Genomic DNA, 144,179 nt, shown 5'->3' on the forward strand with positions numbered 1-144,179 from the left:
ATTTCCATCTGGAAACGATAATAAAGCCACTTCACCCATAAGTAACTTTATCCACACTACTTGGAGCTTAAAGAACATTTTCTTTGTATTCCTATTTAAATAATTTGTCCAAGAGATCTGTGGGATCTGTGGGCACAGTATACCCTCTACACCTCCGAATGTGGTCTTTGTGTCTTCTGAAGAAAAAGCCTGATAAAAAAGTCCACCTTTGAAGTTACTGAGGCAGCTCAGTGGTGTTGGTTCAACCATCTGCTCCCAGGAGACCAGTTCATCAGTTGGAACATGCACCTGATGACCACAGAGACACAAGCCAGGCTACAGGGGATTTCAGCAGACCTGCTCCCATGGTATATTTACAGCAGAGAAACCTGATGAGCAGAAGAAATCATTTTAAAAAGAATTGCTGCTGTGTAACAGCAAATACATTGAATAGAAAACGAAGCTAAAAGATTGTGTAGATTATGCATTGTATTTAATAAACAGCACATGCCTCTCCCCAGATTTTTTTAGGCATGGAATAATTTTTTTTTATTTTGTGATTGTATCAAATAAGTTAAAACTCAGATAGCATTGAGAAGAGGAAAATCCTATTCCTATTTTAACTTACTGAAAATCCAGGAATTTGTATTAACAACATAATATATTCCCCAGCAAATTGAATTGTTTGAGGACATAAAAGTATATATGCAAGTATAAAGCCTAAGTCCATATCCCTCTTTTAGTTTTGGAAAGCAATTTCTGTTTAGAAGTGGCCTTGATTCTTGAAGTGTGTCTGTGTTGTGCAGTACTGTCTATTGACTGCAGACAGTCAACTACTAACTTAAGCTAAATTAGCTTTCCATTTGGTCTGAAAGGTGCATCTGCTGTCTCAAAACCAGCAGAGGTGCATCAGTATACGCAGCCCTGTCCTGTTTCTCAGCATATCCCTTGTGAGTTAAAATTTCCACTGACTTCAAGTAAAATGAGCAAAACAGTGTGAATAGAAAGATTGGGTTCTATAGCTATGTAGTTAAAATGATCATGGAAGGGAGTAAGTACTTAAATGTACATTAGGCTCAATGTGTGTTGATCCCTGTGCCCTTCATAACTACCATCCTAGTTCAATTATTAGGAATTTTTTTCCAGAAAAAAAACAACCCCATTTCCTTTAAAGACAGGCCAAGTCTTGGAACCTCACACCTCAAATTCAAATATTACCCATGACTTGTCCCAAACCCAGGGATAAAAGAGACAGAAGTTCCTAATGTCGATGATTTCCAAGCAGGTTGTTTGCTCCATTGCCTGCACACAGTTCAGACTTTAAATATTTCCAAGTTTCAAGTGGTAGACAGCTAAATCTATATGTATCAAGCAAACTCTATCTGTATTATGCTGCCTTGGCCAAGTCCCAGTGATTTCTGAAACACTGAAGGGAGAGCTGGCTCACAAACATGAGGAAATATCGTCCTGTTTCATTGCAGCATTACTGCCCTGCTCACTTAGGTATCGAAAGGCTAAAAAAGGTTACAGACACACTGCTATAACTGAAATTATTGCAACTAAATTGCATTATAACTAAATTAACCTAAGAGAAATCTGAAATCACGGACAATAGAAACTTGTTTCTACCTAGTATTTTCTTTCTAGGTCTTTTTGCTTTCCTAATACTAATACTTCACAATCTCTGGGCATTTCAAATGTGAGTACAGTAGTTATATTTTAAATACTAGATTCAATCTATTCAATCTATTTCAATAGTCACTTGATGGCATTTTTGTCCCAGAGGTTTTTTTTTAAGGTAAGCTGCATTTTTGATCTTCTCTTACTGTCATGGCCAAGAGCAACCCCAGCAGCCAGCAGAGGGAGCCCATGTTTTTATCTTGGTCTTAGGAAAATCAGTAAGAAACAAGATGAAAAGAGCCATTAAAAAAAAATAAAAAAGGCATTAAATGATTAAATGTACAGCTTCGATACATATAAATGCAAGTGCTGATAAGAGATGGTAGCCAAGTTACTTTTAATTCCAAGCATAAATCTCTTTCTCTTATGTCTGCATGCTTTTGGCAAAGCAATAAATAAAATCTACACCTTCCACTATAATCACTAAAAATTACTTGGTGCGAACATGCAAACGTACGGGAATCCATTCAACTTCTTTGCAGATCAACTTGTAGATATGCTTGGAATCTTTTAATTAACCCTTGGCCTCACATGCCTTTTTCTCCGTCACCTTAATTTTTCAGAAGTTAAAATAGTGTCTTCAGGTACTGCTTTTTCTTCTTAGCTTCACATAATACTTCAGGCTCTAGCCTTACAAACATCTGCACACACTTAATCTGTCCACAAGAGCAGTCCCAAGGAAGATGACAACGTAAGAACAGTGATTACCTAGTGCAGATAATCAGTGAGTAGTTTGACATTTTTATGTTTTTCTATAATCTATAAAAGTCAAAATAACCTAGGCAATCTCAAACTTCTAAAGCTCAAAACAGCGGAATGATAAAACTTTTTTGATCACCACAGTAACTCTGCACTTAGGATAAGGTTTTAAAAACAGCTTACTTGGTCTAACTTTTCTTATTGCTTTTAAATCATTCTCAATTTGTATTTCAATTGTCCAGTGATGGGATAGCAATGAATATCTGTGCCTCAAAATTACATCTTGAAAATGCATATAAACAGAAATATCCCATTCCGAAGATTTCTGGGTAAAATAAGCATACTACAGAGTAATATTTGATTCAAATTCACCTGAGGATAACAGTGTACTGGCTTAAAAACAGTTTAATATAATGCCGATGTATACATGCATATACATATCCTTAGGCATAGTCTTGACAACTTACCCTAAAACTTTGACCAAAGAAGTACATAAACATAATAGTAAGCCTAAGGTTTTCATACTAGCTGTTGTTTGCCAAAGTTTCCTCTTTCCCGCAAATAACTTCCCAGGATTCTGCTCTATCAATGCAAAGATACTTTTGCTTTGCAAGCTTAACTATCCACATATACATAAAATATACATAGAATAATTAATATAGCAGGAGGTTAACGTAGGTGCTTTGAACCATCGTCTGAGGGAGGCTGTTACTCTTTTATCAGCTTCAGAGAGATGCCTGGATGATTAAATTTGGGTGGTATGAACTCACTCTCCTCATCTCCAACTGCCTTCTTTAATTGCTGGAGAAAAGTAGCCAAGCCTTCGGAGGGCTGTGTTAATGTTTTTAACAGAAACAGATCCATTGGCTTCCATGAAAACATTGATTTTGTATTGCTGAAAATCTTACCTTCTTAGCTACTCTACCAAATTGAATCCTATTTTGGATTGAGAAGAGTGGAACTGAGATGTGAACCATGGCTATAAGCTACACATTCAAACTTTTATCAGACACATTTTTTTAGAAAGCAAGTGCAGCTGCAACCACATGTTTGGGAATACCTCAGTTCTAATGACAGCAGCTCTTGAAATATTCGAACCATCCAAAGTAGGCAGCAACATTCACCATGTAAGAGGTTCTGGGGATCCCTGTGAAAGGGATGGGCCTCTCCCAGCCCAGAGGCAAGGGCCAGCAAGGGTCTTCTGTAGGTGCCTCTTTCTTTTCAGCAATGACAGATGAAGCCAAGTGATGTAACACCCTGCTCCCCACTTCTGTCAGAAAGCTGTTGCATGACATGGGTCTAAGCTGACACTCCTTTTAAGGTGGGGTTTATAAATACAAAACTCCCAAATAAATTGCTTGCCCTGAAGGCAAACATATCCCGGAATAGCTGTGCCTGCCCTAAGGCCAGTTAAACAGCCTTGCCAAGGAGTGGAAGGAGAGCAACCCGATACATGTTGCAAACATGTTAATGTTATATAAAGCCCTGATTCTGACATTCAATCCACAAATATATCTCTTTATCTTTCAAAAGCATTTGATATAAATACGTAAGAGTTCACAGGCTATTACCATTACCAGGGCAGCTCTTATAGAAGAAAGGCCTAGGAACTTGGGGCGTGGGTGTTTCATGGCTTCAGCTGGCTGGGTTTCCTGCTGGTATCAAGTCTACTTGCATCTCTGTTTCTTACAAACTCTGTGGGCCACCTTCCCCTCCCTTCTCTTTAAAGACCTCTTTGTGATTCTCCTGCTCTAAATCTCCTATTAGTTCTGTGTGTCCCCGTTTTTATTTTTTCTGCAGCCACCCACTTTCATCTTCCTACAAACACTTGCTCTGAAATTACACCTCCTCCCTTTGCTCCACTCTCCTCTCTGAGGGCAGTCTCTCCAGCTCCTCAGTGGTTGTAGGCAGCACTTCCCTTTTTTTTGCCCATATTCCACCTACCAGTCCTTCCAGGTGTTCTGTGCATCTTCTATGCTTCCAACATCGTGCCGGTCCCTTTACTCCACCTACAGCAGAGGCTCTGCATGATTGCCAACCAGGAAGAAGAAACAAGACTTGTTGAACATCCATGTAATGTTCTATGTGGCCAGTTCTACACTGGAGCGATTGCAGGCGCAGATGGAAACTTTGTGCGCATGTTCAGGATCACAGACCTCGAGCTTTTCCCGCTATTTCTGCCTTTTTGCATATTAATTTTTTCCATATTAATGGAAGTGCATCAGCTTAAAGAGCCAGCAGAGTAATGGTTTATGTGTCCTGTCCCTCTACCACAGTGATACAAAGAGAGGAAAGAAAATAAAACAGTTGAGCCACAGAATCATGGACACTTCAATATGTACTCTGATGAAGTACTGAAAAGCTTTGGTGGTTACTTCTTGCCCTGAATGATATCCAAGGAGTTTTTAAAAACTTCTTAAAAATTAAACAGGGTATTTCCTGTTTGATTGTTTTGAAATCATGAACAAAAAAGTACTGCTATCTGAATAATAATGTGTCAGGATGTTAGCAACATCTGCTTTTTTTTTTTTTTTTTTGGTCTTACTAACAAAAAAACCCTTTCTTCCACTGTTCAAATATATCTATATCTATATATATATATATATATATATTTCCATGATTATAGCTATGAAATTAAATATAACTGTAGGGAAGGATTTGAAGTTAAAAAAAAAAAATAAGTATCACATCTAAATTCTTCTGACAATTTGTCACAAATTTTGCTTTTGCAGATAGTTTTCCAGTTATATGGCAGTTGTTTCTAAAATGACTAAAGAAAAATCCTATTATCATCATCACAAAAAAAGAAGAAAAAATGCATTATTGTGACCTCCTTCAAGCAATTACAAAACAGTGTAATCATTCATTATATAGCACCATACAAATATACTTCAAAAAGCACAGAAACATCAGGTTTCTAATGTGCTGCAATGCAAAATTAATTTCTTTCTTGCTGAGGCACCTGCTGTTATGTGGAACACCTGGCTACTGATCCCTTTGGCAGGGTGAGGAGGAAGATTCAGAAATCGTGCTATTCGAGAAACAATTCATGGCAACATATTGGGGTTTTTTTAAGTCTTTTCTAAGCAAGACTTGAGCCTACCTAGCATTTGGGTTCAAATCTACTATGTGTTTTTCTGTACATGTAGAAACAGGACAAATCAGTTCATTCATACACCTGTTGCCGTGATTTCCTGACAATTGGCCAGCACAGCTAAGAGAACAGTACAAAAACCTGGTTGGAGAACAGACATGGATGATTTGACCTGCCTTGCTCTCATACTCCCCTGTCTCACAACTCTTTGGAAATAGGATCATTGCTTTAGAAGGGTTTAGGGATGTGTTTTTAGAAGTGAGACAAGCTTTGAATGTGTAGTTATATCTAGCATGAAAAAAATGCAGATAGACAGATAGATAGATAGACAGATAGAGATAGATAGATAGATAGATAGATAGATAGATAGATAGATAGATAGATAGATACATAGATACATAGATACATAGATACATAGATAGATGGATGAGCCCAAAAGCTGGTCTGTTTTCCAACACTAGTTGTTCTGACAAAAGGTATCACTCCTCCCTATGACCTAGAACCTCAGTGTTCTTCATGTACCTTTGCACATTGCTTCCGCAGCTTCACTGTTCATGCCGTTGGCTTCACGTGACCTACAGAGAGGTAGGGATAAGGTAACAGAATAGTGAACATGAGACTTAGCAAAGCATCATTTGAGGTTCTCTTCAGAGCATGTAACTCCTGTGTTAGTGAAATATCTATTTAATGCTTTCGTAACCTGACTGTAATCAGCTAAAGGATGTCACATCCACCTCAACTCAGAATAATAGGTTTTCTTGATATAACTTATTTCCACATTGTCACTCTAACACATGTGTTTTATTTCTCAAACAGAGAATTATTATAATGATCAGCTTTCACATTCCCTTCAAACAAACATTCAGTAAATCCACATTCTATGTATTTCCATTTCTTCTTTGTTTCCTTCCCAAGTGTCTAGCTATTAAAACAATAATGGGTAATTTTGACTTTTCCACTAGTGTTTCATCCTTCACCACCAGCCATTTTCAGAGTAAAAATAACATTAGTGTCATAACTTCATAACTTGCTTCAAAATTAAAATGATGAACTAGCCACTGTACGAATAGTAACAACAATAATAATAAATACCATTATTTGCCTTTTCCTCCCATCAACAAGTTGATTGCTGAAGAACTTCTCAGATGAACCCAAGTAAACCTCACTCACCAAATGCCTCATCTTGCTCCCAGAATCACACTATCGAGTTGTGCAGGGAAGACTGCAGCTAGGTGGCAGTGTGCCAAAAAGAGGAATCAATTTAAAGAAGTGGCTCTTAAATAACATGAAAACCCAAGTAAAAATGTATTAATACCACATAACCCCCCCAAAACACTGTAAATGGGAAGCTGCAGCCATATGGTAAATTGTGGCAGGGTTTTAGGAGTAATCGCTCCCCATTTCTGGTTCTGGCATTGATGAACACAGAGCAGAAATTGGGACATTTGCCTTGGTCTTAAGAACACTGTATAGCTTAATGGTGTTATGAAGACATGTGCTAGTTTAAAATCCTCACTGAATCAGGCTACAGATATGATGTAAATGGATGTACTGTATACATATATGGACAGATAAATACGGCATCAAATATATAAATAATAATATAAATAAACTTCTGCTTAACAGACAAAAATCCTACCAAGTGATAGACCTCGGAAGACACACACACAATGCCCCCCGGGCCAGCCTAACCACAGGCTTCCACTGCCTCCTAGGCACTTACCCACCTTCCATGGAGAGGAAAGGGGGAAAGAGGCCCCGTTCAGCTGTAACCTCTCTTATCTTTTCCTGCTGCTCTTCTTGCTTTGGCACTGCTTGGGATGGTCTTTGATGCAGCACGGCTGCTTACTTTTCTAGTATAGGATCTGCTGCCATTCCTGTTTTAGACTTAATTTTGGATGGGGAAACTGCTCATTTCAGCATGCAGCATAAATTTCTATTCAGAAGTGCTTTGGCTGCATCTTTATTTAATCAGTTAATCCAGTTTAAACTTAAAAAAAGAAAGAAAAAGAAGAGTAGTGGCAAATACTTTGGATACCTGACTTTCCTTTTACAGTCCTGTATTTCAAAATTCAGTTTTCACTTAAAGTCTAAAATCTGCTATGCTGTGATTCCCAATCTGCTTAAAAAACACAGATTTAACGTTTAACTAATGTATGTTCTTGTAAAAAAATACTTTTTTTTTGAGTGCTAACAATTCATAACCCGACTTATCGTTTTATCACCATGCAGTGTTTCATTCACTTATCTTTTACACGGATACATCTTGGATCAGAGGGTTGTTACACTGCACATCACGTTCAGAAGAAGGTGCCTGAGCTTCGCACTGCGTACGTGTCCAGCGAGGAGACACGGGAGAGCTCTGCTGACGGCCTTGTGGTTTTTCTCACTTCCCTGGTGGAAGCCAGTGGAGGCTGTACCATGGATTTCATTCCCAGTGACCAGGATATTTTGCCGAGATGTCAGAAACTGCAGAGAATCTCGCAGCCCCGACGACCATTTGGAACAGTAACAGCACCTCCCAGAGACACCCCCCCGACGAGCACGTTTTACCTTTTCTCTTTGCAGGGAACCAGGGACTTCTGAGAAACATGCAAAGGAAGCAACTGTGAAGCCTAATTCAAATGTACAAAGGCAGGAATTATCAAATATCCATTCCTATGACATCCTTCTTTTAATCTTCAAGCTGGTTGTCTTTCAAAAAAAAATGCATTAAGTAAAATCAAGGTACATTTCATATTTCAAAGAAAGTCACTAGCTAAACAAACATATTAATGCAAAATAAACATGCTCAGAGGAGGATCTTTTTAGTTAACCCCTCACAGCTAATTAATTTCTGTCTGTGTAACTTAAAATATCTCGTGTAATGCTGATTAAGTCCTCAGCAGAAAATGAACAAGGCAAACAGCATACACCATGCCCTCTAGAACAAACAAAATGTGTGTTTAATGGCCTCAGGTTGCATAAATACTGTTTTGCTACAGTTATGAAAAAATATTTACTTATTTATTAACTATAATTATTCAGGTGTCTTTTGGAAAAACGTACTAATATGACTCCAATGTCGTGCAGTTCAGAACTATTTTGTGCTAAAAGAAATGCAGTTTATTAAACCGTTAGCATGCACCTATTCAGCACAGCGTACAACTTCTCAGAACATGATTAAATCAGTGACAGGAGTGTTGCTGCCTCACAGAGGTATCGCAGAGGTGTAAGCCAGAGGGTTTTGGCAAAACAGGTCTCCTGGACAGCTATCGTGGTACATAAAAGCTCTGAGTCCTGAGTTTGGGTTTCCCCCCAACCATTTTTTCCTGACGATCGGTGCTTCCAAGCATTGCATTTACTAGCTCGGGATAAGCTGGTGCTGGAGGAAAGTCTCCTGGCAACCCCTTGGGCCTGGATTAACAAAACATCCTCGCCTGTCTGACCAGCAAGGCAGCCCACTCCCTTCGTGCAAGCGCTTGGTCTCCTCTACCGGATCCTTCTGTTGCTCAGATTCCATCAAATGATGGACCAGACGTGGGAACAGGGTGATATATATTGAGATGCATTTTGCTGACTTTTCATCAGACTAAGGGAGACTATAGCAGCAAATCTTTAGCTAATAGTCTCCAGTGCATACTCAGGAGCCTGATCGATCACTTTAAACAGGAATTAGACAGGGTCTTGACCATTAAACTGGGAGATAGTCACGTCTGGGGCTTGTGGTATGTGCAAAATTTGCTTGCACTGGGAAATCACCTAGGGAAGAAGAAAAAAATAGTTTAAAAAAACTCCTCCATCCTCACCTTTCCCTCCCCAAAGGCTTCAGTGTCCTCGGCCACAGAGGTGTCGCACGGAGGGCTCTTTCCACCTGAGAGGAGGAAACCTCTGTAGAGGTGCTGAGTGTGGAGGGACAGGAGCTTCCAGGGGCAGCTTTGCTGCAAGGTTTCCCTTCCCCTTCTCCCCTTTCAGAAAGCTGCTGCCTGCTGGCAAGCCTGAGACCGAACCGACCAAGGGAAAAGCAAAAATAAAAGCGGATCGCAGGCGACGACCGCGCGCGGTGCGGTCTGCAGCGCGGGCTGCCCACGGGCGGCAGGTTTCCCGCCTCTTGTCCCCGCGTGCACACGGAGCCAACATCGCTATCGGATTGTGCCTTTTTATTTGTTTATTTTCAGTCCCTTTCAGCCCCGAAGCGCGCCCGACGCCAGCGGCACCTTGAGGCGCCGCCGCCCCAACGGCCACCCGGCCCCAACGGTCGCTCCCGTTCAAACCCGCAGCGGCGGCGGGCGGGGCGGGGTGGAGTGGGGGGGAGGCGGGGGGCGCCGGCCGCGCGGGGCCGCCGCCTTCCAGAAGGCTCCGTCGCGCGGCGCCCCCGCGCCCGGCGGGCGGGAAGGCGGGAAGGGAGGCGGGAGGCGCCTGCCCCCCCGGCCGCGGCGCGGGCAGGGCCGGGGCGCTGCGGCGGGCAAGGCCGGGGCGGCGTCAGCGGGCGCGCGGTGCCGGCTGCAGGGCTTTAAAGCAGCGCGTAAGCCGAGATGCTACCACAGACAGCGGCGGCCGCAGCAGCAGCAGCAGCAGCTCCGCGGCGGGCGCCCCCACGGGCATGCGAGCGGCCGCCGCGCGGCTGTAGGCGAGCCCCGCCATGGAGACGGCGTGCGCCTTGGTGCTGCTGGCGCTGCTGGCGGTGCCGCCGGGGCTGCGGCGGGGCGCGCGGGGCGGCGCGCAGCGCCCGCGCGGCTGCCCGGCGCCGTGCCGCTGCGAGCCCGAGGGCGCGCTGCTCCGCGCCGACTGCTCCGACCTGGGGCTCGCCGCCGTGCCCGCCAACCTCAGCGCCCGCACCGCCTACCTGTAAGTGCGGGCCCCGCGCGGGCGGCCCCCGCGCCCGCAGCAGCCCCTAATCGCTTCGCCGTCAGCGCGCGGGCTGTAAAGCGTTTATGGGCGCCTCGCTATCGAGGGGGCCGCCGTGTGAAGTGCCGGGCGGAGGGTCATTAAGGGCGGTTGCAACAGCGCAGCCTTGATGAGACCCGCGGGGACGTTACCTCCGCCCTTGCTCCCCCCGCCACGGGGCTTTGAACCGCGATTTAATCTTTAACAGATCCCCCCCGGGTGCGGGGCTTGAGCGGCGGGGAGGCAGCAAAGACGGCGAGTGCCGGCGGGGCAGGTGGCTGCGGGGCCGCGCCGGCCGCACGGGGAAGTTCAGCCCCGTCTTTCCCTTCATCTTTAGACCGTGCGTTGATCCCGACCCATGTCGGGATGCGGCTGCCCTGCCCGGCTGCGCGATGCGGCCGCCCCGCAGCCCAGAGGGGCGCGGCGGATCCCAGCGGGAAGCCGAGAAACCGGGCACCGAGCTGGGAAGCGCCCTGGGAATGGCCCTGCTAGGAGAGGGACCTGGTGGTGTTGGCCGGGTGGACGCGCACTGCAGCCGCTAACATATGGAGCGGGTAGGGGAGAGCTTGCACTAGTGGAAATTGTGTGTTTGGAAAGGTGATATGCAACTGAGAAACTTTAAAAGATGCTATAAAAGTACTTTAAAGTGGAGCAGGGTTTTGGCCATATGCAGTAAGGACATGGACTGTAAGACGTACCTCTGAAAGCAGGGGTGAATTTCGTGCAACAGGTGAGGGTTTGGGGTGTGAGGAAGGCGCTTGTGATGCTTTCTGGTGCTTCAGATGGTCATTATCAGAAAAAGAAATCAGTAATCAAATGTTAGACAGCACGGGTGTCTAACAGTAATCAACTCAGCAATCAAAAAATCAAATGAAGTTATGTATTCCAACTTAAACTGTACTTGAGCATGTATCATGAAATAGATGCCACAAATGCGTGGTTTCTTGGAGGAATGCTAAAACCAGCCAGCCTTTTGGGGGACAAGGATTGAACAGTTTTATCAAGAAAGAGAACAGAGATGCCTGGTGGTGCCAAACCATCGCTGCTGCAGACTTCTGCTCCTTAAAAAAGGTTGCTCCAGCAACCTGCTCCTGCACTAGGACAGTGGTCTGCTCCACCTTTGTTCCTAAATCCTCTTGTCCTGAAGCAGCATTTTGACTTGAAGCAGCAAATGGCTTTTTTTTTTTTTTTTTTTTTTTTTTTTTTTTTTTTTTTTTTTTTTTTCCAGTGAAGAATTCCATGCTGTCCAATAGCTCACACTGTGAAGTGTAAAAACTCCCCTGCTTCTGGGATAGGAGGAATTTTCAAGGACCAAAGCTGTGTACGTGCAGTATTCCAGTCAGTGTGTATAGGACTGGTGCACACATACGGGCAACTTCATTTACCCATTTCCAAATGTTCCACACTGTTGTCTTTGGTTTGATTAATTATTGCCTAATTATGCAGAGCTGCAGCTCTCCGTGCCCTCCTTCCATAAAGAACTGTCAAGTCTCATTTTCTTTAGATGGCTAAGCAATGGTAAACTTTAAACTCACTTGTTACAGAGGTGTTTTCCTGCTTGAGAATGATAGTGGCCAACCAGATGCTTCTTGATATAGGTGTTTTTCCAGATATATATATTTTTTTCTTTCCAGCAGAACAGAAATGCCTTTTTCTAGAATGACAATTCTTACTTCAGAGCAATGCAGGAGGTTAAAACTGAGTACTCACACTAGCTCCCTTTCCAACAACAACCAAAAAAATGCTTCTCTGATAGATTCTCTTCTTGTATAATACCCAGTTCTGGCCAGTAGTAGTTTGTGGCACTGCTTTCTGTGAAGCCTAGACTTTATTTTTGTATGTTTTTCTAAATGTCTTTCATCTTATCTGGACACTTGTATAAGAGTTATAAAGATAAGTGATTTCTTGTGAACTGGAAATCATGTGAAAAAAAAAGGGAAAGTCAGTTCAGTTTTGTGTTGTTTGGGAGCAGATGCAAACAGTTCATAGACCATGATATATGATGGTGATTGAATTCTGTGTGTTCTGTTTGATGGTGCTCCTGCAGCAGAGCTAAATGAAATCTGCAGATGGACCTGTTGCACATTTCTGCATTCCCATCTAAATTCCCAGACAGCAATTCTTCCTGCCCATCAGAAATCTTTTTATTTATGTTTACATATGTGCCGCCATGAACTATTATACTCTCTAAGAAAAACAGAAGAGAATCCAGGAGTTTCCTCCCATTCCTCTTTCCTCATTTACTTTTAAGCTAAATAACATACTCTATATATGTAGTTCCTGTTGACATTAATGTGAATTCCATGTGCTGCTGAAGGGCAGCTCTCTGGTTCAAATTAAGACCATGTCACTTTGCTATCAGCGCACAGTGAAAGGAAGAGGCCAGAATCTACTAGTCTTTTGCACATGCGACTCTCGTTACTTCTCCAACCACGCCTGTGAATTAGTGTAAGTGTTATTGCCATTTACTCTGATGTGGAAAACTGAGGCAAAGAATGGCTTGGTCAAACTTAGAGGTAAGTTTATGACAAAGCCAGTAATTAAAGCCAGGATGCCTATTCTAAGTCCATTCCTTAACCACAGGCTCACCCTACTTCTCCTCAATAATTACTCATTAAAAATAACATAAAATTAGTCAGCTCCTATTCAAGTATATTTAATATGACAAGTATTAAAAAAAGCTTTTCCTATCTTATGTGATAACAAAATGAAAGATAATTCTGAAAGATTTTGTGGGTCTTTGTTGCATGCCTCGATAGTGCAGAAAAAGTAAATTTAATTACAAACACCCATGCTGTCTAACAGCTCGAATGTTGTGTTCTTCCTGACAAAAACCTTCAGTGATTTTGACAGTAAGGTTAGCATGGATGTCTAAGTGAAATATTTTCATGATATTACCACCTTAAATTGTCATATGTACATGTGTATCAATATTAGAGCATAGGGTACGTTGCATTCTTAAGGTAATTTACTGAATGAGTTAGTTTGGGATAAGTGCTATTTTTCATTTTAAAAGTTTGATTTGGAATACTTGGTTAATATGAATGGTGCTTGTAACATTTGGAAAAATCCGATTCATATGATTTTTAACTCTCTGTAGAAATAACTTGATAAGAAATTATTTCCAAAACTATGATAACAGTAAAATCTATGAACATGGAGTCACCATATCCTACAAGGTTTTAAACATACTCTTTTTCTAATGAAATTCAGATTTTTGGCTTTCTGCTTCATTTGTTTCTATAACAATGTATTTAATTATTCCTGTAAAGCATACTTGCAGCTTCTAATGTCTTTAAACATTAGAAAATGTTTGAGAGGAATAAAAAAAAAAGATACAAAAGAAGTAATATTTGCATTTTTTATATATTTACTTTTTGAAGGTAAAAAACCACATTTTCAGAAATAAACAACATTTCTGAACTAAAAATCAATGGTTTCTGTGTTGTCAGAGGAATGCCCCAAAACATTAAGGTGACTCTTTGTGGAAAATAAACATTATTGTCATCATTCGCCCCAGTCTCACAATTCAAACCCAGTCTTGCCTCCCTCTTCATCCAAGATATGTGGGAAGGATTGCAGGTTTTTTCAGAGATCAAATAGCAAGCGATCCTCTTATGTGGGAGCAAACTATAAGCTTGCAGCTTCCACATCCACTGGTAGGGGGTAGGTGTGAGGTGGCTAGGAAAACACTTGCTTTATATTAGAAAATCCTCCCTTACATAGCTACAAACTTTATGAATCTTTTTTTTTTTTTTTTTTACTTGAAATAATTGATTGCCATTTGGTTTCAATGAATAATATGAATACTGTCCCAGTGATGCATGAAGGTGAATCTGATTTAGGACTTATTGACAATCCGTCTTTTTGAAAGATAAAAAAGGGCAAGTTCCTCTTTGCTATAGGCCATAGAAGGAATATAGAAGTAAAACATATGCATAGATAAATTAGAGGTGCAAAAAATTGAAGAATCCTATTAAACATCCTACTTAAAATACAGACCTTTGACAGTTTTCAAAGAACTTAAATTCCTAATACAATGTATCAACTCAAAGTTTGTGCTCACAAAATGATACATTTTTTCTTAGTAGATGAAAACTGCATGTGAGAAGGGAGTGTCATCCTTTGCACTTGACAATATCAAGTCAAAGGAACAGCTCCTTGCACTGCTTTCTAAAGACACTTGCTCAGGAGGGAAAAACACAGTGCTCACACACACTCTCCCTATCTCTGTGCTGTGGTATTTGCTCTGTGGAAACACTACATAAATGGATATAAACATCAACAAGGAAAGGGAGGTGCATTCAAGGCAGCAGAATGTAAGGAGAAGGGGGGTGAAGGTCCCTTCGGTTTGGTTGGGTATCTGAAGCGCCAAGACCGGACAGCTGGCGGGGCAGAGGGAGCCCGGCTCCAGCTGGGAACGCGTGCTCCGGGCTGACCCGCGCCGCCAGCCTGCCAGCAGAGATTAGGCTCTCCTCAAGCGCTCCCTTGTTAACCCAGGCCTTTCTCCAAGGTCATTTGTCTTTGAAATGCCCAAAATTGCTACCAACTTTGCAGCCCGGCTTGCTTTCTTCTACTCAGGGCTGGTTGGTCAGGGATAATATTTCATCCTCATGCTCTGCCTTATTAATTCTTTATGGATTTTTTTTTTTTTTTTTTTTTTTTTTTTTTTTTTTTTTTTTTTTTTATTATTTTTTTTATTATTATTTCCCCTGTCGGATAGGAATGACACGTTCAATAGCTCGTGGGTTACAGAAACCGTCATATATTTTTGCCTTTTTTTTTTTTTTTTTTTTTGTGAGGGGGTGTATTTTCCCTCACTTACTTCCTTGAAGTGTCTGGTAGATTTGAATTTTTTTTTGTCCTCTGTGAAAATCATGGTGACTAAGGTGTGATTCCTTTGGCTCCGAGTGAACTGATTGGGGACAGAACATGCTGTGGTGTTTTTGACATATTAAATAGCTTTAGACTTCAGCTAAAGTAAAATACGCTAACCCGTTTAAAAAGAATGAGATGTGATCAAAGCGTGCCTGCTCCTCAGGGATTTAGCAATTCATGTGGCAAATCCCTATGCTCTGTGCTTGGTCCTCCTTGCTGAGATGGCCTGAGTGACTCTGGTGCCATTTTACTGGTCATGTGTGAGAAATTCCATGGCTGGAGAATTATAAAAGAAATAAATGCCCTCAAGGAGCGGTAGGACCTGGATTGATGTTACTGTTACCGATTGAAGGAATGCAGCCCTCCTGCCTTTTTTGGTATAGGGAATTAAAAGAAAAACACAAAACTAAGAAAAGCAATGCAGAGTTTATGAGGTATATGACAGTAACTCATGGCATCCCTACTTTTATTCCCAAGAGGCATGCCTTTTTTTCTTTTTTTTTTTTTTTTCCAAAAATGTACAGACAACAGCTTGGACTTTTTTGCCTTAGAGATTTGGGATGAGCACTAAAGCGGCAGCACCCTCACAGAAATCCCATCCTGGATGTCTTTGCCATTTAAGTCAGAAAGACCCATCAGCTGCTGCTCAGATTACACAAGGCAGCCAGTGCTATAGCTTGAGCAATACACAGTCAGGGTCACAGAATCCCAGAATGGCTGAGGTTGGAAGGGACCTCTAGAGATCATCTAGTCCAACCCCCTGCTCCAGCAGGGACACCCAGAGCAGCCTGGCGATCCGTGTGGGAATGACCCGGGATGACAGCGCTGAGCTCCGGGAATCAGTGCAGTGTGTCTGCAGCTTCATGGAGCTTTTGCTGAGAATGCATTCTGAATCATCATCCAATTTTACCCTTTTGCTCTATTTTGTTATTTTTCAGCTATAAGCATCTGGGTTTTGGGGGAGCGGCCACACTCCTGTGTTCATTCCCGGAAAGGAAAAATTTCATTTTCATGATTAGACATTGCTGCAAAAAAAAAACCCACGATTATTCTGAAGGCTAGTGTTATCCAACAGTGATAATTACAATAATCAGCCACTCCTAAATTAAGACTTTATTGGTAACAAATGGGCTCTTATTTTGGGCCCAGTTGTATAATTTGGCTCTAGTCCTGCAAATACTTATCCAGATACTTAACTTTAGTGTCAGGAATGGTTCCACTGAAATCACATGTGCAAATGTTTGTAGGATTAATTTAAAAACGATTACCCCCTTCCCCAAATATGAACTCATTTGTATGGAATGGTTTCACCAAGATGTTCTGCCACACTATCTCCTTACACAGATTGGTGAAGCATCATGTGTATCATAAATCATTTAAAAGTCTGTATTTCAAAATGTTTTGAAATCTGATATAAAACATACATTTAGTTTAATTTGAAAGAAACTTTTTCAAAAGTATTAAGTGACTTAATTGCAATTAAGTAATATGAAAATCTTGTTTGTTATTAAAAATTGACCAAACATTCTGCGCAGTAATATTTCAGACAAGGTGCGTGCCTTCTTTTTGTACAGGAGATATGGTATTGTGTGTGTGGAGATATATATTTGTATACATATATTTTTTGATTGCCCTGAGCCTATCACTGCAATGTAATACAAACAAATAAAGCTTCCACTGCACAAATCTTTTTTTCCCCTGCAGACACTTGAATAGCAGCTTCCAGTTTTATTGAGAGAAGCTCTGCTTACTAATGTTACCAAGCTTAAGCACATGCAAATATATTTGCTGGATTGTGGCTTAATTTGTGTAATGATTGTGTATAAATTTAACCTTTTTAGCCTTTTTTTTTTTTTAGTTCTTGTGTCATATAGGTTATGATAACTATAAACGCAATAAGAAATGTACAATAAATTGATGCTGCTGTTTATGAAGGTGGGAGAAGATAAAGATGGCATTTGATATTACTACTCCATTTTCTTTCCCCCCTTACCCCTTTTTTGTCTTCTTTTACAAAATATTTCTTCCTACTTTGCTTGAGGGAAAAGATTATTGCACTGGTGTGGCACAGAAATATAATTTCCCTAATCCCTGTTTCTGCAGCAGTAGGCATCTTACGATGCCAGTAGTACCATGTCTTCTGGATCCTGTGATAATATAAATGCTGGTCTAAGTGAATGAGGGAACAGATGTGAGATGATGTCAGCATTGAGGGAAATGTAACTGCACTGATTTGGCATTCGCTGAGTTTGTAAATGAGTCTCTGTGTACCCCAAGGGGAGAAGTAGGTCATAGCTGGCAAAGGCAACAAGATAAGACAAAGCTTGTTCTCAGACATCACAGAAAATTACCTGTGCTGAACCACCTTGATGAGTAACTTGCCTTTGAGTCTTTTATCACTGATCAGTTTGGCTTAGAGGGCTGCCTCAGAAATTAAACCTTTCTGCTGTTGGTCTCACACGTGATGAGGTTGCGTTTGCATAAGTGGTAGAGGGCACAACTGGGTTGTCCACTGTCCAGAAGTGAAATGGAGGGAAGTTAGGTTCATCAGCCTCTAGTCATAGAACCCAAAACTCTTCAAATGCCACGATTCACAGGTGTTGCCATCCTAAATGCACGAAGGAAGGAAGGACGAAATGTAAACTGCCTCTGGGAGGGAGGAGGATGGCCAGTTAACTAAAGCCAGGACCTGAGTAGCAAGACCTTTGGGTTCTTCTCCAGGCTACCGTAATGAAGTAATTTACAACTTTAAGCAAATCATTCCATTTTCTGAACTCTTACAACTTACTTGACGGTGATTGAGATGGCTGTCTGCATCTGAGTTTGACTAATTTGGTAGTGGCTGGTAAATGCCACTACCAGTGGGATTTACCCAGTAGGGTAAAAACACTTAATGAGTTGGTAATTATGACTATGACATAGTAAAATACAGTGAAATCCCATAGGATTTTCTTCTTTTGGATGCCTACTTTTCAGTTTTGCTCACAGCCATCTTCATGTGCTGAACTCTCTGATACGTAAGGTCCTTATTGAAACAAGGAAAATCCACACAGGCGCCTGAAACAATATTTGACCTGCTGACAAGAAAATACAGGTTCCATATGCTTAGTGCAAAACAGAAGTATTGCCTGTGCTCATGCTGAAGTTGCACAAAGTCAAGGATTTGGAAGAGGGCCAAGAGAAGTGCACGTTCAGCCCTGTGACCTAACAAGGGTCTCGGAGAATAAATTCCGATCCTGTAGTGTCCCCACATAAAGCCTCAATATATTGACTTTCACCTGCGTCAGACACACACAATTACAGGAAGAGTAAGAGAGGAGCGAGAAGTGTGTTACGAAGGGAGAAATGGCATCTGCCTCGGGAATCCATCTGTAGTGGTCCTACCAAGCAGTGAAATGTGGATCTCATCAGGCAGCTCAACCAGTTTTTAAACCCTCAGGAGAAGTACCACTATTGTAAACCAGTATTCACCCTTACTGCATAGGATACAGTTATCTTGGCATGGCTGGTACCAGTGTAATTCGTGATGACCTGGCTGCAGCAGTGAGGGCCTAACACCTGTGGTCATGTGGGGTGGAGAGGATGGGGTAAAAAAGTAATTCAGAGCAAAATAAGGGTCCACATGGTGCTATTTAGGTCTAGCAATGACTAAAGGACATTGTGAAGCTCATGATCCTGAGGACTGTATATGGAAAATCTCTGAGTATCTCAGAGTACAGACTTGTTTGCTGCCTATACAAACGTAGGTAGCGTGAGCTGCTGCGCGCTAGGACATTATCTGTTTCTGTCCAAGCAGAAGATGTGAAAAGAAAGGGCAGGACGAGTATCTTGACACAGGCTGCCTGTCTGAAGGCTAGAGACAATGTTGAGCCTAGCTAAACAAGGTTTTGAAGTCGTGAATTGAATGTTTTTGAAATAAAACCCTTACTGAATTCAAAACATAATGAAAAAAAGTCTTATGTCTGGGATGGAAAATGCCAGCGTGTAGGAACAGATATATGTGAAAGAATCTTGAAGGGAAAGTGTTTTGGGGGTATCTGAATGGGATTTTTAAGAAGGAGTGGAGGAAGAAGACTCATCTTTGCATGTAACTACCAGATTCATCTCTGCATGTAACTGTGTTTCTGCTTTAAGGAGCTTGTGCCAAGAGAGACTTTAGTGGGGGTTGTTTTGAGCTCTGCTTACTACTTAGGGAACAAACTCCATTCTGTGTTACTGATACTGCTCAAATAAATTTAATTTTAAAAATTTGAAGATTACAGGAAAGCATCAAGTAATATCATTAAAATGAATCATTTACTTCAGTTTGTTTCACAAACCCGCCAACTCTAGCAGCTTCTTGTATGTTATTGCTGCCCAGGGTGTTTGTCTTCCCAAAACAAATAAAAGTCAGAATTGTTTTTAGAAAGAAAGGCTTCAAATGTACAGCCAAGTGATCATTACTGTATTGTTTATGTCAGGATGTAGACTGTGCCAGGAGACTCTTGTTATATAGTGGAGTTGTGGTCAAGGGTACAGATTTCACAGCAATTGGGAAAGGTGGGATTTTCCTTCGTGTTTCAGAGTGAGAGGGGAGGGAGTTTGATAGCACTCAGTGAAAACTGCAGCAGATTTTTATGGAGGATGCTCCATAAAGGATGCTTACACAGCACTGTGATACTTTCATTACATTTCTTATAGACAGAGCACCATCCTACCAAATAGAGTTATCAAAATCACATTTCTCCCCATAGTAATGCCTCAGCTGTGCTGCCTTCAGTGTCTGTCTCCAGTCAATCTGTGAAGAATCCTGTGAACCTGAAGCCAGATGTGGTCTGTTTTCTACATTTATCATCAGTCATGGACATAGCATCCTCCAGTCACGGAACTGTGTTCCTGCCTGCCTGCCTGTCCGGGACTGCTGTAAGAGCTCAGATTTCCCAAGGAGCTGGCAGTATCCAGAGTCGCTGGTTGATATTCTTTACAGTGTGGTATCTCTCTGTGAGAAGTATATAGTGAAATGCTGCACGCTCGCAACATGTTGCTAGCCTAATCTGCTCTGATAAGAGTTCATGAATACTGATGATAAACCGGTTCGGTTCCCAGTGAAGCTGAGACTGAAACTCCTGATTATACGGATTGAGCTCCTGGTGTGTCGCAGTTTTTTATTGCAGAGATTGCTGTTGGGTTGTGGTGAGCCTAATCTAAAGGGAAATTATTCACTCTTTATCCAAATGTCCCATCTGTGGAGTACAAACAGATTTGTTTTTCATATTTGGTGAATGAATAATTGCCTAAGTACACGATAACAGTAATTGTAAATGATAGTTTAGCATTAGTGGTTTTGATTATCTCAGCACAGAGAACTCGTGCATTAAAAGTGTTCACAGCTCTTACAGCATTAAGGTGGCTATTCAAAAACATATGGTGATTGAGATTAGACCAAACGACAATAAGCACTCTATGTATCACATTATAACAACAAGAATGTGGTAAATGACTGTCTTAGCTACAGGAGCATGGTAACAGAAAGACATAAAGGCAAGCAGTGCTCTTTCCCAGCAAAGCATTGCAGCTCTGTTCTTTCAGCCTGTAATATCAGTACAAACATCAAAGATACACAAAATACACGTCTAGCGGTAGTACAGTGAAACAAAATCACATATGGAACAACCCTTTTATCAGTTCTCCTCCTGTAATGTCATGATGTTTATCAGAAGAGATTGCAGCAACTAAAATATTTGGTAAACTTATATTTACTACAAAGTTTGAATGTTAGTCTGAGCATTCCTCTGTGCCAGCAAGTCCAGCACAATGAACTGCCTTGGACCACTAGTGCTCAATGCGACTCTTTAGATAAAGGCTGTCTGAAAAAGCAACCAATATATTTGTATACTGTTTAGCTCTTTGGGCATCTTCTGGTTTATTAAACAAACAGAAGTCTTCAAACAGTGTGACAGGCAAACTTGGGGCAATTACAACAGGGGTGTTGCTGTTGTAGTAACTTTGCATGCACTTTGGGAACATGCTCTTCAAGTCCTCACAGGCTGACCTGAAAGAAACATCCCAGGACTACACCAAGTAGGCAGAAGGACACAGAATAAAGTTTTTCTCCATTCACCTTAACACCATTATTGATAAAGATGAAATATGAGATGGAATTTCTCAGTACTCAGTATGAGAAAGGGACTGTGCATTTTTTCAGACCGTATTATCCATGGATAATTATTTTAACAATGTTATATTTATATATGCTTTTAACAACTAGTTAAAACAGATCTGAAGTTTTTGAATAGCTGCTTACATGTCTGGGAAGCAAGTATAGTAAAGTAATCTAGTTGTGCGTAGAGACTGATCTCATCTCACAAAGATGTAGGTGTGGAGAATAAAACCCCCAAAACATTACTCAGTCTTTTACTTTAGGTCATCATCTATGAGACTAGATAATATAGCTCATAGGAAATCAGGATTTTTATTTTCTATTAATATTCTCCTGGTTTATTTCATTTTTGTAATAATCTTTCTGAACAAGTCTCTGACATGAGACTGTGAACTCATTTAAAAATGACTGTAGAGCACCTCGGTCACAAGGAAGATGCACGAAGTTGGATAACATAACATTCTAGGCACTGAATATTGATGGATAAAAATGTGATTAGACAAATGAAGGTATAAGTTAGGCTGTAGAGCAACATCTTAAAACAAGCGACAAGGAATGGACCTGTATTTTTTTTCCAGAAGGGTAATTAAATAACACTTAGGTGTCCCATTTTTTGAGATCAGTTTGAGATATCACCATATATTTATAGCTTATATTTATTTATTTATATTTAGCTATTATATAGCTAACCATATAGCTTATATTTATATAAATCATAATATAGTGATACTCTAAAATGAAGAAAAGATTATTTTTATCAGTATTGTACCCCATGGTACTCTTCCAGTATTTAACAAAGTGCACTTGGAAAACTATTGAAAGATACTAAGAATACTAAGAATAAATTCCTAAGGGGTATTTGGGCAGATTTGTGCTTCTAAAATCCAGGCCTGGAATAGGCAGGTAGAGGTATGTTGCCATTTTAAAATATTTTCCACGGTAGGCTACTTAGGCCAGCAATATAGCTCACAAGGAAATTAGAAAACCCTAAGGCTACTTTTTAGAAAAGCAGGCCTGGGAACTGCTCTATTATTCAGAATTGTCAGGCAGAGAATATAAGCATCTCCTATCAATTTCTGGGCATACTGTCTTAATATTGTCCTTATGCTGTCGTCTCTCTGGGCCCGAGAGAGGTTACTTATAGACAAGTGAGCCACATCTGCATTGATCCTCATCAGCGAGAAGTCACTCAGTTCCCTAGCTCCGTTAAAAATGATTGAGATCTTGACAGAATTATTAATGTCTTCATATGCTGTAGCTGAAATAACTGGCTTTTCTTAGATTTTCATAGCCATTATTTAATGTCTATGAAAAAATGTAAAATTCTTAGATTTAGAAATTTAATATTCTTAGAAATTTAGAATTTCTAAATTCTAGAAATTTAATTTCTATTAAGAAATTTAGAAAATTGAATTTGATCTTTTTCAACTCTTTACTTACCAAAATGAATGAAAATACAGTAATTCAGGGTCAGGGGGGTTGCAGAGGTATGGCTGAACCAGTTTTGGTCTTTGTTACAATTACTGTGCCTGAAAGGACAACAGACTGCAGATGGAGGGGACGTGTTAGGCTTGATCCATGAATTGCATCAGCAAGTAGGGCATGAACTGTTACAAGACTGATGATCTAATGAAAAAGATCAGGAGAGAGTAGAGCACACTTGATTTATATTCTTTATTTTCTAGTAAGTTTAATTGCCCACATTCTCTTCTGATCCCTTCTGGTCCTCTTCTGGTCCAGAGAATCTCCTCACAGAAAAGCGTAAGTAAGCAAAATGGTCTCTTCTGCAGCTCTTGATGTGGTAGTCAAATAAATTTGAAGTTTATACAGCAAATGATTTCTGAATTAAGACTGTGTTTAAAAAAATCCCAAATATGAAAAAATATCCTCTCTTCCCCCCAAATCAATGCACTGAAGGCAAAACCTTTTGTCCGCTTAATGGCAAACTTCACTCAAGATACATGTGTATCTATCGTCTCCAGACCACACAAGAACTATTTTAAGAGAAGAGGGAGTGAAACCCATCAAATATGGGCCTATAGTTGAAAATGTCACATTACTCTGGAATAGCCATGAAATATATAATCTGGAGCAGAAAGTCAACAAATTATTGGCTGCAAGACTGCAGTGATTATTACCCTATGATACAAGAGTGATACAGCTTGTGTGTACATGCTTGACATCTTTTTACAAGCACAGTTTCATTTATTTTGGTACTGTAACAATATTGTGATATGGTAACAGAAATAAGCCTTTTAAAAAGAAGTTTTAGCAGGCAATTTCAAATATATTTGCTGTTTTTACTTTGTTCCATATGCAGAAAAATTCTGCCTTTTGCCTGCATCTCCAGCTAATGCCTAAATCAAAGGAAATATCCACAACCATCTGCAATTGAAGTTTTCTGTTAAAGTAAATCTGAGATGAAAATATGGTGGTCACCTGTAGTATGTTATCATCTCATAAATCACTTTACAGAAAAAAATGAGTAAGGCAGACATGTTTGTGTTCTTAAAAACATAAACCTGTCTCTAATTTGATGTTTCACTTTAGAAAGTAAAGAAATGATACACTTGGGGCACTAAAGAAAACATGTTTTTATTATAATGAATCGACTGAGTATGTTTGTGTCTGCTACAGCAGCCAGAGACTGTACTTTACATGAGATGTACCAGAATGACAATGTTAATCAGAGCTTATTTGAGTTACAAAGATCAGTATTTTAGCATTCTCAAGACAGTTCTCTGTTTCCTAATTACCAAAGAGCAACTCAAGCCATTATGTTTTATAATCACATTCTCTGTGTAACATGATAACTGCTTTCAAAGTATTACAAGGTAAGTAGAACTGTATTTTAAAAACTCACAGCTACACAGGGTTTAAGACAAGGAAATCCTTTTGTATACTTCTGTGGTCTTTCTTAAAACTGACTTTATTTGTTTTACAGTTTCGAAAACTCTGCAGGTAGCCTTAAGAGCCTGTTCAATTCATTATCATTAAATCAACAAGCAGAGCTTCTTTCTGCCTTTCTGTGGCAGGATTAATGGATTTTGGCATGATTTGCGCATCTAACAGTGAAAGCTCTTGCTGGGTAAGCTAGCAAGCTTGACTAATTCTCAGTGGTGCTACTTCATAACCCTATTTTAAGGTTTTAGCTGACTGAAGAGTAAAGGTGATGAATTCATGCTGTTACCTTTGAATATATGATCCTCTAATACAATTATGTTAATGAGGATAAATAATATATTGATTATATTATGCAGCTTATATACATAATTGAGTATCTAATGGATGTGGTTTATGGGATGTTTACAACATCCTCTGGACTGCTCTTTTTGATGATTTAGAATGAGATTCCTTAGAATAGATTGATGTGTTAATATTTAAACTCCTGCTTCTACTTAAGAATTTGAAATGTTAAATGATGCAGAAAATTAATAAGGAGTATAATCACAGTATATAATTTGTATTTCAAAATACTTTATATTCAAATCAAAGTGAACAATAATTATTTTATTTAAAGTTGGCTTGCTCATGAATACTGCTTTCACCTGCAAAGCATTTTAGTTACTATTGTTTTTTTCACCTTTTCAGGCTGCCCCAGAAGTAGTTTTGAGAAAAGCCTAAAGAAAGGAGAAAAGAAAGGAAAAAAATATTTTCAGCCTGTCTGACAAGACTACATAAAAAGCTCCTGATCAAAGGCTCTTAAGTACACGTTACTGGTGTGACAAACAACATTTTTGTCCCTTTATTAGATTTATTTTTCTTCTGAAAACTGCAGTGGCCAGTGTCTAGTTTGTGAAAGAAAGCTGGCAGGGTTGTATTCTTTGATTCCTAATTAACACCTCCAGTCTTTAAAGGGAACTCCCAGAAATGCCATAAAATGTTGCAGCTGCATTGTTATTCCGCTCGGTTGGTTTGGTAAAAGTCGGCTGGGCATTGGCAGCTGCAATAAAGGCAAAGCTCAATGGATGTTTTGTATTGTGCCCACTGGAGTGAAAGAAGGCAACCATTTTATTTTCAACTGGGCAGCTGCATAGTGATGTTTAAATGGAGCTAAATGTGAGATTTACTGTTAATTTGCAGTAATTGGTTATAAATAAAGTAGCAGTGTAGCTTGGCTTTCGGCTGGTAAAGCCATAGAACACAAATTGTAGGGAAATAAGTTAGGAAAGATAAAAAAAATGATTAGTAAAATACTGTAGTGATAGAAAATGTCACGTGAAGAAGTTACTTAAAAGGAGCTGTATTCAGTTTTTATGGTGCAGCAGCCACCTTACTAGCAAGTAGCTGAGCTGTTCTTCAGATCCTGCCTTGAGGAGTGAAGGTACACACTGCTTTGTTTCGCCATAGTGCAAATGAAAATTTTAGTGCTGGAATTGAAATCAAATTCAGCTCTGCCTGGAGAGCGGAGAGTTGTATTTTGGGTAGTAGAATAAAGGAGGCATTTAACTCTGGTCAGATAAATCGCACTCACATTCAAAAAATGCAATTAGGGAAATATGTAAATCTAGATGTTTCATCGAATGCTAGCGAAGGGGTTACCAGCTCTTTCCTTGCACAATGACTGAACTAAAGAACTTTAGTGTCTGTGTAAGAACCATTGTCCCAGCCCCAGGGCCTGTTGGAAACAGAGTCCAGACTGGCCGTGGGAAATACCTACATATTTGACACAGGCCTGTTTCTGAGAGAAAGGGGGTGGAATAGAAAGTATGGAGATTTTACTGTTGCATTCTAATCAGCCATGATCTGCCTAATTTGCTTTGATCAAGAAGATAAACTAATTTTCCTATAGGCTGGATAAAAGTAATTAGCAATCCAATGCTTTCATGTTTTTGAAAAGGGTAAAGAAAAGAAGAGCAGAAATTTGTAATGGTGGGAGCAAAGTATATCTTTTTGGCTCATCTGAAAGCATTGTTAGTTGAAAATAGGATGATGCCATAGGAGAGAGGCCCAGACTAAAGTGTTTTTATGGGCTGGGATGCCCGTTCTACACCAGAATCTGTAATACTATACAGCTATAAGTTTCTGAAGAGTAATTTAATACAAGGTTTCGTGTATTTAGGTTCTGTTATCTTTCTATGAAAAGACAAATCCCCTGTAAAAAGTACATCCGCTGTTTACTGAGGATGCTGGGTTTGATTTCCTAAGATATTTTGATGTCTTTCTCCTCAGTTGCATTAGAATAGTTCACTGGTAAATTGAAATTTGGATCTGTTACTGCCATAATCCAGGAAGATGAGTGTTCCTAAATCCACGTATCCATGACATTGCTGGATGTTCCTGTTTCTGGTTTGGTTACATAGCAGCTGTATAGTTCTTTGGACCTGCGCTGAGCATTGTTACTCTAACATTTGCACTGAAGAGATCTCTGCTTTTGGGGAATTGATCCCTTTGCTTTCAGCCGTTCTTCCATTTAGGTCAAATGCCTTGGAAGAAAACTTTAAAAGTTTAGGACACTATCATACAGTGTTTACTCTAACCATTCAGATAATCTTACTGGAGTCCATGGATTGCAAGATTCCTTGTTTTTACTCCTTGCCTTTAAAAAAAAAGCCTTTAAATTGCCTTTAAAATGGCAATTTTATTTTCTGTACCCATCCTGTTACTTACTGTCTTTCAAAGGATGTATTCGTATAATTTTTGATATTTATGGCCATTAACCAATGATCTTGTGCTCTGTCAACAGTAACACACTTATTATCCTAAACAAAGAGATCTCTAAACTGTACATGAAATGTGACTTACAACAAATTACTGCACTGCTTTGTTCACCTTTTCAATATAACTTCCACAAATTTGACTGAGAAGGGTAGAGAAGGTATTCAAGTCAGCACTGTGCGTCTAAGCTGTTGTGCATACTTCCATGCTATCCGGTAATAATGCAGAAAATCATGACATATTCTTAGGCTATACTAAGAAGTACATCTTCTCCCAGGTTCTGCCCACTTTTGTATGAGTTTAGAAGTTTAGCAAGCACCTACAGACAACCTGCTGAATAATCTCATCCATCTACCTTGTTCTAATTTAAAAATTATAGTTAAAAAGTCAAATAATCATAAGGACACTAGTTATCATTTGTATTACGATTGTATTACAACGTATACCCAGAATTGCGGGGTTGTGGATTCACTGTGTCAGGAACAGTTAAAGTACAAAGGTAGACTTTATAAAAACTTTCCTAGGGAACAAAAGAAAAGAACAAAAATCAGCTATTTATGATGAATGAGAAAAGCGTTTTATGGTGTGGATAGAGGAACAGGGCATATGTTCTATCTCAAAGACACTCCTATTAAAAAAGTAATATCCTTTAAAGACCACATTTGGAAAATTAATTTCCCTTGCCAGCAAGATGCATTGAATAGAATTTGGAAGGAAAAAAAAAAGAGGAGAGAGTATGTTCCAGTATGATATCACTTCTGAAAATGAAGTAGATAACAGATTTTTTTCAGTTGTTTTGATCTCCTAAAATCTGTTGGGGTTGTGAACATCACAGTGTTTATATTCTAATCCATGTGATGTCAGCTGCAAAAGTGGTTTGTTTGAATGTGAGAACATGATCATGAAAATAAAAGCGGATGGGAGAGCTATAAAGAAAAGTAGCATACACTGAAGTACCACTGAGAGTTGTGGTTAGTCTGGAAGTACTTATTGTTTATGCTGAAGGAGACAGCACTACCTGAGAGGTAGAGCACCGGTCTGAGATTTAGGAGACTTGTGCTCTCTTCTCAGTTTCACTGTCAGTGCCACAGCTAAGTCATTTCATCTCTCATACCTCAGGTTCCTCAACTCCTGAATTACAGTTAACTCTTTAGATAACTCCTTGAAAAGCAATGAATAAACAAATGTTATTGTACAAAATCACAGGAAGGAAAAGCCAGCAAGCACAAAATTACTTTAGACCAGAGAAGATATTCTTGCCTGAAAAATTCAGAGAAGCTGCCCCCACACATGTACACACACATACCATTCCTGTGTACGGGTGGGCAGGAACTGCTGCGCTGGTACCCCTAGGAGAGGGGGACAGCAATGCTAGTGTAATTTTAAATTACGATGTATTTCTCTGTAGGATGTGAACTAGAGTGCAGATTCGTACAGCTGTTTATTCACAAAATTGAGGAATGGCAGGAGATTGCTTTTGTCTCCCTTTCAGAAATGCACAGAAACTAGTTTTCTCAGTCCTTAGGGTTTTCCAAAAACAAAACCATGAGGATATCAGAGGATATGTGACTCCTGCAGGAAAAAATCACTGTTTGTAATCATGAAAGCTGCCCTTCCATAACATTCTATTTGTTACAAGGTAAAGGATTTTTAAACTTATATTTTCATTACAATCTGGAAATGCATGCCTGTCACAATGGAGCAGAAGAGCCTTAAAAGGAATACATGACAGCTCTGTGATGTCAGTCAAGTTTCTAGTCCCAAAGGATTTGACATACATTTGAAGTCACATCTATGTAGTATTTTTTAGGAAGAAGTGTGTGAGCTCTGTCCATGTTCTGAGCCATCTGGAAACCATCAACTAGTGACAAAGCCTGAAGTACTAATCTTACCAAAAAGGATGTTTCTTATCTAGAGACACCTATGACTGAATGGGAGGGAAACCTGCTCCATCTCACTGGACCTCAGGATAGATGACAGATGCTCATTGGAGCCTCTGCCTTATGAGGAAAGACTAAGCGAGCTGGGCCTGTTCTGCCTGGAGAAGAGAAGACTGAGAGGGGATCTAATCAATAAGTACAAATACCTGAGGGGAGAATGTAGGGAGGAAGGGACCAAACTCTTTTCAGTGGTGGCCTGTAATAGGACAAGCGGTAATGGGTATTAATTAAAACACAGGAAGTTCCAGTTCCATGTGAGAAAGAACTTCTTTCCTGTGAGGGTGACAGAGCCCTGAACAGGCTGCCCAGGGAGGCTGTGGAGTCTCCTTCTCTGGAGATCTTCCAAACCTGCCTGGATGCCGCCCTGTGCCCTGTGCTCTGGGTGTCCCTGCTGGAGCAGGGGGTTGGACTAGAGGTCCAGCCTCTCTAGAGGTCCCTTCCAATCTCAACCATTCTGTGATTCTGTGACCTAGGAGAAACCTAGTAAAAGATAGAGAGTTGCATGAAAAAAAGGCTCCCAAAGCTCTCCTTTTTATGAAACATGCCCTGAACTTCAGAGAAAAGGGATTTCAAAAGCTCTTAAGTGACATTGCAGCCCAACTTCACTTTTGCAGACTTCACTTTTGGTGCTGTTTTAATAATTTTTATTAAGCCACCCATAATAACTATTTTGTTTTTCTAGGAAGACTTTTATGTTTTTATAAAACAAAGCTCAACAACCAAGTCATAAGTCTTAACATATACTGACAAACTAAAGATAACTTCTTGCTTTCCTGTATAGAGGAAACTGAGTTCTTTCACTGCAGGAAAAGCTTGAATAAACAAGCTGCAGAAGTCATAAAACCGAAGTTTTACTGGAGTGAAAAGGGAATTCTTTGTCTAAGTGCTTACATCAGCATTTATATGACTATTGTGCTAATGCTTTGTCCTCTAAATCATGTGTTTCTGAAGTCAGCTGATTCAATATTCAGCTCCAGATTTAGGTGCTTGTCTAAAAATGTGAGTGTCTAGTGAAAGTGTCTTGTTCTCCCCAAATCAGTGGAGAGGTAGTCACTGGAGAGCAGTTGACCAAAGAAAGTCATTTATCTAAAGATAAGATTTTGTAGATTTAACTGAGTACATTAACTGCTCAGATGTGTGTTCCATGTACGCGTAGTTGATTTAGGAGTGTTAGGAGGTCTCAGAGCAGCCTCAGAGCTCAAGATAGTTCTTTCACCACAGATACCTAGTTCACTTGAGATGCCCTAGGGCATCTCACCTGGAATTAAGCTATCATCTCTTCAAAAGGCAACAGGACTGTCATAGGTCATATGTTATATTTGCCAGACCCATCTGGATGTTTTGGGTACTTTAGCAGGTTTCATATGAAACTAAATGCCTCGTTTTTAGCCCTTTTTTGAGCCCCTTTTCTTATTGCAGCAATACTCTAGTGTTTCTTCTAAGTGTTCCCACATACTTTCTCAGGCCATTTAAGATACTCTGGTTTTTCTGATGTGTTCCACAGGATATGACCTCTATACTGTCACCTCTATAAGAAGCTTGTCCCCTACTTCGTGGTTTGGTGATTTGGAGTCAGGCAGGATACCATAGAGCACCTCAGGTAGAAAAAACAGTGTTGTAGTTGACTTTCAGCCAGCCAAGAATTCAAGGGATAAACTTCGAATTGGGAAGATTTTGATGAGAAAAACTTGCTGCTCAGACTTGTGTGCCGTACTCAAACCAATGAGAGTTTGCACACTCAAAAACATGAAGTCCCCTTCAACGAAAAATGGATGGAATACAGGTGGACAAAAAGGCTAACAAAAGCAGATGCAAGGTGTTGGGTTCAGCCATCAATAATCTGTTGACTTAAGAGAGGGGATAAAAGCATGGTACGTTTGAGCTCTTGTAATTTTACATGTCTAAATCCTTGACTAGGCTTTTCAGCAGCACAGCAGGGTTTTTCCTTTCAACTGTACTATAGGGAAGGGCAATCTTTGTGTAGTAAAGACCAATGTCCAGTGAACTTCACTGATCTCCAGTTTGGGTGTTCTTGCCATTCATTGTGTATTGTTCACTATGGTGAAAATGTCTATTTGCTGATAAAATGAGATCTGTCCGGCTAGGGCTATTTGATAGAGATCTGCATTTTTTTTTAATATGCAAAAAAAAAATGCTGTTCTTTCATTGGCAGCTCTTTAAAATATACCTATGTTTCTCTTCAGTGCATGGTGCATAATTTCATTCTATTTCTTTTTTTTTTTTTTTGATGCATAAAAATTTTGATCTGTTTATTTCAATAATAATAATGAAATGCTTGGTGCCCCTCAAAAGTGCTCAGAACCTTTCCTTTGGTTCTGCTTCTCCTACAGGAAAGCAGCCTGAAGATTGTATGTTTTCAGTTTGTCTGTAGTGCAGAATACAGTGAGGAAGGAGCGAAGATTGTGGTTCTTTGGATAGAACCATTATGCAGTTTTTTTCTGGAAGAGATTTGGGATGAACTTGGTATGTCAGAAATACCAAGTTTGAATACCAAAAAACGATAAGAGGGAGAACACAAATATTAACAGAACATAAGACCAGCCCAATATGAAAGAGTGTATATGTGTGTGTGCATAGTGTGTGTGTGCGCGCACATGTGTATCTAAGGGGCAAAGGCTGAGAGGGTTTAAAGTTTATCGATTTAGCTTGTTCAGAGAAAATTAAATTAATATCGCCCTGACATATGAACATGAGGCAGTATGTAACATGTTATAAACTACTAAGCCTTGTAAATGTACCAAAATTTTATAAAACACCTTAAGAATGGTGAATGATGATTATTTTGAAATTCTTATCTTTACTTTTAATAGAAAAATAACAAGAAGACTACTGGCATCTGATTAAGGGAAATTTTGGGCTGTTTCGTTAGGTGAAGCAATCAGGTTGTACTTTAATCAGTTTCATTGCTGAATTAGAAGAAATGTACCTTCCACTCTTAAAATAGTAACGTAATTGTAAAGTTGTCAATCTAGGGTTCCTATTTGAACTGATTACACTTGATAAAAATAACAAACCATGACAAATAGAGGGGCTAGGTTTCAGTAATTCACCAAAGAATGTCTCTACCAAGCCTTTGTGGCAAAATGTCTTGTTTGCAGGACAAATGCAGAGTTGAAATAACAACCCATGAATACCACTGGTGAAATGGCTATGTACACAAGGTGAATGCTAAAGTTTTCCCTTCTGAATGGACCTTTTAATCTAGGCATTATCTAGGCTCTGAAAAAGTCTTCAGTGGCCTTACGTACAGATTAATGGGAAAAGCCGAGACTCAAAGTTGGGCTATTTGCAGAAACAGTTTTAAAGATTTACTGATGGTTGACAAATGCCATTTAAGCTTTCAAAGCCATCAATATGCCATTGAAAGGGATTTAGAGGGAAATCCTCCCACTATAGAAGCCTCCTGCTTTGAAGGATCTCAGTGGAAGCCCTTGGTCTCCCCACCCCTTCAAATCTTTCACTAGCTTCTTCCAGCGCATAGAGCCCTGAAACGCGTGGCTATGGGAAAAGGGAGGGGAAAAGGCCCCTTTCAAAGACATTTGTATATAACTGAATGTGCCAATCTGCTTTTGTTCAGCCCTGAGAACTGAATAGAACAGTGTCCAGAAAAAAGTCCCTTGTGATCATGGTCAGCTTTTCAAAAGGCTTTCTGCTAATAGATTTTTAATATGGGAGCTGAAAATGGTGAAATACACATTTGAAATTTTTATTGCATTTGAAAAATTGCCCAGAAAATACTCTCTGCCCTATAGCATTTGTTAGCAACGTTGCCATTTCCTTCTTTAACATTGGGTTTTAAAGAAAAGTAGCTTCATACATAATACATGTGACAAGACAAATCACCTGAGCTTGAATTTAATTGTTTAAAATAATGCTGCCTTTTTCCACAGACATTTTAAGACTTATGTCTGTGCCTTTTCTTTAGTTATTCAAAATCTCAATTCCAAACTACATGGCTCTGTTATCAAAAATTTAAGCAAGTTAGGTTAGGTAAAGGAAAACAGATTTTGGACTTAACATCGCATCATGCTTTCATTAAAGAGGTTTAATTTAAAATTAGAATGACAGATCCTGCACCATTTGTGAGCTAACATCATTCTTTTCTGTCCTGTGTTCTGTTGAATCTGTAGAAACCAAGAAGAAAATTCATTAATATTTTAATGGAACTACACAAATGAAAAAATATTGGAACCCTCCAGACAGCTCTGGAGGAAGGATTTTTCTGAAATCTGGAATTGCTCATGCCAACAAGAATATACTCGGGTTTTATTTAGGATTTTTTTGCAGAGTTTGTATTTTTCAGTCAAAATTAATCTGCACAAAAGCACCTTCGTGGTGTTTTTAGTAGCAGCTATATTAATGCTTGTTGAGCTATGTAGTGTTTTCTTCAATCTCTTCAATCTGCTGTAAATATGTGAGAGAGTCAGGATCCAAATTCTAACTTGAATGCCAAGACCACAACTGTGAGGTGATTCCTTCACCCATCTCATTCTCACATTGCTCCACACACGGCACAGAAGAACGAAGCCAGCCTTTGCCTGAGGAATTGTCTTATACACTATGTGGGTGTTGGGAAATGGAGCAGGACTCCCTCTTGACTCCAAACCCACCATGAAGGGTGGACAAGGTGGACTGAGTTCGGCAGAATATGGAATATAGGATAACATTCCCCAACATATTCCTTGTGAAAGAAATATTTGTCCTTGACTGTTTTGACCTTACTACTGTTCTGTGTTTCTGAATTTTTTCCTGCACTATTTGTGAGCTACCCTTAATTTTGTCACCATTTGGAGCACAACAGGAGTGTGTGACAAGTTCTGTCTGTGCAGTCCTGAGCAAGCAGTCAGCAGCAGCCCTGAGGAGGTTGTGGAGGAGATGGGCATCATTGTATTAATTTGTGATACTTGTCCATTGTCAGACCAATTAGGTCCTGAACAGATCTCCCAAAGTGTCAGAGAGTGTAAACTTCAATTCCAAATTGTTCATTCATCTTCATCCAAAACAAACCACCACAATGCAGATTATTCTTAGTAATTCTTCCCTTTTCCTGACATAGATGACAGAAAGTGGAATCTAATATGAAAAAAAATTGAACAAAGGCTGGGGAAAAGGGAGAAGTAAGAAAAGGGAGAAAACAAACAGAACTGGCTTACCTCTTTGGTAGCAGAATACCAGGAATTAAGAGATCAGAATCCAGCTGTTTAGCTCTGAGTAACTGGAGCAAGCATGACAGCCAAGGGGAAAAGAAAAGAAAGGTGCTAACAGTAAGCTGTGCAAAGTTAACTGAATTGAATTGCTTCCATACATTGTTGAACCTTGAAAAAAGGTGTATTACAACTTGGAAAACAAGATATAATAATCATTTTGTCAGGAGAAAATATCACCTCTACCTATCCTTTGTGAACCAAACATTTCTTCTTTTAAATTCCCAGATTTAGAAATAATAAAACAAAAGGGCTGGAAAAATATTTCAAAATATTCCCAGTGACATTCCCAATGACATTCACTACTCCAGGTGAGTGGTTTGCTGTTTTATGAATTCCAGAACTGTAAAATACTGCCTATGGGTACATGGAGCCTGGATGTAGATGCTCAGAAGGGTGGGATAACGTCCTGCTTCCATGGGCGTCACTGAGAGTTTTGCTGCCGACATCAGTGGAGCCAGGTGTTTACCCCCAGGCACCGTTTCTAGTGCTGACATTGACTTGCTGTGCTCCAAGCTGTAAGACATGTAAATAATAGGAAGGCTGATTCTTTCCAGCATTTTTACAGCATTTGGAATAACTAACGAAAAGAAGAGAAATATTGGAAAGTTCATGTGCAAAAAAAAGCAGACCAGACAGGTGCAGGGTAGGCAGCACACTTACCTCACATATGCATGCAGGTGCAACAGACTTGGCAGCAAAAGTTTGCATTTGTTAAACATTTGGTCTCGCTACTGATGTTTTGTAATACTGCTGGATATTATTTATATTGTATTATCTTTCTGGAAAGACCTAATACTGGTATTGAAACCTGAAGCTAGGACATAGCAGTAAGTTTGGCTGAATGCTACCAGTTGATTACCTGTCCTGAAGAGGTTTTCTGTCCATGGTTGTAACAATCACAAGAAGTGGTGAGTCACCGGCCCCAGACTGAGGCTGCCAAAGAGTCGATTATGTAAACATTGTGAATAAAAGGGAGGAAACAGGAATCATTTATTCTAGATTGGAGTCCACTACCTCCACATATAACCAATTTTCTCAACTGCTCTGTTGATCTCAGTAGAAACTGTCAGGTACAGCTCTAATTTCAGTAATTTAAGTTTTTGGAAAGGGAAATAATTATCTGAAGAGACGGCGTGTTTGTACTAGTATGAGCATATCTCCTTTCCCTGAAGATTGTGGTAGTTTAACCACATGAAAAATATATGCCAACCCTATCCAACACAGGCAAGGACTGGAGATTTCTTCCTGACACTGTAAATTAGACCAGGCTGAACCCTTGTCCTGGAGCTATTTACAGCAGCCTTGGATATTTCAGTACTATCTAAAGGGTAGCTACTCCCTGTTCAGTTACGAGAAAAATTAATAGGTATACATTATGTCAGTATAAGATTGAGGATCTATTTTTTATGTATATTACAACTATTTTATGTCCTTCAATGAGACCCTTTCTCATGGTGAAAGTGAATTTTGAACACTGAACCAAAAAACTTCTACCTGACGTAGAAACGTAGGGCTACGGTGTATTTATCTTTGTGCGAATCAAAACATAAATAGCTCCTGGCGCCTCTTACTGCAGCAGTCCTGGTGCTGAATCTGTCAGTGAAAAACCTGACAGCCCTGTCATTCTGAGCTGGGTAGGAGGTGTTACAAGGGACTGTCAACCAGCCAGAAGTGACGGCTCTGGAAGCCCCATCGCCTTTCAGGGAACCAGCGCCTCTAGACGTAAAAGTTTGTATATATGAAGCAGTTTATTTGTTGCTCCTCTACCCATTTCGTTGTGGTGGCACAAACAGCAGTTCATGGAACTGATCTGGTTTAATTTTTTTCCCTCCTGCATTTATTTAAACACAGATCAGTGTCCCACTCTAGTTCAGCAGCATCCAAAAAAGGTTGCTGTACCGCAAAGGAATGGGCAATGTTGCAATGGCGAGAGATCAACACTTAGTTCCTTTGGCTGCAAAGTTGGCTGAAACTGAGTTTTCTGGCTCAGTTTGATTGTCCGTGCAATGAAGAGAAAAGTCTATAAAGAATTATTTTAGCTAAGAAATGACACAAAGATGGTCAGATGAGTCAATCTGAGTATAACTTTTAATGTAGCATCATTTTCAGTGCTGAAACTCTCACAGAATCTTCAAGGAAACAAAATAAAACTGAGCTATGATAAAAGCAGAAGTGACAAGGCTGTGTGCAAGCCAATCATGCAGCATCAGTGCATAGGAAAATGGGAATCTATGAAATAGGAGCAGCGAAGAAGCTAACCAGAATTTTACTGAAAAACTGAGATAAAAGGATTAGTTAGGATCAAAGAGCTGAACTCTTGCCTCTGTTCAATGGAGATTTTGCTGTTTCTTTTAAGAGGCCACAATTTCACCCAGCCTAGGGTATGCCTATTCATTACAGTGAATGACTTTAGGAATACCAGGGTTATATATAAAACAGCTGCAACATCGCATCATCCCCAGTAACACAGAGTAGGGATCCTGAATTGTGAAAATCAGTGCAGCTTTCTGCAGTACCTAACATGAGAATGTATCTTTGGACCTAGTTCACTCATCTGTTCCTTGGGAATCTCCATTCTGGGCGGTCTAGCATTTATATTTCCTGCTCTAAATGGAGATGTACTGCACAGATTCCCCAGCTTCCAGATTCCCCAGCTTCCAGACTCCCCAGCTCACATCGGCACTGTTACAATGCCTGTGTAGTAGATGCTGTCAGTTAGTTCTTCAGGTGTGTTCAGAGGAGTCAAATTATAAACCTGCAGTGAAAAGGAGCCCAGATTCTAGAACAGAGAAGTGCATGTATTCATTCAGAAAACAAACAAGCAAATGTGCTTTTTCCTAAATTTTTGCTATTTTTGTATTAACTTAGACTTGCAGAACATACAGAAACTTAGAGAGACCAAGTTTGTTTGTTGGTTTGTTTGTTTGTTTTCCACAAACTTGGTCACTTCTGATGTGTGTCTTTTCTGAAGTTAATCGTATTAAGGTTTATCAAATATAAGATAAACAATACTTGATAACCAGGTAATGATAAAAAACAGAGCAAACATTCTAGTCTTCGCAAACTACAATAAAATATACGTCTTTTCCTCTACTATATTGTCTTCAGTATATGAACAAGATAGTGTATGTACTATTTGTGATGGTATTTGTATCAGTGCAGCAGAAACAATAATCACTGATAAAATGACACCAATACGTTCTGTAGAAATGGGAGGAGGAGGTATTCCATTCAGTCCTCTCTTAATTGCTTCTGCTGGCTCCTGTGTAATAAAATATTGCTCTCATTGTTTTAGCTTTAAAATATGTGAGTTAAGTACAGTAACATATTGACATATTGGAATGGTTTTTTGTAACTCGTTATTACTTATGGAAGTAAAGACTCAGTGCCTAATGATCTGCCATGAATCAGCTTTGAAAGCAAATGGATAATTCCGTGGAGGGAGCATCATGCATTTGATATATAAGAAAAACAGAGAGCAGCCTGAATCTTTGTGCCTAAAATAAAATGTCAAGTCCTTGTCAGATTAATTCAGCGCTGTGTGTGTTTGATCTGATCTTTGATCTTTACTTTCTTTTTGACCCTAATTGTTTGCTTTGCCCTGCTCCCTCTGCTGGAGTCTTGGATAAACTGAATGGCAAAATTGTTTCCTGAAAAGATTAATCATGCACGTTGTGTTTGCTTTACAAATGCTCTATAGTCTATTTTTAAGTAAGTCTTTGATAGCTGTTTATGTGACAGAATTGCTCACTATATTTAGGAATGATATACGCTATTTAAAATGATGATTATAGAGTTTCTTCAGTAATAAACCAAATTTTGCTGTCTGTGACATTGGAGGAACCTAGATTAGATCCTCTGTAACCAAACTGCACTGCAGGAAATCTGGTACCCTTGGTGTGCTGAGGAAAAGGCAGCAGAATGGGAGGGCGCCTGTGGAAGCACCAGGTGCTTGCTGGCAGAAGTTACGTTCCAGGCAGGTGCTCTCTCTGCAGCATTCGTCCCCAGGTAGCCACACGGCCTTGCTTGCTTTTTGGAGGGTGTTTTTAATATGAAGGTGGTGGGTCACCATCCGTGACAGTGATGAAACAGTTTTTGTTGTTGTTAAAAATGAGCCATGAGTCTCCCTATTTTAGCTTTGAATTACTACCAAGCAGAGAATGGGATCAGTTGCTGACAATTTGCATTTGGAAAAAATTATTACAAAGGATACTATTTTTAAAAAATATTTAACTCTAACATTTCACATTATTAATGTGCAGAAGGGCAGAAATGTTCATGCTATTGTAATTTGTTTCTTACTGTGAATACCTTCAGAGAAAGAATGCTGCTTACATGTAATATCTACTATAACTTGCTCTCATTAATGTTTCTTTATGTAAATCTACAACTTTTTTTTCCCCAAAGTTTTTTTTAATTCTAAATACAAGACAACTTTAAAGGTGACTCATTAAGTGAAAATTCACACCTTCATCCCAGTTTTTCTATGGACTCCTTCAAAGAACCACAAGTGCAGTTTGAAGTTAGTTGTATGAATAAATGCTATAATTTAATTGTAAAGAAATGCTTATAGTGCTTATTTGTATATACTCCTTCTCTGCCCTATTCTTTTCTGAATGCGTATATTTTAATATATGGAAATACATCACTTCCTATTTGCATATTGATTTTGGAAAATCGTGTCCTCTAGAACCATTAGAATGAAAATATAGTTTTGTGTAGCCCTTTGGTGAAGCTGTTGACAGCTCGTACATCACCGCTGAGGGGGCTGCATTGTACGTGTGGTCTGAGGAACGAGGCACTGGACAAATCATCTTCAGTGTTTGGTTCCTCCTTGGCCCATAATCTGCGTTGGCACTGTGAACATGTCTCTTCACCATTAGGTGTCTTAGTTGCCCTTCTGTAAAAGGATGGTCATTATTGTTCCATGTATTCTTCCAGTGTAATAAGGCAATGAAAATGTGCTGTAGGAATTTAGTTGCAAGAATTTGTTGTAAGAATTAGCATCTGCTGCTTTAATATTGGCAAGTAAGATCTGTGTGCTTTACAGAGCCACAGAAGAGGAAGTTATGTTTCATATCCACTGTGGAGTGTTGATATTAATGAGCAATATGCACAGGTAGCATGTTCCTCCATCTATAGTGGAGCTGGTGAAGTGCTCTCCTGCCAGCAAAACCAAGAGTTCTGTGTTGAAAGACAGGCCTAGAAAGGAAGCAGCTTTACCCATTTGAGCCCCCTCTCATTATATGGTATTGCTACATAGTGTCCAGATTTGCTGCAAATAGATTAAAGAATCATCTTAGATAGGAACTGGGAAGAACTCAATGTGTTGAGTCTATTGTCTGTACTTTTATGCGAGTGTTTTGTTTTTCAAAGACTTCTATAAAAATAATCATTTGTACTCCTATTTATAATCCTGTTGGGCTAAGGAAGGCCTAGAGGGTATGTAATTGCCAATCACAACGGTTAATTCATGATCATTTTCTAAAAATCTATCAGGTCACAACTGTTTAAAAAAAAAAAAAATCTACAAAATTCATTGCCTCTAATATTGGCCCTATGATGTGTGGAAAAGTTTGTAACACTCAGTATGCTTGAAGTATAAGGATAAGTGAATAAAAATAAGTGAATCAGTTAGTTGAAGCCAATAGGAGCCTTGCATATATCCCGGAACAGATTTTGGTCTCCTATAAAAGTCTAAATAAACCATGGAAGACTGATCTTCCAAAATGAATAGTCCCTGAAACGTCTCTTGCAATAACAGCTAATAACAGGTTAGCAGCTTGGCCTCCAGACTCTTCTATTATATGTTAAAAAGTAGTTCACTTAACTCGTTTTACTGGCTTTGGAGAATTCTTTGTGAACTACTCACTTTCAAGAAGGTAACTGGATAATTTTTTTCAGCATGTGAATGCATGACAACAAAATTGGGGCGGCGGGGCAGAAGCTGTGCTGTGATTTACCTTAGTGGATTCTGTCTTGCAAATTCTCAGTCACCAAGAAGAAGCAGGCAGAAACTCATAGATATGGTGCAGTTTGCAATATTGTCCGTTCTTCAAAAAATGATCTGCTATAAAAGAAGTTTATGATTTCATCACAGGTAGGATTTCTTTCTCGAGTCACTAGAGACACAGCCTCGTGCTTGACTAGCACATAGTGAAGATACCATTAATGAACAGCATTGCCAATGCAGTCATTCAAACAAATCTTTGTATCTTTTGAAAAGATAAAAGCTTAGTTTGCTGATACGTTACTTTTATAGTGAGCAGCAGGAGCAGGCTGCGGAAATGCTGATGGGACAACAGGTTTGTCTCTTCAAAATAACCCATCACCTTTCCAGCACAATACCGAAGTTCATTTCATTTTCATATGTTTTGATGTGATAGTGTACCTGTTTACATTAGGAACAGTTTCCGAACCCAAAATCCATTCTTCCAATGCAATTCCTACAGACATCAATAGGATTTGCTTGTGTTTTGATAGTGGAATATAGAAATAGGTATGTTGCATTAACTTATTAAAAGCTTTTTATCATTCCAAAAATTAAAAGTTTATTTATTTCTTTATCCAAAAATGTAGTTTTCAATGTGGTTTGTAAGACTCTATAAATTTGACAAGAAATATTTCAGCTTTTGGGGGTTCTAATTAGTGTAAAAGCACACAAAGAAAACTGGGGAATGGACCTGGTATAAATCAGAATAGTTCTGCTGAGGATGAGGATGGTTAAGGATCTAGTACCTTGATTTTAGTATTTGCTTCAACATCACATTGCTCCTCATGTGCAAGCCATCCTTCATCCTCTCCTCTTTCTAAGAGTGAATAACTGAAATCCACAGAAAACCCATTTGATCCACTTTTGTGAAGGATACTGTTGCGATGGAAGAAATCATGTTCCTCTAGAACCAGTTAGTACCAGAATTAGTCTAAATAAGATGCACAAACTAAACTCCACTTTAGAGCATTTATTCATAGTCCATAGTTCCTTCAGTGAACAAATTTGAATAAAATGCATGCATGATGATTCTGACCCAAAACAATATTTTGAATCTAAATCTGGAAATGAAGAACAGCTTTTGCCACTGTAAACAATGTAAAGTTTCTATGAAGAAATAGATAATATTTTGTATTAAGCCTGGAAGCTGAGTTTTGTGTGTGTGTGTGTGTGTGTGTGTGTGTGTGTGTGGTTTTGGGTTTTTTTTGCCTCTCATTTTTTTTTTTCCACTGTTTCAGCCAGTCTAGTCAAAAGATATTGCCTCTCACTATGGTGGTCTTGGTTATGTTATTGATGAAGGATACCTGCAAGAATAACTCATTTGCTATATATAATGCAATGGCATGTGCATTAGCTGCTAGTGTGTTAAAAACTGTCTGGACAGGGATTACTGAGCAAATCTGGAGATAATTTGGGTTTATGAGAAAGCTACTAAAATAATAGAATATATGCATAGGTATCAGTCTCATTGCACAAAAATATCTTTATATATCACACTGCAAGAATAATCAAAACAATGAAGCTATCTAACAGAATGGGATTATATCTAGTTGGTGTCTTTTAAGTGGAACTACCAACAACTGCAATGCAGATCGGTACAGAAAAGTGAGAGTAGGATCATTTAGCTGGTGTTTTTCAGCAAAGCTTTAGCTGGTGTCTTTAAACAGAGCTTGCAACTACTGCAGTGTAGTTTGGGAAAGAGAGAGGTTCTCCCCTGTCGTGTCATGTGGAGCACATACTTGACCATAAGAATAGACCCTCCCAAGGGGAGGAGAGGAGTCTGGAGTTCACTGCTGGTAAATAAACCCACCTCTGAGGCTTAAAGATGTTTTTAAGGAAAGCACCTGTGTGGCTGACTTTCTTACTGTGAACCAAAGCAGACAATGAAAGTTGCCTTTTCTTTTTCTGATCCTCCTCAGATACCAGAGAAAGGCTGCTCTGTGCATTGCTCAGGACAGGTGTTACCAGGTGTGACTCACAAGTTGGGAGGCATAGGACCCTTTGATACAAACAGACCAGAATTGTCTGCTATTAACCTTACGGCATAAAGTTAGACTCAGGTTTTCCTGGTCAGCCAGAGTACTTATTCATGCTGTGTTAGTAAAATGCCCTGAATATGTGCCTATTAGAAGATGAGTTGTTCCTGCACCACAGCTAGCTCGAGTCCAAGGTGTCATTTAGTACGCTTACAAAAAACATTAAGGCATGTGTAGAAAATCCCATAACTAAAATGCTGTTGTTAAAATGCCGTTTGTATTTTACTTTTCAGTAGTATATGACTCACTACATGGGTGAATCTTTCATTTGGCAAATACATTCATGTTTTTGTTCTTTTGCCAAAATAAATCCTTTGAGCCTTTATCAAAGTGAAAGGGTAATAACCTGCTAACTGTATGAAAGAATTAGGTGATAATATGTTACGGTAAAGAGTGAATTTAATAAGTACACAGTTCTCAAATTATGCCTTGATTTTGAAGTTAATGTAGGAAAAGTTTACCCAGCAGTGATTTGATAATTCCTGAAAGTATTAACACATTTCCTTTATTTTAAAATCTCTACATGAAGTATGTTAAAACACTTTAAAATTTCAGCAGAATATCAAACATCAACATTAGTATTGCTTACTAAGAACATACATTCTGTAATGTGAGACTGTTAATAGCAGTAACACAGATAACTACTTTGCCTTGAGAGCTCTTAAGAGTTGGAAGAAATAAAATTATGCAAATACCACTCAAAGTAGCTAGAGTGTAGGAATACCACTACAATTATATATGTGTTTAAATAGTTCTTTTAATTGGCTGCATAATATTTGCATATAATATGCAGGTCTGAGATACTTGATTTTTAACATCTATCATACTTCTGATGTAGCTGCAAGACAGTTGTATCTTCCATGCAGACTTTTATTATGCAATCTGTTTATATTCTTAGTGCAAGTCAGTTCTGTAGAGCATGGAGATAATAGTGGAAAAACATTCAAAAAACTTCTGAAGAGTAAAAAGGTATTGTAAGGAACTCGGTCTAAACCGTAGCTTGAATGAGCTCTGACAGAGGTGATAGGGCTGGTTGTTTCCTGTGCCAGGAACTACTGTGGAACCCCACCAGGAAGTGTGCTACAGAGCAGGATCACATTACACCCTTGTTTTATGGTTCATTTCACCTATTTAATGTAATTTGAGAAACTGAAAAAAAAAAAAAAAAGAGCACTCTAAAAAGGGGATGTTGATTATTTGAAAATAATTTGGAAAATTTGGAATAATTTGGAAAATATATAATTTCTTTGACATAAGTAGTTTCGTTTGGAATGCCTCATGTAACGCAAGGAAAATCAATATCACCATGCAGTGGCGTACAGCAAAAGTCAAGTGTTTCCATATTCTTGATATGTAAGGAATGATGTAGATAGTTCATATATGTACACTGTTGCTTGCCTGCTTCAGTGAACCAACAGTGTAGTATGGCACTGGAGCAACAAAAAATAATAGTATTTTTCTTTTACCACTACAAATAAGTTTTAATACAGTACAATGGTTCATTAAAATTATATAGTAAAAGGACAGATGATTTATAGAGTGTGATAAAATATTCCAAAATCTTCGGGAAAAAAAAAGGAACGTGCTACATCCTGTGTTTTGTTTGACAAAGCTATTTTCATATGAAAGAGAAATGTTTAAAGTGCTAACTAGATAATGATTCATCAATTCTGGCAGAGGGTTTTTGTTAATGTAGTACTTAAAAATGTGTGGAATGAACAGCTGGATACCACAGTTGTGGCTTGCCATATTAAGTCTCTATCTGTTTTCCCCTACAGTGATCTCAGTATGAACAACATTACTAAGCTGCCCTCCAACTCCGTGCACGGGCTCCGCTTCCTGGAAGAGCTGTAAGTATCATTGTATTCCTGATGGGCATAGTCAGCACTGGGCACATTCCTGCGTTTGTCTCTCATACTTGCTGTGGGAACCAGATAAAATGGGGCAGGAAAGCTGTCAGCCTGACACTTTCGGCACATGCGGAAACACTTAGTCGGAAAAAAAACGATTGCTTGTGATTCTGGAAATGAACTTACAAAAGAGTTACCGTGGGGCTGCAACTTCTCTAAGCAGAGACAGAGCCAAACAAATTAAAATCTTTAAACAAGGGCTGTTTAAAAGAGCTGGATTGCTTTTTGGAAATAGTTAAGCAGCAGGATATTAAAAGTTTGAATGCTGGCTCATGTTTATTAAAATCGCAAGTAAAGCTATAATCAAAACCAAAACCTGCTGCCTGGTTCTGCCTATGTCAAGGACAACTGAGTCCACATTTCATAGTATCAAGGGTTCTTGTCTTAATCACTTTTAATTACTGTTTCCCTACTCTTAAATTTAGCATCCCTGACGGCTGAGCACAGAATGCAGAAGAACCCTACAAAAAGCTTAGTTAGGCTATCTAGAACTCTCACTGAGGGGAAATAGCGCTCTGCAAAAACTGGCTAATCAAGCAAAACATCAAAAGAGGAATGCTGGTGTGAAGTGATGGTGACTAACCAAAAGTGAAAAGTATTGTGTTTTCTTGAGACCTGGATTTGGCAGTGATCCTAGCTGCAGTGACCCAGGCCTAAAAGCAAATTTAGGTTCCTGAGGTCTGATTGAGACGTTGCTGCTGATGCGCCCCAGAACTTGTGGGAAAAGCCTGGTACCTGCATTTACATGTGTACCTCTAAAAGTTGGTTAAAGGAATTGGATAGGCATACAGCCTCTTACAAGGCATGTGCTTTATAAGCTCTTAAAAATAAAGGTTCCCTTTTTTATGGCAAGCTTAGCTGCTAACACACCATAAAACCCACATAAGATATGCAAAGTCATGATGCTGCCCTTCTCGCAAAGGCACAGTCTGTTTTAAGCTGTTAAATGGGCAAAGTCCTCTGCAGTTTAATCTCTACGTGGGTATTGCACTTCCAAGTGTGGGTGATGTTCTCACTAACACTAATTTGAATTTTGCCACCTATGAAAAACAAAAATAAAACAAGCCCAAAAGAAACAAATAATCAGTCCAATACAAACCATCTTGCCCTTCTGTGAAATGGGGGTGATTTGGGTCAGTAGCCTATTTGCAAGCAGGTTTTCCTTTCCTTTTTATTTTCCTTTTTCACCTCCTTTTTTGAGGGGGGAAGGGGAAGAGAGATGAAGGGGCTTATTTTATTACAAGCAGAACTTGTGAATTAAAAGGTATTATTTCTTTGCTTGCTTTGGTTATCATTATGTGTGCTATTGAAGATACAACTTTCAGCTAAAAACAGATACAGACATAACCAGGAGAGGTATTACGCACCAAGTACAACAGAATCAAGAGCATCTATTAAGTAGATCATAGCAAAAATGCTCTGCTTGAAGATTTTTGCATATTCATGTTTGCTCATCCAATCTCCTCTCAACTGTAATATCACTTCAAAAAGCTTCTAGGCCACTGATTTTTCTCCATCCATTTATAAAGAGAAGAAAAGCAGAAATTTGGGCTTTCTCTGGAATGAAATTCTGCTAATGCATCAAGGTACCTGCAGTCTGTCAGCTTCCAGTGCAAGTTTAGCCCCCGCAAGTAGTGAGACCAGTCGCTCCTTGGGAGGCTGTTCAGCAGCCTGCTTCCATCCAAGAAGTCTGAGAACGTTCTGACTTTATCTCTGTACTGGGCCTACTTTTTGCTCTTTAAACATGAAACCATTATCCCTACAATCTTTGTTCCAAAGTATGTAATTCCATTCATTCCTTCCTTGTTGGCACTACCACGAAAATATTTGTATTATTATCATATTTTGCTTTACACCTAAACTAGCTACTCTACTGTTTACATATAAGCCATTCATTTCAGTCTAGTTATTTTTGATGCTGTTCCCTGAAACCCTTCCAATTTGTATCCATTTTTCAAATAACAGGTAGAATAGAAAAGCGAATCCTTTGGAGATGTGAGGCAACTGGTTACCTCTTTTTAAGAAAAATTCAAATATAAAGGCAAAGGCTAATACAAATTCATTGTATTGTTAGTCTCTTCAGTGTTCAGAGATGCATAATACAATTCAGTCTAATATTTCAATTACAGAACAATTACAGAAAAGGGGAATGGGAACCCTTTCAGTTTTGAAGTACAGAGCAACAGCCACAGTAGTTCCCATACTCTCCTTATGTTCATTTCTGAACAGTGATTGTACGTATCAAAATTATTTTGTCCATCTAGGTATCACCACATGACTTTTATTTCCAGCTTGCCTGGGATTTCTAAGGATACTATTGTAAAATGTAAGTTGGATCATAATGCACACATTGTAAAAATAAGATTTTATGAGATATTTAGACTGAAAGCAATGTTTCCATGAAATTAAAATTCACCTGAGAAATGTCCATATGCTTTTTGAGACAGAACAACAGTAGGAGCTGAAACTACACTTATAGGTTTTTTAATGTTAAAAAAAAAAAAAAGTGTTAATAATCACTTGATTATAGACCTGGTTCAAAACCTAATATAGGCAAAAGATTGATCCACTGAATTTTGGTTTAGATGTTATGGCCTGAACATGTAGTTTGGCAATGCTGAAACATCATTACCACAAAAGAACTAAAACTTCATTATGAAGAGAGTTTTGAATCCAAGCAAAGGCACATCTTTTCAGCCAATTCAGATTCTCCAAGCTGCACTATTAAGGCCATAGATCAACACCTCTGCAGGCATTCTTCTTGCAGTCCTGATATCTGATGTCTGGGCTTTGTCCTTAACTAAAAACTTTAGTCATTTCTTTAAACTGATGCTGAGCATCTTCCTCTAGAAGTGTTTGGAAACGTTGTGGTGCTTTGAAAACCGAGCTTTTCTAGCTTCTAGCAAGTTGAGTTTTGAGGAAGAATTTTTCTTTCTGAAAGTGATAGGCATTTCACGCTTAATTTTCTCTTAAAACACATACGATGGAACTCCCACCAAGAAAAAAAAATTGCTTAAGGAACTTGGATATCAGTTTGCTCTGCATAGACTTGTGCAGTTCCATTAAGTCAAATTCTTCATTACAAATTCACAATAGCTCTGCAGATATTTATCAGTATGACTGGGTCCAGGACTCAACCTCATGTGGAGCTGTTTTAGAGATATGTAGAGATATGTTATATGACAATATGTTTAGAATGCCCATATCAGTAGAGCGTTGAATTAGAGTAATGCATTAAAAAACTTTTTTTTTAATATAACAAATTACCTAGGCCAGGATTCTTTAAGGCGAAACAGGCAACCACATCTGGAAGTTGGCATAACATTTTGTGATTCGTAACGCTTCAAAGCATTGCCTGATATTGTTTAATTTTATAAAATAGTATCTCTAAAAAGAATAAGGTATAAAGCCAGTGATTATTTAGAATCATTCGAATTAGACCTAATTATAAATATCTCCTACAAGTTACATCTCAATACATACGTACACACACATATGCATAAAAATATGCACACATATCCATACACATATATCAATAAGGCTTTAATTTTAAACACAGAACACTGCGCAGATAAGCAAAACTCGAAGTGATTTTTAATACATTGATGTTTTTCAGAAGCTTGAAACAGATGTTTTAGCAAAATAGCAAAAGAAGGGCTGTATTAGATTTTTTTTTACCTTTAGGTAAAGACAGTTTCAAATAACAATCATTTTACAAAATCAAGTGACAAATGCTCCCTAAACTTAAACGTATCCTAGATACATGTGCAGGGAATTTACTGAGGCCATGCTAGCTTTCAAAAAAAATTCAAAAAGACTTATCTATGCCCAAAAAGACTTATCTATTCACCTTGCTCACTGTATTATTGCAGCAGTTACTCATTAGAAGTGCCTTTAAAAGTGCATTTTCTTGCAACCTTGAAGTGCAGAGCTACAGCTCTTATGCAAAACAAACACCTACTATGTGAAGCTCATCATTATTTGCATGGAAATCCCTTCACACTGCAGAAGTGGTCAAGAGGCCACTGCATATGTGAAAATCAAGTCCTAAATTCAACAATCCATTAGCATTTGTTCTTACTTATTTTTTTCACTTTGCCCCTCTTTTTACTTGCTCTTTCTTTCTCCAAAGAGGTTTTCAAAGATGTTAGGGGGAATTAGGTGTTCTTTCCACCACTGACTTTGAATGGGACTGATCTCTCTCATCGTTTTACGCCTTTGAAAACGGAGAGCATTAGCTCCTTTAGTTGTGTACAATTTTTGCAGATACAGCATATTGTGGCTAGCTCTGAAAAGTGATTCTGCATTTTTTGCTGTTATATAACTCAGTAGAAAACATGGAAATGCTGCAGCCATCATCCAAAACGTACTGGAGAGACTGGGGGAATCTTAATTTACATAAGCATGCATTGGACAGGATGCTTAAGTACCAGAACCTTTCCCAAATATTAATCTGCATAGCTTTAAAAGCATCCAAGGCAAACAGGAAAGAATAAAAAAAAGCTTACAACTGTCAAACACAACCAAATTAAAAAGAGAAACAAATATTCAGTAGTGTCTCAAACTGTACACAAGCCTCCTGATCTTACTTAAGCATCAGTTTTACAGTTCTTGCTCAACAGATTTTACTGGGCTGTTCCTGTTGGAAATTGGCTTATGCCACTTCCCTCAGCTAGTGTTTCAAGAGCTGTTGTTGTTAAATGACTTATGGTCATAGAATTCCATGGAATTCAAGAATACAGAATTCCAGTGCTGCATCCTACCAGGAGCCTAAGTTGTGAATTGGATTTCTTCCTGTGAGTTTTGAAATGGCTTTGTTCGCTTCCTACATTCATACATGGAGACGTGCCCTGTTCCCAATGCACCGCTGTGTTTGGGATGCGGTGCTTATCCAGGAGATGTGTCTGTCCCAGCTAGGCAAACAGCCAGCGACACGTTGGAAATTCCCCTGCCCCACAACAGAGCTCGTTGGTAACTCGGGGCTGTGGCTCCGCAACTTCATTTTCCTGCAGAGAGGCACTGAAAATCCTTGCAGAGGGAAGTGCACCAGTCATTCTGATGTTAACCATGCTTCAGTAAAAACAGCAACAAGATATTTATCCATATAATCAATTGGCAGGAATTTTGGTAGTTTTCTCCGCTAGTTTTTGCATACACAGTTTCATTTACTAGGAAAACAAAACAAAAAACTGCCGCAGCTTCCTCCTAGACAAGAGAACAATTTGTAACTTCTTCATTCACAAAACAAGGGCCCTCATGGTTGCGGAGCTGTGACTGCCTTTGTTACTGTCATTTTGACATCCCTAAACCGAGTAGTAACAAAGAACTCTTCCATGTGGGTGAGCCAGACTCGTAACCTCCAAAGGGCCCTTTTTGTTGTGTTATGAGTAATGACAAGATGAAGACCAAAAAAAAAAGGAGGAACAATGGAGTAAATGCCTCGCTAAATTAGAGCAGCTTGCATTGCTTGTAGCATAGACAGACAATTATTCTTGAAATGTTAATGCAAGTGGCAGCGAGCGGCCTGGACACTGGAACTACTTGTGAACCTGTGGGCAGAGGGGACACGATGAGGAGAAAGGAAAGGTTTAAAGCTGAGTGAAAATACTCCTATATGCAAGTTAAAAATAAGAAGTGTTCTAGGATAATATCCGAGAAATTATGTCAGTGCTGCTGCATTACTCTTACTAAATGTATGTTGATGTCTATTTTCAGCTTGTAGATTTTAAATGCTTTCTGGACCTTGTAATTTATTATGCAGCAACATTCATTAGGAACTAGTTTACAGTATCAAATAAAGTGAAGAGATTTTTGGGTTGTGATCAATAGAGATAGTGAAATTATACTTAATTAAGCTAAAGGGAACCTGGTTTATTAAATGTGCTATATATCCATAAATCCTGAGGCAGAATTTTAATTTAAGTCTTCAGCATTGAGCATGCACTGCTGTAGCAACTCTGCAGAAATGGTTTGTCTGTTGGCAGATTGCTGGATTTCAGGGCAGTGACAGATAGGTATTTCTGATACCTATGCTGTTCCATTTTTTCACTTATTCAGAATTCGAAATAATGAATTCATCTAATATCACATTCATATCTAATTCATAAACACAGGAAAATGACTTCTTATCTCAAAGGTGTTTTTTATTTTTAATTTCTGAACAAGAATAGCAGTAATCTCTCCAGTAATTCTTTGATATTGCTCTGGTTTACTGCTTAAGGAAAAGCAGTAACTCAGAACTTGGACCTGTACGATCTTTGTCATTTGCCTATCACACAGGAATTGCAAACAGCACATTTTCCTTTTCTAATAGTTTGATCATGCAATATTGTATTGCAATATACCAGTGATGATTGTTCATCCTTTCTGATGAGACTGGTACTACCAACATGAAACCTAAACCATTAGAAGCGTAAATGACACTTGGAAGGCCCAACCTAAAAAATGTGCTAAAAGCAAAGCAGTTTATTCTCAGGGCTGACCTTGGACAGCTTCAGAAAGTAAGACATCAGTGTTTTCTGGTAGCTGTTAGATCATACTCTTACCATGCCAGGTGCAGAGAGAATTTCTCCATTTTAAACGTGGAGATAGAAATAGCACATTGTAGACAGCATCCTTAACTGACAAAAATCTATGATCTGTTATATCAAAGCCTACTCAAGATCAAATACACACTGCTTTCATTCCAAGTGCTTGAGGTCAGTTGGAGTTATTCCAGTTTACACCCTTTGAGAATCTTACACATGCATTTTAAAAGGCAATTGGGCCCTAAAGCAAGAGCAGACTGTGTTATATTTGAATTTCTAACTAAACTGTAAGTAGCAATAAATATAATATATAGCACAATTATGACTTGCACACTTCCCTCTTTTTTTTTGAAGGAGTATATTTTTGTATTTTCTTCTTTGATCTCTCTGATTATCAGAATTTTTTAATATATCATTTGACTCACATTTCCTTTTATATTTCTATACTAATTACACTTTTAATTAACATGACAGATTGAAATATAAAAAGATAATTAAAACTCAGAGTAGCATATAAATTGCTAGCCTTACAATGTGATTCCTCAAAAACTGTTTGAAAGATGTATGTTGATATCATCCTCTAATTAATTAATAACACAGTAATTAATCATGCATTAATTCATATGTTTTTATTGAGTAGGCTGAAGAATAGAAACTGATAAATATCAAACTAAACACATCAAACTGAATTTTTCACGATTATATATATTTTAATGTAAGAAGCAGGAACATTTTGTGTTTCTGGATATATGTGTAAACTGAATACAAATATAATGATAGATATACACATTATATACTGGTTATATATTGACATGGTTAGAGTAAATATATGTGCATGTGGGTGTATCACTAGTAAAGGCTGACAGGAAGCAAAGTTGAAGTTTCAAGATCAGTAATGTTGATAGATAGTCAAATCATTTTAGAAAGAAAAAAAAATGTTTTTCCAGTTGTGTTTCCACTGTGTTTCTCCACAAACTGCTGTTTCCTGTATTAGAAATTTGATGATAGTTACAGTATTGGTATTAGTACTACTGGAACTACTACTAAGATACATTTTTGACAGATATGATACTGAGATATAATGCAGATATGAGCCCTACATCTACTGGTATCAACACAATTTTCTGCACAGATATCAGTGGGACGGAGATTTCACAACATATCTTTAAGAGTTATTCGGAACAATTATGACAGGTGGAGGGAAGGATCAGGCTTTCACTAAAGAATTTTTGAACTACAAGATGGAATTACCTATATATTCTTTATTTCTTTATATAAAGCATAAAAAGAATAACAATTCACAATTTTATGGTATACTCCTGAATGATATCCTAGTGTTCTGGCACCAAATTCAGCAAGGTTAATACCACGCAGTAGCCGAACCCTTTGAATTAGTAGGTCTTGCTTTGTCAGCCTTTTGCATGTTTAGTTTCTATTCAGAAAGGCACCATTTCTCAGAACTACAGCTTTACAGGAGAGGTCAAAACACATATAGAGGATGGACAGATGAGGAACACTCAAAGGAGACACCAGACGGACCTTTTCTCTTTGCTCTGACAATGGGCCATGGATCTGGCTCGCAGCAGCTATTCCAACACTGAGATTGCCAGCTGAGCTGAAGAGCATTGAAACGTGTTTTAGAAACTACTGCCGTTTGAAAGGGTAGAGGAAACATGCTTTTCTCTCAGCTCACTAATTTGTGTCTTTTAGAAAGAAATATTCCGTAGTATAAACACCTGGATTGTTTATAAGCCAAATTTTGCCCCATATCTTTTCTCCATTAGTAGCAACCATGAGGTACTGAGGAAAGCATATGGTGACCCTTTCTGATATAAACTCTTCCAGTCTGCATTGATTTGGGTCTTTATTTGCAAGATTAATTATATGATACAGGTGAAATCTAATCCTAAATTAATGTAACACCAAAAAAGAAAGAAAGAAAAAAAAAAGACAGGAATACTAGAAACTTACGCTTCTCATTAAAGAGATGTGAAACATCTGAGCCTGAATTTATTTAATATAACATTTCTAAAATAATAAATCTCAGGAATGCTGGAAGTAAAAGTAATAATTTTCTAAAATTTTAAATTTTAGAGCTTGTCCAAAGCCCGCCATTTGGGGGGGCCTGCCTATTTGGTTATGTAAGCAGTATAAACAAGCTCATTCTTTCCCGCTCTCAGAAATCATTAACCAATGCTGGACTGTAGAGACTGTTCATCTGTTTGGGGATTCACATATTTACCCGTCCAGACAGAAATCACCATCTAAAGCTGATCTGAAGTTCAGGAAAAGTCCCTGGCAATTTCCCTCAATACCCTAAGATGAAAGCAAACAACATACCTGAAATGGAGAACAATAAATCATGGTAAATACTTGCCAGATACCTGAACTGACAATGAAAGGGTTGATTTCCCCCATGCCAAGATTGAGAAGAGACGGATGGAAGGCATTAGAAATGATCACGATCAAGGAAGCCATGTTGAGAGCTCTGCAGCATGTCTTAAAGGATTGGCCTCCTAAATTTCATCAAAGAGAATTGAAAGAATTAGCCAATGAGCCCAATGAATCATTATTGATCATTTTTACCAAATATCACAGCTTTGTGAAATTTTGAAGAACCAGGAAATTGCCTGTTGTGCCTTTGTTCAAAACCTCATAGAGTGTTTGAGGAGTAAATAGGTGATTCACTTGGATTTGGTGCCAAGGAAAATCATGAGAAGGGTGACATGGGAAGTAGTTTAGTAATGCGAACATACTGAAAGTCATACAACATAATTCAAAAAGAAGTTTAACATATGGTTTCATCTGTTTAAAGAATTTGCATAAGAAATTTTTAATTACGGACAAGCTGTGATCTAAAAGGAAAAGAAGCAAAATATAAAACCGAGGTTGGAAACTGAAACAAAACAAAACACAACCAAAAAAAAAAAAAAAGAGAGAATTGAAAACTGTCACTCAGTTTATCAGTTTAACAGGTAACTATGATTTAGAGCCATTGAAGAGCAAGCTTTTTGCTTGTTAACTCTCACTTACTGCACATCAGCTTTGGTTATTCTTCTGAAAGGTTTTAGGACTGGAGGCATAATGATGGGTCCCACTTAAATTGCCACGGTCCTGCATTTGGAATAGGGATTATCATGCTTGAGAATTGCCAGAATCTTTCTATAAGAACCCTTGAACAGGTCCTTTTTTTTTTTTTTTTTTTTAAGTTAAATACTTCTATAGAGAATATTCCAGTTCAAACAGGAGGTATGAACATTCAGAATGATTGGCAGTTTGAATTGTGACAATGATGAAAATTGCTGCGGCATAAATCCCTTTTATCTATCCCTAAGACAGCCATCATTAGAAAGGAATGGCAGCCTAAGAGAGCATTAACTTGAGTCTTTGTAGATAGGAATTTAGTTCCCCGCTCTTTATCAAGCTTTCCATGGGGCACTTAAAACAGGCACTTATATCTGAAAGTGAAAACCAACTACCTGTACCAGCGGGTTTTTTTTCCGGTCAAGTTTTGTATGAACTTGCTGCTTCAACTCATATCCAGTCATGTCAGTTAAAATAACTGACCAAAACGGTGCTATGGGTTTGAAGCACTCTTTAGTCTCCTTAAAGAATCATATCATAAACTGAGATCAGTGTTGAGCAGGTCCTAAGCTGGTCTAGAGATGTCATTTATTTTGGGTGACCTCTTCTGGCATGCCTAACCCAACACACACACCCTTGATCAAGCCACAGTCAAGCCACAATCAAAAAGCCATTGCCATTTTCATTCAAAATGAAACTGAAGTTGGAGACTTCAGGCGTTAGACATGTCTAATGTAAAATAAATCCAGCCTTAGAGTGCCTCACCTTTGAGAAGGAGCGAGCCAGGTTTGATTCTCTCATCTGCCTGCAGGAATTCCAATACACGTGTCCAATTTTAGGATGATCGTCTGCACAACAGATTCCAAATTACTCCAGAGAGAGAGACGAGCTCAGCAGCTTTGTGTGAAGCTGAGCCACTCTGCACAACAGAATTATATTCATTCAGCAGAGAAGGGAAGAGCTACCTTCTAGACCCAACAGGTTATATCACTTGTCAGGTGTGTGCGTACAGGGAAGGCCTTTCTCCAGAAAGTGAAAATGCATCAACATCCTTGGGAGCTGGGGTCTAGAATAAAATTTTCTTTCTCTCTGACCCAGAAGGTTTTTATTTCCTTTCTTTGTGGAAGTAAACATCTCAAGAGAAGATGCAGCCATGACCACCCACCCAAAATAGCCAAAGGAAGATGAAGTTTACGATCAAGTCAGTTCTTGGTCTTATTGCAGTTCCAAGCACTTTGTCTTCTCCATGAACTGTGTAACCAACTCAGGTGCCTACTTCAGTGCTGTAGATTTTTCTCTGGCAGCTCAGCACTTAAGGTATTCTGTGGATCTGTTCCGTTGGTCTTTCCCTCAGGATCAGATGCCAAATCAAATGTCAGCTCTGTCATCACATCAGCTGCTCTGTGGTACCTGTAATTTTGGAGTGCAGTATCTTAGGTGGTGGGAAATATCAAGCAATTGGCTTAACTTGGTCTGCAAATGTAATTTCACATTGAAGATATTATTTCTTTCCTAGAGAATTCATCTTCCTTCGGAGAAGGATTTTATTGCATCTTCTGAGATGGAAGATGCAATAAAAGTGGGGGAAAAGAACCTTACAGATTTTAACAAATAAACTTTTTTGGCTAACCTATTATAAATCTGTTCACAGGTATAAATATGAATCCACCACTGCAGTAGTTTTATGTGCACTTCGTGTAAAATGAACTGTGATCATTAGTACATGGGCATATTTTGATAATGTATGCAAAAGGATTAAATGCTCAACTAAGTTAACAGAAATCATATATGCACAACTCCAAGATTGTATGTCTGTGAGTCTGACGATACTAATTGTAGTCACTATATCCATATTTTAGTTACAGGGATTGCTCTAATCCTTAAAAAATGAAAAGAATAAGGGAAAGTAAAGAGAAGAGAAGAGAAGAGAAGAGAAGAGAAGAGAAGAGAAGAGAAGAGAAGAGAAGAGAAGAGAAGAGAAGAGAAGAGAAGAGGAATTGCATCCTAAACCATAATCTTGATTTATAGCAAAATTGCATTTTGTCTCTGTAGTCCAGCTGCCAGCAAATCAACCCTACTATTAAGATCTTCTCTTTTTTTTTTCTTTTAAAAGTGTATTAACGACAAAACAAGGCCCTTAAACTACTGCCGCTGGCATCAGCCATTCAAACATAGCTGTGTTGCACTTTTTAACAACCAAATTAATTCCACATGAAGAGAAAAAGTATTTACTCTTTTTTTCTTTCCTTTTTCAAACTCTGCAGACGTCTTGCAGGAAATGGCTTGACATACATTCCTAAGGGAGCATTTGCCGGCCTTTTCAGTCTTAAAGTGCTGTAAGTAAACTGTGTGTTGTTTGATATATTTCTGATATCCTAAATGCTCCAGGGAACTAATTAACTAGTGAAGTTTTGATCAGCTAAATTACATGTTTTGATTGGTTGATCTTGAACAACTCAGTTGGAATGAAGATGATTAGGAATACCATTAATTTTTTTCTTTCTTTTACTTAGAAAGTATCTTAAAGGTTTGAAAACATTAACATCATTCTAAAAACAACTTTTTTGTCAAGTAGATGTCTCTGTACAATATCACAGGTGAAAATTCAGTTAAAAGTATCGTTAATTGACTCATAAGTTCTGAAATCAAGTCTAAAAACCTTAGTGTACTTTTTGTGACACCATAACATGAAGAAAAAGTGCCCTTTCCTTTTATTGGGAGCTGAGGTAAACAACTAATTATTATGAAATACTACGTAATTTAAAATCCAGTTCTTACTTTATATCTAGATCTTATTCTTGTAGATATAATAACTACAAGATTATTTATCAAACATATGCCTAAAACATGTATTATTTATATTAATAAGACTGCACATATTGTTACTAAGATTATTAGATGGCCAAATCTCACTATGTTTATACTTGAAGGGATTTTTGGTTATGAAAACATCACAAAAATTTCTTTGCTACCAGAAATGCCAACTTTTTAGTCAGTGTCAAGGAAATCCAAACCCTAATATAAGGGGGCACAAAACTCTGCTGCAAGGATAGCTAAGTGTAAAAGAAGTATGAAGAGCTTCCCACTCCATACACTCTTAAGTTGGCACTGTTGTAACTGTTGCTGGCCTGGAGAACTTTTGGCCTGCCAAAAATGATTCTGCTAACAATGTCCCATCATGTATGCCCCATTTAGAAGACAGAATGAACTTCCTCCATTTTACTCAGATACTTTTGTATTTCTAGGATACTTCCCTAGAAATGCACTTTCAAACAAAGCACAAGTGTGAATGAAAGCCACCTCTTGCTCCTCACAAATTGATGCTCCATATTCTAAGGGAAGAAGAGGTTGGAGTGAAAAAATACTTTCCATCCTTGCAAGCTTAATATGTAGAAAGATTTGTTGAGTTATTGTCAGCAACCCTTCCTTTCAGAAAGTTAATTTCATTGGGAAAAATTCAGCACTCTTTACAGAGCTATAATTTCATTCAAACCAGATCAGACCTCACACAGTATGTAGCATTTTCCTGAGTTAAGGATCTCAAGAGTGGATCCTTCAGAGCCTTATCAGGAAGAGAAACTGAATGACTTCAGAGGAAGGGAAAGAAAATCAATACACACTAATGACAATTTCAGAATCAATGGAGGCAATTAGGAGCTCAAGCCCTGTTGAAAATGAATAGGATTTATTCTGTTAACTTCCTGAGCTGCTGTAAAAATTCTGCTCAAAGCTGGTGTGTAGCTGTTAATAAAGCTAATATGCTACAGCTGCTTGTCCGCTCTGAAGAGCTTTAGCATCCCCACGAGTAGGGGAAGGGTGTATTTATGTAGACTGTTTGTTTGTAATCTTAAAGTATAACAAAAAAGAAAAGGAGATGAGCTTGGAAGAAAATTTGCAGTAAAAAATAATTCTTTCCTATGTTGGGTCTGGTTTTCATGTTAATCTAAATGTAGGATGCTGCAGAATAACCAACTACGCCAGGTTCCTGCTGAAGCACTTCAGAACTTGCGCAGCCTCCAGTCTCTGTGAGTACACTTGATATGTCAACAGGTAACTTTGTATTAACAATATTCTGTTAGATTACCTGTTAATTATCTCCTTATTGTGCTGAAACAACTTTTTGTTTAAATGCTGTTCAAGTTGCTTTTCTTCAGAATTGTTCTTTCGGTTAAACATCTGAAGCGACTAATTTCATTCCAGCAATTTTGTGACATTGGCTACTGCTTTACAGTGTTATAAGATGGTTCATGGTCTGAGAAAATACTCCTTGCCTGCAATGTTTTCTGTCTTTCAAGAAGAATATGATCCCTTGAGCACTTGTCTTTCCCATTAGGAGAATACGAAATGACTCCCTTTTTTGTTTCATCTGGTGTAATTTTTTTCTTTTAAAGCAACATTGAAAACTATTAATTCATGAAACAAAGTGTTCAAGAGGATGCTTAATTATAGTCTGTGCTTCAGGCAAATCTTCTTATTTATATTTCTTGACTGTGCCATGCTGACTCAGTCCACCGTTTTCAGTTTTCACAGAACTGCTGCCAAAATTCCTAGACCAGGAGTGAGGATTGGCTGGTTACTAGTATGAATGAAATTATGTTGATGAGTTTCTGCCCTGTAACATAAGAATGATTGTACCAGGTCATGCTAAAAGCTGGCCTAGTCCATTATCCAGTCTTGAACAGTAAGGAAAGGAAAAATAACAGATTAGATAAAAAATATGGTAATATTTCCTTGGTATCCTGTCCCAAATCCCAGAGATTTGTATTTAGGGACTCACCTAGCCCATAGTTGCTTCTTAGTTCTTAAAGAATTTTATTTTATGAGTTTAAGTTCTTAAAGAATTTTATTTTATGAGTTTAACAGTTGCTTTTTGAGTCTAGTTAACAGACTTCTTTTTTTTTTCATGGCAGAGTATCTGCTAATCATCTAACTGTGATAAAGCACCTGCTTTTATTTATTCTGAAATTTCTACCACATTTGGTGTACCTAAATGAGTGTCATGAGTGTGTCTGAACAGCTCTTTGTTGTTGATGAACTCTGAATTTTGTAGACCTTCATCCTATCTCCCTTAGTCATGTTTTTCAGTCCTACGTTGTTGAACCATTTCATATGTGGGAGCTCTTCCTTTCTTCTGGTTGTTTTTGTCACTCTTCCCTGAACTTTTTTCCCTCTTTCTCTTATATTGTATTTGTGACTGAGGGGGGTGATAAGACTTGCACAGAATATTCAAAGTAGATGTGCATGCCGTAGATGTGGCACAATGATGATTTGTTTTGTTCTCTTTCCTATTAATTCTACAAACTTAGTTTTGTTTTTAGCCCTTGTGGAGCGCTGAACCATTATTTTCAGATCTGTTTTTTACAACCTGAAGACCTCTTTCTGTCATATTAATAGCTACTCAAGAATTCCTCATATAAGCTTGGGACCTCATATAAGATTTTCCCCAAATTCATTACTCCATATTAATCTGCCCTGAAATCCATCTGCCGTATTATCACTTGGTCAATTCAGTATCATGTGTGCCTTCCTCGGCTCTTGCAGTTAACATGTTGCATCCAGGAGATTGCTTCTGCTTGTCTTAATGCAGCATGCAATAAATAGATTGTATTTCTGAATTATCCAGAAATGTTCATTGTGGCCTGATACAAAAATAATAAGGGTTAAATTTTCTAAAGTGTATATAGATATTGAATGTGTAGCAAAAGATAGCCAGATGATGGGAGATAGGCATGCAACTTCTTTGGAAGCAGGAAAATGCCTGGTGACTCTTCTCTATGCTTTAGCTGGACCACCTCATACTTTCACAGAATTATTTTGTAATTATTTTCCTAATAAGTTACAAGACCCTAATGTAGTACTCATTACAGAAATTCAGCAATCTGTTAGAAAGAGAAATGTTCCTACAGTGTGTGCTAATCAGCTGTCTCACTGGTAAAAGTCAGATGAAGACAAGGACACAGTGAGCATGGATCCATACTGTTCACTCTGGTTAGACTCAAGATATCTCTCTCAGGGGGAAGCATACAGCGTAGAACATGCTGTCTTCTTTTCTATGTGTATAAAAATATTCCACCAGATGGTTAACCTCTTTTTCATAGTTCAATTCAGCCAAATTCTAGAGAACCGAATTAATGAAATGAACTGATTTCCAGCAAAATTGTCATTCGTGTGTAATTTACCATTACTTACACAGATATTATAAAGTATTAACTCCCAGGGTTTAATGTCCGTCTTGAACAATAATTACCTCCTTTGTACACAAAATGTTTGTTAAGGTTTGTAAAGGTAAAACAGCCCTGAGAATTAATTATCTTATAATTGTTATTTGGTCAGTGCCTTTTTTCTTTATTGACGAGACACAGAATGAAATATCTGAGCCATATACTTTTGAGGTTACAGTTCTTTCCTTTGATGTTTTAAAAAGTCATGAGAAAATGCTGGTCTAGTGACTGTATTAGATTTTCTTTCTGCTAAACAAACAAGAAAATCTTGCTGAGATCACATCATTCTATACACATTCTGGACCAAAACATGATAAACTAAGCAAACAAGAGTTCCTTTGTTGCTCTGAAAGAAACTGTTGAATTTTCAGTACAGTTTCTAAACTAAATGACGGTCTCACTTGTCCTTTGTTGCAAGTATCTTTTCCTGAGGCAAGGAAGAAGCTGAAGAAGTAAACCATAGTTTATGTAGTCTCTGCAAAGGACTGATATCCTGTGGCAGAATCAAAACAGAGGGAGAATAGTAATGGCCAGTAGAAACCTTTAAACAGCTGTGTAGCAGACCCAAGATAGAATGATAGAGGGTTATACAGAAAAGCTACTATCAGCTGAAAGACGATCAGTGGCGAAAGAGACCTCTTTGAGGAAAAGAAAACTATTAATCTTTTGTTTGCTTTAACTAGGTTGTGCTTGTCAGATAAAGCCATGCAGAGATTCAGTTTCTTGCTTCATACAGTCTAGCAATTTTCTGTTCACAGGGTGACTCTTGCATTGGTTTCTGATTTACAATAGGAATTATTTCTTGAAACGTTTGAAATAACAGGAGTCTTTCGCAGGGTGTAATTAAGAGGTTAAAAGCCTTCACAAAGGAACATTTTCTATAGCAGAGCAAGTTCTTTTATTTATTATGTTTAACTATATAGGCTGGCATAATGTGAAGAAGCCTCATTAACCCCTTTCCTCAGGCAAGAACAATTGCAGGGGAAAAAAAGAAAAGCTGGTAACAGAACTCAAAAATCTGCCTTTTGTTCTTTTCACCCAAGAAAGATGATCATGTAGGGGAACAAATGATACTAGCTGCCTTGTGGCCTTAAGTAATATGAAGAGGATTAGATTAAAATATTTTGTATATAAATGCAATGCTCTGTGTGTGTGTGTGTGTGTATGTACACATACCTACAGATTTTCCATGATCACTCATAATACAAATTCATTACAGATTTTTGCACAAAAGGATGATCTGGATCTGGATATTGTTCCTTCCTTATCCTTTAGGTCCAGGTTCAGTAATGACAGTCTAAGTATTGATATTGACAGACAGACTAGTTGGTATTAGTTGGCCTGTGGTACATAGAGTAAGAACTAATGGATTACAGAGATTAGCAAAAGTTCCTTCTTCTTCCACATCCAAGATGTAATACTATTTGCATGCTAAATGGAGTGATATATATTCATAAATTTCTTAGGACTTTCTTAAGATTTGAGCTATCTTTAAATATATGTCACTTCTTCAGGCAGCAGACATTATTTAATACTGTAAATTGAGAAATGGGAAAAAAAGCAAAAAAAAAAAAGACGAGGATTTGTCATTTAATCTCACGTAGTAAAAATCTATGAGAAATCTTCAATCAAGCGAAGATGTGTATGTTTTTATGTAACTTAAACAAAAATAAGATAAAACAATATTAAAATCCTCCCCAGTTCTATAAAAATCTTTGTAGTTCACTAATCAGCAATACTGATGTGATGCTTGGACAATGATTGTGTAGGACTTGAATTCTCTTTATGGCGGGAGGATTTAAGGAAGTAACCAGATCAAGCAGATTTTTGAGATGTGGTTATCATCTCCAATGTCTTTAACATATTACATGGGCTATAATTTTCCTTTGAAACCTAATATAAGTACAAATTATCAGGATTACTGACCCTAACAATAGAAATAATATTTATTTCTGTTAAGCCAAAGAGAGGAAAACATGTTCTCAAGTACCATAGCTGAAAGTCACCAGCATGTAATCTCTGATGTGTTGCAACTTAGATCCTGGCAGCATGGTTTGAACTGCCACTTGAATGCTGTCTTCCCTATCATGTTCACCTTCAGCAATTGTATTTCTTTAGAGCTGGCTAAAAGCAGATGGTCTTTGTGTTTTAGGTTTCCCAGGCTCCAATATCTCCATTCTTGCACACTGCTTTTTGAACTAAGAAAGCTTTTATTGATTTTGAATAGACCTGTGTAGTCCTGTAACTTTTTAAAAATATAGTTATTAATTAACAGCTTGTTCTCTAGCCAACTCTTTTCACTTAACTTGTATATTTGTTTAAATAGATACCTTCCTTTCCTGTAGTATAATTCTCTTGTCCTGTGTATGCCAATTCTGGCACATAAATTATGTCAGTACCATATAAGTATTTTATTTTTGAACCAGAAGGGTCTGCCAAAGCAGGCAATGACATGTCAGTTATTTTTTTAAAAGTTTGCTCCCTGGACTTGTTAACACAAATAATTTTTTTACAAGGAACTGATAAGTTTGCAGATCTCTATTTTTAAATGTTACTAAACAAAAGAGAAAATTATAATTAACACTGTTGATGGAGAAACAAACCTGCTGCTCTTCTTTATTGCACTGTTGTGATACAAGACTATGCAGTGAATACTACAGGTGAAACTTCATTCTATGTTTGTTTTCTTGTTTAAATATCTTTGTTAATGAACAGCTTTTACTATTGCTTTGTCAGACATAAAAATATTAAGAAGAAAAACGCACCAAGTAATAATGCACTGTCCATACCCAAACAGTGATAGAGAACATTTAAATCCAAGCATTGTTTACAGAAATACACATCCCCTGCTTTCATTTTTATAAAACTTGAGAGGACTTTAGTAATAGAAAAGAGGACAGAGTTCAAGATAGCCCCTCTTCCAAAGAATTGGAAAGAGTTCATGAGTCATCTTTTCTCCCATGAATCCTGCACACTTTGATTTAGTGTAGCAAATGAATTTGACTTTACAAGACAATATGAAAATAGTGCCAGTGAAATTTCTTTCAAATTGCTTAGCAGAATTTTTAAAACACTAAAACTTTATTTTTAAGATATTTTGTTATCATGTGGAGCACATGAAGGTGACACGGAGTTTAAACATAAAAAGTTACCTGGAAATACTCTAGGACATTCTTAGTCATTGCCTGGAACAGGACAGAACAGGGAATTTTCATCTCCTTCTTTTTATCCCTCCAAATATTTGACATTTCAAGAAAAGTTTCCAACCTGAATCAGAACAAAGAATTAACGTTTTCCATGGAACAAACTTCCAAAATGCTTCCAATCCAGTCTTAATCAAAACTTAATTTTAAGTTTTTTTCCCAGAAATGTTAAATTTAGATTTTTTTTTCAATTCAGTGCTTGTGCTGATAATGCTGATTTTTCATTAAAAAATCAACCCTTTCCTGTAAAGATAAAATTACTTTGAAATTGCATTGTTCCAGAAGAATTATTTTTCATGAAGAGTTTTAGAAAAGAAGAGTCCTGCACACCCCATGACAATGAAGTTTGCAGAAAGCGTTATCTTCCTTAAGAAACCCAGTATCTTAACAGTTACCCACAAACTCCCTGGGGAGGAATTTCCCACAGTTTAGATCAAGGTTGGATGTGCCCATGTGTGCATCAGGAGACATATACAAACATGTCTCAAAACCCAGTATTGCAGTCTCCTGGTTTTATTGCATGTCTTGTAACTATTTTTGCTTTTAGAGCCATTAGAGCCCTGGGGCACATTAGACGCCAGGAGAAAGGCTGAAACGTGGGGCCTGAGCACAACATTGTACTGCCCCTCTCAGTTTCAGATTCTTTTCTTGCCTCACATGCATGTGGGAGGAAGACAAGATGCCATCATCCCTAAACTCTGCCAGCATTTCACTTGATTACAGTCCATCGTTTAAGCAGTCTCAGGGTGAGATTGTTCTTAAAGTGGGGTGCAAATAGACTGATCTATCAGCAATTCCAGGCCGCTGAGTGATGTTCTGGTTCATCCAGGAGAAGCTAAGAGTGTCTTCTGTCTTCTAAGCTAGAATCTAGAATCGCACAGGAAGAATCTTCTTCCTGCTGGGCTGAGCGCCACATGGATGTTTGTACCACATGTGGGAAGATGAGCAGCAACCCTGGGAATGGTAAACAAGGAAGGGCTTAACGTGTTCCTGGGAGGCCCTGTACAATGACACACGGCCGCAGCAGCCAGCCCAGCAGAGCAAACAGTACTGAGGAGCGTCCCCGTGCACTGGCCCTGACCGTCTGCGCAGGCAGCAGGGTCCCTGGCACACTTTTGCCCTGTGCCAACTAATGTAACGAGGGCCTGGACTGTTCCCCAGAGTCATTTGGCAGTTCACACACCCCAGGGACACACAACACATCTCTGGGGGCGCCAGGAGAGGCCACCAGTGCCATGTGGGCCACTCCGAGCCACCAGGCGCAGGGCCTGGCGTGTTCACGCAATGCACCAGGTTAGGCGTAGGCCTAACCATAGTGCAGGATATGCAGCCAGAGTCCCAAGATAACCGCACAACTCCTGCTGGTCCCGCTTTTTCCCTGCTTGGGGGGATTCAGAGTGCTCAGAGCTGATCTTGGTATGAAAACAGCATTACAACAGGCTGTTTGTGCTTTGTACAGTGACACTGTCACTGGGTAATATCCCAGGCTGCTGTCTCCAATGCCCCTTTATCAAAATACCTGCATAGCACAGTTGTATATAAAGAGAAACAGGAGTGAAGCTCTGAACTGCAGAGACTTCTTAGTCATGTAAAGCTAAATAGCGGAACAGGAAAAAAAAGTGCTCCAAAACTGTGTCTTTTTTTTTTGTTGTTTCTTCTAGAAACCATGTCCTTATTTTTCATTTCTTTTGGACTCACTACTACTGCTCAGGGCTCTTTGTATCAGTCCTATACAGGCCCATACAAGGGCAGAGCTGAAAGGGGGATGTGGGAACTGCTGTGTTGCAATTATGCTTTTACAATAGTCCAGGCTTTTTCCCCTGTGGAGTGAAGGGGATATCCTGCTTAAAGGACCATGCTTGAAAACCAAACTCACAATAGCCAGCTATATTTTCGTTGCATCCGCTTTTCAGAGCCAGTTTTGATGTCACTGTTGCTATTCCTTAAACTGGACCGTAACCCAATTCGTATAAACACACTGACAAGAACTGCTCTGTGGAGGGACCACCACAGATTAGGAAAGATGGTGGGGCTGAACCTGATGAGCCAGTGCTGTCTCCTATACCAGTTCTAGACAGGTACCACTCACACTATTTGTCATTTTGTCTGTTGCTCCTCACATGACAGAAACAAGTCAGTAGGGGAGGCAGATCGGAAGGTCTCTGTTGTGCTTGAAATCCCTCCTCCTGTGCTCTTGCTTGTTTGCTACCCTAGCCTGTTACAGATATGCTCTTTTCCTTTGGTTTTGCTGTCCTATTTAAAATTTAAATGTGAAAAGAAACGTTGTGTCCTTGACTTTTTTTATATGACTTTGTGGCTTATTTCCACTCCATTCCCTTTGTATTTTGTCTTCAGGGTCCCTTCTTGCACCAAGAGGCAATTTATGGAATAGATGTTTAGTTCAAAGATGTCAAGAAATCATCTATTCTGACTGCCTCATGCACCCAACAGGCCACAGCCACCTCCCAGAGCCATAGCAAATGTGAAAATCAAAACCAAAATGAGCTGCAACAACCAGTCACAGGAAAAAAAGCAAGAAAGACAAAGACCATCACACTTTACTCAGTCCCTGCAATGTTTCAAGTGATTCAGTAGATTAAAGCACAGATGATGCTAACATAGATACTCCACCGAGTGTTTTAGGGAAATGCTCTAACAATCTCTGTCTGATTGAAAAGGAATTTTCCCCCTGATCCCACATCTAGCATTTGATTTAATCTTGAATACATGAGCAAGATACAGCCACAAGACATTAAGGAATTTCATGATCAGTAGGTACATTCAGGCTGCAGTTGGGCTTGTTCTTGATAGGCAGACTGAGAAAAAGGAAAAATACATATTTTCTTAGAAACCAGATTACTCATGCATCAAGGAGGAAAGCATTTTTGTTGGGCCCTACAGAAAAACATGGCTTAAAACTATCAGTTCCTACTGAGTTGATCAAAATAAATATGAATCAAATATTTTTTGGACATCTACGCTCACCTGCTTCGGAGTACCAATAAATTAATCATCTTCAAAATTCTATATGAACAATGTCTTTGAATAGTTTATAAAGCATGTGGTCATAACATTCACAGTAATTCACAGAAAGCAAGAGTGGGATACAGTCCACATGGCTCAAGCATTTACTTTGAAAGGTTTGGACATTTTAAGTGAGCTCGTGATGAATTTCATACGCGCTGCCTTACTTGTATGCTGCCTATCAGAAAAGATCAAGCATTTCTTGTCTAAATCGGCTCTTGCTGGAATATAATAGCAGCTTTCAGACTCCCCACATGTTATCTGTATATTTTAAATTATAAATAGGGTCATGTTTGTGAGTTAATGGGTTTAGTTCTTAAAGTGCCAAAACTTTGATCAACATGTGTAAAATAATTGGCTGAAAATGATGATTTTGATCAATGTTTTTTACCTCAGTGTACATTACCGACAATATGATAGGAAACATAACCACTACTGAAATTTTTAATCTGCAAGTAAGAAAATGGCACTTGGGAATTTTAAAAAGATTAGATAACAAAAGAACACTTGAGGCAGTACTTTTTAAGAGCTCTTGTAGGGTATGTAATCCAGTTACAGGGCTTACAGCACCAATCTTTGTAGTTTCTCGTTTTCTTACAAAGTTTATTTAAACAATAATCTGGCTACCTAGAATCTCATTTGTATTACTGCAGTTCTCTTTTTCCTTCTACATTGTCTATTTTATTTATATAACCAGTGATGGAAACTTAAGCTATAAACAAAATCAGTTCTTTAATTTGCTACTGACTGTGGGGAAAGTAAAAGTCCTGATTGCACTGAAGCCAGCAGAAGCATTGCCTTTTTAGCCATTTAGGTTACACAAAGACAACTGACTGTTGGCTTAACTATGCAATGGAGAATTATGTGAGTAACTAATCTGGAGTCAACAGAGAAGTCAAAGCTGCAAGCTCAGGCTTCATGTGGAACAAGATGTGAACTGTAATACAGTAACGCGTTGAGGCTGAATAAAGCCCCCATTCTTTAATCAGTGCAACTGTCAAACTAAGGCAACTGTAACTTCTTAGTTTACATACCAGCATCACACAGGGAAGAAATTTACTTCTAAGGAAACACAAAGAAACCTCATCTACTCATTTAAATTATACCTTATTTGAAAACACAGCCGTAGCATGATGGTTGTTGCCTGGGGAATAGAGGAGGTACAGCGTGAGTATTTCTAAACATTTCCAGCCTCATCCATTTGTTGACAGACCCTTGAGTTATTTTGGAAGGTCTGTCTCTGCTGCCTGCCTTGTCACTTATTATATTGAAAATGTAATTGTACAAGGGCTTTGACACTGAACTTTATAAATTTGTTCCAACTGACCTTGTCTCAGTTATTTGCCAGTCTGGCACGGAGCCTTAGTAATCATTATTTGTTCTCATGCAGTAGGTAGAAGCAACATGAAGCAGGAGATTGAATGGACTTGACATTTTACATGACTGTAAATGAAAAACCAGCTTTAAATAAAGAGATTATTATGCCCGCCCCAAGTGTATTACATTTCTCTCAAACAGACTGAATTTAGGTTGTACAGAATTACTTTGTACCCTGGGTGTGTCATTCTTTTTCTGTAGTGTTTTCAAGCTTTTATTTAAATTTGTTTTTATTTGACCGTTCACTTAATTACTTCTTTCTACAGACATCTTTAACAGAAGTGCTAGAGAATGGCTTTTATGTTAGAAAATACAAGTCACTACAAAGCATTAGAAGCAAGAAAAAGCTTATCAGAGTTCACATCACCATCTTGATGTTTCATGAAGTTTCAGAAATCTGAAGCACACTTTTAAATGGTTCCCTGAAAACATCACAATGGAAAAAAAAATAAAATCAATGAAAATATGACATATTTTAATGCCTATTTAAAATTCCATCTGCAGAAAAGGATCAGTAGATTTACTCTTCCCTTACAGAAGTGTAAGAGCAAGACATCACCTGCAGAACCTTGAGAAAAGCAGCGCAGGGGGCCCTTTAGCTCCCTCTGATGGCTCTACAGACACGGAAATGTTTGTGGTTTGGGTTTTTTTTCGAAATATGTTAACAACACTGATCTCTAAATAACATATTTCTTAGCTACTAAATACATTGAATTTGGTGCTCACTGGAATTGTTGACATAACCAGTATTTGATAAGAGGTAAGATGGTAAAAGAGACTCAGGAATGAGTTTTACTTTGAGCTTTTAAAATGGGTACATGGAGTATGGAAAGCCATATCACTCCATGTCTCAGTGATTTACAGATTCTGAAAGGGAATTACTGCATTTTTTACCTTTTCCTCCCCTCAACCTCCCTGATGCTTCCAAGTGATTGGCAAAGGATGAAAAAAGTCCTGCCTAGTTCAAGAAAAGCTCTGTTGAGAAATGACCAACCTGTGCTTTCGGTGACTTGGTGGCCCCACTGAGAGCTTGCTGCAGTGATGCACCTGACTAGACAAACTGTGAACACAAAACAAAGTCCCATGGATTAAGTTGCAAGCAAGACTGAAATGTCGATTCTTCAGGATATGAAAAACAAATGTGTTTTCCATCTCCTTTCTATGGAGTTGAATTCTTAATGCAAACTTTTTATATCCATTGTGTGAAGTCATGGTTCTTTTCTTGGAATCATTTTTTTTTCTGTTTCTTTTTCTCCTAGGCGTCTGGATGCCAACCACATCAGCTATGTGCCCCCCAACTGCTTCAGCGGATTGGTCTCCCTTCGACACCTGTGGCTAGATGATAATTCTTTGACAGAAATTCCCGTCCAAGCTTTTAGAAGTTTACCAGCACTGCAAGCAATGACTCTGGCACTGAATAAAATTCATCACATACCAGACTATGCTTTTGGAAACCTCTCTAGTTTGGTAGTTCTGTAAGTTTTATTGATTGCATTTCAGTCCCAACCTGTGACTTCCTTGCAAGGCCTTGGCCAGCCTTACTGTGATAAATTACTTGAAGATGCAATGTTTAATTGAGACTTTGCTTGAGACAACCTTCCCCTGCCCTGTTGGCAAGTGGTAGATGAATATTCAGATTAGTTAAAGGTCTGTTTTACCTTACAGTGTTAATATAAAACTGATATTTTGGGGCTATAAATCTAAACTTCCTCCTTCATTTTTGCCTTTATTTTTCCTTCCATTTAATGATACTCCTTTACCAAGATTGATTCCTTCATCAGTTCCAGCAAAGGAGATGTGTAACAAAAAAGATTTGTTAACAGAAGAAAGATGGTTTTTTCAAGTACAAATGCATTTTTTTCTACATCATTTTATAAGTAAAAGAAAAACTAAACAATCAATGATCTTGAAGAAAGATTTTTTTTCACATCTTACAGTTAAACTTGTATTGTCCAGGTTGTTTGTTTTGACAAGCTAGCTTAAAAGTTTCCATCTCCAGTAAAAATCTATGCAAGTGAATTGAAAGATCATTGTATCAGGTCCTCAGAGCAAGCAGGAATAGAAGAATTCTATATGTCCTTTAGGACTCTAAGGCAGTATGTAGGGAATGAGGAAAGATTAGAAAGAGGAAATGAACTGAAAAGCTTTCTGGGTGACTTGAAAAGAATTCTGAGCAGCACAAATGTACATATTACCCCTTACAGAAAGTGTATGGAGTTTTGTATTTTGATATGTTCACATGCCACTGCTAAAGAAAACAGATGCAAACCTTGCACTAGAATCTGGAGAGAATACTGTAGAACATGGAATCTTTTTTAAATCTTCCGGAATGTACCAAGTGGAAGAAAAAATTGGACTCTCTAAAGAAATTGAAGAGAAGGATACCTTAGAAAGCAGTAGAACTGCTAAAGAGAGAATAGTGTAGTTAAGACTTAAAAGCTTTTTGAAACTATAGCATATAGAGAGATTTAGCATATTCAAGGGTAGGAATCTGGTGCCACTGTAAGCAGGGTACCTGGGTTCTTGACTGAAAGTTATAATTACCACCGATGCCTATCACTTAATATGAACATTCAATATTCAAGGGTATGAAAATAGGGGGTAACATCTTTGTAGTACTAGATTATTTTGCCCTCTCTTCATATGAAATAAACTGAACTTCAGCATTATTAATCTACTACAGATTAAAGTCTTTGAAGAAGCCTTGTCGTTTGATTGAGCTTCTAGACTTAGTAATACTGAAGATGGAGAAAGTCTTAAAAGCCTACCAGAAATATAGTGATTTGAGGGCAGTTAAGATATCCAGGAGAAAATCACTTCTTTTGAAGTCATAACTGTCTCTGCTCAGTTAGGCCCCTTTTCTTTAGCTCAACCCTGCTTATTTCTGGTCTTCTGGTCTTTTATTTATTAATGAGTTTGCTAATAATTAATTAGGTCCTCATTATCTGTAACATCTGATACTTTTGGCTCACCAAAACCTTTATGTGTGGTTTTGCTGTCTCCCATTTAGTGTTGCAACTTTGAAAAAAACATGTTCAGTAAGAGTAGGCTCGAAAATTTAATTGTTAAAAATCCAAACATAATTGGAATTTGGGGTTAACTCTTTATATTAACTAGAGCCTGAAAGGTCAATGTTGTAGGCATTAAAAAAAAAAAATTGATAGGTTTATTCCTAGGAAAGGAGAAAAACATTGCATTTTTCACATTTTTCTCCAGAATCTCTGACTTTTATGGACTGCCCTCAAGCATGTAGACTAAATTTCTGCAGAATATTTTGCAGAACATTCAGAGAATTTGTTATCTTTAAAAGTTTTTTCAGAGCAGAGTGAAGTGTTGAAAGATTTGTGCCTGGCAGCTCGCTATTCCCAGCTCCTCCTTTCTTTTAAAGTGCTACTCCCATAGTTTCCCTCTACTTTAGAGGTGGAATGTCAAACATAAAAAGAAAGAAATGGCTGCTGAGAAAAAAGAAAAATCCTTTTTTTAAATGAGTTTGCTGCAAGTTCTGTTCTTTTTTTCCAAGTCAATCAAAAAATCTTAGAAATAGGCACCATTTTGGCACAGAGCATGAAAGTCCCAAACTTTCATGTGGGCAAGTTTGATCAAAATATAAGACAGTCTGCGAGATAATAAAATTGCTTTCAATTGCTGAACATTTGAAGAAGCAACTGTTAGTTTTTATTGTTTCAAAAGAATATAAGTTACAGCACATGTAAGATGGTTGTTTACTCATCTCATTGAAGCGACGTGTTTTTGTCCTGTGATTTGCGTCTTGTTTCATTCTGCAGGCCTGATGTCTGTTACCTGCCTGCTTTATTCCCCATCTCCTCACCTGCTCCAGTGCTCTGCCCTTCCCTCTAACATCCTCTGAATACACATCTACCAAACACACCTCGCTCCACCGCACAGTTTTAAGGCAACCTTTTAATTAATCATCAATCTAGAGTTTCACAGTAGTTAATATGCAAACCCCAAGCTACCAGGTTATCCATTTTTTAAACAATCCAAGTGGTTTTAAGACAAATCCCTTCTATGAAACCAAATCAAAGCCTGCATGGGTGGGGAGATACTAGGAGAAAAGGCCGGAGGGAGGTGCCTGCTGTACATGCTCCTGCAAAAGCATGACTTGCATTTAAGCAGCACATGCTTGAAAATAAGTTTCTTTTGATTTAACCATCAAAATGTTTTGCTCAAGTCCACTGTGTGCAATGTGCTTTCCTGACTGTGTGCTTAATGTTCCCCTGCAGACATCTCCATAACAATAGAATCTACTCCCTGGGAAAGAAATGCTTTGATGGGCTCCACAGCCTAGAGACTTTGTGAGTTGACCTCTTATTTGTTTCCCTTTTTTTTTTTTTCCCCCCAGTGTTTTCATTAATATTCTGAAAGAATAAAAATAGCCTAAAAGTTAAATTTGTTTCTGGATTGCCTAATTACTACAAGATCTAAGTGATCGTTCACAATGAATGTATATAACAAAACACGTTTTTGACAATAAAACTAAACTGCCTTTTTAATAAACATTATCAATTAATCAATGGCTTAAAAGATATTTGAAAACTGTACCTCAGTTGAGGTACAGTTCATGAACAGTTCATTCTATTCATGAACAGTTAGGCTTGCCTGTGTTGATATTAATTGTCTTAATCAACTAAGCTAACAACAACTAGATTGGGAAGTTGTCAGAATGAAAAGTTTTAATGTTAATAAGCTGTCTTGCTGAAGGGTGAGTTATAAAATTAGATGGTTTATTAGTTTTTATCCCTGTAAAAAGCGTAAGTGTATGTGTTTTGGAAGAGCGGGGGGAAGGAATTCTTCAATTGTATTCAAGTTTTTGTCTTTAAAGAGCTCCATTAAAGAATGGCACTGGCAAAGATTGAAATTGCCTTAGATTTTCACCATAGTTTTGTTCAGACAGCTCCAAGTTTTCTTGCATTTTCTAACAAAATTTAGTTCTACAGAAGAACACCAAAAAAGAACGTATTTGCCAGTTAGATGAATAAAGATGCTGCCCGCCGGAGCAGACCTCAGAACCCGAAAGAGTCCAGGGACAAGAAAACTCTGTGTTTCTTTTCCCCTGCATCTCCACCAGTTGAATGCTGTCAAGGGATCTCAGAGATTTCACCCAAACAGGGCAGGGGCTAAAATGGTGCTAACCCATTATAAGGAGCAAGGTAGAGTATCAAACAAGGATTATGCTGCTCTAAAGCTCTTGATTTGCTTTCTCATCCATAGAAGCATTTTGTACCCGCTTTCATTTTTCACTAAGATCAGAAGGCAGAAAGTTGGGGCTTTTTTTAATCACTAGTTTTGACTGCGTCATCCCTTAGCATTGCATGGCAAAGTTACAATTTTGACTTTTATCCTGCAGTGAATTGAAAGGAAGTCCCTCAGTGTAGCACAGGAAAGGGGAACAGGAAAGGGAGAAGGATAATGTAATAGTTTGTTTTTTACTTTTTTTTTTAATTAGATTCACATGGCATTTGGTCAAAAATGTGGGGAAAAAAATGAACAATGGAATAAGAAATTACAAACCCAGTCCCAGCCACCTGGTATGAAAGAGCTGAAAATGTAGATAGCCTGCAGATAGACACTGCACTGGGTCATAAGTGTAGGTGCAGCCACTTCACTGCTATAGGGCAATAGAGCATTAACATCAAGCACACTGACTGGCAACCACACTGTATAGACCAGTTTCGAGATAGTTTCAAGATAATCTGAAGAGATCACAGTGTAAATGATGGAAACCAGCTATGGGGCCATTGGTTGCATCAACACATCGGTCTGGAAATTGCATATCACCGGACAGCAAAACAAAACTGTACATGCCCGTAGTCTCTTTTTATCAACGAGCAGGAGCAGGAAAGATTTACAAGCAGGAAAGAAAGCCTTGGTGAGTTCAGACAGCAGTTTCCTGCCTGCATTACTTCAGCCTGATACTATTTCAATTTCAGTCTATTGTAAACTGATTTGTGTTTTGCCCATTTGCAAAGTCTCCTACTGAAGGCTTTTAGACTGTATGCCTCGAAAAGCAGTGCCCCAGGAGCATCATGTTAAACGGATGTATCTTAATCTTAGTTACAGGTGTTCTCCTAAAGCAAAATGATGCGCATGACATGTGAAAGGCAGGACTATGTGTACAGTCTCTTCAGTTTAACAGAATGAGGTCTAATTAGCATTGCAGCTTGAGCATTTCCTAAAGCAAAGGTCAATGGTCTGGTTAAAATGCCATTTTTTATGATTTGTATGGTTCTCCATGTGAATATTGACAAAACTCACAGTTGACAGTATTGTTAATGATTAATGTTGAACTCACTGGATATTTTGCTACTTGATTAGAACAGGAGAAGATATCTCCCAATCATTTTTACACTCTCAGTTTCAGTGTGTCTCATTTTTCCCACTTAATATTTCTTAGTCTCACAGACCATGATAAGAATCATCAGAGAAAAAAAAGGAAAGATCAATACAATAAGACAGTATATCAGAGGGAATTGAAGCCTTTATAATAACTCATATAAGCCCTGTAAAATTCAGGTCAGCATACCTAGTTGTTGAATATTCTATTCATAAGGCAGAGGAAAGGTAGAATAATTCATATTCTTCCATTAATGTTTTCATAGAATAAAATGAATAGAGAATTTACTAAGCAGGTCCCTTACCAATACCTGAATCCATTCATATTTTCTTCATTGAAATATAGCTAATGTGTAATTAAAAATAAGAGACTGATCAGAAAATAGAAACCATAATGTACCCTGAATGGAATTTATTAGAAAACATCCTTATGCTTTTGAGGATTTCCTGACTTCTGGCTCATGTATTTATTTAATGCATGGAAGATGATATTTTGTTACAGATGCCAACAGTTCTGTGTTATCCCTTAAAGACTGTATAACCTAAACAATGCAATCTATTTTTACACAGAGATTTAAATTACAACAGTCTGGACGAGTTTCCTACTGCTATAAGGACACTGACAAACCTAAAAGAATTGTAAGTACTGGGTTGTATTAGGAAGTAGGATGTTTTGTCTAGTGTGTGACTAATTTTTTTTTTCTTTTCATGTTGGTGATTGTATCAGTTATCCTTAAAAACTGTTGTCCTGGAAATAACTAATAACCATGCCAACATGCAGAAAGATAATTTTCAAGATTTAGTTTGGAGCGTTTAAATTCTGACAGCTTTTACTTTTGTACTGAAATGTACTGTGGAGTGGTTTTTTTTCAAAGAATTTTGTCCATAGAATGTGCTGCAGTTTGTTTTGACTACCAAACACTGCAGTTTGTTTCAGACTGCTCAACAATACCACATTCTTCTAGGCTAGAAAAAGCTGCATCTCTCCAATTTGCCCATCAGGTTTAATGTGTGCCACTGTTGCATCAAAAACTGATCATAAAGCCAGTTTAAGTAATTAGCTAGGATTTTCTCCAAAGCAGGGAATTCCCAAGCAATGCTGACTCCAGCTCAGCAGCTCCAATGCTAGCAAAGACTATGACTCTGGAGAAGGGTAACGGGCTCTGAATTTCTTAGTCCAACTATTCCCAGCTGCCACAATGTGCACTGTGAACTACAAACAATTGCCATGAAATCCAGAGGCTTCGAAGACTGCCTTTTTGCTGTCCTCAGGAGCCAGTAGCCAAACATGGATAAATCAAGGTTTGCAGTAAGTGCACATTATGAAGTCCAGCAAATAGACTGATATGCTTGAGATTATTTCTAATCAGGGCCTTACCTCAAACACTGCTGGTTCAGATAATTTGGAATGAAATGGAATATGAAATTGCAGTCTAAAGTTCCAAATCGGACAGAATTTGACCATATTGTTCAGTGCTTTGTCTGGGCTAAGGATGCTGATCCTTAAAGTGCAGGGTCTTTCCCATGAGGTTCTGCATGTCCTTCAGTTCTGACCTAAGTCAGAGCCCTAGACCGTAGAGGTTCAACTCTTTGTAGGGCTGTCTTAGTAAGGCTGATCCTGGTCAGGGCTGTGTCTCTGTCACAATTTGTACCTGTGCTTGAAAGCACAGAATATGGCCAGTTGTGAAGGACTTACAGACATCAAGATCTATGGATCTGCTGGTAAGTGGCCAAGGGTCTCTGCTTTATCCATTTGATGCTACAGGAGCTGCACTGTCCCAGATATTCTACTTGAAGGACTCAGTTGTAAGATTAGTTAACCCTGTAAAATAAGTAGATATACTTATTACTCAAAGTTAATGCATAGGAGTGTTGGTCAGGCTGGATTTCAAAGATACCTACAGAAACATTTTTCCTAGCATGGCCTTACTATAGATTTTTACCTAGTGGTGCAGACAGCACATTGATTCGTGAGGTGAACAAACAAGATCAAAACCAGCTTCAGTTCACTGTACCCACTGGAGTACAGTGCCACGGCATGGGGTACAGTGCCACAGCAACTGGGCACACCCTGTCCCTCTGGGTATAAACACACTGGAATATGTGTTCCTGGAATATGTATCCTCTTCACTGAGGATGGTGCTGCTCCCTCACTGAACCTGTCATGCCATTTCCTTAGTACAACCATTCAGTCATGCCCATTCAGTACAACCACACAGTCTGTTTTTTGCTTCTAGATGAAATGGTTCCTCAAATTCCTTAGAATCTCTGTGTATATGGATTATATTCTTTATTTCATACAAAAGAATTAGGAATTTAGAACATTTTTTTTTTTCTGTAGCTCATCAGAAGTAACAAGACAGCTAAATGAGTGAAAACAATATTGTGGGACCTGTTCAAGTAATGACCATATGTGCTTGCATCAGTGAACTATCTGAGGCTTTCTAAATGCATAAATTTACTCTGGGAAGGTTTTTTCATACCAGACTGAACTAAAGGGAGTTTCCCACACAAATCACCATTGTTCCTTTTGAAGCTTAGTTGTTTCTTTTGTTTTTCACAATAGAGAATTACTCATATGAGTAAAACCCAGTAATTAATGGCAAGACAAAGATTTGGTCCTCTATTCAGCAGGCACAAACACATTGGATAATTTGTTCATGTCCACATCTAAATTATTTCGACAAAAAGGTTGTTTGGTGAGGCTCAGCATATTACAGTCTAGTGTATAAAACAATTACAAACAATTCATTATTATCCCAGGGAAAGAAATACTTGTGATTTAACAAGTACAGTGTGAATATATATATATATATATGTATATATATATACACACACATGTGTGTGTGTGCGTGTATGTTATATATAATATATACCTTATGTATATACACACTCATCATGCACCTACGTGGGTATGCGTTGTACCCTATTACGCACTGTTTCCTACTGTTTAAAATGCTATTTTGTAATTTGCTTCATTTAAGACATTGTCCACATAGAAAAGCTATTTCTTTCCTTTCTTTCCTTTTTTTGTTCTACTTTTCTAGAACCTGTCTGCTTCTAGAAAACAAAGACATACTTTCAAATAAAGCCACTTTCCTTATTGGGAAACAAAAAAAATCCAGATATGCATTCACTATATTTTTCTTACTGTGTAAACTTCTGTTTTTTGCTTTTTCTAGAGGATTTCACAGCAATAACATCAAGTCAATACCGGAACGTGCATTTGTGGGCAATCCATCACTTAATACAATGTAAGTTATGATAGTTTACCAATAACACTTGTTAATAAAGGTGGAATTAAATATCACAGTTGTGGCTATCAGGCAGATCTCCTTCTGGCTCTACGGTGCAACAAGCTATCATACAAGTCAAGAAAAGCTTCTATCTTTCCACCTTCATAGAGAGTTGAGCAGTTTGCATACCCAGTTAAATGTGCATTTAGCCTGCTGTTCAAAACATAGCTTATGAGGCTCTTAGGATTACTCTCAGTGTAAAAGCTAGGGAAAAACTACTCTTCATGGCTTCTAGTCTCAGTTCCTATTGACGTATATATGAATGAATTTGACTGGCAAACTGCAAAATAAGAAAAAAAGTGAGAAAAATAATGACTCACTTTGAGGGATATTAGTCCATGAGCAAAAACCACATGGCTTCCATAATGCCATGGGACTCAAATGCTCTGGATAGGCAGCCTCTTCCAACAATATAAAGTTCTGACTCTTTCACCTGCTAAATTCATATGTGTATCAGGTCATAACCAGGGCTTCATCTTCACATTTCTATCTTTGCAAACCTGGGAGAAAGAGGAAATATTTTATTGACTGGCTTCTAGCTTTGAAGCCAAGGCGACAATGGCTGCTTGAGCATTCCAGGTCAGGTTGATGGAAATGGGTTAGTGGGTGAGAAAAAGCCCAGCGGTGCACCAAGTTTGTGATTCTTTCCGTGGAGTTTGTTCATTTTCATATAGTGTAATTGTGGGATTTTTTTTTAATCTTTCAAAATATTTTGCATAAAATGTCTTTTTCTCCAATTCTTGCAGACATTTCTATGATAACCCTATCCAGCTGGTTGGAAAATCCGCTTTTCAACACTTACCAGAACTCAGAACTCTGTATGTGTTGTTGTTGTTTTCTTTTTTTAATTGTCTTTATATAGTGCACTATTACAATTGTCCCACAGTTCCCTGACAATAATGATACTGAAATGATGTTTTTAATTTCCAGGACTTTAAATGGTGCTTCACAGATAACAGAGTTTCCTGATCTGACTGGGACTACAAGTTTGGAGAGTCTGTAAGTCTACAGAAGTACTCCACAGTATGCAAAATAAATGATTTTTTTTTCTTTGTTTTGATTTCTGGGATATTGACTTATTTTAAGGAATGACCTAAAAAAGTATTTTCTTTGCAGTGTTTAATTTTTTTTTTTTAATGCTTTCAACAGGACACTCACAGGAGCACAAATCACCTCTCTACCCAAATCAGCCTGTGACCAGTTACCTAATCTCCAAGTGCTGTACGTTTCAGTAAGATTGATAACATTACATTAAATCAAGAAATCAGTGCACAAATGAAATGATTATGATTTTGAAATTACCCATTTTCGGATATTTCTGTGTATCACATTACTGCTTAGGAACTCAGATAAGGGAGCAGGCCCCCATTTTGCTCAATGATACCATCTTCAACAACCTCACATTCCACTCATCAGTGAGGATTTCCCATGCTTCGTTGAAAAGAATGCTTTTTACATATAGATGCTTTGCATTTTTTTAGGAAAGAGAAAATTATTTGTTTAAAAAAAACACCAGAATTACTTTCATGGCCTTGTTTGGGTTCCGTCTGTCTGCACATCTCCTTTTTTTCACATTGAGGCAGATAATTCAGTGAAGTCAGTGGAAAATACAATTGAATAATGACTGCAGTTTGGGGCTTTATTATGCTTCTTTTTTACTTTCTTTTCCAATCAAACATAAGTAGTTGACTGAAATTTTAATAGACTATTCCTTTGCATAATGAGGCATAGTTTTTCTGCTAACTATACAGTATTATTTTAGTTTGCAGATATCCTGGGAATATGTCACTAACGAAAGTAATCATTCTGTCTGCTTCTTTGAGAACGAGCCAACAGCAGTCTCTTCTACATTACATCACTAGGAATGTATTCGGTATTAGTTATCTTGGCCAATGCTGAAATAGTACTAATTATAACACATTATTTGAATACCAGCGTGGATGTCACGAACTGTTTCTAGAAAAATTTAAGTTTTACTTCATGGACTCAATCTAATCATTTCCAGAATGATAAAAGACAAAAACTGAGTTTGCTGCCAGAATAAAGTTTGCACACAGGCTTAAATTTAGATATGACTTGTATTATTTAAAAATGATAAATAAACTCTAAACAGAAAGCACAGAAACTTTATAGTAATGTAAACACAGTTCATGGTACTGTTCATAGTAGAGTGGGACCTTCCATTGGAAATTCGCATTTTATATTTTCCTGGCATTTAGAAGACAGGGGAATGAATTTGACAGCAGTGTCATGTACTCATAGTTTCCACCAAGGCCACAGTTAAGCTTGCACATTACTTCTGTCTGCTTCATGAATAATAGTGGGGCACTGAGGCCCACAAGTCATTTGGAGGTAGCAATTTTGAAGACTTCCTGGCTCAGACACAGCAAGAAAACCTCTGCTTTGAAACACAAATCTACAAACACAGATACTTTTTTGAAGGCCAATTTGGGCATCTTCCCATGCTTCCAAATACAAACCTGCAGCGAAGGTCTATCTGAGAACATGGCTCCAGCAGGCTTCACAAGACAGCTCTCAGCATGGTTAGGTGCTCACCTCATCATGGGAACCATAAGCACTTGTCTTCTGCTGCAAAGACCTTTGTGTAATTCACTTTTTATAACAAAAAGGGAAAAAAAAAACCTTCCTATTGCTCTATTAGGCTGAGGCTAGGGGGATATTTTTTTTCTGATATGTGGAGAGGGAGTGTCAGTATGTATCAAATCCAGGTTGCTAGCATCCTTTTAAGAAGACCCAAGAGGCACATCTGTATGACAGGATAGTCATAATCCACCAGACGTACCAAAAACCTTTCAACCCAGCTTAAAAGCCTCCAGCTCACTAGACATGTGGTCCAAGTCAGTCATGAGAACAATTATATTGAGCTGGAAACTTTTAAGGTGAGGTGAAAGAGTCAGTAAATTTTGCTACCATAACAAAAATGTGTATGTTAATGGTAGCCTGTGTGCACAGTAAAATGGGATACATAACGTTCACACACTGTCATTGCTTGTAGCATTTCCACAAATTACATCTAGAATGTATGAAATGCTCCTGTCAGGACAGTAAAAATGAAAATTATTTTTTTCCCTAAGGAAGCAACTTAATAGAGCTGAACCAGTTTTAAAGGATTTAAAGCAGGCAAGAAAACATATTACCCTTTAAATGGATAATCTTAGATAACAGTGGGAAAGGACATCTTTCCTGTTTATAGTTACGATTTTCTCTTCATAAGCTAAATTTCCATTCAGTTTGATGAGTTTTCCCTGAGCGAGATGTACAGGATGAAACTGTTATTCAGGGAGGGGGTGGGGAGCAGGAGAATTGGTTCTTATTTTTTCTTGCCAATTTCTGCAAATTGCCAGGGCTTGTTTTTGGTTAGTTATATTATACTATAAATCAGTCCAGATGTTTCACTTATTCTGTAATTTGTTGAGTTTTGGCTCAAGTCTTTTTTTTTTTTTTTTCCTCCATATAGTGATTGATTTCAAAGTTAGTTCCAATATATTTTTAACCAGAGCTGGCAACTGGAAGATAAAGCAGTTCTAAGGGTCACAAGCAACACTTCTTCATTGAAAGTGTAGACTGGAAAGCTGATTGCTGTTCAGTGAGACTATAGCCAGAAAATATCCAATCTTTTCTGACAAAATATGAGTGTATGTATCTGGTAGATTTTTTAAATTGTGTATTTGTCTATATTAGATTTGAGGAATATGAATCTATTCCATAATAGCATACTGCAGATTTCATTGCTGTACAACACTCAGATGTCTCTGTTTCAGGCAGGAAATCTTCAGACAATGCAAGGAATTTTCAAGCATAGGATATGGATTCAATACATCCTAACTTTCCCCCTCCCTTCCCCTCCTCCTCTTCAGTTAGAAGTCAAAATCTGACAGATGAACTAGGACTGCACATTTCTGTTCCTTTGTGAGTGTGAATAAAGACAAGTTATTTTTAAATCCGCATGAAGTGAGCTGATTTCCAAAAGGGCAGCTTTTTCTTTTAATGTTATCTTGCTTTTAATGTTTATTTTCTTGTCTTGTGTATTGCAGGGATCTGTCATATAATCTGCTGGAAGATTTACCCTGTTTTACTGCGTGTAAAAAGCTCCAGAAAATGTAAGCCTAAGAAGAGACATCTCTATGCAAAGTTGCTTGGACATAATTAATTTTGTTACTGCTTGCTAATTTGACATATCCCACATACATCCCCTTACAATATAAGGAAGTGGACCCATGAACTCAGTCTAAAATACCCCAAAGCCTCCTCCAAATGCCTTTGAAACCAATGAGGTTCTTCTTGCTGTTTCAGTGACTTGCATCACAACGAAATCGATGAAATTAAAGCAGACACTTTTCGGCAACTGGCTTCGCTGCGTTCTCTGTGAGTACAGCCATAAGCATGGCCCATTCACCTGGCTTCTCAGAAACACTTCGTGTACTCTCTGTCCCCAAATGTTCCTATTTTTCCTCACTTGGATCATTCACCCATTAGGTCATAATTGTAAAACCGGAATAAACACTGTGAAGTTGATCATCTGCAGCGATGAATTCAAAGCTGTAAACATATGGCCATGAGAGCTGCTGCTTCTAAACATTTCTAGTGAAGGTGGAGAGAGATGCTGAGCCAAAGGTAGCATCTGTTGGCAGATTCACAGTGATGGGCTCTAGGGAGCATGAGATCTTTTTCTAGAGGATGGTTTGGGAAAAGTGTGTACCAATCCTGCACGGATTTCTGGTTTTCACAGACAAGTATTCTAATAAGGTAATTTTGTGGATAAATTTATCCATTTCCTATGGCTCTAAGTCTTTGCAAAAGTTTTCTTTTTTTGTTTGTTTGTTTTTAGAAGTGTTTTCAAACTTCCCAATTTTTCAAGGGAGATGAGGATTCTGGTTAGGAAAATGAGCCTCTTGACAACGGATTTGGTCTTCCTAGGAATTCTTGAGAATTTCTTAGAAGTTGTGTATATACACACTCTTTCTGCTGCACTGGTATACTGTGAAGCAGACTGAAAGCAACTGAGTTAGATTATAGAAGTCATTAAGAAATTTTAGAAAAACTTGTCAGTTTGGTAACTGACATCATTAATGGATTAACATTGTTTAAAAACTGGGAAAAGACATGGAGAACCTTATTGGAAGTACTTGCATGTAATTAATACTTTTTAAAATATATTTAAGCATCCTAATCAAGTGTATGAAAACTGCCATATTAATTCAGTAAATATGCAATTTTCCGCTCACTTTTCTTGTAGGGACTTAGCTTGGAACAAAATTAAAATTATTCATCCCAATGCATTCTCTTCTTTACCATCTCTGATCAAACTGTAAGTATTGATATCTATATGTTTAAATGTTCAAATTTTTCTTGCAAGAGCATATAAAATCTCATAACTTAGTCCCATACTCAGTAGAAATAGAGATTTTCTCTACTGTAATTCTCTGATCTATTGAATTTTTATCTATATGTCTTCTTTTTCATGTTTCAGCAACTCCCATAGAATTATGGCTGCATAGAGTGTAATCACAGTGATTTGGGGCCCATAAAGTATCTGCTTTTCTTCTATTAGTTAATAGTTTAATCTTCTGTAGCAGTGCTTCAGGGACAGGTTTGTTATTATTTCTGTATCAGGACTAAGAAATCAGATTCAAAACTGAATACCATTTTAAGTAAGCATTTTATTTCATTTTATTCTCATTTGATGGAGTGGGTTTTCTTCTTTTATAGCTTTTAGCCTGAGCAGTTAGTGGTAAAAAAAAGCAGAGGTCTGATTTTGCAGGTCTTATTTACAAACTCTTCTCAGTCTTCATGAACTTCTTCCTGCTTCCCACTGTCCAATACCCCCGCTCCAATACCGTATCTTTAAGGTGTCTCCTTGAGACAGTGGGTGTACAGGGAGGACCTGAAGGAAAATTCCTCCAAAGTTATCTCGCTCACAAGGACATGCTGCTGCCATCTGTTCCCAGATAATCCAGCATCTGCTGGGAAACCTGGAACTGGAAAGCCAGTGTGGGCTGCATCAGTAACCTGTTGCTGTGCAAACCTCCTGTCTTGATGGCGCACTGACTAATATCCGTAGGCAGAGCATTGCCTACTACATGTCTGTTTTTTTGTCTTTCCTCAGGGCTTTCCTGTAGAAGAAAATAAATGAGAAACGGATGAGAGAACACTGTTCTACCAGCAGGAATCTGTAGTTTTGGTCTATAGCACTGGATAGTAAGAGAGCACTAAAGAAAATTGCCCTTTAACACATACAGTAAACCAGTGTATCAGTGTTACCTGCCGTGCCAGTCAGTGTCCTGGTCTGACTGAAGTCAGTAGTAGTTTTTTCCATTTCAGTGGGACCAAAAATTCACCTTTGCTATTTAACCATCTTTTGAGTAATATCATACACACACAAAGAGCATCAACATACCTCTTTTTTATGGCTGGCCCCTAAGATTACAGTAATTTCATTAGATCATTTCAGTAGCAATCCTCTTCTTATTCCTTCCTGAGTTTTGACCAACATAAATATTGCAATGTAGCTTCCATCTCCAAGCTTACTTTATCCATGTTGATCTGCATGGATCATCTTCCCTCAGCTCAGAACCTTCTCACCTTCTTTCTGCAGCTCAGACCTGTCCTGCTCTGATCCTACTTCTTCCCTGTCCACTGGCCCTGCTGTAGAGGATTCACAGCAGCCATTTGCTCCTGCATCCCACTGAACTGTTTAAGCTGCAGGAATTTGTTCTGGTACTGGTCTGGTACTGGTAAAACCAACAGTCCAATGAACTGGTTTTAGATTCATTTGCTAGCCTCAAAACTCTCGCTGTGAATGCTTGGAGTCAAAACTTAACAGTAGAGATTACTCTTAGCAGGCTGCTAGATACTACTGCTAGCTCTCTGCTAGACACATAGATGTTTCTCCTGAATGGTGCTGCACATTTGCTCTGGTGTTTGAGGGATCTCTGCTTAACGCAGTGATCTCTGATAGAGTCCAAAATGTATAACCTGTTTTTCCAGCATGACACGTTTAGTGCTGAAGAAAAAAAAAATGAAAACTTGTAAACTGATTTTTTATTTGCTGTTATGCAGGGACGTGTCATCCAACCTTTTGTCCTCTTTTCCTGTGACGGGGCTTCATGGTCTAACTCATTTAAAATTAACAGGAAATCATGCCCTACAAAGTTTGATATCATCGGAAAATTTTCCAGACCTCAAGTGAGTATAGCATTAAAACTAATAAGTCACATCTGGGTTCATGTGCAGTAGAAGGTGTGTCAGTGTCTCTGGCATGTTGCTTTGTGTTATCACTTTGATCTGTGCTGTTAAAACTAAAGCAAATATGATAAAAATATGATAGACTTATTTTATTATGCTCATTTTGAACTGAAGAAACTCTGAAGGGTTTTGAAATATTAACCCCAGCACTTGCTTAAAAGTGAGCTACTTTCTGCTTGCTGGTGGTATGATTCAAAAGCTTTTAAAGCAATATTACTTAGAGATAGGCTCTTCTGCTGCTGGCTGTTCTAGCAAAACGTCCATCAAATTTAATGAGAACTCAGTAAACATGAAGAGAAGAAAATTTTAAAATGTTTGCTCATACTTGTTTAAAGTAGAAACGAATAGATTTTCACTTTAATCTTTTGATTAAGATTCAGATAATATTTGTCCATCACTATTAAACCATTTTGATGCTGAGAGTTTTCTGCTGGATGCTCTGTGCTACAGGAAGGGAATGTTTTCTAGAGATTATTTGCAATTCTGCCAGTCATTGGATGACCACAGAAAAATCATTTTAAAGGGAGACTTGCCTCCGACTTGGATATTGGACATTTGGGAGTGGCACTAAGTTTTAGTTCCCTTGATTTTTTTATTTTAACTGGAAGATGTCCAAGTGTAAAATATATTTTTATTCTCTATTTCCTCATTTTATTGTAAAAGGTTTGATATCATTTGAAACAAATAGCACATGCATAAGTCATTCAACTTTTGTGCCACAAGAGTTCTGTAAGTCACAGCAGGCCAACAACTCAAGAAGACGTAGCACTGGTGAAAAGGACTACAGCAGCTCGGACTTACAAATAAGAGAGTTGTGAGTAGAAATAGGGAAGCTTCTTTAACCTCTGTATACTGTGCTGGAGGGAAACACACTAGAAAATTCTGTGGTGGTATATTATTATGATCAAGAGAGAAGAACTGCAAAAAATGGTTCCAGAATTGGAAGCAAATGCTTTAAAACACTTAATAAAACCAATACCTATAGTTTGTCACAGAGAAGATTGGGCAATGACATGAGCACCATATTGTGGTGCTGTTTGTTTTTCTTGACTTTGCCTGCACATTGAGGCAGATGGCTATCCTAAATATCTGAAGGTTCTTGAAAAGCATATAAACACAAGAAAATCACTGAGTCAAGCTAACAAGTGTACAGTAATATATATGTATAGGCTTGGCCTACAGGCATTACAGCAATACAGCAGGTATTGCTTCTAGAATAATTCACTAGTTAACTGAATTATGTGCAACTTGGGTTTGTTAATTCTTTTATTAAAAAAATATATTTTCCTCCAGTAAAATTATGTACATTGCTAAAATGCAACTCTAATAGATCTGATCCGTGTAAGTACTTTACAAGGAAGTGTCAGACAAGAGCTGAAGTCATTAGAAAAAGTATGAGATATGATTACCTGTCCCAAGCTGATTGATATCTGTAAGAGCAAAGGTCATCTCGTCAGGAGATGATGGGGTAAAATCTTGACCTGGAGTCCATAGGACTTTTACCATGAATTAAAATGGTCATGACTTAACACAAGATCACTTAATGGGCAATGAATAAAGCACCAACCTTGAACAGAGATCTAAAACAAAATGAAATTTCACCCATTATAATTGCTGGAACCAGAACTTGGTTATAATATTAAAGATAAATTCCTGTGTGAAAGCTTCCTACTTTCATGCTTTCCCACCTAAGCGGGTCATTGTTCTCCAGTGCACAAACACATCAAACAGCTGAGCATCCTCTTTGCTCCACCTTTACAAGAGCACAAGCAAGTCCACAGCTTAGCCCAGCCTGCTATGAGGAAATAAAGCCGTGGTGCCAGCCACTCCTTCCTTCTTTATCTGATGCCTTGATTCACAACTGTAAAGAATCAAGTTACTAGCTCTATCCATCATAACTGTGTGTTCCCAGTCATTGGCAACTACACACCTTTGTGAGCTGAAAAATGGCATTGTGTTCTCTGCTGCTTAATCAAAAACCAAAGCAAGCATTCCTTGCTTCAGGAAGGAGGAATAAAATAAAAGCAAAGCTACAGATACCATCAGTAAGATAAGCAGTATATAAAAGCAGACCCAGCTAGTGTTTTTTAACAAATTGAACTTGACAAAATCTAAATCACCCATATCATATAGGAACCTACTGTAGGAAAAAATAGATTCCAGCACTGTATGGCTGGAAAAGAGAGTCTTGCTCTTTAACTGAGATGATAGTATAAAAGTTTGGGAGAGTTTTGGAAAGAGTGGAAGAGCATAATGTGAGAGGCCCAGATTTCAACCCCAGGAGTGGCCATAAGACCGGTAGAAGATCAACAGCATCTGGGAACCTGTCATTATTAAGTGTATGGTGCCTTTGGATTAACCAGAGGATACATTAGCATCAGTCACTTGGGAGTGCAGTATCCTCCAGCTAGTCTTCCTACACAAGTAGGAACTTCTTCCAAAAGGTCTGGAGCCCTTAGTCACAGCCATCACCTTGTAGAACTTTCAAAGCTTTTTTTTTAATAAGGTTATTTTGTCAGAAAAGGGGCACTTCTAGTGTTAAACAGTTCATGGGGATTGCTTTTCAACCTAGAAGATGAGTAACGGTGGGGTACTCTAGTAAAATATGGGTTTAATAATAGTTTATATAAGGACAGCTTCTGGGATATTTTTTTTACAAATTATTTAATCAGATAATCTCATTATTTTAAAAGAACATATGCACAGAAATGAGTCAGAAATTAAGTATTAAGATCTGCTGGCATAATGATGATTTATCTTGATCACCTTAAAGTTTACTGGAGTACTTAAAAAAATGTAATGTAAATTTTTGCATGACATTCAATAGTACAGATCGTTGTTGCTAATTCCCAAAAGAAATATCAGCAAGTAGAAACAGAATGCCCCAAGATGCACTCATTTAAAAAATAAGTTTAGGGTTAAGGTTAGTTTGTTCCCTTTTATACCCAGCTTTTAGCTAGTGTGCAAGTTGAATATGTGAGCATTCATTATGTTAATTTACATGAATAAAGTATTAAAAGTGATCTAGTAGGAGATAGATCTATCTTATTCCTTTTAAGTTAAGTCAGAACAGTTTTTAATCACCTCTTTTAGGCTTGATTTGTTTTTGGTTGGCTTTTGAAATGAAGGTGAATTGTTGTGTTTTACTGCATATTATTGGAGAATAGCATTGATTCAGTATCTTTACTTCCAAAGCATAATGTCCAAGAAATAGAAGAAATAGTCTGTAAGACTAGTAAAAAGAAATAGTTTTTCCATACTACTCCAAAATTTACACCTTCCCAAGGTAATGAAATTCAAAACATATAGAAAAGCAGTGACATGATTGTCAACAGAAACCCTCAGAATCACTGAAACTCACTGACTGATACTCAGTTATGTTCTGGAATATCAGTGATCTTAAAAAAAAAAATTAGTAATGAACATCCTGTATCACCAGGCACATTCCTATGACAATTAATTAAGTGAAATGTTTTCTTCTATGGTGCTGTTTTCACACCTGATGTTTCCAATAGATTCACATTTACTATTCAGTTCAGAATATTGCTTTTTTTGGTCTGTGCATGAAAGACAATCTCCTCTGCTGTTTCACTGAAAAAAAAGGTTGAGGTAGAGAGAAGAGGATGAAGTTTGAATATAAAAGCAGATCTCATTTGTCCAAAAAAGAGAAATGCTATTTGGAACATATTTTTTTGTGTGTTTTGTGAGTAGAGGCAGTTATGATCTTCAAATCTGCTTAAAAAAAAAAAAAAAAAAAAAAAAGGAATTAATAGCTGAGCTACACTGTAAAATCATTAAAAAGAAAAAAATACAAATATGACTGTCAGAGCAACACTCACTCAACTGCAAGGCACATGTCTCTAAGTGCTAAATTATATATGTAATTTAAAATACTATTAGATATGTCAATTGTGAGGACATATAGGAAATGCTATTATGCCTTTAATAAAATAAACCTAGAAATCATTTGCATTTCTGACAAGGAATCTTGTATGTGAACCCATTTTGCATTACCACGATGGATTACTTTCAATCACGGTTGCTTAACCAAGCTCCTCTGTGCTAACACAAGCGGGTCAATGCAACCCAGTGGCTCTGGCACTCGAAAGCAACTGCTTTTTCATGGCATGCTTCCTTGCCAGGGTCATGGAGATGCCTTATGCTTATCAGTGCTGTGCCTTTGGAGCTTGCGAGAGCCACTACAAAATCTCCAGCCAGTGGGGCAAAGACGAGAACAGCAGCCTGGACGACTTTCACAGGAAGGATACCGGGTTGTTGCAAATTCAAGGTAAGCCTCATCTTTTGCTTTATGGTCTACCTAAAGCCTGTGATGTGTCCAGAGAAAGGAGTAGAAATTCTGACACGGTGTTTCACAGGAGCAGCCTGTGATGTTCATTAAATGCAATACTCTCTTACAGTCAGAGAGACAGCCTCTCCCTCTCTTTTGCCTAATTATATGTCATCCAATATTTTATGATACTTAGCAGTCTCATTGTTCCAGACAAGCCTTTCAAAACTCCCAGTCACTCTTCTTTCTACCAAATTGCTAACTATAAGAATGTGGGAAGTGAAATCTTCCCTATATTTGAGAGGAAGGGAAGCAGCGGTGCTGTGTTGCAATAAACCTCCTGTAACAGCAGATCTGCAAAGACCCAGGTCACAGTTTCTTGGCCAGGCTGGGAGGTTTCCTTGGCTTACCTGTGCTGTGTACCTGCTTCAGAGCGAGTCACAGCACTAGTATGGATAACTTGGCATCCCTGCCAGTGTTTTTTACTGACACTTCCTAAGTACGAAGAGTGCATCTGCTCTCCAGGATAGACTATTACTGTATATTTCCTCCTCTTCAACACAAGGACTGTTATGTGACCTGTTACAGTAAATAACTGTCTTACAAGTAACTACATGTTAAATTAGCTTGTTCTTTTCTGTCCTATCTCTACTTCTGCAAACCGTTAATTTCAGATACCAGGGCTGGCCCCAGCAAGAGTGGAGCCAACAAGACACAGTGAAGCTATGACATTAAAAATTAAATGGAAAGGAACCTGGGTTAAATCTTAGAAGTTCTACCTTTCTGAGGGTGGTTATTTCAGAGATAAGCTAGTGACAATTTTTTAAGTATTTCTGAGTACAGTAATTCAAAACCAAGCAAGTGTTATGTCCACTTCTGCTTGTAGTTTGGTAGGCAAAGGGACAAGAGCAAGCCTTAAATTCAACAGACATGTTTTGCAATTTATACTAAAGAAGTTCTCTTAAAAATAGCAGTGCTAAATTTTGGTGCTTTCTTCTCCACAGATGAACGTGATTTTGAGGATTTTCTTCTGGATTTTGAAGAGGATTTAAAAGCTCATCATTCAGTGCAGTGTTCACCTTCTCCAGGTACGGAACTGCTAGGCAGATAGGAAACCAAATACACGTTTATCAGATATTTGAAATGCAGAACAAACTGTTGTTCTGGTATTAGGAAGCATGATGTTTTGAAATTATTTGCTGAGAACAAATACGTTTTACAATAATACAAATTTTGCACTGAGGCCCAGAAGGCTATTCAGCTACTCAAGTCATCTATGAATACACTGGAAGTTTTACCTCATCTTCAGACAAATTCTTACTCCAGACTTCTTATCAGAAATTTAAAATTTGTTTTTAGCAAGAAAATGGTATAGAACAGAATCTTGGTTCTCTCATTCCATGTAAAACTAAACTAATTCCTCTGAAATTCATCATGGGATGCTACGCTTGAGATCCTTGAGAAACACAGGTTAGTTCAATAGCTAACAAATATCAAACACTACTGGATCCTGTTCAGGCCATCACAAATGACCCTCACCACTGTCATTTTCTTTATAGAGTAGTGCATCCCTGGCTTAGCAATGTGGAAGGGACAAAAAAGAAATTCTTCAGTTAAAATGCAAAGCTGCAGTCCATCGATTCCACAGAAAAATTCCTTCAGAGCACAGAGAGAAGCATGCCCACTTCTTTCCCACCGTACAGACAGCAGTGACATGTTCTTCATTACTGCAAATGAGTCTTGGACAGTGTAATGGCATTTGTAAGGCAGCCAAAGTGCATCTGCCCATATCCATTACCTGACTCTTCACTGGGACTCATCAAACATGTCCCAGGGCAGTGAGAAGTGTCTTTTGGCTTTTTTCACACATTTACAAACAACACCTACAGACTGGACATGTCATTCATTAAATAAGCTTCCCCATCACTGTTCTCCTCAGACTAAAATTTTGCCCCTAGATGTTAAATTAACCATAGCAAATAATGTATCTAGCCACACTGCAAGACAGAGGGCTTCAGGATTTTCCCATTTCCCCATAAAAGAAGTGTTTTATATATCTGCATAGGCAATAGCTGAGATAAAAGGGAGGTCCAGCCATCCTGTCCTGCCCTGAGGAGCTCCTGGTCACATCCACACTGCACGTGCATTGATGGGTAAAAAAGGAAAACAGGAGGACTCCTGTCCTCCTGTACACCAGCAAGGGAACATGCCTTTGAGCAGTACGTTATTGAGATCTCTGGTCACTCCAAACTCACTCACTTTTGATTTTAGAACTTGACTGAGGCTAAAAAAAATCTTCTGGAACTTTTCTGGAATTCTGGAACTGGAATTCATTTGCTGTGGAAACCAACAAGAGGCATGGAAATTAGGGTCTTAAACAATATAAAATTAATTTTTAATTTTACATGAGTTTCCTTTTTTTTTTTTTTTTTTTTTGTCATTTTAGGTCCCTTCAAACCATGTGACCATCTTTTTGGGAGCTGGCTGATCAGAATTGGAGTGTGGACCATAGTGGCTTTGGCCTTTATTTGCAATGCACTGGTGACTGCTACAATCTTCAGATCTCTGCTGTATATTTCCTCCATAAGACTCCTAATCGGTCTAATATCCATTGTAAATGCCTTGATGGGTTTGGCCAGTGGAGTGTTGGCCAGTGTGGATGCATCGACTTTTGGTAGCTTTGCTCAATATGGAGCATGGTGGGAAAGTGGAATTGGGTGCCAAATAACTGGCCTCCTGTCCATTTTTGCTTCAGAGGTTTCTATTTTCCTCCTTACCCTGGCCACGCTCGAACGTGCGTTCTCTGTGAAGCACGCTGCAAAGTTTGAAGCAAAATCCTCCTCTGCCAGTGTGAAAATAGCCATTTTGTTTTGCTTTGTGTTGGCACTAGTCATTGCAGCGATCCCTCTCCTCAGTGGAAGTGAGTATGGGGTTTCTCCACTTTGTTTGCCATTGCCCTTCGGAGAACCCACTGCCATGGGCTACATGGTGGCGCTGGTTCTGCTGAACTCTCTTTGCTTTCTGGTCATGACTGTTGCTTATACCAAGCTCTACTGCAGCCTAGAAAAGGGAGAACTAGACAGTGTTTGGGATTGCTCTATGGTCAAACACATAGCCTTGCTGCTTTTTACTAACTGTATTCTTTATTGCCCCGTAGCCTTTTTATCTTTCTCCTCCTTACTAAACCTCACTTTTATCAGCCCAGAAGTGATTAAATCAATACTGCTGGTGATTGTACCACTGCCCTCATGCCTAAACCCACTCCTTTATATACTTTTCAATCCACACTTTAAGGAGGACCTTGGAAGTCTTCGGAAGCAAACTTTGTTATGGAGGAGATCCAAACACACTAGTCTGATCTCTGTGAATTCAGAAGACCTAGAAAAACAATCCTGTGACTCAACACAAGCCCTGGTAACCTTCACAAGTGCTAGCATATCCTATGACATGCCTACCAGCGATTCACTAATGCCATCATCTTACCAAATGGCAGAAAACTGTAATCTCTCATCAGTAGCATTTGTTCCATGTCGCTAGTTTCAGTGGCAGTGCAGAAATGATCTATGTTTACAAAAATTTTAATCCCAAAAGTAAATATGGGTATGTGTATACAGGCTAGAGAATGGCTCTGAACTATTAATACACGAATCAGAAAAATGGGCCATCGCAAAACCCTGCAGCAGGCTGAAAATCCAATCCGTGAGAGCTTTCTCAGCCTTTTTTTAATGAAATGCTGCCATGAAAAAAGAAACTGAGAGTTGTCACAGTTTGTGCAGTTGTATCAACTGTTCTCATTTAAAGTGGCAAAACTCAGAAAAGGCTCCTGTTGCTCAAGAGCAGAAATACCATGCTAAAGTGGTAAGCTTTTTTTTCAAAGCATTACCTAGTAGCATTTGTGTTTTGGTTTGTTTGTTTGTTTTTCTGATATTATCATTCAATCTTAATACTTTATCAGTTGTACCATTGTTTTTGTAAGTGTCTGTGTAGGGCCCTGATTCAGCAAGGTATTTAAGTGGAAGAGTAATCCTATTAAAGTCCTAAAGATTTCTGGAAAATAGACAGTTACGAAGGTCCATGTTTTAGTGATAATGCTCTTAACTTAAAAATGTAATTGCTTTTGGGATTGTTTTATAAAAGTTTTCTGACAGAGCATTTTTAACTGCCAGCTAGAACAATACAAAATTAACATGGGAGAAAAGAGGTTAATAAAAATCTTGCTAAGTGACTAAGATGTAGTTGTAAATGGCAAGCCGCTGTCACAAGGACATTTTTCTAGTGAGGACCTGCTCAGTTTGGTCATGACTTGGAATTATTTCCAGAATTACTGCTGATAAAACTGGCAGGTGATTCTTAGAATTCAAGAGTGAAAAACGCTACTTGGAGAGTCACCAGTAGAGAAAGAGGAATGTGCTGAATGCAAATAAATGACCCCAAAAGTACTCACTCAGAAACACCAAGTCATTTGTCTAGAACAAAAACTGTAATCCTACTTGGTGTGATCTCTAACCTATGAAGCATCCTGAAAAGCCCCTGGTTAATGGTTGCCAGCCAGTTGAAGAGCTATCCAAAATGATACAACAATTTCTAATTATAGACTATGAAATATCAAGTAGGAGTTAAGAGGCTGTGTGATCTGTGTCCTTACAACTGATGCAGATATTACTAGATTATTTCATACAGTGCTCGCATCCGCCTGCAGTGAAGACTAATGGAAAATTGAAGAGGACTGAAATATCATAGATTTTAATAGCAGGTTATCAAAGATGTGATTTGAGTTGAAGGGCAGAGGTCTATCTAGTTACAAGGAGAAGAATCTGGTAAGATCTACTGAAAGTCATCATTAAGGACATACAGCATGGAAATATAGGTGAAAATTGTTGACAATGACAGAAGTTAGTGATAAAATTACAAAGGCTTAGAGTGAACTGTCTGTTACCAAAAATACGTAAATTCCAACTAGATACGTTCTCAAAAAGAGGTATTGTAGGAGCTGCCAGAAATCAGGGAAATTTCATGGCATTAGATTAGGAGATTAGATTAGATTAACAGAGAGTTCTGTCTATTTTTAAATTTGTTAATACATTTTTGAATCAAGGCATAGATTTGCATAATCAGAAGCATACCTATTATAGCCTGTTGTCAAAATATTTCAGACAACAGAGGCACCTTCACTTTTCTAGATAAGTCTTTGATCTTGACCAAGCCACCCAGGGAAATTCCAGTTTTCTTGAAGTTGGCACATTTTCAGAGCATTAAAGACACAGAAGTGCACTGATTTATAGATTTTTTCTTGTTGTTAAAAATATTTTTCTGAGCAGTAACATTTTATTTCCCAGTACTTATTTCTTAGTTAATGACCACTCTATCTCTAGATGTCCAAGCAATTTTTCAACATTACCATCGTTAGGCTAGCCCAGTAATTAAGATGATCTCTGTTATTCATCTGTTTTTATATATGTGACTTCCTGGCAGTCATAGGGTGGATTTTCACAGTGAAGAGTCTGTTGCCAGCAGTGGATATGCCTTGATTTTCTTCTCCACTCACACTGGCATATTTTTAGTTTTGTATTTACAGATGGCATCAGTTGACTTTGGCTGACACGTTCATACTTCAGGAAGAAAAATGAGCAAATGCAGACATTATGTATGATAAGGTCGTATGTGTAGTTATCTCAATCCTTTATCTCTTGTGGCTTTTGAAGCAGTGCAGCACTCAGCTGGAGAATGATGCCTAAAACCACTTCGGATTAAGCAGAGGATCAGTCAACCATTGCACAATACCTATGACCATGTTTACTAAGCTTTATTTTAACTGGGATCCATCTGTGCTGCACTGCTTAATGTCAGTGAAATTCCCTTCAGCTCGCTATATTTAAGAAGTTTGTAAAGTGATTTGAGAAGCAAAATAATGTTATATTTCTACAGACTAGTTTAAGAAAGCTTCTTTTATCGGAACTTTTTTAGCTTGCAGAAAGTCCTAAAGGATTTATGTCTTATTTTTATAACCATGTTTGAAATATTTTGATCAGATATTTTAAACTTGAAATTGTTAAAATCCATTTAATAGATTTTTAAAGTAAAATGTGTAAATATAGAACTGTATTTATTATTAAAGTGAAATGCAGCCACAGTAAAGGACATGAGATTAAGCCCTGTACAGTTTCATATTGATATGTGCTATATTTTCTGCTCATATATATTACTAAAGTCATTATCTGTAAATAATATTTGTAAATGTGTAGCGACTGTAAATAGATAACCTACTTCTTTTCTATCCATGTTCCAAACATAAGCAATTTGTAATAAAATGTGACTACACAGTAGAAAGCATTAAATCGGGGCCCAACACCTCACAAGTGTCTGGATCTCCATCAGTCCTAACTTATTCTAATACTTGCACTAACTTCCCCAGATGTCCCAAATCCTCAACAAAGTTAAAGTTATGGGTTGTGTGCTCTCATTAGCTCTCCTGGGGAGCAAGGACATGAAGAACAGTGCTTCGTTTCAACACAGAGCAGATCTTTGTATCAAGACATTGCTCACCAACCCTTATCAACAGACTCTGCTTCCCACACACACACTATTGATATTTCAGCAGCAGCCTCTGGGGGCTGCTCAGTTGGTGAGTGAGACCCTCTCCCGTCAGCCTGTGTGACAAGGACATGCATCCGGTCACACAGTCACTGCTCATAAGTTGCCTGGCAGGCCTTAGATGCTACCGGACCACGTGGAAGATGAGGGTCTGCTGCGCTAGGCTGCTCCTGCAGCCATCTGAGAGCCAGCCAATTCGCCCAGATGCTTCTCGTTTCCTCTGCAGTGCCCTACGTGGCAGACAGAGCTGGTCAGAGGATTAGCAGCCCGCTGGCAAAGCTCCCCTGCCGTGCAGCAGCGTTGCACAGCAAATGCTTGGGACACACACGCTGTGCGTGAGGGAAAGGTGGTGCCCGCAGTGTGGGACTCGGCAGGAGCCAAGCAGCCCGGGCAGTTCTTCACTGCCTGGCTTTATTGGGCTAAGCTGTAACTTCTAGTGCAATCAAGTCATCGTCTAGGCACCGAGGAAAGGCTAGACGGCAGGCGCATTCTTTCGAGGAGGGACTGTGGGACAGAACAGTTTTATCTGCTTTGTTTTCAGAGATCAATATTTTAACATCATTTCTGTGAAATATCTGAAAAAAAAAGGCAATCAATACAAACTCTGGAAAAGCAATTAATCATTTTGGCAGGAACTCAATCCACATAGAAAGTAACAAACTACAAAGCTCAAAAATAATTAAAACAATCCCATATATAATTGATTTTAGCAGGGGTGTGCAGATACTAAGCAAAAATGAGAAGGGAAAGCAAAGCTAGAGTTGATCCAGACAGTTCAACCAGGTAGGCCAGTGAAAAAGCAGCAGTTTGAGGATCAAGTCTCAGAACAGAGATGTTAGGTGAGACAGGATCAGCAATGAATGGGGATGAGAAAGTCTTTATAGAAGAAAAAGAAGAGGTGTAGTACAGGGAACATAAGGCATGAGCATAAGAAGGAGCCAAAGAAGAGTGAGGCCTTCAGGAGGCAGAAGACATAAGGAGTAGTTTTATGAGATCTGAAATAATGTGATCATAGTTTTGTGACAGCTCAGATTTGATACAAAAAGACAAAAGTAGCATGATGTTTAACAAGATCAAAATGGTAAGAAAACAGGCGAGGAAGAGGCTTTCACCTACACCTGCTTCGCCTAGACTGTGTAAGAGCTAGGAGAAAAAGGAAGCTGTGGGATTTGTGGAAGGATCTACAGAAAATAAAGAGCACCTAGAAAGGAAGGACACCCTGGCTAATGACTGCTTGAATTAGAGGGAAAAGACAGACATCGCAGTTACATCACAGCCTGAACAGCATTTTCGAACATTGTTGTTGCAGCAATCCTAATTTTGTTGCTTTTTGCTAGCCTTCCCATACTTACATTCCGCTCTAGGCTTGTTTGCCATGGTTTAGACACATTCTCCTCAATGTCTTTTACATACTTCTCTGGAACAATGATACTGGACCCTTTTTTGTTTGTTTTATGACTTATGTCTATGCTGAAGGAGAGAAGGCCTAAGACACTTGTTCATGTTACAGACTTCAGACTGACTTCATATCCTTTAATTCATTCCCTGACTGCCCAAGACTCTGGAGTTCATTTTCCTAGTTAAAAGAGGCAAAAAGGCCTAGGAGGATTTCGCAGAGACTGTGGTGCTTGCTACAGGAGATTAAACCACTGTTTCTCATAAAAAATCTCCCTGCTTTTTATTTGTTTGCTTTCTTAGAAGGCCAGGAGAGCTCCTTCCTCGATCAAAAGGTCCGTTCATAACCTGGAAATGCTGATAAGTGCAGGGAAATCTACAGATAACTTTTAGAAGCTCTTGTTGTGCATGGAAGCAAATTAATAATTGCAGACACCTGTCAAAACAACGATTACATATCAAGAATGACTCCAGATAAAAAAGGAGATGTCTGAAATTTCCTTCAAGTGTTATTTTGGAGCCTGAGACATTCAAAGCCACTTGGGAGGAGATTCTTGGTACATGTATGCATAATACTTGGTGGAAGCTTTTGATTTCACAGATCAACAGGTTTTTTCCCCTTATTAATGAAGGCATATTTTTTGACAAGTGGAAAGTGTTGCCACCTGTGAAAAGATTAAATAGGGATCTTTAGTGGACTCTTTGTGCCTGATTTTGTTAGTAATCCTGGCTGCTGGCCAGCTCTCAAGAGGAATATTCTTAATGTTTGTTTTTTTTTTCCTAGGACTGAGATTGGATCCTTAGATAATTTTGACAATGCCACAACAAATTGTTTTATGGAGGGAATGTACTCATATTTCCTATGTCTCCAGAGTCACTAAAGCAAAAGTCTGTGATTCTCGTTATATGAACAAGATGTTCTTAATGTTCATATTGCCTTTTTTCTTTAGCATGGTTGTAAGTGTTAGGTGTTTATACATGGAAGCTCTTGTACTTTATTTATTAGCATTGTCAAATTTGTATTCTTCTTTAAAATGTTAAATCTGCTAGAATTTTAAATCTCATATAGCTGTTCTATACTCTAGGAAAAGTAGGTTAGACCAGAATCAATTTCCTAAGCCTGGTGTGGATAATAAACACAATACCCAAATTTTTTTTACAGTAATGCCATTGGAAAAAAAGATAGATTTGTCCCTATACTATTTATATGGTGGTATATGGTAGGTGGTTTAGAAATGGTGATTGCTGTTGGTGGTGATGTTGGTATTTATTGCTGGAAGCAGTGGAGCTCTGTTGGAGTGAGCGCCACGTTCTCTTGCAGCAGCTGAGAATCTGCACAGTTATTAAGCCTTGTCCCAGGACTCAGTCAGTCCTGCATATTGTTACATTTGTCCTTTTACTTCATCGTAGGTTTGAGCAATATTATTGGCAATATTATGAAGTTTGAGATTTCAGCTTATTCCTAAACACCAAGCTGTAAATGTATGTAGATTTTAAACAGCGCTTTCTAATTATTTCTCAGTGCAGCAGGCCACTGCTAACCACCAAGGTGACCACAGCTCTGAGTACTTTTTCCCTTGTTTAACAAGGACATGGTATATTTGACACTTGTCCAATGCAGTATGACAGAATGGTATAGTGCAAGAACCATTTGTAGAACTGACAGACAGAAATCCTTTTTCCCCAAGTTAGTTTTATATACATATCTTGAATTTCACCTGCAGCTGGTTGGAAAACTGCAGAAGAGAATAATAAAATACTTTTTTTTCTACTAGATTTGTCTTTGTTTTATTTTATATATATAATATTAATAACACCAGCCCAAATCCATCTTCAGGTTGCTGAATAGTGAGATGCCTGAGATGCTCCAGCTGTCAAATTGCTCATCAATTATGTTCCCACCTCAAGATCTAAAATCTATCATTACGTCATACTCCAATGTACCAAACAATGCCACAAAGCAAAATTTGCAAGACCTAACCTGTAAGAAAGCATCTCGGTTTACAACTTTCAGGAACAATCTTTAGTCTCACAGTATTCACCCTGGCCCAATCTGCTTATGGTTTAAAAATGCAAAAATAAGACTATGTTCATGAGTCTATTTAATGTAGTTCAATTGAAGCATGAATGTCTTAAGGTTCCCCAACTTAGGCAGGGGAAGGCAGTTGCCTTCCCCAACTTAGGCAGGGTTTAGGCACTTCTTTAAAGTATAAACTTACTCCAGAGACAGCTAAAGTAAATCAGGTCTTCCTGTTTAGAAAACAGGATCCCCATGTGCCTATACAGAGACACCTGTGTATATTTTAAATTCCCTGGTACGGGGAAAGAGCCTGACTGCGTAAACCCAGGAGGGGAGCCTGTTAGAGAATGAGGATACTTTCCTGGCACTATCCCATTCCCTCACAACACATGGGAAATGCTGCCTCCTTGAGCACAGCCAGGGACAATTCCCCTGCTTGCCAGTTGAGGCCTCCTTCCAGCCACAACCACCTCATCCCACAGTTGTTGCCTTCCTCCACAGCTTGCACAGCAGCTGCCTCTCTGCATGGTCCTGGTACTTCCACTTCACCATCTCCAGCTGCTTCTCTTTCTCACTCTCTTATCCGTTCTTACTGCTAAATAATACTCAAGTTGTGCCCCTGGACCAGTTAGTTTAATTTTCAGGCGGGCTCTGCTCAGGTGGGGGCAGATGCTCTTGTTTACATTTATCTGGGTGAAGGGCACTCTGTTACCTGTTGGTTTGATCAAGTTTGCTCCTAGGCTACAGACAAACAATATGAAATACTGCACCCATTGATGGTAGGGCCTGTAAACGACTCGGCCACGGTGTGCTGCGACCACGGAACCGTTGTCATCCTCAAGGCTCAACCTGCTTGTGCAGATGCAGTTAAAACAAGCGCTGTTCCTCATTGCCACTAATATAAAACTACTGTAGCCACAGGTCAGTCCATTCGATTTTTTTCACTTACATTTGTAGTTATGTTTGTGTTGCTATCTGCAAAAACAGCCCACAAGCATTTCAGGTAGCCGTGCACTGCAAGGGGATGAAGACCTTTTGGTCCTGATATTCATATTACGAACTTGAACTTTGCCAATGTCCGGTGTGACAGTAGCTTAACTTGGCCTCTCCCTGACTGCTTTTTGTAGCAGCACTTCAGAGAAGAGATGGAAGATTTTCTTCCTAGTTTCCCTAGAACTGCATGCGTGGGTGCTCAGGGCCTGGCTTTTTTGCTGCTTCTCAGCAAGAAAAGATTTCCATTCAGAATTACTTTACAAGCCTTTCTCAGTAGATGTCCTACAAAAAGGACCATTTTCTAATAAGCAATGCGAAGTCATTACAAATAATTAACCCAAAATATGAACATATGAATGAGCTTCATTCGCACAAGAAAATCATGGACACTTGTTTTCATTTTTGAAATTCTTAAGTTAATGAAAAGTATCAGGCTCTGTCCAAGAATTTTCTTCTTTGCTTTGAAAGTGAAGGAAAGGGACCAGTTTCTACACATTGCTTAAAATACATATATATCCTCAAAGCACTCTATTCGAAAATTTTAAATAGCAAAAGTTGCTTTTTCTTTCTACTTGGAATGTTTCAGTCCAAAACTTGTGACATGTTTCCAAAAAATAAAGTGCAAACTTTCTAGTGACATTATTTATTCTTGTACATAGTTCTTTGGAAAACAGAGCTTTCCATGCACTCAAACCTCTCATTGCTTGATGTAACAGTATATGAGTATCGCTGGGGTAGGGGGCCAGGGACCTTCCCCCCGGGTGAAACGCAATGGAGCAGATCATCACTCTGCCAATGCCTATGGTGACAATAGCTCAACTTGGCCTCTCCCTGACTGCTTTCTGTAGCAGCACTTCAGAGCAGAGGTGGAAGATTTTCCTGCTGGGTTCCCTAGCACTGCATGTGTGGGTGCTCAGGGCCGGGTTGCTCAGTTGCTGTCGCTCAGTGGGGACACAGGGGCCAGGCCAGGCCTTGTGCACCCACGCAAAGGAACCCACACTGCCAGGCCTGGCCCAAATCCACCAGGCCTTGCCCCACCTTGCAGAGAAACCCACACTGCCAGGCCTGGCCAAAATCCTGCTGGCTACGGTGCTGCCAGCCCCAAGGGGAAGTAAAGGTGTTTTAGGGACACAGAGGAGGACAGGGCATGACAGAAAAGCCCTGGCTTGACCTCACATGCAGAGCCAGGCGAGAACATGTCCCCTAGCGAAGCATGTGGAAGATCTCACTGAGGTGTTCAAAGACAAAGAAACGGAGAAGGTAAAAGAATCCCAAAAGACAAAAATAAGCCATTTATAGAGAGCATTTATGGTGTTTGCCCGGGCTCAGCCAGACAACTGTGAGGAACAGAAGGCACAAGTCCATTCTACCTGTAAGGGCAATGCAGGGCCATGGGGGTAATGGCTGGACTCCCTCAGGACTCCTGCCTGCTGCCAGTCGAAGAACAAAGATGAGGATATTAATACCAAACTAAAGTATTTCCATGAAAAAAATACATGAAAAAATACCATCTTAGTACAAGGGACAGTAGGAAAAAAACAAAATGATAAAATATACTTGGTGTGAAGTTTGGTGGTATGAAAAGCTGTTCAAAAGTCAAATGCTTTTTCTTCTATTCATTCAGCTTAAAAGGGAATCAATATATTAACTTACATAGAACTGAAATAGGAGCAACGTTATTTACCAGTACTGATTATTTATTTCTATCCCTAAACACTGCTTTTCTGCCTAAAAGAATTAGCAGAAATACCTTTAAAAATCATTCCCTCTCCCTTCCATCCTGCTTTTTCAGAGAATGTTACTCTTTATATAACACAGCTGGTGTACGGAGGGGTTTCCAGATCTTTAAGCACTTGTTCCCTGCTCTCAAGGCTTTACAGCAGGAGGAACTTCACTTCGTCAGCCAGGGGTGAGCTGTTCTCTGTACCAGTCTCTATTTATTTTTATTATTATATGTACTGGGAGAGCACTTGAGCATGAACAAGCATCCCACTTTTCCATGTGCTGTCTAGAAGAAGGAGGAAAAAAGCTGCTTGAAAGCTCTTGGGTAAAATCTGAACACAAATAAGTACAAACGAGATAAAAAGAAAAGTAAGAAAGCCCAGAGCCTTTTCCCATGGTTAACACCGAGGCTTTATGGGGACTCTCTGTACTTCGGGGAATTTCAGCATGTATTTCTTTGTCAAAGATTTCTTTTTGCACAATATAACTTCTGGTGTTTGAGGGCAGTAAACAATATTACCCTCTTAGAAGTTTTTGGTTTATGGTAGAGTGAAGCATTCCTCATCAAATCTAGGACCTCATAAATGATACGCTAAATCAGATATATTTTTTTTCTTTTAAAAAGGTAAATAAGTGAGAAACAATAGAGCCATTGTCCACCAGGTCTCATTCTTACACCAAGGGCCTCTGATAACGAGAGCAGCATCATAAAAGTGCTTTGATCTACAGAGGATCAAAATCTTTGTTTTCTATTAACATAACTTTCTTTCCCAGTGGAGCAGAGAGAATTCCTGATAATGGCACTCTATTAGGATAATTAGAAAAAGATTGTTCAGCTCTGTTTCCCCTCTTAGAGCTCCCTGGCAAACCTCTCTTTTCGTGTCATTCAAATTTTCTATCCCAAATACCTCTGTCATAAGGAAAAAATTTAAGTTTCCTATTTATGTCTCAGAAGTTTAGGCCTGCCAGTGTGATATTAACCAGCTATTAAAGGATTCTGAAGAAGGACCCAGACTAAAAATTAAGCCATCATCTTTTAAAAACTTAATGTATTTTTTTAACATCCGCGAGACTTCAGATAACTGTGTCACGGATCTTTTAATGAGGCAGGAGGAGTGTGCCCTGCGTTTATTTGCAAGGGAGGCAAGAGCAAGCCTTACAGGAAGAGCTTGTCCCCAGGGGCTTCGGGGTGTAATATGACCAGAAGCAGAATTTGTATGACACATGACAGACGGAGGAGGACATTTGCAGGAGAGTATTCCCAGACATCCTATTAGAACCCTAGGTCTCCTACCTTGCCTCTCTAACGCAATGCTCTGGCTTTGGGCTCTTTCTCTAGAGGTGTAAATCTGAGGTCACAGCCAGCCAAGGCCAGGGCCATTTAGCCATGCACCTAGTGCCCCCCTGTGCCCAAAAGTGCCTTATGAAAGCAGGCTAGGAAACAACACTCAGCATTTCCCTTTCCAGGAGCTATGTCAGTGAGTCATCCCTACACCAGAAAACTCGTAAGGACCGTTTGAGGAATCCTTCTAAGTGGAGTTTGTGTTTTTTGCTAAGTGGAGGCTCCCAGGCCCTTGCCCACTGGTGGTGGAAGAGACTCGTCGTTTCTGCTGTTGTTTCCTCCCCACAATGTCATACTGTGAAGTGCCATTGGTGCAAAGCTAGCAATGGGACCCCTCAGATTTTGCTGGGTTTCTCCCCAAAACACAGCGTCCTGGATCAGCAAGATGATTACCCAGCATGGCAAAACAGTCTGGCTGCAGAAGGGAAATAATCAAGGAAGAGATCAACTGATAAAACTGATCAAAGGGTGCAGAGTTATGAGAGAAAATAAACCTATCAAACACCCTGAGCAAAACTGGGGCAGGAAAACACAAGGCATAGAAAACAGGGTCCAGGCAAGCAGATGGGAGAAAATGGGAGATTGTGGGGACATTAAGACAAATCATTCACAGAGGTCTCACAATCTGTAGTGACCAGGAAAATGAGAAAACAAAGCACAATAGGACGTACTTTGGTTTAGATCTTTTCTATAAAAAGCTGTTCCTATAGCTGATCTGTTCTATAAAAAAGCTACGTGTGCCTGCTTGGTTTGGTTATACAAAAAGGCTAACTTTAAACCTAGAATATTCAGAAGAGTGGAGAAAAAGGCAGGGTTGCGCTTAAGCTGCTGAAGAGGGACAGCTCCTGACTGCAAAATCTTAGGGCAGGTGGGACATCATATAGCACATTAGAGAAGCTGAGAGAGCAGCCAGTACTGCAGGCTAGTTGGACTCCCAGGCCATATGCAAGGACCAAAATACTGCAGCCTAGCAAGCATCCAGGTTGGGGGATTATATCAGACATAATGCTCCTCTAAAGTGAAGAGTCCTATGAAACCCTTCCATCTGTACACAATTGACTGCTTAGTCATACTGAAATCTTGATGACCATCAAGACCAAGATTTCTCTAGGCCAAATGGAAAAATAATCACTTTATTAGGCAAGTATCCTTTCTTTCACCCTGCAGCACTGTTTATGTACTTGTTGCTTAACCACTACAGTCCTGGCAAGATTGGCATTTCATGATGGCTCAGAAAACCTGCAGAGGTGAGAAATTCTCTGAAGAGGCTCAGCTGGAAGAGTGCTCAGGCCAGCTTATTGACTTGGCCTTGGTCACGCTGACTCTAGGAAAAGGATCCAGGATGCAGTTGTTGGCAGAGTCTGGGCACTCAGGACTTTGCAGATCTCAGCACCATCAAGCAAAAAGCTGGGTGGCTCTGGCCACATACCTCGCTTCCCTAGCTCTGGTGGCTATAAAGCACAGTGCACTTGTGCTTGTAGGCACAGTGGCTAAATCATCAGCCAGGTCCAAGTGCTTACTTTCCCCAAAACAGAGTGACTTGGTCCATAGAACACACTGGAAGCAGTGTCTGTCCTATGTGATTAGCCAAACAATACCTGGGACAGACAGTGCGTGGGCCAAATCCATGCCAGGGAGTCCACTAACAACATGTTAAATATTAGCCTGTGCTTGCACCCTATCCTGCCTAATCTTCCTGCCTAATCTTATTAATGGAAACAGAACCAGCGTTTCTGGCACAAACCATGCTGTCCAGATAGAGAGGGTCTAGAGTGAAGAATTAGCATTCTGGCCTGCAGAAGAGCTGGCATTTAGGAGTGCAGACCTAAAAGCACCATGATCTAGAAAACCAGGTGGGTTTCTGGCTTAGAGAATTTCCAGCTGCAATTTTCCCGGGGGGGGGGGGGGGGGGGGGGGGGGGGAGGGGGGGAAGGGAAAGAAGGAAAATTATGTAAAGTTTCCTAGCCTTTCAACAGGAGCCTTGTGAATGGGCTTCAGCTTTCCTGACTCCACATTTCTTAGCACAATTCTCTACATAGCCAGTTGAGCAAATTTAGGACTTCCACTATATCAGAAACCAGAGGGTATACAGTACAGGGAGTCAGCTCAGGCCCTGGTATCTTACCTCCATGCTTTCGCCCTATCTACGCATTGAATGAGCGAAGGTCAAGTGAAACTGATGTTGTTATAGCTTCATTTTAATAAAAGCCTTTTCTTGCTTGCAGTTCCTTAACAACTTAATAGAATTGGATAGAAGAAAGACTGGAAGATACACAAATTTAATAAATCAAGCCTAACCTTTGATACTGGTTGATCTGATAAAGCCCAGACACAAGGCCTTCAAAGACTACTTAGCATCACGCTTGAGAAGGACTCTACTGCACAAGTGATATAAACAAGGGATTTGTGATTTATTTGAACTTTAAAGTCGTCGAACCACTCATACGCACATTTCAAGCAAAAATATCAACTTTTAATAGCCTGGATGAATTCCACTGGTCAATTGCTACATCCTGTCAGGCAATTATAAATCCACTTGCATTATTCATGGTGCAATCTCTCTGCCTCTCCACACAGTTCTCCAGATATTTCATCAGACTCTTCTGGGGTTTTACAACCAGGAAACACATTGAAACAGCACTTTCTGCTCTCCAAGCCAGAACTACTCACCCTGGTAGCACAGGGTGACAAATGACAACTGGTGCACAAGCACCATGTGCTACTCTCTCTGGATATTGCTCAGCTGCAACAGATAGGCCCACCATAAAAAACAGAGAACAGAAGATCTTCACAAGTTTACACTTGGCTTCATCCAAGTCTGACATTTGGGTTCTGTCATTTTAATAGCAGATATTCCAGCTGAAAAATGTTTTAGGGCTAAGAGAGGCCTGCATCTCTTTGAAAAAGACCTCCTTAGAGAAGGAAAAAGAATTCGAACCCTTTCCTCAGAGAGAATAACCGTCACCATGAAATGCTTAATTCTATAATTTTGTCCAACTTCTGCTTAAAGAAAAGACATTACTATAGAATATTCTCTCAGTTAGCACCTTGTATAGGTAACACGGCTTTCATCATATATTTGTAGTGTAAGGACACGATAACAGATCATGAAAATCTTTGGTTACAGATCTGTGCAGGGAAGGGAATCTGTGCATCAAAGGAAAAAAAAATCATCCCGGGAATAAAAAGCAGTTTAGGTTTTTTTTCAGCCTGGAGAACAGGGAATACTGTTACTAGCGGCGGATCTTGGTGCAGTCAGGGTCTGAAAGCTCAAGTCTGTGTTCTCCAACTGTGTCACAGCTTTCTTGAGTCCATATAGGTTGCTCCTCCCAAAGAGTGCATAGACCTTCAAAGATAACAAAAATAGATAACACCAATAACTAGTTTGAGGATATTAACCTCTCCAAGCTCCTTCTATAATAATAATATAGCCTCAACTGAAGAATTCAAGTAGGCAAATTGACTCTAAAACTGCAAATTGCTAGATTACATTATGTGCTATTATCTAATACAAAAATACCTTGGGTTCTGCTGAATTCTTTGGCTTATCCATCGAGGCAAAGAGAAATCTGTGTTGCATGTGCACTAGAGGGATCCAAAGCAGAGCCATCTGCATCCATCATCACACCTTCAGCACGCCTAGGATCGTGCCTTTAGACTGCCTTAGTCGTGCTAGACCAGGCCCTGCTACCTGCAGCCTAAGGCCTGCTCCCATCTACACCTTGTCACCATCGAACGGAGCCTGCGGCAGCGACTTCTGCCAGGCTCACAGGTGCAGCGCTGCAAACTTTATGATTGGATTTTATGCTCCCATTAACAGAGAGCAAACAGTCCCACAGATATCTCATTGCCAACAATTTTTACAAGGTTGAGTTTCAGTTACAGGCCACACTCTTCCTTATTATCTGCTGTTCAAGTAGGACTAGAACAAATCCTATTACATTATTAAAAAAAAAAAAAAAAAAAAAAGAGCAGTTAATGTGTATATTCTCTATAATCTTTTTCAGGCCAAGTTTTGATCTTGTGTTCCTCACGAGCTAGTATTCTCTCTGTATTCTTTGGAACAAGAGAAATGCCCTGGCATGAAACACAGACACTGGAAAGCAGCCCTCTTCTGTTATCATCTCATATATCACTGCTTCATAAATTGGTAGAAATATCCCCTAATCTCAGGTGAAAAGACAGCACTTGTAAGGACAGATGCTGTCTCGATTCTCAGATAGGGCGCAATTGATAGAGATATTGATTTCTTACTCCTATGCAGGTCTCTGACAAATATATCCCTCTGTACATTCCCTTTCTCTCAGCTCTAACCCTACCAGTTGAACTGGGCACGTGCTGGGCGCAGCACCCCAGCGTGGCCTAGATGACAAACTTCTTAGAGCAGCACTCTGCGCAGCACATTCCTTCCACTGGGGGGTTCTTTCCAAAAACATAACGATGACACCTCTGGACTCTCTCTCAACCCTAACACGAAAGGATTTACTCAGCACATGCCGGGCCCTGTACCCTGAGTGTGGCCCACATGAGAAACTCCCTAGGGAAACACTGTCTAGGGAGCACATTCCCTGGGGGGCTCTTTCTGAAGGCATTAACAATGACACCTCCGGTAGAGGTGTCTCTCAACCCTAACCTTAACCCTACAAGTTTAAGTGGGCACATGGCGAGTGCAGTACCCCAAGCGTGGCCCACGTGAGAAGCTCCTCGGAGAAGCTCTCTCTGTGCAGGTCATTCTGACCACCGGCAGGCTCTTTCCAAGTCCTAACAACAACGCCTCTAGACTTACTCTCAACCCTAACCCTCGGAATTTAACTAGACACATGCCAGGCTCCATGCCACTACCCCAAGCATGGCCCAGATGACAACCTTCTTCAAGAAATACTCTGCAGGGCAGTCCTCCTGCTGGAGGGCTCTTTCCAAAAACGTAACAATGACACCTCTGGCTCTCCCTTTCTCTTATTCCTAACCCTAATGCTAAAGGCTTTACTCAGCACACCCTGGGTACAGTATCCCAAATGTGGCCCAGATGACAAACTTCTCAGATAAAGTCTCTGTGCAGCACATTCCTTCCATTCCCTTCCTCTGTACCCAGTTCTATATGGGTTTTGTCATCAGCTGGATACCTATGAGTCAGCTTTTTATTCTTCAAGAGTATTTATCATATTGTTAGTATGGGTCTTATCAAAATTCCTCCCCAAATCTGAAAGGCAACAATAATTTTTTTTTTTTGTAGGTGTACCTATATTTATACTCATTTTTCCTTAGATTTATTTTATTAATAGACAGATTGCCCATTTCACCAGGACACACTTTTTTTGGGGGGGTCCCCTTGGCAATGACATATTTGAAACATAAACAATGGTACTTATAGAAGGAATACCTTGTCTAGCCTTTCATTCCTGCAATATTTTTTTACAGTAATTTCTACAGCAACTATTTCTACAGCAATTACACAGAGAGGGAAGGAAAACAATTTCATGGTGTACAACAGATCTTACCATCTTTGTCTTTTTTCCAGTTTGTCACCAGAGAATTAATTCCCAAACTGTTTATAAATCTCACAGACTATGATAAATACTCACAAGAAGATTTTAGTCCTAAATATTGTATTAAATAGTACATAAATTATAGTCATCTTCTTGTCCAGTAGCTAAGAAGCCATCGAGGACAATGCAGTTGAATAGTTGCTAGGGCTGTCAGAAAATACATATTGGACAAAAATCTTTTCATTATGGGCCCTGATATATCCCAGTGTTCTGAAACACTGTGGATGAAGAAAACAATGAACATAACAAAGGAAGGACAGAGAAAGAGAATACAAGAAGGAAAAACTTTTTTCTTTTTTTATGCTAGAGGAACAAATGCGAGATGAACCTGAGCAGTCACAGGCACCTCCCACTGAGTAAGAAAATGCATCTCAACAAACAAGTGGAACTTGTTCTCATATTCCTTCGCTTCTCATATTCCTGGAACTTAAGACAGTATTTGACTTCTCAGAAATGCATTTTCTAGAAACTTCCTTTTTTCTTGTATTGACCCACACCAGGATGTTTCATAGATGCAACCTCCCTTTTTCTCTGCTCCCATCTGACTTTTTCACTCATCCTCCTTCCACTACCACAAATTTCTGCTCTTTCCCTTGTCCTGAAGCTTATCAGACCTTTCACAGTGATTTCAGCATAATAAGTCAGTTACGAGCATTTTTTTCCATTACTTTCCTTCACTGACTTTGCTTCCTTGTTGGCTTAATTTACCACATGACTCAATTAAACGGACCTACATAAGGGCAGTTAGAGGGCCCAAGAGCTAACTGCTACAGAAAGTGTGTTCCCTCCTTCACCCCATCTACACGTTACAGCCACTTACAGCCTCGAATCAGCACCAGCATCAGCCCACGGTGAGAGCGCTGGAGGGGGCAGCACACAGACCAGTTCTCCATGAAGGTAGTTACTGCTGCCCACCACAAACCTCAGCTGGGTTATAGCCGCTATGGAGCTGTAGCCTCTGCTCAGCTGAAGGAAATTGCACACAAGCTCTTTGCTGGCTCCCAAAAGGAATACTGTCTACATATGGAATACCCTTTACATGTTCATCTAAGCAACTACAAGAGGATAGTTGGGATGAGAAAGAAGGGGGGCAGCAGCCAGGCTTTACCTTGGTCCCTTAAAACCCTGCTTTATTATATCTCAACTAGCATTAGGCAAATGGAGCATAGTCAATTGTACCACCAGCATCAGTAACTAGGCTTTTTTTTTTTTTTTGGTTTTATACAGAACTAAAAATAACAGTATTATCCTGGCCTCAGAAGGAAAAGAAGCCCAAATCTTGTGTGATAGACCAAGTCCTTCCCCTGCAACGACACTTTGGCAAAATGTTTTAGAATTGTTATATACACAAAGCCCTTTATCTTGTAGAGGGATTAGTGAAAGCTTTCCTCTCCAGGGACAGAGCAGGGGCACCCCCAGGGAAGGGGCCGGCGCCAGAGGCAGGCCTGGCCTGGCAGCGAGAGCAGGGCAGCGGCTGCAGCACTCAGTGCTCTCTCAGCCGAGCGAGTGCTCACTCAGTGCTCTCTCAGCCGAGCGAGTGCTCACTCAGTGCTCGGAGGCAGCGAGGGCCGCGGAGCCACCGCACAACCCACACAGGAAGCCCAGGGGAGCCCTGCACAGGCTCATGGTGCTGCAGCCGAAAATGAAAGCCAGAGGGGACCCAAGGAAGCCTCAGCACGCGGCTGGCACGAAAGGGAGGGCAGCAGCCTTGTGAGACCGAGGCAGAAAAGGCACCAGAAACATTTAGCAAAGATTTGTGCAAACTTCAACAAACAGAAAGCTTTTGGTTAAGCGTACAAAAGTCAGAAACACTAATCTGAAAGTGAGGAGTGACAGTGACCGATAAAGGAAGAGTAGAAGTGTAAATAGGATGGAAAACAGAAGTAAAGCATCTCTGTTTTCCTCCCTCCAAGGGAAGGGCAGGAAGGGCTGCAAGTATCCACAGTGATCACCAGTCCCACCATGGAGTTGTTGGTTTTCTCCAACCTCTTCATTTATTTTCCACTTAATGTGGGCATAGAACCTACCTCTATGCCATTGAAGAGGGGTTCAATCTGATTATGCTAGAGCTAAATCAGTTCCCATCCATTCTTGAGTCCTGTGCATAGCAAGCGTTGGGTTTTTTTTTTCTTTTTAAAGAGAGAAAAAAATCTAGAAGTTACATAAAAACAAAAACTATCAGGAATATGTTGCAATAAAATTGCAAACTTGGATTTAACTAAAAAATCTCTATATAGATCACTGACCCTACAGAAGTATTCTAATGCATGCAACTTTTTCTCCCAGCATCTTCCACATGCAAGACTGCAACACTGCTACTGTCGAAGGATGGGTAACATTGCCTGGTTCTCCTTGGGTCTCAGCCACAAAAACCCAGAACGTGGCAGCTCCTAAAAACCAAATGATTCAAAGAGACTTCATATTTCACCGGATGAAATTTTATTTTTTGATAAAAAAGATAGAACCAAATGCAACTTTTTAAATGAAATCATTTATTAAACCAATCTGTTTTATAGGAGGTATATATATATTTTATCATTAAGACAACTTCAATTAAATGACTATCTACAAAAATGGCTTTGATTGTTTTATTTTCATGTCACCATACATGAACGAATGAATTTTATGTCTTATGAAAACATTTTACTCAGTATCAAAAATGTACACATTTTAATAACCATTACTATGGTCCTAAGGGATTTTTACATTTAATTTCAAAAATAAGTCATTTTATTGCTGTATATGTTACAGCATAAGCTTAAACCATCCTATACATAATAAGTGTTGTGTAGGTGTACAGGAAGCTTTTCATATTGTCACATGCCTTCATGTTTGAGACAAGAAGTGAGAGGTTTGCTTTTTGCCTTTTTTTTAATGCAAAAGCTAGAACATGTACTGATGTGAGCACAAAGCAACATTTAAAAAAGAAAACTAGACCAGTTTGAATGGCACAAAAGTTAGCATTTTTATAAATTAACAACCAGAGTTCCTAATTATGGAAAGAGATACATGAGATTCCAGTACTTCCCTTAGGGCTTTGCTCGCTGGAAGAATACCTGTTAAGAATGTATGAAAACAGTCTTTTAGGACAGAGGAATCTGAATCTCAGAATGGTACAACAACTAGACATATCTGATTTTCTTTAACATACAGAATCATTGATCTCAAGGACTTTTGATTACACTTTGCTCTTTTGATTACACTCTTCAAAACTTCCCAAATGAAGCCTATTGACTGGGTCTGTGCAACTACAAACATCACCTTTTTGCTGTTTCAACTACATAAACTATATAAACACCATTCTATTGAGGATATAACAAGCTGCTGAGCATCAGCGACCATTCTACAGATGTAGTTATTTGGAAAGAAGATTTATTCTTCTCTTAAAAATACTTTATTAATTAGAAATTGACAGTACCTAAAAACTATGAAATAATTTTAGTCTAAAATTATAAAAATCAAATTTTCAGTTTTTCTTCACTACCGTGACTAAATTATGCAACAAAATTAATACTAAATTATAGACTCTTTAAAGAAAGAAAGAAAGAAAGAAAAATCTTACCTTTAAGTAATTTTTGAAGACTTTAGCATCAGGCTGCTGAAGCGCTTGACAGAATTCCTGTATGAGAAAATAATGAAATACTAAATGGCTAAAAGACAGAAAGCAACCCAAGATAACGTTAAGAGTACATAAAAAAACCCTTCTATCTAAGCCACTTGGGTGTGATTGTACCTATTTCCCCTAATGGGTTAAGAAAAACAAAACAAAATATCCGTACACATTATGGCAAAAACAATTCATAATAGGCTTTAAGATGAAGACAAATTGCACTTGAGGTGCAAAATGTTTATGTTTGCCAATAGAAAAGCTCATGTTTTGTTGAATGCAAATGTTGAATGAGAAGCAGGGCTAACAGGACTGAAATCGAGATGATTAAGAAAAAACTTTTGCAGTAATTTAGGTAGTTTGAAATGAATACTTTAGATAAGCTTTTATACCTAAAGTACCACATACATTCTATATATTAGACATATATACATAAATATATATTAGATTACAGCAAAACATGTCTGTCACTGTTAGAAAAAAGAAAATCTTAAATCAAAATACAATATTGGGCTAAATGAATAATGCTTGATCTTTACATATTTTTAATGCTACTTAAAAGCTTTACTATTTAAACCCTGTGGGTGCAATTATATCATAGAATGCCCAAGGTTGGAAGGGACCTCAGAGGTCATCTAATCCAATCCCCCTGCTCACGCAGGGTCACCTAGAGCACGGGGCACAGGGCTGCATCCAAGCGGGTTTTAAAGATCTCCAAAGAAGGAGACTCCACAACCTCTCTGGGCAGCCTGTGCCAGTGCTTTGTCACCCTCACAGTGAAGAAATGCTTCCTTAAGTTCCTGTGGAACTTCCGATGCTTCAGTTTGAAGCCATTTCCTCTAGTCCTATCCCTGCCCACCACTGAAAAGAGGCCGCCCCCCTCCTCCTCACTGCCTCCCTTGAGGTATTTATACACGCTGATCAGGTCCCCCCTCAGCCTCCTCTTCTCCAGGCTGAACAGGCCCAGCTCCCTCAGCCTTTGCTCATATGGCTGCAGATTTCTCTTTGAGAACCCTCTTGGACTGCCTGCGCTCCCGAGCGAGGACAAGGCGAACCTCACATTGTACAGCATGTGCACAGCACAGCCAGAGCTGTGTCTTGAATTTCTATTGTGATGAACGTGACCTGTATTTTTAACACTTGTTTTTATACATTTTTTATACATCCAATATTGCCACTCTACCTTCAAGCTTTCGACATAAGTATCCAATTCTGGACATAAGTATCCTGATACTTTTTAAATTACGAGCAAAAAGTATTTCAATTAGAGATGTGACTTGGACATGTTCTGGACTCTTTTCTGCAGGGTATTCTTGCAGTAACTCCACATTTTACACTAAATTACTTACATTCTAACACTGTATCAAAATATTCTTTATTTGGGGGCAGTAGGAAACTAATTTGACCTGTATAGTTTCTATTCCCATTTGGAATTTCTGCTAGTTAAAATTTTTTAAGTGTTTTTAGGAATTCCTACCTGAATTATTTCTGGAGCTACTTGCAAAGAAGGCAGATATTCTTGCTGAAGATACTGAATGCATTCAGGACCCTGAGGAAAAACAGTACATAACCAGATCAAAGCCTATTTTCGCATAGGCTTTTGGAAATCCAGGCTTACATCATAAGGTACAGAAGAGCTTGCAAACAGACAGTCTATTTGACTATTTTACACAGAAGAGGTGCATATCAAACATCAATTGCTCATATTATTCTTAGGTGTAGTGAAAGGAAAGATTTATCTCAGTTTTGGTATTAAGAATTCCAAGGTTCAGTACCTTTTGTTACACAGAAGAAAATGTTTTGAGAAATTGTACTGAAATAAGAATTATTCCAGTAAGAACAGCTCCTTGTAATACTATGTAATTTTAGGTAGACAAACACTACAAAATGGTACAACTCCCAAACCTTTGAGACAAGCAGACAGGTCTGCTTTGGCTAACATATTGATTTGCTTTTTTTCACCTGCATTTATCAAATACCCCTCAGAAGAGGTGTTACTGTGAAGTGGTGTACAAACAATGCCTCTTTAAGAGGAAAGGGATTTTTTTCTCTTTTTCCTCAACTGGGTGTAAGTTAACCCTAGAAATGGAACCCGTCATATAAATTCAAATGAAGGGTAGAAAAAGAAATTTCACATCATTCTGCTATAGCTGTATTGGTGGCATTTATTTAAAATAAATACATACATCAGTATTTGCAATAGGAAGCATTTCATTTACCAAAGGCCCATTTCCTACAGATTTGTCTCGCTCCTTATGGGCATAAAAGGGTACAAACTCTGAAGTAGAACACAACAATACAATCCCTTCTCTGCCAGTTTACACAATTTTAAAGATTTTTTTTTTAATATTTGTGACTTTTTTTTACTTGCTTTTGACAGAGGGAGAAGAGTCAGACAGGTTTAAGGGTGCAGCAGAAACAGTAATACAGACACAGAAACTGTCCACTTTGCTGTTAAAATGGAAATATGTTAAAATGCTTTCACTTTTCCCCTTCATTTTCAAGTCTTAAGATATTGAAAGATACCTTCAGTTTTTGCCAGAGTACTCTATAGCACACACCTAATTGCCCTTTTGACATCAGTTTCAGTTTATACTGAAAAGCAAAAGAATGATAGTTTTTCAATTAAATTCAGAAGCAAGTAGATTTTTCTCCTTAATGAAGTATGAATATTTTGCTATAAACTGTTAGGAATTTCAATTCTATACTCTTACATGGTATTACAGCCATCCTATTAATTCATGGGGATGAATTACTATTCTATTTTTGTATAAGTATTTTTAGAAATTGATACAAGCACTAGGGAAACCTGCGAGGGTTGTTCCCTGCCAAGTATCGTAGAGCTTACCCTTTTGAGATGAATTGTTTTCAATGTCACTGCACATTCTGATAAAGCCTGTAACATAAAGCAGAACATTAGACTATTCAATTAGCCTTTTGGTTAATTGTTTAAATCCCAAAAAGCTAACCAGGCCCAGAAGAGGACCGAGATCAAAGCCATTAGCACCACCTTTCCCTTGCACGAGGCTAACTGAACTTCAACCATTGCTTCCAGTCTTTGCTCCGCTCTGTCCAGACCCTTCTGGCACTGGGGGGTCTGTAGTTCATCATCACAAGATGAACTACAGAACCACCACCTGCATTTGTTCACTTTCAGTGAAATTAATTCCTAACAACACAGGTCAATGTTAAACATTCAAGCCTGCAATTCTCCAGCACACCTTTAAACAGAGATGAGATACAGAACGCGGTGCCATATGTGCAAAATTAGCACCCCAGTACCCCCTTAAAATATAAAGGGGCTTTTGTTTCTGAGAGAAGCCAATCTTTGATACCAAGTGCACATTTTATTTATCTATTTCACAGAAATGGAACTAAAAATTCTGCAATACGCACCAATACTGTCTGGGCATCTGCTAAGTCAAACGTTTGCTTTAAAGGTGCTAAGAAACATGCAGGGACAATGTGTTTGTAGACAAAGTCTGCAAAGCCTACTGGTCCATCTTTGCCTCCTGAAAAGAGATATAACATTCCATGTTTTATTCTTGCTCACGATTAGTAGCAGCTAGAAAGGAAGTATTCAAAGACAGTCTTACCCCACAGCTCCACCAGCTTAGAAAGAATAATAAAACAAGTCTTCTGTGCAATAGGATCCGGGTAATCCACTGCTCCTTGAATGACAGTGAACAACACACGCTCCACGTTCTGGGCACCTTAAACAGATTAAAATAAGCTCGGTAAGGCTGCAGTCTAAGATATTTTGGGGCTTTTACACAATCATATATCAGGAAAATATCATACTGGAATATGTTTAAACTTAAAATCAATGTGCAAATGTAATTCAATTACACAAAAAAGGCTCAAATATTTTTAGGAAGCTTCCTTCATGAAATAAAACCGCTCTTGAGAGACAATCCATTCCTTTTGATGATTTTAATATTTTCTTTACTAGTCTTTGATACATACTGAGGTGAAGATTGCACTGACTTCTTTTATTGTAAGTTTTCTTTTGTCTAAACCTGCTACAATTAATTCTCAGCAGCACTTAATTAGCTTACGTGCCTTCTAACATATCCACAGATACTATTATCCTACTTCAAACTTCTGTACTGCTTCCATACTTATTTCTGTTCAATTCCTTTAAATATCTTGGTTGATCACAAACACCTCGGATGCCTCTCTCAAGCTCTCCCTACATTAACATTGCTCTTTCTTTCCCACAGGTGTTGCCAAGTATTTTAAGGAAGGGAAAAAAGATCTGAACTCCATCAGCTAAATGAGTCAATTTAAAGCTTTTCAAATCCCTAGACATTTTGACTGAATATAGATTAAAAGAATTACTTAAAGAAGTAACTGAATATATGACTGAATTCTTTATGACAAGTTAGCTACGAAAAGCAACAATTTCCATTTCAGCACTAATGATGGGGATAACCTGGTAACTATATATTTAAGGAATGATGCCTTTTGCCATCGATGACCAGCTATGGTGACAGTAGCAAAATAAGTTATGGAAGAAATTTTGCAAATCAAATACAATGTTGCATGCAACACCACTTCTCCTGACAAGCTTTTAAAAAAAAAATCAATATAGCTGAGAACCACTAAGAAGGATACACCAATTAGAAGTGGATTTTACAAACCCAAACACTTGCTTAAACAGAGAACATTAAACACAGTACTTAAGCTACTTCATCTCAACCCAAGGAGCAGTTCTTTAAAGGAACTAGGCTAATGATTTTAGTAGATGGATTTGTGGCTGCATCAGATGAGCCCAGCTCATTTCTCTGGGGCTGGCAGTGTGGTCACCTACCTTGGTTAGCTATGACTTCACTCATTCCACTGCCGGTGACTGTCTGCAGAAACGCAAAGTAGCTCCTCCGCAGCATCTGCTTTTCTAAAGCAGCAGACTGGTCGTTTTCTTCTGCTGGAAGCAGCAGCACTTCAAAGATAGCACGAAGTAGGGGCATAAACATCTGCTGCAGAAAAGGTGAAACCTGTGTCTGTGGAGATGGGAAGAGGTACCAATTCAAAGTTACATGAACAGAACATTTGGAAGTTAAAACTTGCGCATGCCTTATAGCTCTCAGCTTAATTCAGTTTTAAAATTATTATTTTAATACATCAACTATAGTTAATAAAGTGAGTCACATCCGCTTCATCAGGTATGTGACCATACCTGACTTCCATATCACCCGAAGTCTTTCACACAAAAATATCTAACTACTCATGTACTTTCATCCTATGCAGGAACAGAAGCTTTTTCAGCATTCCTCATTCTTCTGTTGAGGCAAAGTATTATTTCAAATACTGAATTATTTCAAAATCCCTAAAACACAAAGAAGGGCTATTGTAAAGTCACTCTAGTTATGAAAAATGCACTTCAGAGAGGTGCCAAAATTAACAACAAGTCACTTTTTGTAGTCATTATCTTTAAAGATTGTTTCAACAAGTTTTCCAAAACTGCTAAGCCACAGACATTACAGAATAAGTTTGCTACGTATTTCCTACTTGTAATCAGAAATACATGCAAGAGTACTGAAGTCACTGAACAACTATGAGTTCAAAAAGTGAGTAATCCCAAAAGGTTGCTACTCAGCCACATTTTCCATAAAGAGGCAATGCTGATGTCCATTTCCTAATATTTAAGCTCTTTAGAGTGAAGAGATGATCAAAGATAAAAGACTATAATCTACTGTTATCTTGAACTGCTTTTTGGACCACTTATGGAAAGAGCTACAGAGCACTGAAAGTACCTGACAGACTAGGAGGACACATGTTTCAAAGCTCCTTTATGGTCTATCCAAACAAATGCCCAAATGCCAGATTTACCTCGGTTTATTACATTTCTGTGTCATTGGGCACATTTCACTTTTAAAAAATCTATTTTTGCATTCTCTTGAAAGACTTATTTTTAACTCCTTTAAGGGGCTTCTTGACCTTTTCATACAGCAATTAATTTGCCATCCTATTAATAACTACACAACCTTCTCATGGCAGCTCTATGAAGTGACCCAGGAGGAACAGGTTAGTAACTTACTGCAATGCCTTTGCGTTTAGACTGTCTGAAACCAGGACCAGGTAGCTCTCAAAGGCTATTCAAGATCCTTTGCTATAAAATCAGCTGATCAGATGATCCACTTCTACTTAATACATATCTTATGCCTCTCTTTCAAGAGCTCCCAAGTTTTTCCAAGGTTTAAAAACCTCCAACCTCTTTTGCATAGTACTGCATTAAGCCTCAGGGTATGATTTTGTGCAAGAATACTGCATCAAGTTCTTTAAATCAATGATTCTCCCTATAGGTAAATCAAATGTTTCTATATATGTAACTATAAATCTCATAAGAAATGAGAAAATGTATTTCAAGACTTAGCACACTTGGAAATATTAACTTCCACTTTTTTGAGAATGAAGTTAATTGTGCCAAATAAGAAGAATGGCATTGCTGTAAGCAGTACTTTAAATATTAAAAGAAAAATCTAGAAAGAACATAAATTTGAGATTAGTCATAAAGAAAAGCACTTCTGACACATTCCATCCTCTTCTCCTTGCTCAGAAAACAGTTATTCAGCAATGCTCTGCCTCCCAAAAGCTTATGCAGTATCATACCTTAAACTTAGCTGTTATTTGGTTTATAAGAGGAATGAACTCTTGAAGATCTTTTGCTTCACAGTCTTTGAGCATGTGTTCAGAGGCAGAAGGAATGAATGGAAGAACTTCTTCCTCTAGGCAAATAATCATGCGGTGAAGGAAAGTGCGGACACCACTTCTCAGGACTTCCTTCTGTAATGGACAACTGAGAGCTGGCAAAAATGTCTGTAAGCAGTCCAAATACACTTCAGAGCAGCCACACTGTTTTACAGTCTGCTTATTGCTGAAAGCCTTGCTGGTTCGGCTGTAAAAGCAATACCCCAAGTTTATTTAAGGTCACATTCCAATATGTTGGAGAAGCAAAAACATCTAGAAAAAATGCATGCTTTGAAATCCATGTACTAAACTAAAATACTACATTTCACTAAATGGGAGGTAAATACTGGAAGTAACAATTATTTGTTAGGAAGTAGTTATACTTTGGTAGTTTTTGGAGATTTAAGTCTAAACATTCATAAGCAACATACTATCAAAACAGCTCCATACAGTTCTTCGAGGAAGCTAATTCATGAGGAATGAAATAGATCTTGGTTTGTTATAGACTTGATCAATATTCTCTTTCCTACATCCCTAACAGCCACTTCTAAGAGGGCTTAACTCATTTCTGAACTGCTATGAAGAATTTGACAATCGTTAAACTTCCTCAAGGTCAACAAAGAACAGGTAGAAATTAAAATCCTCTTTGCTAAAAATTCTTTCCACTTCCCTTTTACTTAAATCAAAAATAGCCAATGCTGTACCTACCTAGCAAACCCAACAGCATGATTCAAGCAGTCTGCCAGTGCCATCTGTCTGTCCTCATCTTGTGCCATCATCAGTTTTTCTAATAATACTTTGAACTTCTCCATCAGTGGAGTCAACAAATTTCTCATTAGAGCCTGTTTTCTTTCTGCAGAATATTCACTATTAACTATTAACACACCAGCCGTTTCATAAATAAACAGTTGATCATCACTGCTTAGGAGAGCCTGGTAACCATTTTCCTAGAATGGAAAATAACAGGTATAAATTGTTAAAACATTCTTATGGAGGTCTTCTATTGATAAAAATTAAAGGATATTACTTTTTCTTTAATCACTGAATAACCAATCTCTACAGAACTGGTACAACAGCTCTTATCTTCTCCTATACACATAAAACCTGTTAAGACATAAGAATGACTATTTCTATACAGTTCATAGGGACAAAGATCTATATAATCACCTCTAGCATATACTCCCAAAAACGCAAGTAAGCAACGTTATTTAAATTGGGTACAAATAGGTTCATGCGAGTCATCTCATACCAGAAAAGCATGAGAATTATGTTTAAATGTTAATGTACTTAACTCACAATTTAATAAATACCTTAGTTCTCTAATGAATAATGCAGGTTTTATTTATTAACACACAAAAAATGCTTTAAATACTCACAGGAGGAGAAAGTTCCAATAGGTCTTGTATTCTGTTCAGAACATCTTCAATAAAGGGATTCATTTGCTTGCTGAAGTAAAACATAAACATGCAACCTGTTTGAAATTGTATGCACTTTCACAGAATTCTCGGCATTTTCCTTAAGTAGTAAAGCTTGTTGCTAAGCTAACGTTTTAATACCTTTTAAAATTAGTGTCATAGAGATATCTGGGTTATGGATATGGTGCTTTTGGTAAGCCAGACACACAGCACAGTGGGGAATCAGTCTGGTTTTCTTTCTTTCTCTCATTCTTTTATATAACATGCACAAACAGCCTCACTTGTCTGAGTAAAGTTCATTAATAGTTGAAGAAAGAACCCTTTTGAAACCTGAACTGTCTTGCAGCTTCTCCTGTCTCTACATTCAAATACATGCCTGTGAAATCAGATCAATAGGACAAATTGTTTGAAGAGCTTTAACAGACTAAGTAAACTCCATCTGTAGAAGTATTCTAAATATTCAGGACTTGCTTGGGGATGGGAGGGCAAGTTACTATTGCGAGTTTCCAGATCTGCACACTCTCAGCTGTGCTCATTGAGCTGAGGAAAAGTAGGACAGACATGTATACTGTTCAGTCTTAACAGCTAATAAAACCAAGCTAAGTATATGCATTCAAGTTCTGTATGACAGTTGTTCTGCAGTGCTACCTTGGTATTTTAAAATAGGACATCTTCATTAGAACACAAGTTTTTGTTGTTGCTTTTGTTTTTTGTTTTTTTTTTTTTTTAATGTATTTTGATGCATTACTTCATTGCAGTTAATTTAAAGCCCAGCCTGTCCTGAAGAAATGCACCGAATTCACCACATGCAGCCCATCTGTACAATCTGGATGAACATTTTTTTAAAAAGTTTTTACTCACTTAAGAGACTTGACAAATCTGGAAAAAAGGTAAGCTGTTCTGCTTCGCACTTTTGGACTTGTATGGCGAAGACCACGGTGATCTAAAAATGCCATCTGCAATCAAGAAATGATTTAAGTCTTAAAATCTCTAGAAAATGCTGCAAAAGCTAGTTATTCAACAGCATAAGAAAACCAGCCTCATTAATGACCTTCAGAAAAAAAGGAAAAAAAAGTTATTTATTTTCAAGAAAAGTCTTATCTAGTTGAAAGCATAAATAAAATGGAACTTACCAGAACGGTCGGAATGTGCTGAGGTTCAACAGAAAAGAATTTTTCATATCTAACCACTGTTTCAAAGAATTCCAGAGTCACTGATGTATGTTGATAGGCACTAACACCAGAAGTCACCAGCTACAGAGAAAAGCATGAACAAGCTAGCATTTTAACCTTTTGTAAGATTAAAATACAATTTAGGTGACATACCAATAATTAACATGAACCTTTCAAACTGGAATGCTTTAGTCTTTACTAGCTAAATAGCTAGTAAATAGCTTTAATAGTTTAAATAGCTCCAGCTTCACATGTACTTACCGTTCTCATCATATCTTGCAAAGCTGTAGCTTTTGTAACATCACCAGAGAAGTGAGCACCATGTGATACAGGAAGAGCCTCAGCCAACATATACAATAGCCTTATTGCTACTTCTACTTCCATAAACCTCGTAGTCTGCCAATTCCTAAACAAGGAATAAGAAGGTTGTATTAGTCAATAGTAACTTTAAAAAAAAAATCCCTTCTATAAGGTGATTATATTACTTTTTTCTTTCAACACAGAATTTCAGGATGCTTTTGGAAAAGTTTATGCATAGTCGTAGTTTTTTTTCCAATCAAAGTAGTACTTACTTCTCTTTACAAGTTTTAACTTGAATGCTTTTACCTAGATGCCTATAAGTTATAAAACCAGCCTACTTCAATGTGTTCAGCTTCATCTCACTGACAGAGACAACACTATTCCTATGTGCATATACGTCACATCTAATTAGACATCAGGTAATAATTTTAAGTGCCTAATAATAATGTTCATCTATTTACAACACAAGTTGGATTGTTTCTGTCCCTTTTTACAAAAACATTTCACTGCTGCTTTTTTTCCTCCATGCAGTTGTGTTCCTCTGCTAGCAGTAGCATGGAAAATTATTTTTGATATGACATAATGCATTCCTTGAAGGTGTAAACAAATGCATCAACCATATAAATTTGATTAACCTGACTTTGTAACAAGCTTATTCAACCAACTGAACTGACTTCTCTTTGCTACAACATGCCTATGTTAAATATGAACCAGGATGGTTTAAAAAAAAAAAAAAAAGGAAAAAAAAAGAAGTAAGCTAGAGGCCACAGGGACAACGTGTCAGTGTATTCACAAAGGATTAAAACAAACAGAAAACTTACTGAAGTGTAGTGTTAAAAACTCTGCGGACAGATGCCAACAGTAACTCTGGTGAGACCTGAGCAAGTCTGTCCAGTAATAGTTTCAACTGTTTTCTGTACTCCACAAACATTGCTTCATCTTCACCCTGTAAGACAGTCACGCATCAGTAAAAACCACGTTTCCATACTTAAATGCATCCAAAATTGTTTTAAGACAACTGCACCTAGAAAAAAAACATCTGTACATAACAAAACACTACACTAAGCTCTGAAAACTCTGCAGTGCTCATCTCACACTCCTGCAATGTAATAACAGACTCATTGTATAGTTGTAACTCAGCGATATGTTGAAGTCTGTGTTCAGTCCAGGAACACATTTGAAAATTAAAGCTTTCAGAATGAAGATAAAAGCCAGAAGGCAAATGAAAGAAAATGCTCTTGGGAAAACCCCAGAGACCCGGCTCTTGAAGACTGACTCCTTCCTCATACAAAGGTTCTTCCACAGCATCTATTTAGTCTTAAAATTAAACTGATAAAAACTTCTATCGTTGCCTGCATGCAGCCCAAATCAACTTTTTGTAGACTATACTTTTCTGAAAATTTGGAGAAAAAGTCTGCAGAACATATTCAGTTATTATTGTTGGCTGACAGAGATACAAGCATCTGAGAAAAGTGAAATCAAAACTTTTGTTCTCTTTAGGCTATTTTTGCAGAAGTTAGACCTCCTCCAGATGTTGTCAAGCAGCATCTCTAAAAACTGAATATATTTCTCATATCTTTTGCATGACACAGGAATAATGCATGGAAACATAAAATATTCCTCAGAAGGAGCCAGCTCAGCAACTCTGCTCAGCCAACAGCACAGCTGTATCTGCCCAGAAATAATTCTCTATGAAATGCAGGTGTAACTACCCTGTCAAATGAACTGGCTTAGAAAGCCCTTGACTGTATTATTTTGTACTATTCAGACATGCTCTTAGATTAAAAAGCGTTTCACGCAAAAAAAGACACAGCCCACAGACCTTAGTTTCAAACCTTCAAATGCTCAGCCTGTACAAAGTACTGAATTTTAAATTATGAGCATATTTAAGTTGCATTTTAGTCTGATCGTTTTTACATCAGAATACCTCATTTTCAAAATTGTATTCTTCATCATATGTCAACTTCTTCATAACAGCCAACATGATTGCCTAAGGTAAAGAAACAAGGCAAAATTATAAGTGCAGAAGACACTTTAAGACTTTAGTCTTTAAGAAGACACTTTGGTAGACTTAAGTCTTTAAGACTGCACACAAGCTTTACCTATTACACTTCACATTATGTATAGCTGATCATCCTAAATACAAGCATTTCTTTTAAATTGCATTACTTTTTTCCACAAGTTTAACATTATTGAGGGTTGAATTTTTATGACATCTCTTTCCATACATCTACCAAATCTCTGGAATTACAGTACACTTTAATAAGAATATAAAACTTTACGAAAAAAATGTCTTCTTTATCTAGATTTCAGAACAAATATTAACTGCACATATCTTAAGATGGGTAAGTACAAACACGATTTGTTTCAACAAAACAGAAGTTTGTTACACAATGTATTCTCCAAACAAAACTCTAGTCAAAATAAAGTTTTAATTCTTACCTCTACATTAGCTTTTTGTTGGTCTGAAAGCGCAGAAAGCTATAAACAGAAATTTCAAATGTTATTTCGTGCATCATAACTCTTTTTCTAAGAGCAAGATACCTTTGCTTTTCTTTAACAGCCATATGATGTGCAAGCATTCTTTCCACTTAGCATAAGATTTAACCCAATTCCTTTAGATTTCTATAGGCTGTATAGATGGTGTGCCTATAGTCAATAAAGATACTCAATCCTAATTAGTCTAAAAGGATTATTTTGTAGTCAGCTTACATAAAGTGTTGCTTTTTTATACTCCCAAGAAATCAAAGTCAATAATAAGTCAGGAAGATGCATTAAAATGAGGGCAGACATATTTACTTGTTTCAGGATGTGAAGGTAGTCATAGCAAAATCCAATGATGTTAGATGAGATGTCGTCATCATCGTGAATCAGGAGCTGCAACATTAGGGCCACTTTTGCTTCAATAGCTTGCAGAGTGTCTTGAGCACTTTTTATATCACCACTTTTTACCAGTTTAGTCCAACTAGCTATTAATGCTTGTCCCATCCCGTTGACGAGCTTAGAAAATCTTGCCAGAAAATCCACATCATCCTCCTGCAACAAGAGAAGTCTGAGTGAAAATAACAGCAGAGCTCAGATTTAAACGGCAGGAGCTTACAGACAGCACTGCCTGTGCTTGGTATGTAAATAGTGCAATGTAAAAACAGCATTTGTCTCCTCGGTGGAGAGTAAAATTGTGTCATTTTTCTAAGGAGCAGAGACACAAAAATTCAAGCAATGCTAGAGCTGGCTGCCTTCCATTTTAACAGCAGACTGATTCATCTCCTTAAATTAGTCGGCTTCTCTCTTCACTTTACAGCAAGAAGCAGCTTCATAATTTCAGGGGAAGCGCATATACAGTTTAATGTGTGGTAGATAAAAGGAGAAGCACTTTATCGGAAAACTTTAAAGACATCCCAGCCACAGTTCACTTTGGAAATACTGATAATTAGTGAGTAGAAACTTTCAGTAAACTCGTTAAGAGTGAGTGATCATTAAGTACTTTGGGCTTGCATTTGCAAAGTGCCCTAACAAGAACTGAGAAATATTGCTAGAACCACCATTCCCAAGACAAGCTTTGTCCCTTGCCAAAACTGTACAAAAACACAGGAATAGCCAGTCTTCCTCAGAGGCACCAAGTTAGGTTATGGGAGTGATTTCTCCATCAATGAGTGCACATTATCTCCATTCCTGTAGGCAAGCTGGAAGAAGGTTTCACAATGCAGAACTAAACTATCTTGCACCTGAAAAGCTGGAGCCTTGCAAGAGCTAATCTGTCCTTCTCCGCAGCAGGAGGTGAACAGCTCTCCTCCTTCTCCTGCACTACAGCTGCCCAGGGAAAGCATCTTGGCTGGTAGGTCTGTTTCTCCAGCTCTCACGTAAGAATTTCAAGTTTCACATCTAACAGCATAGACATGCACTTAAATCTCTTCTCTCTGCCTCATCATGTAAAGCCTGTCTAAGCTCTCACTCTAGAAAACCTTTGCCTTGGCTGCAATACTGGTACTTACTACAGAACCATTTAGAAGGCAGGAATCCAGGCACTGAAAGACTGAAGAAACAGTAACACAGTACACTTTAGCAGAGGAAAGAAGTGATGGGATTGTATTAGGAAACTACCTTGATTCAAGAAAGAAAAACTTAGTGAGGACTGAAGAAATAAAAACTCATTATAATTTTAAAATAATAACATGTTTAGCATCAGTGCACAGGCACAGACAATTCTCCCCTGCTTTCATAGACTTACTTTCTAGTTTTCTGCTTATCTGATTATGAACTGAGCCACTCTTACTCAAAATCAGTTTACAAACCTGATCAATACTGAAGAGGCCAGCAGACTGTAATACTTGACACAAAGATTCAACCAGTTTTGTTTTATCAATTGGGTCCATTCCCTTATTTACAATTTCAAACAAACAATCACATGCTTCTTCCCGGAGAACTTCCACAGACATGTGACCTAGCAGCATATTTATAAACCTGGGAAAAAACAAACAATATACATACATACACACACAACAACAGTAGCATCATATAGAAACTTTATATTCATTGTTTGCATATTTACAGCTTGCTTCCTTTTTAAAAAAATAGCAGTAGCTAAAAATGGTATTTCATACATTTCAGAGAATCTAGCAAGCTGTGCAGGTCTTTTTTAGCCATATCATCTTGGAAAGAGTCTTTAAATAAAGACCATTTTAATGCAATGTCACAGAAATACAATCAGCATGCTAAAAAGGTTGTTTTCACAAAAATAAGAAGAAAAAATTACAAATTACAATTACTCCTACCTTTCATTGGCTATCAGGCTCAAATCTATCCAAGACACATACGCTCCAACAACTTCAAGGCACTGGCACGTCAACTCTGAGTTACTATACTGATAATTTTGTAGGATTTGGTACCATGACTCCACCAAACTCGGAATGCACTGTTCCCTCATAGTATCTTTTAATAAGGTGTTCCTACGAGCCTCCTATCAATAGAGTAAAAGGATAAATTCATCTTGTCATAGGAAATACAAACTACTAGCATTTTCACATCTTCTCTCAGATAATGCTTGTTCAAATAAGAGATAAGTAACTTAGAGAGCAGAAATTCCAGAAGAGCAGATTATACCTTTCTGAAAGACAAAGCAATCGATATCCTACATTTCCCTTTATTTACTTTTGTGCCCATAATGCCTATACACTGAAGAAAGGCTGACAAAAAAAAAAGTCTTTTAGACCACTGTTTCATGGTCTAAAATGGTGGTCTAAAAGACTTCTGATGTTAGGATTCCTTAAAAAAAACGCACTACATTTTGAATGAGTCATTCTATCATTAAATTAGCTAATTCAATCCATTAGTTTTTGTCACCAAGTCTTGTCCGCCACTAGTTTTTGTCACCAAGTCTTTCCAAGAGCTCTGGCAAGAGCTCTTCAAGCAGAAAAAAAAGAATTATTAACTGATAGTATGAAACCATTTGCAGATGGCTCTTGGACCTAGACTGTGTAACATCTCTAAGGTAGAGCTGCCACAGAAAGGAGGAAAAAAAAATCTCTTTTGCCCGAATTAAACTAGAGAATTCTTCTGAAAATTCTTTGGCACTTTAAAGAAAATGATAATGCGGAGTTGCAACTTGCCTCGGATGTATGAACAACATCGCGGTCTACCAGCTCAGCATCAACAGCCATCAGGATTCTGAGGTACATATCCACTCCTCGTGGATTAAGGTCAACTACTGATAGAATATCAAAAAAGAACTTGGGCCATTTGGTGAGATATTCGGTAACAAAAAGCAATGCAAACACTTGTGCTGCTTTGTTGCGAATAAAAGTCTTCTCAGGCTGGGGATTCAGCATCTGGCAAAAATAAAATATTTTATAAGACTAGAGAAGTATCATTTAGGCTTGTTGATTTCTGTATACTGAATAATATATTTCATCCTTTCTCTCTTAATGACCAATATATTAAAAAAGCCTCATCTTTACAATGACCCTGAAGAAACCTTAACAAAATTGTAATGAATTAGGGACGTTATCTCTGGATGATACAGAAGTCTCATTCAATGGTAAGACATAACATGCATTATTTAAATAACAACAGCAAGTTTGTTAAGTTAGCACAAGGAATAAACAACAACTGCAATCAAGATAAGATCCTCTTGTGGTTAACTTCTGCCCGAGTTACATGTTAGCTTTAAAAATACTAAGCTGCGCTTTTAAATCTCAGCTAATCAAAGAAAGAAGGATTTTGTCATTCTACCAATTCTCTCCCTCCATTTTCTATTAACTCCCCCTAAGTGGGGCAATATGCCAGAAAGAGAAATTAAAAACAATTTTAATCCATTTCAAAATGTTTTCAAATAACAAGATTACACTTTTACGGCTGGACTAAATAATGGCTAACTAGAGAAATGTACCTACACTTACACAAGAATAGTCAACACACTGCTATAATATTAATGGAGACGTGGTCTGAGTCTTCCTGTTCATTTAGGACCATCCGCTGGTATTCTAATAGATAGGTGGTTTTCTAAAAACGGTTACTGCTCCTATTCAGACCCACGAACATTAGGAACCTGGATTATACCTCTCTAAAAGTAAACTTTTAAAAGTAATACTCCAGATTTGGCATGCAACTATTAAATGCAACCAAATCCATCATTATCTGATGTAAAAGTTTTATATTCATTAACAGAAAGTTCAAGCATGGACTTCTTTGCAACAAATAATCTAAAGAACTTCTAAGGAAGATGAGGGTATTCACAGCTCTCCACAATCAGACACTGTATCTTTTCAGGAAGTACCATTTAAATCCAGACCACAGGCTGGGCACATCCTCTTGGTTGCCTACCAACATAAGGCTGCCTGGGGGAAAGTCCTTACCTGGGCTTGCAGCCATGTTATGAGTGTTTCCCTTATTAGCTGCTGCTGGACTTCAGTAAGTTCAGAATATCTGAAACGAAATGCAATAAGATCAAAACATAATTTTGCCTCGTGATTCCTACAACTTGCCGTAAGGCTAAAAGTAGCTGTAAGGCTACTTTAATCTGTACTGAAGAGTAGTGTAGGTGAAAGCTTCCTAGGAAAGATATTCACAAAACTCTTTGCATGTTGCAGTTCTGAATCCAAGTCTTGCAAAGAGAATAAGGAAAGATATTTGCCTGCAATAATGAATCACACTGAGGCATTAGTGCCTCCTATACTGGAGTAGAAACTTGAAGCTTTGGAGCAAGCTGCCTCAGTGTCAGGGACTTAACTTATTACCCCCAAAAAATGTATACATTTGACCATAAGCCACAGGGAGAAAGAAAATATATTTCTATATAACTATGCGTGCTTAGCACATTCTTCAAGTATTCTACCAGCATTGAGCACAAGTCCTACACACAGTTGCCTACAGTGCATTTATTACCAGAGATAAGTGAAAAGAAAAAAAGAAAGCAAGGAATTTGCATTTAGGTGATATTTATACATTGTTATACATATACATTTTTGCAGAATTTAGCGTTATAACCAGCCCACTTCAGATACTGCCTACACAACATGTTCCTTCCTAGGATTAGGGGAAGCAAGATTCACCCTGCAATTATTCTTCCAAGCTGCTCAAGGCTCTAATACAGACCCTAACAACTGCTGTGTCTCAATGTGTCCCCAGTGTTCCCCCTTCAGCTACCTATTCATTAAAGAGAAGAAAAAAAGTATCCCACCTTAAAATGCTAGGAGAAGGCAAGCAAGAAGCATGAAACAAAGAGAAAAAGCACTAAAGGAAATAGGTGACAAAACTGGCACAAGTGGAGGGAGGAGGACAATGAGGCAAAGCCAGATAAATAAAACTACAGAAATTTAAGCCATAAATTTCTGCACCACTTGCAAAACATCTTACTGCTGTTTAAAGCCTAAGCCATGTTTTCAGTATATTGCAACTAGTCACATCTATACCCCAAGGGCAAGATATCTCTGTCACAATGTGAAGGTTCAGACCCAAAGTGCAGAACAAATATAGTTCCATGCAATGAAACCATGATATTTCAAAGTAATTTTCCTCTAAAATTAGGGCACTAAGTAAAGACTTCACAGGGAGAGGAAAAAAAACACCAAAACAAACAAAAACAAAACAAACAAAATGACCTTTTTGGCAACATCTCTGCCATGCTTCTAGCATAAATAGAGCTTTACCTAAGAGTCTGTATTGAATATGCTACTTGCAAAACTCAACCTCTTTTCTGCAGAAATTGGCCAGAGTGCAGAACAAGGGACATCACAGCAGGAAGGGTTAAGGAAGTTTAACGCCATCCTCAGTAACTGTGTCTGTGTTGAGCCATGCACAGGTTGGACTAGTTGAGTGGAGCAGGAGTTCATAAACAACTGCTCCCCTCCCAAAGCAGATGAAGCAATGCAAAGCAAAGTCCTGCAGGCTTAAGGGCACCTAACCAATTACACTGAGCTTTACATTAGTCTTGCAGAATCTAGGTCCTAGGAACTTTTATTCAGGAATGATAGGAATAACAGGTATCAATTGATATCCTTGCAAAAAGCACAAAAATGGAAATTAAATAGCTTTACATAATTGGTATCGAGAAAGACTACTCACTTGAACTTAATTTGATGTTCTAGGACTTGAAAGCAAAAGAACTTGATGTGATCATCACTAGAAAAGAAAGAAAGAAAAAGAAACTTCTGTTACTCGTGCACTCAGATATTGTAGACTGGTGATCTTCCTTAAATCCAGAATTGCTATAAATAATCATCTATAAATTATTTATAAGTTATCCAGACTACCAGTCTACAATATTTGAGGATTTTTTTTCTGTAGAACTGCTAAAAATAAAAACTAATGCTGTTACTTCAAAATAAAAGTGACCAATACTTGAGTACTTTGTATGTTAAAAATGAGCAAACATTAAATTATTTCCCTTCTCCCTATATCCACCAATTTGTTAGTCTTTGATTTCTGCACTGAACTTGCAAAACTACAATAACTACTTCACCTTCTACAATATAAAACTAATAATATATAATTCTATGAGGTAGAGCTAAAAACAGGCTGACACAAATATGTTGCTAAGGAAAATAAGCAATGATTCTTAGATACATTACCTGTATATACTCTGAGCTAATGCTTCTGCACAGACTTGCCAAGCATCCTGAGATACCTTCAGCTGCTCAAAGTAGGCTAGTGCCTGCAAGCATGCAAAGATATTTCATTAAAGAGAACAAGAAACACCTCCCTCCCCAACAAAACAAACTCCACTGCAAAACACCGCATTCACATGAGACTCGCATCTAAACACTCCTCCCTCAAGAAGCATGAGCTGTATTTGGATACATCCAAGTATTTATACAGTTCCTTCATTACCACACTGTCAAGTAGTCCTGCAAATGCTAATACTAAAGGTGCTCCTTTCCCTTTTACATCAAATGTAAAGATTCTTTAATATAAAATTTACACAAGCAGTTGTTCCAGTTAGATGGACTTTTGGAGACAGTCTAGTCCCATCTCCTAGCTCAAAGCAGTGTCAGCTAGAGGAAGCTGCTCACAAACTTGTCTACTTGGGTTTCCAGGAGCATCAAGGACAGAAGTTCATGTCCACGTTTTAATTCTTTCCACAAGTTCTGAGTAGAAAGACATTAATCAGCTCACTACTGTTGCTGGACACCTCTGGCTGTAGTCTACATCTCAAGCTCAAGAAACATTCAAACACAGTGTTTCACCGAGCACCTGATAACTGACTAGTTCATGAAACTATAAAAGAGATACTTGAAAAAAACGTTTATGCCAAATTTTAGATATTCAAACCGTTCATTAGACCTTCTAAATAACTTTTATTAACATTTAATTTGATCTAATCGCTTTAAGATTCAGCATGGCCTGTTGTACAGCCAGTAAGTAATTTTTGAAATCGAGTAGATTAAAGACATTATTTCAGTTCTACAAAAGTCTCGTTCCCACACTGTGGGTTTTTTACTTCATAACTGTTTCCACTCATCAGTTTCATAAAGTAATTCCACAATAGATTGAATTAGTTATTAAAATAAGAATTAACTTATTGGAGATAATACTGATTGTTTCCTTATTCTGAACAGTCTTGCTGAAAAAAAAAAATAGCTTTTTATATAAGCTATTCCTTAAGTGACTATTGAAATATTAAGTCACCTTTTATCACACAGTATTTCAAAAGCATGCAGACTGCATGGCTAAAAGGTCAATAAATCTGCAAACTTGAAATCTGATGATGGCATTCTATTAACAAAACATTAAAAATTAACTATAGCCATCCTTCCAAACATGGTAAGTACCCACAAAGAGCACACATTTAACGGGCTCCTTTCAACATCAGGATGTATCAAGCCACATTCTTGGATATTAGCATTGATTCTGGAGATCATCCTGCAGACATTCAAAATCAATTCCAAGAACAGTAAGCAGAAAAGGTTCCACTTTAAATTGCTGTGAAATTTTAATGCCTTCTCATACAAGCATCTATTACCTTTTTGTCAAGTACTCGCATACCATGATTACTTTCTTAAATTACTTATATTAGCTATTACTAATATATTAGCTTATATTAGCTAATATAAGCTTCATTATAGTTAAAAATACATATTACATTAAAAGAGACTGATGCTACGTAGACAAATCCTAAAAGGACGAAGAATTAAAAGGGCAACTGAAAGCAATTATGTTTTCAGTGGATATTTTTCATTCTGGAAGAATCTAATGGAAGTGTTTAAGCAACAACTACAACAAATTGAAACGACTGAAAGTTGCAGCCCAGATAAATTAATTCTATATAGGCTAAGCACAGTTTCATAGAAATGCTGACGTATGTCCTTCAGTTTACACACATACTTCATAAGTGACTTCCATTTTAGTACACACCACCACAATCCCTTTGTATCAGCTAACTAAGTAACTATATGTGATCAAGAAAATACCAATTTTTTTTGTTTTAAATTACTAAAACAGCATCCGCAGTTGCTGAAGAGCTAGGGAAGTTCATTACATACCCTTTGTCTGAAGTCTGCATCAGCATTTGGGTTTAGCCCTAGAAGTGCCTGTTCATCCATCTTTGTTGCTATACTCTTTGTTTCCTATTCTTAACGGCCTTGCCCACTTCCACCAGAGGAGAAGCTACAGTCATCTGAAAATACAGAAAAAAAAAAAACAACTTTACTTGCTCGGTATCAGAAAAGAACCTAAAAACGTAACAGCAACCACCAAAGTAGTTCGCACACAACTCAAGCATATAATAAGTATCCCATGAAGATAACAATGTACGTACTTCTACTAGGGACATCAGAAATTTCAACACCCTAGTAGAATTCATCTAGAAAATTGACTGTTTTAAGGAAATAAACAAATCTAAAGTCCTCACGTTTCTGAGCTTTCTTCAAAAAAAAAAAAAATGCAACTAACAGAGAAATAGCACAAAGTATGCTATTCAGCTCAAAGACTTGAGTTCACATTTAAAGAACACAGAGAAAGTTTTGGCAAGATGTGACATAAGCACAAAACAGCTATTTAAAAAGAATCCACATGTCTACCATTTCACAAGGCTAGCAAGTGCAAAAATAAGCATCTCAGCTTAAATATTGTTAGATGTTTCTTAAATACATTTATAAAGTATTTCCCCTAGAGAAGTAAAATTATCAGGTCTTCTTCTATAACAAGAACACACAGAAGTGTCACAGCAATTAACCACAATGTACTTCACAGTTCACCAAGTGCTCTGGTTCATTATAATGGGTGCTAATTTGCTAGTAATTTTTTAAAATAAAATTCTGTGTAAAACTAACAGTCAAGCAGGACAAATGTTCTTAGGACCTTATGATGCTACACGGGCCATTCTGCAGTGCTCTGCATTAAATGCAATGGATAAAGAGGTTCTGTCAAACACTCGGCTGTTGTTAAACAGCAAGAGTTTAAAAAAAAATAAAAAAAAACCTGTTTTGGTAACTTGGTTAGACCTGAAATAAGTTCTTATTCCTTAAAAATACAGGACGTGTGGGGAAAGAGAAGATGATAGGCACAAGGAAGAGAAGGAATAGAAAGAACTGTGGTTTGAAACTGCCCACATGCCTACAGGTAGAGCTTCTGATTTCGTAGCGTTGCACGTCTCATACGTGCTCTCCTTCTCCACTACAAGAAAGGGGCACTGTGACAACTGACAGCAAGCATGGACAGGAAAGCCCAGCGCTTAATATGATGACACATAGGCATTTCTATAAGAGTCATTACAGAGTAAATGGTAACAAAATGTATCATAAGTAGAACCGAGTCCACTAGAAAAAGAAAGCAGGTCTTGACAGCGTAGAAACCAGAAAATTCCCTGTTTGGGAACACAGTAACGATTCGTGGCAAACAAGCTCCACAGGCTGCCTTGCAATGCAGAGCAAGTGTGCTCAGGGTCAACACCTTCAGGGATTTAACTTGCTTTCCTGAGTCTCCCTGCTCTGGGCTCTTCCCCTAACAGATAGATTATTAAAATAATGTTAGAACGCTGAGGGGAAAATGGTTTTTTTGACAGCTTCTTCCAGCTAGGGTGTGGTCCACAGTTCTATGAGTAAAACTGCTAACATATACAAGTGTGATATCCTGATTATATTTATTTCTGCTCCAAATATTAGCTTTCTACAGACTGATGATAAATTTTTCTAACAATCTAACTCAGGGATGTATTTCTCCTCACATGCTTAGCTAACAAGGGCACCCAGCTCTAAATACCTCACATGTGATACATAAGCACATTTAAAATTTGATGACCACCATGAGTTTCAGCGGGCTAGTCCACACCAGCAGATAGTTAATGGAATAGCCACCTCAGAAGGGTAGTTGAAATACTAGAACAAATCATTTTAAATCAAGCTCTATTTAAAAAAAGTATCGTTTTGTAACATTAAGAGTTAATATGTAGCTGTATGGGAAGTATTAAGTCTTATTTATGCTGAATTGTTTGTTTTTTTTCCAACTAGTACACTATGTTCAGGGGCAATGGCATCTTACTACAATTAGGAGAGCTCACCCCTTTACAGCGTGGGCCTGTAGGTTTATATTCCTCTCTCCAAGACAGTCTATTCTTCTTCAAGTGTTAAATATTTGAAATGGCTGAGAGTTTTTTTCATATAAAAAAAAAAAAAAAAAAAAAAAAAAAAAGCTGTGGTCACACTTCAAGCAAGCAGGACAACTACTGTAAAAATACTACCGTGGTCACAGGAATGCAACTTGGGTCCAGACGTGCCCTAACAAGGCAGGCGCTCACAGCATTTTGACTACAGATGTGGACCACTAGAACAATTAGCAATTAAAGAATACCTCATTTAAAGCACCTAGGTATTCACAAGATTGTAATGGCACACAGGGAGCCAGCCACATGCTTCAGTTCCTTTATCTCTAATAAAATAAACGTAGGGAAAGCTCATCCCTGCATTCTTCTCATTTTGCTTGCCAGAAATCTTGAACGTATTTACAGACCCTTAGGAATTTGTAGTCTGGCACACAGAGCACACGCTCAGAATGAACGTCTCCCTGCTGGCTCCTTCTCTAACTTCCAACCCGCACCAGGCCACTGGCCTAGCTGTTGCTCGGGGCAGTGACAGACCGGGGCTCCACGTCGGCCACGCTCCCGGCGCCAGAACGGCTCCGCGGGGCCGGGGCCTTCCCGCCGCTCCGGGGACTGTCCCGGGGCTCCCCGCGCATCCCGCGGCCCGCCCGCCACGCAGCCCCGCGCGGGGAGCCCCGCACGCCGCGGGGCCGGGGCAGCGCCACGCGGCTGCCCAGCGCAGGGGCCGCGGGCTGCCCGGTGCCTCGCTGCGGGCAGGGCCAACAGCGGGCCGCTGCCGGCTCACACACGGGCTGGCGGCTCCGAGCGCTCTCCCTCCCTCCCTCCGTCCCCGGCGGCCCGGGAGCGCTGCGTGACGCGGCAGGCCCGCGGGCAGCGCGGGGCCCTCGGCGCGGCCGGGCGGCGGCCAGGGCGGCTCGACAGGCACCGGCCCCGCAGCCGGCACCGGCCGGGCCGCCCCCCGCGGGGGCGAGGGGCGCGCGGCTTCGCCACCGGCGCAACGGCCGCCGCGGCCGCGCTGCGTCACCGCGCCCAGCCGCGCAGCCCCGCCGTTACCTTCCCGGTCACTCCGCCATGGCGGCGGCGCTGCCGGCTCCGGCCCCCGCAGCCCCGAGGCCGCCACGAGCATAGGGAGCGGAGCGGGCCAGGCCGCGCCGCCTCGGCTGGCGGCGGGAGGAGGAGGAGGAGGAGGAGGAGGAGGAGGCCCGAGGGGAGGCGCCGCCCTCGCGCGTGCGGAACGGCCGCCGCGCGGCGTGGGGAGAGGGGGGACACGCCGTCCGACTACAACTCCCGGCGTGCCCCGCGGCGCGCCTGCGCACTCGCCTCCCCTCGGCCGCCGGAGCCCCCCGCCGTGGGGCCTCTCGGGAAGGCGGCGGCGCCCGCGCCCCGCCCGAAGCGCGGGGGCTGCTGGGAGCGCCATGGCGGCCAGCGGGTGCGCAGCGTGGCAGCTGCACTCCCACCCCCGGCAAAAGTACATGGCCTCATTTTCCCCTAAAACGTGCCCTATAAGCTAGTTGTTGAAGATGAAGAGCCTAACGGTTGCGAGGCTGTCGCGCACGTGGCTGCAAAACAGCGTCGTCCCGCGCCAGCACGTGCCCCTCTCTGCTGAGCAGTGCAAGGCGGCTGATAAAGACTCCCGCAATACAACGGCCTCTGTCCTGCGAACGGCTGTGACAGCTTGAAGTTCGTGGCTGTTTCCGCGTGACTTAGAACGTGCGCGCTTGCAAAGTGCGACTTAAATGCTTAACTTAAATGCGCAAAGGGACGCAAAGAGGGGCAGTAGCGGACATTACAGAACACCCTGCCTCGCCACAGGAGGGTGGGCTGCTGTCACAGTGCTTTCCAAGCACGGAAGGGAATAACAAAAAAAAACCCAACCGGGAGACGGGATATCCCAACCGCCCCCACCCCGCCGGCCACGCGGGCCGCTCAGCTTCGCCCCGCCCCCACGCCGCCGGAAGTGATGTCAGGCGGCCCTGACACTGCGCTAACTGACGTGTGCCCGGCCCAATGGCGCGGCGGCCGCAGCCAATGGGCGGAGAGGGGGCGGGCGGGAGGCGCGGGTGAGGCGGCGCCGCCGCGCGCCGGCCCTTTCCTTCGCTGCGCGCCGCCGAGGAGGCCGCACCATGAAGGCGTCGGGCACCGTGAGTGCGGGCCGGGCGGCCGCGGGCCCGGCCGGGCCGGGCGGCCGCCGGGGCCGCGGGCGAGCGGGGCAGGGAGGCCCCTCGCGGCGCTCGAGCGGGGCCGCGGCGGGGGAGGGAGGGAGGGAGGGAGGGCGGGAGGCGATGGGCAACATGGCGGCGGCGCCGCGGTGATGGCGGCGCGGGCCGCTCACGTCGGCGCCGCTCGGCCCGCAGCTGCGCGAGTACAAGGTGGTGGGGCGCTGCCTGCCCACGCCCAAGTGCCGCACGCCGCCGCTCTACCGCATGCGCATCTTCGCGCCCAACCACGTCGTGGCCAAGTCCCGCTTCTGGTACTTCGTGTCGCAGCTGAAGAAGATGAAGAAGTCGTCCGGGGAGATCGTCTACTGCGGGCAGGTGCGGCGAGGGCCCGGGCGCCTCGCGGGGCTTCCCCGGCCCTTTGCGTTTGTGTAAACTACTGCTGAACTCAAATGTTCTCCTGTTGCTGCTGTAGGGTTCTTCCTCGCCTCGTTTGCATATGTCAAATAAGACTTAAAAAAACCCTTTCACTTCAAAATTACAATTTAAATCTCTCCTTACAGTTAATATGTTTATTCTTGCTTCATTGTGGGATATACCCCTTGGAAAACATCTGGACCATCTTCATAATTCTTGGAAAAGAGATATTTGCATGCTTCTCCTTTCACAAGTTGCTGATAGAAGTCCATTCATCCATATTTTCCGAAAGTGTTTAAGAGTTGAAATCTAAAACTACTTCTATTTCCATATTGAATTATCAGACACTTTACCATAGTTGTAATTATACAGGAAGACTGCTGTCTTGGAGAGTAGAATATCTGTATTGCTTTCACTAGTCCTGTAACATTTATTCTTAAATTTGTAAAATGCTGATGATATATATTGTCTCTTAACAATTTTTGTGCACTTGTGTAATTCCAGGTGTATGAGAAGTCCCCTCTGAGGGTAAAAAATTTTGGTATTTGGCTACGCTATGATTCTCGTAGTGGAACTCACAACATGTACAGGGAGTACAGGGATTTGACCACTGCTGGTGCTGTCACTCAGTGCTGTAAGTAATTATAACCGTTTGAGATAAAATGGCGTGACTGCTAAATAGACAGAAGTTTACATGCTAAAATGAACATAAAGTTTAGGTAGCTTGATACATGGTAAGATGGCTTAAGCATGAGAAAAATAACGCGGGAAGCTGTTCGAAAGGCCCATGCATGTGTATGTATAATGTATGTGGTGTTTTGCTCAGTGAGGTTCCTTGGACAGTTTCTCTGACTGAAAATACTCCGACTTTGTCTTGGTATAACTTATAGTTCTAGTAATCAGTTTTGCTATATAGGTGAGTTTCATGATCTTTAGGTGCTGTATATATTTTTATACTGTGTTTACTGTTAAAACAACTGAAAATATCTTTCTAGGTCTTTTGGAAAGAATGTTGCTGATGCTATGTGGGACATACTAGAATCTGTCCTATGGAGACCTCAGTTAGGAAAATTGATTTCCTAAACATTTTGTTTTTCCTGTAATTTACACTGCTGAAAGACCTCATAGTCTCATTCAGAGAATATCACGTGTCCTGATTTCAGTCTTGTTATCTAAAGGAGTTGAGAGCTATAAACCACGTGTATTCAAAAGGCTGCAGAGTGCACACAAAAACCCAAAGAATGTTGTTCCTAGTAATGATGTTCTTGTCATGTGTGCAGATATTAAATGTATCTTGTCGCCTTTCAGCAGCTGAAGTGCTGCTGAAAGTGAAACTTAAGGTCCTACATGTAGCTATAATAAATACTAATAGACATACTGAAGACATACTGAATAGTATAGTTAATAGACATACTGAAGGAGTCCTTAGGAGGTCTAAGGACTTCATTTGTCGTTACATAATGGCTTTGATATCTTTATGCTCCAGAGAATTTTTGAAGGATAGATTTTTAATGGGTATTTTGCATCTTCGTGGTAAGTATTCAAAGCAGAGTATTCAAATAGCTCAGCCTTGCATCCTTCTCTTGGTAGGAGAAGGGAATGCTTATTGCTGTTCAGTTCATATTTTTTTCTGTAATTATATTTGTTTTGAGATCAAGGAAGAAGATGCTTGGTTATGAGTTCAAAGAAAAAGCTCTTATTGTATGTTGGTTTTCTGGTTAGTGCTTCTGCAGCTACTATATCTACTATGCAGAGCTGCCTGAGAAAAAGCGGGGCACAGCTTTCCAAACACTTACCAAAAAGATGATATTGAGATTTCAAACTGAAAATGTCTTTTAAGTTATTCTAGGATTTAGTTTTAATGAGTTCTCTTTTTGCAGACCGTGATATGGGAGCCCGTCACCGTGCCCGTGCTCACTCTATTCAGATCATGAAAGTTGAGGAGATTGCTGCTAGCAAGTGCCGCAGACCAGCAGTCAAGCAGTTCCATGTAAGTGAGGCAGAATGGCAGCAGCTGGTCGATCTCAGCCCTGCGGAGTGGAAGGGGAGCCCTCTTCCTTGGTCCATATTTGCTTTGCTGACGAAAGTAGGAGAGGAACCAAATTTGCATGTATAATTTTAAAAAAATTTATATCATGCTCAAGATTTTTAGTAGTAAACTACTTGAGAGAAAGCAAAGGTGAAAAAGTATACCTTCAGTTACACCGTGGTTGCCTTTCACAGGTATTTCAATAATAATTATACAATTAATGCATCTGGTTTTAGTTAGTATAAAGTTTGTCTAATCTGTGGATGCATTACTTCTATAGAAGTTAACTGTGGAGTACAGCTTACCCATTTGCTGCACATTATTTTCTGTTAGGCATCTGTTCATCAGCTAATGGAGAAACTTTTTCTGTCTTACAGGATTCCAAAATCAAGTTCCCTCTGCCACACAGAGTTCTGCGTCGCCAGCACAAACCACGTTTCACTACCAAGAGACCAAATACATTCTTCTAAGTACAAAAACGTGCTGTCAACTCTGTGCTGTAATAAAGGTCTTATCTGAACCTTTGACTCTCAGTTTTCTTTTGGGACTTGTGCCACCGGTGCCTAAAAATTCCCTTCTTCCTTCTCCCCCAAGTTACATGCTGAGGCTGCATGTTGTTCTAAATGAACTTAAATACATAGACAAAGATGGATACCTCCTGCTACATAGGAAGTGAGAAGAGGCACGTCAGACTTTCTCAGTTTAGTTGGTCCAATAGAAGTTTTGCAGATGAACCCAGCATTTAGACTGCCATGCTTACATGTGATGCTGCAGTCTGAAAACTGTCACACGATGTGGCTAAGCTGTTTCAGGTGAAAAGGGTGGTTCTGATTCTTTCCTACAGCTTTTGCTTTGGATTCATGTTGGTCTGCTCTTCACTTTGAGCATTTAGCTTCAGAAAAGACAGGCTTTTGAACTGTTAATAAAATTTGGAAGGCTTCCAACATGTTGAAAATATAATAGCATGTTTTAGAAAATTCATTCATAGTATGCTTTAAAACAAGCATTCATGAATACTTGAATGACACTTGTCCAGCTCTTGATGTCACTACTGCTTGAATAGAAGTATTTCCTAATTGATCAGTTCTTTTCTAGGTGATAAGGCTGTGCAACAAGGCTATCTAGTCCTGTACAGAACTGTTCAGAAAACAGTATAGTTGGCAACAATTGAGTTAATCAGAATGAGTTGCCACAATATATGGATCTTCCAGGGCAGAGAGGGAAAAAATGTGAGCTGTTACACGTGGCATGTGGCTGCATACAGTACCAAAATGTGTGTGTCTGTCACAAACACAAAAGCTAGGCTTGCTGAAGAAGATGCTGCTAGGCATGTCGTTTATTAGCAGTGGGGTCTTGCCTGGAGCTGCTGAAGTGATATTGTGTATAGGCAACAGCTCAAAGGCAGATGGCAGTGGAGCACAGGGAGACAGTGGTCAAAGAGGAAATGGGACACACTGCAATTTTGGTATTCCTGGGATGTTGCAGCTCAACACCAGAGAAGTGCAAGTAAGAGAGGGGTAGTCTAGGGGGCTGATCCACAAGAGCTGAAGCAATCAGTGCTGCTGCAAGCTCCTCCCTTCCCTGGCCTCTATTTCTGCTCAGCTTTGCCCTGTGCTCTTCACTTCCATGGTAAATGAGCTCGGGCACTAGACCTGTCCAAATGACAGAGGATTCATTTGAACAATTCATCGTGTCTGAAATGGCTGCAAAAGCTCAAGGGATGATAAACTACACAGTATTTAGACAAGCTGGAAGTACCCACTAGGATCTGAGTGAAACCAAGTCCAACAAGGATTGGTCAGAATAAGGTTACCTACAAGCTCTTATATTTGTGGAATATTAAAAGAGTTTGGGAAAAAGCATGTTAGTGTGAAATTTGGTTTGGAAAAAATATGAAGTTTTTAAAAGTGGACAGCTCGTAAAAGGAACCAGCGCTAATTTTTACCTCCTAAAAATTAAAACATGAACTGGGCCAGTGCACAAATAAATGGTTATATAAGTAAAGCTTTGATCATTTGCATTATGGCCTTTAGGACTCTGGGTGTCAAGATTTTCTTGAGAAAAGCACTGTGAGAGTACTCGCTCCTAAAACTCTTAAAAACTCAAGCATTATCAATTCAATATTCAATATTGATTGAATTATCACTCAATAATTATTATTGAATAAGAACTTTACAAAATATTTGTCAGCCGAGTAATTCTGAACATAAACACAGAATCATCAAGAAATAGTGCAAATTCTCAAATGCAAACTTTTCTTCCGTCTGACTTGGACAAATATGCAGGATTTTGCCCAGTTTAACAAAATGTTCTTCTAGCTCTGACTTGTTTTAATTCAGTCTCTGTTACTTAGCAGCAGGCAGTGCTCCCACATTTTCTCCAATGCCTCAGTTTCGCAACAATATAAATTCAGAATTCAGTCACTTCTAACTCAATTATAGCTATAATGTGGTAGCTAGCATGCTAACCACAAAAAATAAGTTCCTAATTGAGGAAGACAAAAAACAGCTATATAACAGAATTACCATTTTTAAGAATTCTACTGGAACGTAGGATACCAAGGTCTTATTTCCTGTATATTATCTCTTCATTTGGTCTATCTCAGTGTAACTGGAGAACTGCATAAACACCTATGGAAATGACATCCTGATATGTGATCTTCCACACTAAGTAGTTATCACTTAAAAAAAAAAATACATGAATGTGTAACAGGCGAGCAGAGTGGGGTGAACACCGACCCAGGCCTGTCTCCCGTCTATCTACACGGAAGACAGCGCCACATAAACCCCAACTATTCCCCTTCCCGCAACAGCAACCGAGGCGGCGCCGTTAACGGCCCTTAACGGCCCTTAACGGCCCCGCCACGTGACCGGCGCGCACCGCCCCATGGGGGGGAGGAGGAACGCACCGCCCCGCCCCGCGTCTGACGTAGCCCAAAGACCCGCCCCCTGCCGCTCAGCCCCCCTCTGGTCACGTGACACGGGCGCCGCGGCGCGAGCCGCTTCCCTCACGTGGCCGCGGCGTCGCACCCGGAAGCGGCGGCCGGGAGGGGGGCGGAGCGGCCGCCGCCGCCGCCGGGCGGGATGGGGGAGTCGATCCCGCTGGGCGCGCCCGTGCCGGTGGAGCAGGCCGTGCTGGAGACCTTCTTCTCCCACCTGGGCATCTTCTCGTACGACAAGGCCAAGGACAACGTGGAGAAGGAGCGCGAGGCCAACAAGAGCGCGGGCGCCAGCTGGCTCGCGCTGCTGGCGGCCCTGGCGCACCTGGCCGCCGCCGAGAAGGCCTACCACAGCATGACCTTCCTGGGACAGAAGCTAGGTAACGGCCGCCCCAACGGCCACCCAACGGCCGCCCCAACGGCCACCCAACGGCCACCCCAGCGGCCACCCAACGGCCACCCAACTGCCGCCCCAGCAGCCGCCTCAACGGCCGCCCCAACGGCCACCCAACGGCCGCCCCAACGGCCGCCCCTCGCGGCCTCTTCCTCCTCGCTGAGCCCCAACGGCCGCTTCCCCCCATCCCCCCCCCAGCTCCTGCCCCCGCGCAGGTAGAGACCCCAGGATCTCCATAAATCCCAGGTGTTTCCCGCTCTCGTAGTCTGCAAATGGAAAAATAGCCCCCTGGCGCAGCGCAAGTCATTGGCAGGGCAACAGCTTATTCTCTTTTAAACGGTGGGAATGGCATGGGAAGTGGATCGAGGGATGTCAGTCTGATGCGTGCAGCAGTAAAGCAGCAGGAGAGTTGCTTGTGTTTAAGCAAAGTTGAACTTCAGAGTAAGGCTTGAACGGAGAGAAAAACCTGACTGTAAAGCTGAGTTTAAAAAGTAAATTTATTATTTGAACAAAGGCAGAAATTACAGTATTAGGGACAGGGTTTTATTTGCCTAAATATTTTTTCATTAAAACTAATGGATTTTTTTTTCCTGACCCAAGAGGTCACTTGTGAGTTAGAAGAGTAGCTATTGCCCTCTGAATTCTCTGCTTTTCTGCCTGAAATTTCTGGTGTCTTTTGATCTTTTCATGTGTAAAATGTGTGTGGAAAGTACTGTCCACCGTTATAACGTTTCCAAGCAGTTTCAAAGCAGAACCCAAATCTGAATATCTTTAAAAGTTCTTCAGATTCAGTCTTTGTGCTGTTCTATAATTATGACATTTCAGGCTACTGCCTGAATATTTATGAATGAATTTGCTTAATAACGCCGTAGGTAAATTGAGGTTAGTAAATAAATGTTGTATTTTGTGTGGTGCTTTGCTAGACCCAATTTAAATATCTTAAACTTTGACCCTCTGTCTTTTGTTTTTCTTTTTTTTTTTTCCAAATCCTTCATACTCTAAGGCAGGTGGAGAGGATCATTGGCTTCTGTTTTCTCAGTTATTTGGGAGTTTTAATTGTGGAGATTACTTGTCATTTTCTTAATTCTGGATTAATCTCTGCTGTAGTCTTAGTGATGTAGACTGTAATTGTTTTCTCTTTGAATTCTGATTGCATAGAGAGTGGAAACCTTCATTTACTCCTGTGGTTCTCATTTAAAGACTGCTTTCCAAATTCCTCTTTCATGTATGAAGACATATTGTTGAGAGAAATCTCTTCAAAACATCTAGAGTTATTAATAGCAATGGAGACTATTAAAATTTTATGATGACTTGATTTTGTGTCTTCCATGGATAACAATATTTCCTGCTTGCATATGTTACTAGAAAAGCTAACTGAACCCTGGATTTCAGAAAGATTATACTATAAATAAGGTGAATATGAAGCAGTTAGAGAAACTTTGCAGCAGCCCTTGCCTAAAAAGTGAATTAAGACAAGTGAGAACTAAGTTAATTACATAACATGCTTCTGAATATACGCTATGTATAATTCAGTTATTTGCAAATCAATATACTGAAAGTTACTTCTTGATTGAAAAGAAACGCTGCAATCAAACAACACTTACAACACCCAGCTAAAAGCAAGCCCAGTGATACCCAGCTAAAAGCAAGCCCAGTGATACCCAGCTAAAAGCAAGCCCAGTG

The 144,179-nt window shown here is 39.1% G+C and overlaps 4 protein-coding genes and 1 non-coding gene across 8 annotated transcripts in view; 4 read left to right on the top strand and 1 right to left on the bottom strand.

Annotated features, from left to right (window-relative positions):
- Positions 1-10,188: 10,188 nt before the first annotated feature.
- LGR5 (leucine rich repeat containing G protein-coupled receptor 5) lies at positions 10,189-92,395 on the top strand. Its single transcript, XM_026039795.1, has 18 exons — positions 10,189-10,279; positions 43,968-44,039; positions 55,975-56,046; positions 57,664-57,735; positions 68,795-69,010; positions 71,780-71,851; positions 74,460-74,528; positions 77,072-77,143; positions 77,932-78,003; positions 78,116-78,184; positions 78,335-78,406; positions 81,241-81,306; positions 81,500-81,571; positions 82,443-82,514; positions 84,266-84,391; positions 88,594-88,739; positions 89,744-89,827; positions 91,186-92,395. Exons 2-18 carry the CDS (start codon positions 43,978-43,980, stop codon positions 92,274-92,276), a joined length of 2,505 nt encoding a protein of 834 aa, XP_025895580.1. The 5' UTR covers positions 10,189-10,279; positions 43,968-43,977; the 3' UTR covers positions 92,277-92,395.
- Positions 92,396-110,904: 18,509 nt separating this feature from the next.
- XPOT (exportin for tRNA) lies at positions 110,905-135,663 on the bottom strand. 3 transcript variants are annotated; one of them, XM_026039790.1, is made up of 25 exons: positions 135,616-135,663; positions 132,509-132,642; positions 130,598-130,680; positions 130,092-130,148; positions 128,384-128,453; positions 127,139-127,357; positions 126,305-126,489; positions 125,825-125,993; positions 124,332-124,568; positions 123,975-124,013; positions 123,460-123,522; positions 122,354-122,478; positions 121,494-121,638; positions 121,194-121,313; positions 120,922-121,016; positions 120,022-120,091; positions 119,354-119,592; positions 118,568-118,853; positions 116,769-116,958; positions 115,552-115,668; positions 115,352-115,467; positions 114,804-114,851; positions 113,433-113,504; positions 111,911-111,967; positions 110,905-111,404 (listed from the first exon to the last, which is right to left on the bottom strand). In XM_026039790.1, exons 2-25 carry the CDS (start codon positions 132,566-132,568, stop codon positions 111,378-111,380), a joined length of 2,889 nt encoding a protein of 962 aa, XP_025895575.1. In that variant the 5' UTR covers positions 132,569-132,642; positions 135,616-135,663; the 3' UTR covers positions 110,905-111,377. The 3 variants fall into 3 exon arrangements, with proteins under 3 accessions (XP_025895575.1, XP_025895576.1, XP_025895578.1); XM_026039791.1 differs by lacking the exon at positions 135,616-135,663 and adding an exon at positions 134,524-134,603; XM_026039793.1 differs by lacking the exons at positions 110,905-111,404; positions 111,911-111,967; positions 113,433-113,504 and adding an exon at positions 114,105-114,550.
- A 977-nt stretch (positions 135,664-136,640) lies between these two features.
- Positions 136,641-139,684, top strand: RPL18A (ribosomal protein L18a). Its single transcript, XM_026039794.1, has 5 exons — positions 136,641-136,703; positions 136,917-137,096; positions 137,640-137,769; positions 139,016-139,125; positions 139,542-139,684. The coding sequence occupies exons 1-5, from the start codon at positions 136,686-136,688 to the stop codon at positions 139,632-139,634; spliced, it is 531 nt and encodes a 176-aa protein (XP_025895579.1). The 5' UTR covers positions 136,641-136,685; the 3' UTR covers positions 139,635-139,684.
- LOC112947672 lies at positions 138,355-138,486 on the top strand. Its single transcript, XR_003249454.1, has one exon. It is a non-coding gene; the product is annotated as a small nucleolar RNA SNORA68 (small nucleolar RNA).
- A 2,563-nt stretch (positions 139,685-142,247) lies between the features above and the next one.
- Positions 142,248-144,179, top strand: part of CUNH12orf66 (chromosome unknown C12orf66 homolog) — an 8,841-nt gene continuing 6,909 nt past the window's right edge. For both annotated transcript variants that reach the window (XM_026039797.1, XM_026039798.1), the window contains exon 1: positions 142,248-142,482. In XM_026039797.1, the coding sequence (XP_025895582.1) occupies positions 142,248-142,482 (235 nt within the window). The remainder of the gene's footprint in view (positions 142,483-144,179) is intronic.

This window comes from Nothoprocta perdicaria, unplaced genomic scaffold (genome assembly GCF_003342845.1).
Source record: "Nothoprocta perdicaria isolate Ctin4 unplaced genomic scaffold, notPer1 scaffold_240, whole genome shotgun sequence".
Lineage (NCBI taxonomy): Eukaryota > Metazoa > Chordata > Aves > Tinamiformes > Tinamidae > Nothoprocta > Nothoprocta perdicaria.

What these genes read in the sequence shown, in the direction of transcription:
- LGR5 (XM_026039795.1), top strand. Translation starts at nt 43,978, where the DNA reads ATGAACAACATTACTAAGCTGCCCTCCAACTCCGTGCACGGGCTCCGC. An exon ending in CTCCACAGCCTAGAGACTTT is followed by an intron (nt 71,852 to 74,459) that starts GTGAGTTGACCT and finishes ATTTTTACACAG; the next exon opens with AGATTTAAATTACAACAGTC. An exon ending in CTGACAAACCTAAAAGAATT is followed by an intron (nt 74,529 to 77,071) that starts GTAAGTACTGGG and finishes TGCTTTTTCTAG; the next exon opens with AGGATTTCACAGCAATAACA.
- XPOT (XM_026039790.1), bottom strand. Translation starts at nt 132,568, where the DNA reads ATGGATGAACAGGCACTTCTAGGGCTAAACCCAAATGCTGATGCAGAC. An exon ending in TGCAAGATATGATGAGAACG is followed by an intron (nt 121,314 to 121,493) that starts GTAAGTACATGT and finishes TTTTCTCTGTAG; the next exon opens with CTGGTGACTTCTGGTGTTAG. An exon ending in TATTGGAACTTTCTCCTCCT is followed by an intron (nt 119,593 to 120,021) that starts GTGAGTATTTAA and finishes TTTCCATTCTAG; the next exon opens with GAAAATGGTTACCAGGCTCT.
- RPL18A (XM_026039794.1), top strand. An exon ending in TGGTGCTGTCACTCAGTGCT is followed by an intron (nt 137,770 to 139,015) that starts GTAAGTAATTAT and finishes CTCTTTTTGCAG; the next exon opens with ACCGTGATATGGGAGCCCGT. An exon ending in CAGCAGTCAAGCAGTTCCAT is followed by an intron (nt 139,126 to 139,541) that starts GTAAGTGAGGCA and finishes TCTGTCTTACAG; the next exon opens with GATTCCAAAATCAAGTTCCC.